Raw genomic sequence first — 144,179 nt, 5'->3', positions numbered from 1 at the left:
CCTGTTTTATTTTGTGCAAGATGACAGAGTGGAATAAGATTAGGAGTGTCTCCACTCAATTATTATGGTCTAAAAAATTTATTTATGCTTAATTAGACGAATGCTAAATTTTGTTGATGTTTTGAGCATATGCATTTCCGCTGTTTCTTTTTTGGGACATTTTCTGAGTCTGTTTACGTTACACGAACATCCTCAGACAATGTGGGGCACGTGTAACGCCGGGAATGCATATCCTCCTATTTCCATCTATTGTACTATTATTTTTTTTCCTTGTTTTGTTACCTCAAGATATGACATTTCTGTCTCTTTATATATTGTAATTGTTTTACTGTTTGTATATATATACAGGGCGTTTCAAAAAGAAAGAGCAGATTTCAAACATTTATTTCTCAAAAACTACAAATGATAGAAACACAATTCAAACGTTTCTTGTCAGAGAAAGGTTCAAAGTTTTTCAATGGTCCGCGCAGAAGTTCCATGCAAATCCGCAGTGGCGCTGGCGTTTGTTTGTAGGAAAATGGCGACGACACCACAGGAACGATCATTTTGTGTGCTGCAATTTGCAAAGTTAGAGTCCATTGTTGGTGTGCAACGTGCATTCCGCCGTCAATTCAACAAACAGCCGCCTCGTCATAAGCAAATTTATGAGTGGCATCACAGATTCGTAGAAGATGGTTGCATCTGCAAGCGAAAAAGCACGGGTCGTCCACGCACATCGGATGAAAATGTCGAGCGTGTCCGTGCAGCTTACGAAAGGAGCCCTAGAAAATCCACGGCACGGGCAAGTCACGAACTAAACATGTCTAAAACAACGGTATGGCGCGTTCTGAGTAACCGTCTGCACATGAAGCCGTACAAACTGCAGTTATTGCAAGCATTGCGTCCTGACGACCACAACAAAAGGTTCGAATTTTCAACTGCAATTCTACAGGACATGGAAGAGGACAATTTTGCCGAACGATTAATTTTTTCAGATGAATCAACGTTTCACATTTCTGGTAAAGTTAATCGGCATAACGTACGAATTTGGGCGAGTGAAACTCCGAGGGACGTTATTCAACATGAAAGAGACTCACCAAAGGTTAACGTCTTTTGTGCAATTTCGGTAAACAAAGTTTATGGACCTTTCTTTTTCATGGAGAAAACTATCACAGGAACCATTTACCTGGACATGTTAGAAAACTGGCTATTTCCTCAACTTCAGGAAGATTCAAATCACTTCATCTTCATGCAAGATGGCGCCCCACCACACTTCTCTGAACCTGTACGACGGTACCTAAATAACACCATTCCAGGACGGTGGATTGGAAGAGCAGGAGCACAAGATCAATGTCATCGTCTGTGGCCTCCCAGGTCACCAGACCTTACTCCCTGCGATTTTTATTTGTGGGGGTACATAAAGGACTGTGTTTATGTCCCACCTATGCCCGCTACTCTTCAAGAGGTACGACATCGAATTGTTGCGGCCGTGAATTCGGTAACTAAAGACCAGTTGCGTCGTGTGTGGCAAGAAATGAGATACCGGTTTGATATTTGTCGTGTAACAAATGGTGCTCATATTGAGGTACAGTTTTGATATTTGTTGTGTAACATTTGGTACTCATATTGAGTGAAGGACCGTTGGAATTGTGTTTCTATCATTTGTAGTTTTTGAGAAATAAATGTTTGAAATCTGCTCTTTCTTTTTGAAACGCCCTGTATTTATGCACTCATGTCGATGTATAATTGGTTTGTTTCGTAAATATTATTTGTATTTTTACGCTGGGTCTTGCCTAGGGAAAACTGCTATCGAACGATTACATCGATGGGTCGTGTGAAGAATCAAAGTGTGTAGGATCTTTGGTAGTGTTAACTCTGCCGCGTGGAGCGCGGGCAGAGCAGAGTGAGAGTCTGGCTGGAGTAGCGAGTGGAGCAGGTGTCGTGTGACGCTCCCGCGAGTTGCCGCGCTTTCGGGGTTTGGCAGCAAGTAATTGCGCTCGACTCGCGATGATAGTTTCTGACATGGTGTCGCGGACGGGAAGCATTAGCTGGCGCACATCAAGAGCCCGTTTCGCCTGGTGACCGTGTCGAGAAGAAGGCGCGCCAACATCCAGCTTCTGCAACAGCGACGGCCGACAATGAGTGACTGTCGCCACCTCCTCGATCGACGGCTTCAAACCTTCAATCAACCAACAAGGAAGACTAAAAGCACGTAAAGTTTCAGAACTGTATGGCAGACCTCAGCTTTTCAAATTGTTCCATTTGTCTCGCAAAATTACAGCAACTTAGCATGAACCTTTGTTGCTCATTGTCCCAATTGCATTGCCAAGCAGGGTCCCTTCCTTTTCCGAAATGAACCCGAGTGTCGTTGAAATTCAAACGCCAGCAATAAAATAATATAATTAGATTTCACTGCTTTAATTTCAAAGTTCAATTCAAGCATTAGCTGGCTACAATAGTTAGATTACACAAGCACAAATTAAGAGTGCGAGTTTTGTTACCGTATTTTAGCTTACCTGTGACTGCAGCTCAGCTTGGTACGTACTAAATTTTACTATTGTTAATTGTTCAGAATCGTTTAATTCAAGTTCAAAGTTAAATCTCTTATTTCTAAATTGCGTAGATTCAAGTAGTTTTTGAAATGATTGTTGAGGTAGTCCAAGACTAACCGTATTTTACTGAATTTCGATGTGCTTCAGAAAGAAAGCTCACTATTAACTTCAGTCACTAAATTAACTTTCGATTTTCCGGTTATTAATTCTTTTGCTAATTTAAGTCAGGGTGTAGCGAAATTTATTACTTCTGACAAACTTTCAGTTTTCACACTACACGTGTCAACCTTCAGTTGCCACGCTTCTAGTGTTAATTATATGTGTAATAACCTTTCTTTTTCAGTTACTATAGTAATTGTCCTTAGGACTGGCGACCGTGATTTCCCCCAAATCTCAAATATCTAATTACCGCTAGTTAATTGTTAACGTAACGGCCGCACATTTACTTTCTTTATTAACTTTACCCCTTTTCAAAGTTAATTTCCACCAGTTTCATTTGCATTTTTCCTTTCATTTAGATGTAACCCTTTCCTCCCTCTTTACCGACAGGTTAACTTCGGTGACGATTGCTTTTCCAAAATTACCATTAGGTACACGCGGTTTAATTTTTCACTGTCATTAAGGTCGATAAGTGAGGGGGAGGTTACAACTTCTATCATTTCCTTCCCACTATTCTCACAGATTACAGCCCGTAGATGTAAGCGTTTATTCACCTTTCAGTAGGATGTGGAGCAGGGGAATCGATACCCTGCAGAAAGCAAATCCAGGAAAGACACCAGCAATTTATGATTTGCCTCCCATTGTAAGCAAAGGACTTCTCACAACTTTCACACCAGAAAAAAATCACTTCAGGATTGTGAGCAACAGAAATATTTCCGTTTGACCTGACAAATTCCAAGAAAGTGATTTTTCTGCGTCTTTTGTGATCGATACGACTGTTGCAGAAGAAAACTTCAAATGCTCTGGCTAACTCTGAGAAATTGGCGAATGCTGTTAATACTTGTAACCTCCCCCTCACTTGTCGACCTTAATGACAGTGAAAAATTAAACCACGTGTACCTAATGGAAATTTGGGAAAAGCAATCGTCACCGAAGTTAATCTGTCGGTAAAGAGGGAGGAAAGGGTTAGGTCTAAATGAAAGGAAAAATGCAAATGAAATTGGTGAAATTTTGAAAGAGGGTAAAGTTAATGAAGAAAGTAAATGTGCGGTCGTTGCGTTAACAATTGACTGGCGTTAATTAGATATTTGAGATTTGGGGAGAATTACGGTAGCCAGTCCTATGGACAACTACTATAATAACTGAAAAAGAAAGGTTAATGCACATATAATTAGCACTAAAAGCGTGGCAACTGAAGGTTGACACGTGTTGTGTGAAAACTGAACGTTTGTCAGAAGTAATAAATTTCGCTGCACTCTGACTTAATTTAGCAAAGGAATTAATAAAACCGTAAAATTGAAAGTTAATTTAGTGATTGAAATTAATAGTGAACATTGCTTCTGAAGCACTACGAAATTAAATAAAATAAGTTTAGTCTTGGGCTACCTCAACAATCATCTCAAAATCTACGCAATTTAGTAATAAGAGATTTAACTTTGAACTTGAATTAAATGATTTTGAACAATTAACAGCCGCGCGGGGTTAGCTGAGTGGTCTAGGCGATGTTATCATGGACTGTGCGGCTGGTCCTGGCAGAGGTTCGAGTCCTCCCTTGGGCATGAGTGTATGTGTTTGTCCTTAGGATAATTTAGGTTAAGTACTGTAAGCTTAGGGACTGATGACCTTAGCAGTTAAGTCCCATAAGATTTCACACACATTTGAACATTTTTGAACAATTAACAATAGTAAAATTTAGTACGTACCAAGCTGAGCTGCAGTCACAGGTAAGCTAAAATATGGTAATAAAACTCGCACTCTTAATTTGTGCTTGTGCAATCTGAATATTGTAGCCAGCTATGAATACTTTAACTGAAATTTGAAATTAAAGCAGTGAAATGGAATGATATTACTTTAATGCTGGCGTTTGAATTTCAATGACACTCGAGTTCATTTCGGAAAAGGAAGGGACCATGCTTGGTAATGCAATTGGGACAATGAGCAACAAAGGTTCATGCTAAGTTGCTGTATTTTAGTGATGCAAATGGAACAGTTAGAAAAGCTGAGGTCTGCCATACAGTTCTAAAACATTACGTGCTTTCAGTCGTTCTTCTTGGTTGATTGATGGTTTGAAGTTGTCGATCGAGGAGGTGGCGACAATCACTTATTGCCGGCCGTCGCTGTTGCAGAAGCTGGATGTTGGCGCGCATCTTCTCGACACGGTCACCAGGCGAAACGGGCTCTTGATGTGTGCCAGCTAACGTTCCCCGTCCGCGCCAGAAACTATCATAGCAAGTCGAGCGCAATTACGTGCTACCAGACCACGAAAGCGCGGCAACTCTCGGGAGCGTCACTCAACATACCTGCTCCACCGCCCTACTCCAGCCAGACTCTGCTCTGCCCGCGTTCATGCGGCACAGCCAACACTACCAAAGATCCTAAACACTTCGGTTCTCCACACGACCTATCGATGTAATCGTTCGATGGCATAGTTTTCCCTAGGCAAGAACCAGCGTAAAATTACAAATAATATTTACAGAACAAACCAATTATACATCGACATAAATACAAATTGTAAAACAATTACAATATATAAAGACACAGAAATGTCATATCTGCAGGTAATAAAACAAGGAAAAAATTTATAACACAAGAGATGGAAATATGAGGAGATGCATATCTGGCATTACATGCTGCTCCAAGTACTTCAGTGGGAAAACGTTTTTCTCCTGAAAACATTCGCCCTTTTCCTAAAGCTGGAACAAGGAAAGAAAGCAACCATAGAAAAAAGAAGAAGAAATGTGCTATCTTAAACTACATACCTGAAGAACAGGCTCTACAGAAAGAAAGAGAGGAGAGAAATGATAGGAAGGCACCGAAGAATGGTAAGGGCAGAAGGGAAGAAGGAAGCAACAACTAGCAGCAAAAGAAAATTCCGATTCCATTCATCTTCCGAAGGAAAAGAAGAAGAAGAAGAAGAAGATTGTTCGATCTGTGGGGACGTTTATAGAAAGGGAGAGAAATGGGTACAGTGTACTAAATTCAAGTTATGGTATCATTGATTATTTGTGAATAATGATCCATTCTACGTGTGTGCTAACTGTGGACGCAATGAAGACACTTCTGACATATCAGACATTTCAAAGGCAGAGGCAGTTTTCAGAGACACTTCAGTGTGTTGTAACATACCCCATTGGTGGAGTAAATTGAAACATATATCAGCCTCTCTTCTACGTTTTATTTTAACCATTCTAACAGTTGAATTGAACATTTTATTTGTGATATCAATGTGTATGGGTATGTAATTTCTCAATATCATTTTCAGTTTCAAACGGTTTAAAGTAAAAATAATAATAAAAATGAAAAACTGTTTTTTGTTGTAACGGTCCCATCACTCTCCTATTTTTTGTTACATATTCTTAGAAGTATATCAGCTATAACGTCCAATATTAATTTCTGCTTACTATGTATTAGGAGATTACAAACAATAATGTAACATTTATTTTCAAACTCTTGTTTTCTACAGACTGTTGGTTTCAAATTAGGTGTTAATACAAATGCATCGTCAAATACAAAATGCCTATGACAATTTAAACGCAAGGAGCAAACAAAGGTAACTCACTGCATTAAGTAGGACTGTGTACTGCAGTATATGTTACTGTATTGAATTTTAAAGTTAAAGGAACTGGTTAAAAAACTAAACAACAGTCTTTGCTGCGACTGTAGGAAACCAGAAAATTAAATTCCAAAGTGTGCTATTTCTTCAAAGTACGGTAGGTGAATAATAGTGTATTCGTTACTGATGTTTTGTGGTTACGAGTGCTGCATATTTTCAATGTGTTAGGTAGAGTATGTAGCATTTGTACAACATTTTAAAGAAAACAGGAAAAAGTGTAGACTCTTGTGCAATTTATGTACAAATTACTATATTTTCATTTTGCTATTATTGATCAGTTTTTGAAATACAGTAAATGGAATGAAGTTGTGTCACTTATGATTGTTGTACAATACAGCACTTACAGCAAGTTTTAAACATCCTCAACATTTTATCTTATTCAGTATCCAAGACTGTGTTAGGTATGATTGAACGGTTCACATTGTTGCTGCTTCTTTCTTCACTTATTCAAGGTTTTTACATTTTTATGCCATTGCTGTATGTAGTGCATAACATAAGAAAATATAGTCCTATATGGACGGCATAGTAATAAGCATTCCTGACTTAGAGAAACAAGTGAAGGAGTAGAAAACAAATAAGTTACCAGGTCCAGAATGAATCCCAGTACGGTTTTTCAGAGAGTATTGTACGGAACTGGCCACTTACTTAGCATGCATTTATCACGAATCTCTCAACCAGTGCAAAGTCCCAAGCGACTGGAAAAAGCGCAGGTGACTTCTGTGTATAAGAGGGGCAAAAGAACGGATGCGCAAAATTACAGATCAGTGTCCCTAACAGCAGTTTTTTTCAGAATCCTTAAATATATTCTCAGTTCGAATATCATAAATTTTCTTGAGACCGAGTAGGTTATGTCCACGAAGCAGTATGGTTTTGGAAGGCATCGTCCGTGCGAAACTCAACTTGCCCTTTTCTCTCATGATATACTGCGATCTATGCATGAATGGCAACAGGCAGATTCCATATATCTGTACTTTCGGAAAGTGCTGCCCTGTTGCAGGCTGTTAAAGAAGGCACGAGCATAAGTAGGTTCACAGATATGTGAGTGTCTCGAAGACTTCTTTAGTCATAGAACCCAGTATATTGCCGTCGACAGCGAGTATTCATCAGAGACAAGGATATCGTCAGGAGTGCCTCAGGGAAGTGTGATGGGACCGCTGTTATTCTAGACAAAATTTTTAGTTGGTGTGATGATTGGTAGCTAGCTCTAGACGTAGAAAAATGTAAGTTAATGCAGATGAGTAGGAAAAAAACCAAATCCATAATGTTCGGACAGCGATAGAAGTGTTCTGCTCGACACAGTCATGTCGTTTGCGTATTTCGCGGTAACGTTGCAAAACGATATGGTATGAAACTAGAATATGAGTATTGCGGTAGGAAACGCGAATAGTCGGCTTCGGCTTATTGGGAGAATTCTAGGAAAGCGTGCATTATCTGTGAAGGATACCGCATATAGCACGCTAGTGCGACCTATGCTGAGTACTGCTCGATTATTTGGGACCCGTACGAGATCGGATTAAAGAAAGACGTGGATGTAATTCAGAGGTGGGCTGCAGGATTCGTGACGGGTATCTTCGAACAACACACAAATGTTGCGGAGATACTTCGGGAACTCAAACTGGAATCCCTGGAGGAAATGCGACGTTCTTTTCGAGGAACGCAATTGAGAAAATTAGGAGAACCGACGTTTGAAGCTACCTCTAACATAAGTTGCGCGTAAACACGACGAAGATAAGAAACGAGAAATTAGGGCTGATACGGGAATACAGACAGTTGTTTATTCCTTGTTCTATTTAAGAGTGGAACAGGAAAGGAAACGAGTAGTAGTGACATGATACACTCCTGGAAATTGAAATAAGAACACCGTGAATTCATTGTCCCAGGAAGGGGAAACTTTATTGACACATTCCTGGGGTCAGATACATCACATGATCACACTGACAGAACCACAGGCACATAGACACAGGCAACAGAGCATGCACAATGTCGGCACTAGTACAGTGTATATCCACCTTTCGCAGCAATGCAGGCTGCTATTCTCCCATGGAGACGATCGTAGAGATGCTGGATGTAGTCCTGTGGAACGGCTTGCCATGCCATTTCCACCTGGCGCCTCAGTTGGACCAGCGTTCGTGCTGGACGTGCAGACCGCGTGAGACGACGCTTCATCCAGTCCCAAACATGCTCAATGGGGGACAGATCCGGAGATCTTGCTGGCCAGGGTAGTTGACTTACACCTTCTAGAGCACGTTGGGTGGCACGGGATACATGCGGACGTGCATTGTCCTGTTGGAACAGCAAGTTCCCTTGCCGGTCTAGGAATGGTAGAACGATGGGTTCGATGACGGTTTGGATGTACCGTGCACTATTCAGTGTCCCCTCGACGATCACCAGTGGTGTACGGCCAGTGTAGGAGATCGCTCCCCACACCATGATGCCGGGTGTTGGCCCTGTGTGCCTCGGTCGTATGCAGTCCTGATTGTGGCGCTCACCTGCACGGCGCCAAACACGCATACGACCATCATTGGCACCAAGGCAGAAGCGTCTCTCATCGCTGAAGACGACACGTCTCCATTCGTCCCTCCATTCACGCCTGTCGCGACACCACTGGAGGCGGGATGCACGGTGTTGGGGCGTGAGCGGAAGACGGCCTAACGATGTGCGGGACCGTAGCCCAGCTTCATGGAGACGGTTGCGAATGGTCCTCGCCGATACCCCAGGAGCAACAGTGTCCCTAATTTGCTGGGAAGTGGCGGTGCGGTCCCCTACGGCACTGCGTAGGATCCTACGGTCTTGGCGTGCATCCGTGCGTCGCTGCGGTCCGGTCCCAGGTCGACGGGCACGTGCACCTTCCGCCGACCACTGGCGACAACATCGATGTACTGTGGAGACCTCACGCCCCACGTGTTGAGCAATTCGGCGGTACGTCCACCCGGCCTCACGCATGCCCACTATACGCCCTCGCTCAAAGTCCGTCAACTGCACATACGGTTCACGTCCACGCTGTCGCGGCGTGCTACCAGTGTTAAAGACTGCGATGGAGCTCCGTATGCCACGGCAAACTGGCTGACACTGACGGCGGCGGTGCACAAATGCTGCGCAGCTAGCGCCATTCGACGGCCAACACCGCGGTTCCTGGTGTGTCCGCTGTGCCGTGCGTGTGATCATTGCTTGTACAGCCCTCTCGCAGTGTCCGGAGCAAGTATGGTGGGTCTGACACACCGGTGTCAATGTGTTCTTTTTTCCATTTCCAGGAGTGTATATCCGCCGCAATGCGCCGTAAGGTGGACTGCAGAGAATCAACGATGTGGATGTAGACGTAGAAAATTTCCTGTTCAGTCGCTCTTCATAAATACTGTAGGTGAACTGTATTTCTGCTGCTATGGCAGCTTAAAATAAACAGATATGAAACTTTTATCAAAAAAGAAAACGAAGCAAAGCACGGTTTGTCCGAGAGTCGTCTATAACGACCGTAAACCGTCACTCCGTTCGACGTCGTTATACAGGGCGTTTCAAAAAGAAAGAGCAGATTTCAAACATTTATTTCTCAAAAACTACAAATGATAGAAACACAATTCCAACGGTCCTTCACTCAATATGAGTACCAAATGTTACACAACAAATATCAAAACTGTACCTCAATATGAGCACCATTTGTTACACGACAAATATCAAACCGGTATCTCATTTCTTGCCACACACGACGCAACTGGTCTTTAGTTACCGAATTCACGGCCGCAACAATTCGATGTCGTACCTCTTGAAGAGTAGCGGGCATAGGTGGGACATAAACACAGTCCTTTATGTACCCCCACAAATAAAAATCGCAGGGAGTAAGGTCTGGTGACCTGGGAGGCCACAGACGATGACATTGATCTTGTGCTCCTGCTCTTCCAATCCACCGTCCTGGAATGGTGTTATTTAGGTACCGTCGTACAGGTTCAGAGAAGTGTGGTGGGGCGCCATCTTGCATGAAGATGAAGTGATTTGAATCTTCCTGAAGTTGAGGAAATAGCCAGTTTTCTAACATGTCCAGGTAAATGGTTCCTGTGATAGTTTTCTCCATGAAAAAGAAAGGTCCATAAACTTTGTTTACCGAAATTGCACAAAAGACGTTAACCTTTGGTGAGTCTCTTTCATGTTGAATAACGTCCCTCGGAGTTTCACTCGCCCAAATTCGTACGTTATGCCGATTAACTTTACCAGAAATGTGAAACGTTGATTCATCTGAAAAAATTAATCGTTCGGCAAAATTGTCCTCTTCCATGTCCTGTAGAATTGCAGTTGAAAATTCGAACCTTTTGTTGTGGTCGTCAGGACGCAATGCTTGCAATAACTGCAGTTTGTACGGCTTCATGTGCAGACGGTTACTCAGAACGCGCCATACCGTTGTTTTAGACATGTTTAGTTCGTGACTTGCCCGTGCCGTGGATTTTCTAGGGCTCCTTTCGTAAGCTGCACGGACACGCTCGACATTTTCATCCGATGTGCGTGGACGACCCGTGCTTTTTCGCTTGCAGATGCAACCATCTTCTACGAATCTGTGATGCCACTCATAAATTTGCTTATGACGAGGCGGCTGTTTGTTGAATTGACGGCGGAATGCACGTTGCACACCAACAATGGACTCTAACTTTGCAAATTGCAGCACACAAAATGATCGTTCCTGTGGTGTCGTCGCCATTTTCCTACAAACAAACGCCAGCGCCACTGCGGATTTGCATGGAACTTCTGCGCGGACCATTGAAAAACTTTGAACCTTTCTCTGACAAGAAACGTTTGAATTGTGTTTCTATCATTTGTAGTTTTTGAGAAATAAATGTTTGAAATCTGCTCTTTCTTTTTGAAACGCCCTGTATTCGGTGTCAATTGTGTATAACATTTCAATGTGCTTGTACGAGATTTTTCTTTATCATACAGGAAGATAAGTCACTTTAATCTTAAATACTGAATTGACTACATTAAGCTCCCGTTAAGAAGCAGCGCAAGATCGATAAAACTTATATCTGATATACACACATCAAAAAAGGTTTTGCATCACCCCAGTTCCCAGAACTCCTGAAACAGACATTGGCTGTGCATATTGTATCACAGACACAGTCCCTTTGACTGTTCAGAGGTGTCACTAAACCCGCCCAAAGAAGTAAACAACCATGCATGAGCAGCGCCTATTAGACGGAGAGGGGGGTTCGACAGCCGATCAGTTCCACTCATTCCACCAGGAAGGAGGTACACGGCTCGTGTTTCTGTAGTTCAACCATGCGGTTCGATCGCGTCCGCATTGTTACTTTGTGCCTGGAAGGGCTCTGAACAAAGGAAGTGTCCAGGCATCTCAGAGTGAACCAAAGCAATTTCGATCGGACATGGAGGAGATACAGAGAGACAGGAACTGTCCATGACATGACTCACGCAGGCCCTCCAGCGCTACTACTGCAGTGGATGACTGCTACCTATGGATTATTGCTCGGAGAAACCCTGACAGCAAAGCCACCATGTTGAATAATGCTTTTAGTGCTGCTACAGAACGTCGTGTTACGACTCAAACTGTGCACAATCGGCTGCATGATGCGCAACTTCACTCCCGACGTCCATGGCGAGGTCCATCTTTGCAGCCACGACACCATGCTTCGCGATACAGATAGGCCCAACAACATGCACAATGGACCGGTCAGGATTGGCATCACGTTCTCTTCACCAGTAAGTGTCGCATATACATTCAACCAGACAATCGTCCGAGACGTGTTTGGAGGCAACCCGGTCATGCTGAACGCCCTAGATACACTTTCCATCGAGAGCAGCATGCTGGAGGTTCCCTACTGTTTTGGGGTGGCATTATGTGGCGCCGACGTACGCCGCTGGTGGTCACGGAAGGCGCCGTAACGGCTGTACGATACGTGAATGCCATCCTCCGACCGATAGTGCAACCATATGGGCAGCATATTGGCGATGCATTCGTCTTCATGAAGGACAATTTGTGCCCCTATCGCCCACATCTTGTGTCAGACTTCCTTCAGGATAACAACATCGCTCGACTAGAGTGGCCATCGTGTTCTCCAGACATTAACCCTATCGAACATGCCTACGATACATTGGGAAGGGCTGTTTGTGGACGACGTGACCCACCAACCACCCTGATGGATCTACGCCGAATCGCCATTGAGGAGTGGGACAATCTGGACCAACAGTACCTTGATGAGCTTATGAATAGTATGCCACGACGAATACAGGCATGCATTAGTGCAACAGGACGTGATACTGGGTATTAGAGGTACCGGTGTGTACAGCAATCTGGACCACCACCTCTGAAGGTCTCGCTGTATGGTGGTACATCATGCAATGTATGGTTTTCATGAGCAATAAAAAGGGCGGAAATGATTTTTATGTTGATCTCTATTCCAATTTTCTGTACAGGTTGCAGAACTCTCGGAACCGAAGTAATGCAAAACTTTTTTTAATGTGTGTATAACTCATGCAAACTGCTTCATGAACACATTCTTACGAACTTCCCAAATAAAAATAATATTATAATTTCGAATATACTAATTACATCCATAATTGATTTTCATTGCGGGCTTTTATGTTGAAACAATAATCAACTCCAAAATTTCGCACGTTTAACTGGTCGATAGGTAAGTGGTGAGCCTCACAATAGAACAACTGCATAAAATAAAACGAAAACCTATACATCATTGTGAAATGTTTAATAATCGATTATGCAGCCTACACTTTTGGTCACAGTGAGCAGGGTCGAGTTTGAGACTGGGATCATATGAAACAGAAAACAAGGAAGGTTGTTCCACGAAAACTGTTGACGTTAGAGACTCTTTACACAATAATTTTTCCTTTAAGTCGGAGAAAGATATCAGAAACTTAGAAAGAGTTTTAAATTTGGGTACAACAAGCAATTAAAAACTGAAAAAATTGATATTAAATATCATATTCATCAGGAAGCATAATGCCAAGAAGAAGAATTTTGGGCGTTAAGAAGAGTGGGTGTCATTGAAACCATAAGAGTTGTGTTAAGTTCATCAATTACTAACTTTTGTTTGGTAATTTTAGAAGTGTGGACAGTATCAGAACACAGTCTTCTTTCAAATACGTTGCTGACACTTTTAGTTTCAAGCGAGGGAATGAAGAGGAAAATTTTCATTCACGGCGTTATATCAACGAAGTAGCGAAAGAAAGAACGTTTGTTGAGCGGAAGGTAGGGTTGTAAGGGAAGGAAGGAAGGCCGAAATAAGTATAAAAAATATAGGCAAACGTCTGATTACGAATCTAAAGGTACGGAATTCAGTCCTAAGTTGTTTCCCTAGAATTTTTTTCTGTCACTCGTCGCTTCTTCCAAGTGAAACTACGATTTTCATAAACGAAAAATGCTGAATTACGTCAGAATATGAAGTACATACTAAATTTCTGACCTCCCTAGAACTGAATACGTAGATACGAAAGCCAGTTCAAAGCTTGGGGACAGGAAAGGCCGTACCATCCTCAATAGAACCAACCCTAGTAAAACACTGTAGAACAATTGAGAACAGCTTTAATTTTTAACTAATAATAAACGCTTGTAGAAGGTAGTCAAATTACTATTCTTGGCTAAATTATTCGATCGAATATCATGGGGATCTGTAGTCCTAACCTCTACAGCAACTTTTGTCAGAAGCAGAGATGTAAAACAGGGTTTCAAATGGAAACGTCACGCTTTGCGCTCAAGACCGGAGAACCACTGCAGATTGAGGGGAACCTCAAACTCTCGACGCTACAATCGTCATGGAAGTACTAACACTGTAATCACTTTGACAGCCTGTAGTAGGCTGGTTCGTTAGAAATGATTCGATGTGTAGTCCAAGCTACACACGGAACGATTACCTAATTTCTCTCAATATCGGAAAAACAGAAAATTCTCTGTTTCACGAGCTGCGACATGATCGCGAATAAAACAGTGACCCGAATATAGAATAAATTTCCTTTACTTTACGTCTATGGCCACAAATTATCTGTCATCAGACTACCGGTTTCGGTCTATAATAACCATCTTCAGATCTGTTTCGTAAAAATGTGTTCTAATATACTGCAGCAATAGTGGCCTCATCAAATGTTAAACACAAATTAGCACCAGCATCGTCATATATATATATATATATATATATATATATATATATATATATATATATATATATATATATATATATATATGTGTGTGTGTGTGTATGTATGTGTCTGCGTGTAAACTTTAAGTTGACAAACCAGAATAACTCGAAAAATAGGCTTCACACGACAAAATGTGTAGATTCGAATGTTGATTATTTTCGAGGGGGACATCTGCTGCTGCTAAAATTTGCCCGCCACCCCAGCCCCCTGGGGATGGGGCGGGAGGCAACTTTAAAATTTCAAATGGGAACCTCCGTTTTTTATTGCAGAATCAGATTCTACATAAAAACTACGTACATTTTGTATTAAACATTTGTTCTAATTCTTGGTAATTGGCGCTGTAATTCAAGAAAATCCATGTTTTCATTTTTGCGTGGAAAATGGTTACGGATAAATAAAAAATAATTATTTACTTCTTAAATGTTGATTCGTTAAAACTAAAATTCTCCCTCTCTCCCCATAGGGTGGGGTTTGAGACAGAGGAATTAGAGTTTCACAAATGTTGACCCAAATAGTAATTTTTTCCGCAGATTTGGATAAGTTTAGTTTGTTTCGAGGTCATGAGGCGACACAACATTTAATTATCACACAAATCATCTGACTGGCTGACTAACTAACCAAACAACCTACTTTCTAACGAGTAAACTCATTAACTAAAAAAGTAGCTGACTCACACCGGCCAGGGTGGCGAGTGGTTCTAGGCGCTACAGCGCTCAGACCCATTTGAAACATAACTGACTCATGAACCTAACTTTTTATTAGATTCGGAGTAATCACTCTTGTTTGTCGAAAAGTCTCACAAATGGGGTGCTTGCTTATTTTGAGTCGTTTAGTTTTGGGTGGAATAACGAGGGAAACGACATTCATTAATTTATTGACTTAAATCACATTGTTTGCACCTACATTTTATTTCGGAATATCGCGGCTGTTACGTCGTTTACATTTTTAGAATTATGTACTGTAATCGATATCCCACTCAGCTCTGATCGATAATCGTTGTTCTTATCCAACCCTTGATGATGAGTGGCGTAATGTTTCGGAGTGCCGCCGATAGGCAGCGCAGGGACGTGAAATTCGCCCTTTCTCGTAATAAGACTGGGCTTTTGAAATTATAAGTATTAATGTAATAAACGCATTGTATCTTTTACCCGTATGAGCATCCAGACGGCAATACATCGTTTATAACAATTGTCTTTTGGGCGATTTATGTTTGATTAAAAAAATGTTCAAATGTGTGTGAAATCTTATGGGACTTAACTGCTAAGGTCATCATTCCCTAACCTTACACACTACTGTACCTAAATTAACCTAAGGACAAACACACACACCCATGCCCGAGCGACGACCTGAACCTCCGCCGGGTATGTTTGATTACTTTGTGTGACCGCGTTCGCGGCTTTTGCTCGCTACCAGTCGCGTTTGCGCGGAGTTAGTATTACTAAGCGGAATTACGCCGAGGGGGCCGCTTCTCGCTGATAGAAATTGTAACCCTGCCTTTCTCGACGCCCCTTATCTTTCCTCTCTTGAGACTAATAGGTGGCATATGTCATTATGAATTATCTTTCTGTGGAAGAAAAAATTGAGATGGTGTACATTTATGGAGAAAGTGGGAAAAATTTTGACGATGCAGTCGCGCTTTATGCGCAGCGTTTTCCTCGCCAAGTACGATAACGGTCCTCCTTTGTTCGAGTAATTAAACAATTTACTGCGGAAGGTAGTGTGAACCAGAAAAAAGAAACCGTGCAGCTACTGTTTGTGGAGAAAACAATCAAGCGGCAGTCCTAGTTGCTGTGGCTCATAATCCACATGCGAGTACAAGAGAAATATCAAGGCAATCATGAATTTCACACATGAATGTTTGGAAAGTCCTGAAGGCCCACAAATTTCATCCATACCATGTATTTATGCATCATGAATTACATGGCGACGACGTCCAAAACAGTCTAACGTTTTGTCACTTGGCAGTTCAGAGGATACAAACAAATCAAAACATTTTTGCCCGAGTACTTTTCTCCGATGAGGCAACAAAATGGTTTGAGCACTATGACTCTTAACTTCTGAGGTCATCAGTCCCCTAGAACTTAGAACTACCTAAACCTAACTAACGTAAGGACATCACACACGTCCATGCCCGAGGCAGGATTCGAACCTGCGACCGTAGCGGTCGCGCGGTTCCAGACTATAGCGCCTAGAACCGCTCGGACACCCCGGCCGGCGATGAGGCAACATTCACAAACCACGGCGAAGTTAATCGCCATAACATGCATTACTGGAGTGAACAGATGCCACACTGGATTCGGGAAGTTAACCATCAGCGACCTTGATCAGTTAATGTTTGGTGTGGCATAACTGGCGATCAACTTAACGGTCCATATTTTATCGACGGTAATTTGAATGGCAACAAATATCGAACCCTACTTGAAAATGAATTGCCAGATCTACTTGAAGACCTGAGCATCGAATTTCGACAAAACATCTGGTTTCAACATGATGGTTGTCCAGCGCATTGTTCATTAGTAGCGCGCGATGTACTAGATCGACTTTACCATGGTCGCTGGATCGGCAGGACAGGTACTGCGAACAGGCCAGCCAGATCGCCTGACATCACCTCGCCAGATTTTTTTCTTATAGGGTTATCTAAAAGATATTGTTTATCAGGAAACGCCTACCACTCGCGAAAACATGATGCAAAGAATAAGAGATGCTTGCGCTGCAATTACACCAGACATGTTATCAAGATGTGTGCAGGGATTTACAGCATGAGTCAATAAATGCATCGAAGTTGGAGGTCAGCACTTTGAACATTTGATTTCATAAAACGGTGAGATGCAAGGGATTTACGGACGACAAGCAGGCCAAAGGTGAGAGGTGAGGGGACTCACTGGAAACAAGCTCCCCGAAATTCATTTACTTGCAAGTATTTGCAAATAATCAACAATAAAACAAAATCAGTCGTTCATTTTCAGGACCACCAAATCTTAAACGGGAATATGTTCATCTTTAGTTAGCGAGTGGGTTAGTCTTTTCCTCAGTTAGTCTTTTACTTTGTTTACTCTGTTAGTTAATGAGTTCACTCGTTAGTAAGTAGGATGTTTGGTTAGTTGGCTAGCTAGTCAGGTGATTTGATAGATAATTAAAAGTTGTGTCGTCTCATGACCACGAAACAAACAAAACTTAACCGAATCTGTGGAAAAAATTAATATTTGGGTCAACATTTGTAAAACTAATTCCTCCCTCTCAAACCCCACCATATGGGGAGAGAGTGAGAGTTTTAATTTTAGCGAATCAAAATTCACGAAGTAAATAAGTATTTTTTATTTATCCGTAACCATTTTCCACGCAAAAATGAAAATATGGATTTTATTGAATTATACTGCCAACTACCAAGAAGCAAAACAAATGTTTAAGACAAAATGTACGTAGTTTTTTATGTAGAATCTGATTATGCGATAAAAAATGGGGGTTCCCATTTTAAATTTTTAATTAGCCTCCCGCCCCACCGTCAGGGGGTTTGGGTGGCGGGCTAATTTTAGCACCAGCTGATGTCCCCTCGAAAATAACCAACTTTGGATTCTACACATTTTTTCGTGTGAAGCTTATTTTTCGAGTTATTCTAGTTTGTCAACTTAAAATTTACACCCTGTGTATTTGACGATGCTGGTGCATTATATCTGGCAATACTGGTGCTAATTTTGTGTTTAAAATTTGAGGATGCCACTATGGCTGCAGTACACTAGGACATGTTTTTATAAAACAGATCTGAAGATGATCATTATAGACCCAAACCGGTAGTCTGATGACAAATAATTTGTGACCATAGACGTAAAGTAAAGGAAATTTATTCTAAATTCTCTGTTCTATAATATCTGCTTTCCCACACAATATTTTTCTTCGTACGTTTGTTTTCTGAGCCACGCAGTTTTTAACAGGGAGCAATGCAGTAGTACCATCTCACTGATAAAACTGAATATCCACTTGAAGATACCTGTAGCAATATATCAGTTCGAGCTACTGATAGACGGCCTGTCTGAAATTTTTACAGTTTCTTTCATATCATATAAAAACAGAACTTTTGTAAGCCTTCATATCACGAAGTACTTCTGTTATCATCTACTGTCGAAGGAAAGGTGTGATTCCCCGAACCAGAAGATACTGAGAAAACATTACCGTGGGAAATGCCGCTCTCTTAGTCCTTTCCTATAGTTGGTAAATTTCAGGTATAATTGCCAATTTGTTATTTGCATACCAGTACCTAGATATGTGTAATCCTTAACAGCACAGATCGAATCTATTTTGTCCCGTATCTAGAGTGCAAACTAAATTCAACTGAAGGTGAATTACATAACCATTATAAATGCTCTCTTCTATCTACCCTTTTCGCATTCTTTGGGTTCTGCGGTGTTCTCTTTCAGTACTGGTACTATAATAATATTACTATGGTATAATAATAATAAGAATAATTACCATCATCAAGGACTGAAACATTCTTGGTTTACTACACCATCAAAGTTCTTGATCCACCACAATGTTTTCCAATCCACCTACTTTCCTTCTCGTAAGTTTCTTGTGGTATCTTAACGTTTTTAGGATTCTGACTCTAAATATTCTTCCCACATATTCTTTTCAGTTCTTTGCGTGTCAAATGTCCAGCATTCAGTTTCGCAAAGCACTGTTGGACTGCCATTACCTCGTAGTATTTTAGAAGTGTCTCTTGCTTGCTGTGCCATACAGAACCTGAGAATTGTTTGTACCTTTGGTTTCGTATCACAATCTTTTATATAGATAATGCCGGTTCACAGTTACAGAACTTATTGACCTACTTCACTGGTAAGATCACTTGCCTTTTTGTGCTTCCGGCCCTCACGCGAGATGCACTTTGTAGAATCGTTCTGATTTGTGTAGCAAATGTTGTTCCTCTAACCTGTCTCAATAGCGTTTCACGAAAATAGCGTTGTCTTTCCCATAAACATTCTCTTTTATGTTTATCTACCCAGTTCAGCCGCTAACGGAATATTACACTACAATTATTTTCAACCTACTAACTTGAAAGGCAAGGCGATGCCGTAGCAACAAAATTATTCTCTGCCGCGGTAGAGCAAGTATCTTGAACTGGGTAAAGAATGAATCGTTATAGGTTTATGAAACATGTACCACACACCTACGTGTTGTTGATGGCATTGTACTATTTAATGCCAATGCACATGAAACTTAGCAAATCATAAGAGAACTTCATAGAGCAACCTCGAAAGTAGGATTGAAAATAAATTGTAAGAAGACTAAAATTATGTACATTCATCACATCGGAAGAGGAAATAACACAAGTTCACAATGGAACCGGAGAACAAGTTGATAAATTTTTTATTTTCAGTTATTTATAGGGTGAATAGAAAATGAAATAAAGAGAGAGTAAAATTGGTGTAGAATCCCTTTGGTAAGTTAAGTAGGACTTAATTTACCTACGTTAAACATACTTGAGCTCCGTGGCTAGGACTTAATAACTAGGAGAAATACAGGAACCTTTGTACAGCTTTATTACATACCAAAACGCATTTCGAGGTTTCACATATTTTCAACTGACGGAATATATGCATACCTTTGTCAACGTTTCCGTCGATGGTATTTTGATCGCTTCATTTGTCTTTTGTTCCGTATATTGTAGCTCCTTTTTACGCACAATCTCTTGATCTACAAGTGGCTTCGAGAAAGCATTTATTAGCAAAAAATGTAGGTATACAAAACGAGAAAGGTTACTGCGTTTCTTCAGATAACAAGCAGCGCTCCTGAAAGAAGATCTGAATGTGTCTCAACCAAAATTTACAGTCAGTAGGTCTATGTATTACCAGTTTCGGTTTAACCAGTGACACATTACTTTTAATGTGAGAGTATTAAAAAATGGAGGGTTGCTCAGAGAGCGGACGAGTAGAATGCTGGAAACTAAAAAGTGAAACAGGTAACAAGAAACACATACAGTCATGGAAAAAAGTAATCATACACCTCTGGTCACGTAGAATAACTTCTTTTATTAGAACTAAAGATCACAACCAGAGATTTTATTTTGTAAAGTAACAGCTATAGGTTTCCTCCCTAACCTCTACACAGGAAAGGATTAACCAAAATAGCCTTCTGAAAAAAGTAAATAATAGTTCTGTACCAGCTATGATCACGCAGTGGGAGAAAAGTATTCACACACACAAATAAAAATACATTGTGCACAAATACGACGATGTTAATACTTTGTAGGCATTCCACTGCTATGTAACCCTTTCATTAACACCATCTCATGGAATGAACCGGTTTTTTGGTAGCCTCTGAGGTAATATTTTGCCGTTCTTGTTGTAGACATTGTTTCAGAGCAGTTTTTGTACCATTCATTCAAGCGGACTCCAAGATGTTCTACTGGATTAAGGTCTGCGCTCTGCGCTGGTAACTTGAAGACTTGGGGAGCATGATACACCTACAGACGAAGAAATTCCGCTGAATGCTTAGGATCATTGTGTTGTTGAAAGTAGTAATCTGTGCCTAAACCCAAGTTATCAACATACTGACATTTTCCTTTAGGATATTTAAATACTGAAATCTGTCCACATTATTTACAACAAAAGCAAGTTGTCGAACACGAGATGTAGCCATACATCCCCATACCATAATTCCTCCGCCACTGTGCTTTACTGTGGGTTGAACGTATTTATGAGCCAACTCTGTATTTGGTCGTCTCCACAGCAAAATTCTGTCATTATTTACAAATATGTTCAGTTTGCTTTCATCTGTGAACAGTGCCTTGTCCTAGTAACTTGTGTTCTTGCTTATATGCTGTCGAGCAAATCCAAGTTTCAATTTCTTTTTTATCTTGCTGATGTATGGTTTTCTTATTGGTACCCCAGCTTCATAACCTGCACTACTTAAAACCTAGCGAACAGCCCTTGGTTGATATCCTTCTCGAAGTGATCATTAACATGCGCAGACAATGTGGACGCTGTTAATGTAGTCTTTTTTAGCCATCTTTATTAACATATTTATTTATCTTTGCATTAGCTTCTGTGGCCGACCTCTTCTTTCGCTATTAATGAGGGAATTTCTTTCTCGAAATCGCGATATTATGGATTGCACAATTGCCAGCTTCTTTCAACATTATCAGCCGTTTTTGAAAATGATTTTCACTTCTCATATTGCGGGATAACTATTTACCTTTCCTGTATAGTTGTTTCCTTCCGTTTGTGGCCCATTTTACTGCTGCACGTCATTCATGGCGTATCAACACCAACATGTACGATCAGCAGCTTGCCAATGAAGTCGTTCGTTAGCCGTTTCTATGTTACATTTCTAATAGTGTACGCATAAATTTTTCCTCACTGTGTGAAGCCATCTGGTATAGAATTTTTATCAGCTTTTTTCAGACTGCTAGTTTAGTTAACCCTTTTATATGTACAGTTTACGAAGGAAACCCCATACTGTTAGTTTACCAAATAACATTTCTGGTTGTGATCTTCAGCCTTAATAAATAAAATTATTCTACATGAACGACAGTGTATGAATACTTTTTTCCATGACTACAGATCACAGACCCAAAGTGGGACAAGCAGTGTGTTAAACATGCAGCTAGGCGAACGGATTTTAATGCATGGAGAAGTTTGGAAATATTGGCTGTCACGAGGCTGAAGATGATGATGGTGAAATGCTTCCACTGCCGAACTGGAAAACTCTTTACTTTTGTACTTAATAAAAAGAAAGTGAAGTGTTCAAGCACTGGAACTTTGCCCAGAATAAAGACGCTGGGAAAACCATTCTTTGCTAACGATTGCCAGCTACGGGGAAATATGAACTAATACCTAAATACCGGTCACGCTTGCCAGTACTAGCACCATGTGTCTCATGAAATTCTTACAACAGTTTCTTGTATCACAGCTCGTGTGTTTAACAGACATACCTAGTTTATTGTCCTAATCAAATTACTGATTACGTTCTGATATTTATTTCTGTGGAGATGCCTTTTTTTGAAAACTTCTAGTAAGAAAATCGAATGGAGTTATGGTAGGCTGTTTAGAAATTTCAGAAGATTTTGCTTTCCTTTTAGACAAACGGTTACCGAAAATCTCAAAAAAATGTCGGCACAGTTTAACAATTTCTTCTATAAGAATAAAATTAATAAAAAATTATGTAATGTGCACTGAGATACAGTACTAAAAGACTTAGCGAATTGTGGATTTTTATTCCTTGAACCACCAACCTTGCTCCAACAACAGCGTTTTTGTGCGTTTTACATCGGGTTAACTTTGACTGTCAGCTGTTCTACGCCTTCTGTTTCTTTCACTTGTCCCTTTAGCGTCTGCCACATGGATGGGTTCCCTTGGGTCCTCTCACCGTGACTTAAATCTGTTCGAGCATGCGAACCATATATCTTGCCCATAGAAGTCTCTTTAGCCTTTATTTTTGTGGATAATGACAACAAAACAAGGTAAAACAGAAATTGTGGGAAAGGTTACTTCGTGCTTGCCAAATCCTACCTTAGTCAGCAAAGTCCCCAGACCTCTGCCCATTTAATGACATATGGAGCGTAATGGGCAGGGTCATGCAACCAGCTCGGAATTTTGTCTATCTAACGCCCCAGTTGGGAAGAATTTGTCACGATGTCTCTCAGCAGGACTACCAACAACACTAACAAAAATGGCTCTGAGCGCTATGGGACTTAACATCTGAGGTCATCAGTCTCCTAGGACATCACACACATCCGTGCCCGAGGCAGCATTCGAACCTACGACCGTTGCAGCAGCGCGGTTCCCGACTGAAGCGCCTAGAACCGCTCTGCCACAGCGGCCGGCAACAACACTATTTACTTGGTCAATTTGTGAAGATGGTTCTCTTGAATAATTTATCCAATTTTTCGGAAATTTTAATCATTTGTTTGGTTGTACACGTAAGTAACATATACCGACTGCAGTCCCATTCGGATAGTTCCATGGTGGTGCGTTACATAATGCTAAATGCGGAGGAATTAGTTTCGTCTCCATTGCTTGTCGCAAACTGCGAAGCATATGTTCTCAAAGCCCTGATTGGCTAGCTCTGTTATCAACGTGCTGAGTGCAAGGTGGGATATGTCAGACTCGCTTATCACGCACGCAGACAGTTTCGTGGGAACAGGTGAGGAGGCAACGTCAGTGCAATTGGTGAGTGTGTGCTATGGTTGCAGTCGTGGATTCGAAATCCTTCTGTACCTCTCTCAAAACCTCACGAGGGGATTCTGGTGCTGAACCGCAGCACCCAATAAAAGAGCATAGGCAGTTTCAGTTTGACTCATAAGAAATTATTTTGAACTCCAATCCGTGCTCTTTCTATCGCAACTGTCGATGCGGAAACATGCTCACTGTCCAAGAGTAATAACTTTTGTTATTTGAATGTCAATTTTAATCGTTTGTGTTTGATCTCACTTTGGAAACGGTCCAATAAGTCTGCATAGCAAGAGCGAGACGATTTTTACCCTTTTCTAAATTGTCTGTCAAACTGCGGAATAAAAAGATACCCTCAAAATAACAAAGTGAGTTAAATAAGTATTTCATATTTTGAGAGGTGGTAGTGTGGACCAAAAGAAGACAAGAATGTCGGTTAAACATGGGCTCTAAAATTCGTGCCTTAAGAGTTACAAACTCTTATTCATTTCAGTTATTGTGAAACACATATCTTCTTCAGCAAGATCTCTGTTATTACGAACAACCTACAGAATGCACAAAATATTCTGTTATTGGCTATGGAAATAGCATGCAGCAAACATCTGTTAGTGTTGTTACTGTAAACTGCATTCACAGTTGTTACCGTAAACAGTATTCACAGCGGGTAAGTTCGACACATACATTAGTTCCAATAAAACGAGTTTGTGTTTCATAAGCTTTTGAGATGCTTTTACACTTTATTTTTATCTTTGCACTTACCACCATAATGGAATCCACTCTCGAAATGGGAGACGTCATATTGAGCAACTTCTTGAGCGATAGCTCACAAGTGCAGGACGCATGTAATTGCTATCAGATTACATTAGCGCTGTGCTATATCACAGTATCAGAATAATGTGTTCTCACTTGTTTACCTATTTGTTTACTACATTCTGCAGGTCATTCGTAACAGCAATGAACGTGCAGTAAAAGAGATGTGTTTCACAGAAGTGAAGATGAACAAGTGATGATAAATCTTAAGGAATGCAGTTTAAAGGCTATGTTTACTGGACATTTTCTTCTTGTTTTGGTCCATATCCATACTACCACCTCTCAAAATATGGAATACGTTTTTTTAATACCTTGTACATGAGTAATCAAAAAATAAAGTTAATCTTAAGTTCTAGTTTATATAAACGGAAGTTGGATACTTTCTGACTGTGTGTCGGACCAGAACTCGAACACAGAACTTTCCTTTCTGAGGCACATTCGCTTATCGATTGGGTATTCCAGGTACGACTAACGACCTGCGTTCACAGCATCAACTCTGCCAATACCATTAACCTAAATTCCTTACTACTCTAAGTGAATTTAACAAAGCTGGTCTTGGGTCGAGTCTAAATAACTCAGTCGGTAAGAGCATTACGCGCTCGAGGGAAAGTTTCGCGTTCGATTTCCCATCCTACACGCAGTTTAAATTCGTCGGGAAGTTTCAAAACAATATACCCATTTGCCACAGAGTGAGAGATCTATTACTAAACAAAATCTTTTCTCCATCAGTCACAATACACTGAGGTTACAAAAGTCATGGGATAGAAACATGCACGTATAACCCGCCAGGTTAGCCGAGAGCGCTAATGCGCTGCTTCCTGGACTCGGGTAGGCTCGCCGGCCCCGGATCGAATCCGCCCGCCAGATTAACGACGAGGGCCGATATGCCGGACAGCCTGGATGTGGTTTTTAGGCGGTTTTCCACATCCCTCTCGGTGAATACTGGGCTGGTCCCCACGTCCCGCTTCAGTTACACGACGCACAGACATTTGAAATACATCCGCACTTTTCCATGATTTACACTGGACGCAGACAGATGGGGTACTCTGATTCCGCCCTGGGGGATACGGGGTGGTGGCAGGAAGGGCACCCGGCCACCCCTTCAAATTAACATGTCAAATCCGATTTAACCATGCCAACCCCGCGCACGATGCGGGACCAAGGCGCAAGCGATAGATAGATCGATAGAATAGAAATCTGCACGTATATAGATGGCGGTAGAATCGTGTATGCAATATACAGGGTGAGTCACCTAACATTACCGCTGGATATATTTCGTAAGCCACATCAAATACTGACGAATCGATTCCACAGACCGAACGTGAGGAGAGAGGCTAGTGTAACTGGTTAATACAAACCATTAAAAAATGCACGGAAGTATGTTTTTTAACACAAACCTATGTTTTTTAAATGGAACCCCGTTAGTTTTGTTATCACATCTGAACATATAAACAAATACGTAATCAGTGCCGTTTGTTGCATTGTAAAATGTTAATTACATCCGGAGATATTGTAACCTAAAGTTGACGCTTGAGTACCACTCCTCCGCTGTTCGATCGTGTGTATCGGAGAGCACCGAATTACGTAGGGATCCAAAGGGAACGGTGATGGACCTTAGGTACAGAAGAGACTGGAACAGCACATTACGTGCACATGCTAACACTTTTTTATTGGTCTTTTTCACTGACGCACATGTACATTACCATGAGGGGTAAGGTACACGTACACACGTGGTTTACGTTTTCAATTACGGAGTGGAATAGAGTGTGTCCCGACATGTCAGGCCAATAGATGTTCAATGTGGTGGCCATCATTTGCTGTACACAATTGCAATCTCTGGCGTAATGAATGTCGTACACGCCGCAGTACATCTGGTGTAATGTCGCCGCAGGCTACCACAATACGTTGTTTCATATCCTCTGGGGTTGTAGGCACATTACGGTACACATTCTCCTTTAACGTACCCCACAGAAAGAAGTCCAGAGGTGTAAGATCAGGAGAACGGGCTGGCCAATTTATGCGTCCTCCACGTCCTATGAAACGCCCGTCGAACGTGTACCTCACCCCTCATGGCAATGTACATGTGCGTCAGTGAAAAAGACCAATAAAAAGATGTTAGCATGTGGACGTAATGTGCTGTTCCAGTCTCTTCTGTACCTAAGGTCCATCACCGTTCCCTTTGGATCCCTACGTAAATCGGTGCTCTCCGATACACACGATCGAACAGCAGAGGAGTGGTACTCAAGCGTCAACTTTAGGTTACAATATCTCCGGATGTACTTAACATTTTACAATGCAACAAACGGCACTGATTGCGTATTTGTTTATACGTTCAGATGTGATAACAAAACTAACGGGGTTCCCTTTTAAAAAGCGTAGGTTTGTGTTAAAAAACATACTTCCGTGCATTTTTATATGGTTTGTATTAACCAGTTACACTAGCCCCTCTCCTCACGTTCGGTCTGTGGAATCGATTCGTCAGTATTTGATGTGGTTTACGAAATATATCCAGCGGTAACGTTAGGTGACTCACCCTGTATAACAGGGCAATGCATTGCCGGAGCTGTCATTGGTACTCGGCTGATTCATGTGAAAACATTTGCGACGTGATTATAGCCGCAAGACGGGAATTAACAGTTTTTGACCTCGAAACGGTAGTTGGAGCTAGATGCATGGGACATTCCATTTCGGAAATCGTCAGGGAATTGTATATTCCGAGATCCACAATGTCAAGTGTGTAGCTAGAATACTAAATTTCAGACATTACTTATCAGCAGACACAACGTGGTGCCCGACGGCGTTCAATTAACGACTGAGAGCCGCGGCGTTTGAGTAGAGTTGACAGCGCTAAACGACAAGTAACACTGTGTGAAATAACCGTAGAAATCAATCAGAGACGTACGACGAATGTATTCCTTAGGACAGTGCCGTGAAAATAGGCGTTAATGGGCGATGCCAGCAGACAACCGACGCGAGCGACTTCCCTAACACCACGACATCGTCTGCAGCGCCTCTTCTGACCTCGCGACCATGTCGGCTGGACCCTAGACAGGTGGAACACAGTGGCCTCTGGGGAGATGAGCTCCGACTTCAGTTGGTAAGAGCTGATGGTAGGGTTCGAATGTGGCGCAGACCCAACGAAGCCATTGACCCAAGTTGTCAACGAGGCACTGTTCAAGTTGGTGATGGCTCCATAATTGTGTGGACTGTGTTTCATGTAATGGAATGAGTCCTCTGGTCCAGTTGCACCGATCATTGACTGGAAATCGTTATGAAATTACAATGAAATCCAGACCATTAGCTGCTCACAGGCGTTGATAAATATCAACGGGGACAGTTGAAAATGTGTGCCCCAACCGGGACTCGAATCTGGGATGTCGTGCTTGGTGGCAGACGCTCGACCCGACTGAGCCATCGAGGACACACAGGATACTGCGACTGCAGGGACTTATCTCTGGCAGGTTCCCCGTGAGATCCACACTTACAGCTTACTGTCCACACCCTACATTTGTAGTGCCCCTGCCCACTATACTCATTACTCGCGGCAGTCAATCTACCGATTTCCGTAAGATTTCAAGCAATGTGAGTGCATTCGCACTAAAGATCATTGGCCGGTGACCCTCATCTATATGAAGGTGGTATCTGCTCTTTTGGGCATGTCCAAAAGGACAGATACCATCTTCACATAGGAAATGGTTATGATCGGCTGCTTGGAGAACGTATGCAACCATTTATGGAAATCATGTTCCCAAACTACGATGAAACTTTTATGGATGGCAGTGAACCATTTCATCGGGTCACAATTTTTTGCATTTCGTTTGAAGAACATTCTGGACAGTTCGAGGGAATGATTTGGCCTCCCACATCGCCCGACATGAATCCCATCGAGCATTTATGGGCATAATCGAGAAGTCAATTCGTGCATATATCCTGAACCAGCACCACTTTCACAATTATGGACGGCCATAGATGCTGGATGGCTCAATATTTCTGCAGGGTACTTCAGACGACTTGTTGAGTCCATTTCACATTGAGTTACTGCACTACGCCGGGCAACATGATATTAGGAGATATCCCATGGCTTTTGTCACCTCAGTGTGCATTAGCAAACGACAAAAATTGGCAACTACTTAAATGAGCCCAGCGACCGCTTTGGAGCTCCGTGATTGGTGAAGAACTGGTACCAGACGGTCAAGAGACCAACCATCAATGACGTAACTCATAGCGGCGAAGTGTGATGTATGTGCCAAGAGATTCTACGGAATCAGCGCAGTAGGATGCCTCAAGACGAAGGAAGGAGCTATCGTCTTCGGACACACCCAAGACCACGTAGTTAATGACGTGTCAAAATATGCTGGTGTATCAGCGAGGACTGTCCAGCGTTTGTACAAGGAATGGCGTATCAGCCGCAACCACGTAACACGGGGTAAACACGGTCGCTTGCAAGCATATCCTAACCGACTGACACCGGTGATGAATGTCAAAGTCCGACTTGATCTGCTGCTGCCAGCGAACGCAGTTCCATCTCAACCAATTTCCGAGCGAACATTGCAAAGAGAACACCATTCAACGGAGATTCGAAGTAGGGTGCATCTTAAACGTCGTTGCTCAGAGCGGCACACAAAACTGCACGTCTCCAATGGATCAAACAACACAGAAACTGCGCAGCAGCCTGGTGGAGGCGTTCAGTGCGGCCCGACGAGTTACGATTTCGGATGCTGCTAGCAGTGGAGTGTTCTGAGGCTCCAGTCAGGCACCTAACCTGCAGTGTGTGGTGGGTGGTTCTATGATACAAGGTGCGGCAGGGAAATTTGCTTATTTGTACTTGTCGCTCTGAAGTGTTTATTGCTCCGAGGACAGTGGAGGTAGGCAAATTCGAGCGGACTGGTCGTAAAGTTGTAGCTCCGCTTGGTTTAGTTCACAGTGTTGCCAACTCATTTCCAACCATATTGCTACATGACATATGAAAAATCCCTACATTCCCCTTGAAAATCCCTGGGGAAACCAAAATTTCTAGACTGAGAACAAAAAGAAAAAAACTAATCACTTACTGTGTAGTAATATTTCCTCTTCATTAACATACACCACTCTGTGCCTCCTACTAAAGGTGCCAACAGACGCAGCGAAATGGTCCTTCTTTTGGAAATGACGCACTATTTCCAGTTATTCTCCACTGGAACTGTCTGAAAAGAACACTTTATAGTTTTTAATTTTAATTTGTTACATTAAAAAAAATTATTAACTGTTTCATTTATCTAAGACTGTTGGCGACCGGTTACTTGGAAAGTGCATTGATGCCAGTAGGGGTGCAGCGAGGAATAGATGTTCCGCATTATACAAAACAAGAAAGTTAGCTTCCAGACAGAAATTTTTATTTATTCAAATGACGAGTTTCATGGTTTCAGAGAGCCCCAATCTTCATTTTATTATATTGTGAAACCCTGTATCGCATATCTGCAGAATTAAAAATTTGGATCTAGTTGACCTTTTTCTGTATAATGGTGGAACAAAATAGATACAGGATAAGCGCTGAAACCAGTATCACTGCCAATATTCTCAAAATGTTCCGCATTTCTAACTTAAGCAGCTAGTGATTCGTACCGAACACTTGCTCTGATTGAAATGACGCTCAGGAGCATCAATGTTTCATAAAAGAGCGTTACAGAGACGGTCATGCACATCTGCGGTAGCACACCACCGACGTACAGCTCGTCGCAAAACAGTAGCCACTTGACAGCATAAAGGTATGTCCACAGGGTGCTTCTTTCCTCGTGAGCAGTCGCTGACGCATGGGAACAAAAGGGCGTGCACAAAATTTAGTAAAACAGGATGTATACAAGGACAAGGAAAAAAAATTCCGGATTTTTCCCGGATTTCCCGGTTAAGAAATACACTTTCTCCCAGGTGAAAACACACTTTTCCATGTTAAGTGACGGTACACTCTTATTCGGCACTGTAAAACTCATCAATCCTTTGAAAGTTTATGGTTTTATATACCAGAGTAGAATTTCCCTGCACTTTAGAAAACGAAACTCAGGAGGAAAAACACGTTTTGAAAGACCTTTGATGTGCAGCAACATGTACACTGCATATTTTCGTATTACGAAGGTATAAATTCGAATTCCATCAAACACTGCATGTCACTTTCTGAAGCATTGAAATCGAAATTGCGATGCGCTTTTGTAAGCCAGTCATAGCTCATATCACGTGATCTCGCCAGCTGATGACAGCACAGGACACGTGATGTACTCAGCCAATAGCAAGATCACTGTTACGTAGCACGCTTGTTACACTTTAAGATACATCACATAAATTTGCCAGTAAATTTTTAATAACGACGTAAATGTCTGATCTTCTGGGCTCGAAATTCTTCTAAATGGTCGTCCTCAAAGAGTTGATTTTTAAATGAGAATCAAACGATTTGTGAATTAAGAAATTCATCATACATTCTCGCACATACCTCATCTTACGTAAAAGGAAATCTGCTTTCAATGTAACGCTTTTCAAACCACCATTCGGAATATTTTCCCGCGACATGTTAGAAATAGGTTCGTTTCCGCAGTTGCCAGAGAGCGCCAGATGACAGGCGTCACCGCGCTTGCGCAGCTACGATGATGTCGCAGGGAGCCCGTATGTTCGTACGTGTAAGATATTAAAAGACCTTAAATTGTGTCATAAAAGAAACAAGACATCAGAGGATACTTCAAGAGCGTTGGAATTTCGTGAACAATACTAAAACGCATAATTTGGCTTAAAATGCACATTCGTATGTAAATTGTCTTGGAGTACCAGTACTGTATTATCTCATGTTTGGTCCTTTATTATGGCATAATGCCATACGTGCACTTGAAATGTAGTGAACAGTTAAAACTAGCCAACAGCGCGAAATTAAACACTTCATTTCAAATAAAGTGACTGCCTCAACATAAAAGATTAATAAAAGCCAAATCTCTTTAGCAAACCGGCAAAAGTAACTTCATTGTTCTGTAAGGCGATTAATGTTTGACTGTCAGAAAGGTGGAAATAAAATCTAAAACTAGTAACATATTTTAGCCTTCCGTAATTACGCGAACGTATCTTAATTCATTTGATAGCTCCCGGCCACAAAAATCCGTTTTGTTATCATTTAACGTGAGAGCAGTAAACAAAGAGGAAACACAGGTCACGTGGAGACGACCCACCTCCCCACCACAACTCAGACTGCTCTGTGCATCAGCCCCAGATTTACTGATTTCCGAACCGCGGCAATATTAAGTAGTGGCGCCCAGCCACACATCCTGTAACCAGAAGCTGTAGAAGCTACTACTCAAACGCGACTCAACTGCGCATGCGCAAGAGCCCTCCCGCGCCTGCTCAAACGAATCCAATTTAAACAGTTGTCACGTCACGCTCATCGGAGACAATTTGTTGTTACAAACCATTGCATAGTCTTCGTAAAGCTATTGACACGCTTTGCTGTTTGCAGACGCTTGTATGAGCACTGTTTTGTTGTTGAATACGGCGCATTTCCTTTACGACTTAAGTTTTATTTTCGTTTTTTTTTCTGTCGTTCATGTTTTGTTGCTGCAGTATTATTCTGCAGTAACGGGATACAGTAATATCCTTTGTTAGAGTATTGGTTCTTACCAATCAAGAATCACAAAAATTTAACTGAAAACTATAACAATGAAAAATTCCCGGAATTCTACACAGTTCCCGGGTTTTTCCCGGTTTTCTCCCGGATGAAAAAATTCCCGGGTTTTTCCCGGATCTTCCGGTTGTCCCGGGTCGTATACACCCTGTAAAAGGAATGCACGTAGATATGCACGTTCTCGAGTCCATACATTGTCTCATTGTATAAGCTGTCTGATATGCATCTATTACTTTGCTGGGCAATTTGTGATACGTTTATTGCGATGAAAGGCGACAGAAAACGTAAACACAAGACGTCTTTGGTTGAAATACACTGCTGGCCATAAAAATTGCTACACCAAGAATAAATGCAGATGATAGTCGGGTATTCATTGGACAAATATATTATACTAGAACTGACAGGTGATTACATTTTCACGCAATTTGGGTGCATTGATCCTGAGAAATCAGTACCCAGAACAATCACCTCTGGCCGTAATTACGGCCTTGATACGGCGGGCATTGAGTCAAACAGAGCTTGGATGCCGTGTACAGGTACAGCTGCCCATGCAGCTTCAACACGAAACCACACTTCATCAAGAGCAGTTACTGGCGTATTGTGACGAGCCAGTTGCTCGGCCACCATTGTCCAGACGTTTTCAATTGGTGAGAGATCTGGAGAATGTGCTGGCCAGGGCTGCAGTCGAACATTTTCTATATCCAGAAAGGCCCGTACAGGACCTGCAACATGCGGCCATGCATTATACTGCCGAAATGTAGGGTTTCGCAGGGATCGAATGAAGGGTAGAGCCACGTGTCGTAACACATCATGAAGTGTAACGTTCACTGTTCAAAGTGCCGTCAATGCGAACAAGACGTGACCAAGACGCGTAACCAATGGCACCCCATACCATCACTCGGGGTAATACGAATACACGCTTCCAGTGTGAGTTCACAGCGATGTCGCCAAACGCGGATGCGACCATCATGATTCTGTAAACAGAACCTGGATTCATCCGAAAAAATGACGTTTCGCCATTCGTGCACCCAGGTTCGTCGTTGAGTACATCATCGCAGACGCTCCTGTCCGTGATGCAGCGACAAGGGTAACCGCAGCCATGGTCTCCGAGATGATAGTCCATGCTGCTGGCAACGTCGTCGAACTGTTCGTGGAGATGGTTGTTGTCTTGCAAACGTCCCCATCTGTTGACTCAGGGATCGAGACGTGGCTGCACGATCCGTTACAATCATGCGGATAAGATGCATCTCAACTCGACTGCTAGTGATACGAGGACGTTGGGATCCAGCACGGCGTTCCGTATTACCCTCCTGAACCCACCGAGTCCATATTCTGCTAACAGTCATTGGATCTCGACCGACGCGAGCAGCAATGTCGCGGTGCGATAAACCGGAATCGCGATAGGCTACAAGCCGACCTTTATCAAAGTTGGAAACGTGATGGTACGCATTTCTCCTCCTTACACTAGGCATCACAACAACGTTTCACCAGGCAACGCCGGTAAACTGCTGTTTGTGTATGAGAAATCGGTTGGAAACTTTCCTCATGTCAGCATGTTGTAGGTGTCGCCACCGGCACCAACCTTGCGTGAATGCTCTGAAAAGCTAATCATTTGCATATCACAGCATCTTCTTCCTGTCGGTTAAATTTCGCGTCTGTAGCACGCCATATTGGTAGTGTAGCAATTTTAATGGCCAGTAGTGTAATAATTGTCAGTCAATCACAGTCTCTTTTACTCAGGTTTAAAACAATATTCCTGTATAGCGCAGCTGCCGACTATGGCCTGTTCCCCGGTCTCAAATTATGAGCACTTCAGCTGGCGGTCTCTTCATCTCGGGAAAAAAGGATTCCTTCTAGTATCTTGCAGAAGGCTGTTCTATGGAATGCTGGCAGTCCTCGTACGCCTGACGTGTAGAGATGGAACATTGTGACTTACCTGTTCAGATGCTGTTTTCTGCAGTGAACAAGTTTATGATACTCTGGTTCTTTTAACTTATCTTTCCTCTCGCAAGCCAGCTAAAGAAAGCTCCCAATGCTGTAGACAAAAACAGTTGGGGGAACTGTTATTTTTTTCATGCAGCATTAAATGGCTCTGTGCACTATGGGACTTAACTTCCGAGGTCAGCAGTCCCCTAGAACTTAGAAGTACTTAAACCTAACTAACCTAAGGACATCACACACATCCATTCCCGAGGCAGGATTCGAACCTGCGACCGTAGCGCTCGCGCGGGTCCAGACTATAGCGCCTAGAACCGCTAGGCCACTTCGGCCGGCCATGCAGCATTAAAGAACCGACTAAACTGAGTACTGGGATGTGCACAATAGACTATAAAATAGCTTGAGTGACAGTTTGGGCATGAACTGCCACGTAACACTGACCGCAGCATTAATTACCTCAAACCATACGACGACGGTTCAAGGTAAGGCCAGATTTCAGTTCACTGGGAGGATAATGGGACAATGCTATCTTTCTACAAAGGAACCTCTTTACAAATCGTTTCTGTGTAAAACTTTGGTATTTTGGTTGAATATGAGGCCCATACAGAATAGGGTTTACGGAAGATATTGAAATTAAGCATAGATGAGAGGCGTGAGTGGCTACAGATTTATTTGATTCATGAGAGAGAGTCACGGAAATACTGAAGAACCTAAATTGGGAGATGCGTAAATAGTCGTGGCGTGCACATAGGGCTTTTTTAGGGTAGAAAATCCCTCCCTTAGGAGTAAACACGATTTGCCTTTTAAATCAGCGACAGCAGCCTGAGAGAATCTTGGTCCTCGCAGATCAGAGATAGAAAAGATTAGTATGATTTTAGTAAACTGCAGGAGCATCCAAGGAATTAGTATCGCTTATTGGAGGTTATAATGCACAGATAGTATTGGGAACAGAAAGCTGGTTGAAGCCAGACGTCAATGATAACGAAATCCTAAGTTCAGACTGGAATGTATACCGTAAGGATAGGTTAGTCGCCAATGGTGGCGGCGTGTTTATTGCGAGGTTGTCACGGATTCTGAATGTCAGTTCTCCTGGGTGAATCTGAGTATCACAGAACGGTCAAAAATGGTGATTAGATGCTTTTATAGACCACCTCGTTCAGGATCTGTAGTTGTAGAGTGCTTCAGACAGAGCCTGCAGAATATCATTAGTAATTTTCCTGATCATGCCGTTGTAATAGGGGGGTGACTTCAACTTGCCAGGTATAGATTGGGAGTGTTATGCCATCGAAACTTGTGCAAGAGACAAGGAATCGTGTGGCACTGTTGTGGATGTCTTTTCCGAAAATTAGCTTGAGCAGATAGAGAACCAACTCGTGAAGGTAACGTCTTAGACCTCCTGGCAACAAACAGACCTGAACTTATCGAATCAGTTAGCGCAGACGAAGGTATCATAAGGCTGTAATAGCATATATGACAACGGGTCTGACAAAGAATGTTAAGAAATGTAAGAAGATATATTTGCTCAGCAAGGATGACAGGATACAAATTACAGAATATCTCAGCAGTCAGCATCAAATATTCGGTGATGAGGACGAAGATGTGGAGAACAAATGGAAAAAATTCAAAGGCATCGTTCAATATGCCCTAGACAAGAATGTTCCGACTAAGGTTTTAAGGGATGGGACAGATCCACCATGATTTAATAGCCTTGTTAGAAAAGCGCTACGTAAACAAAGAGCACTTCATCTCAGATTCAAGAGAAGTAAAAACCTAGCTGACAAACAAAAGCTGAACGAAGCGAAATTGAGCTTAAGGAGAGCAATGAGAGAAGTGTTAAATGATTTCGAAAGTAAGACGTTGTCAATCGACCTGAGTAAAACCCTTAGTGATTTTGGTCGTATGTAACATCAGTAAGTGGGTCAAAATCATTTATTCATTCTCTCAGCGACCACACCGGCACCGAAACGGAAGATAACAGAAAGAGGGCCGAAATACTGAATTCGGTCTTCCGAAGTTGTTTCATCGCGGAACATCGTAACACTGTCCCTCCTTTCAGTCGTCGTGCGAACGTCGAAATGGCAGATATTGAAATAAGCGATCGCGGAACTGAAAAGCTTAGTAGTGGAAAGGCTTCAGGACCAGATGATATACCTATAAGATTCCATAACGATTATGAGAAAGAACTTGCTCCCCTTCTAGCAGTAATTTATCGTAGATCGCTTGAGCAAAGAAAGGTACCAATCGACTAGATAAAAATCACAGGTCATTCACGTATTTAAGAAAGGCCGTAAGACAGATCCACACAATTGTAGCCCTATATCGTTGACATCAATCTGTTGTAGAATTATGGAACATGTTTTATGCTCAAGAAATATGATGTTTTTGGAAAATGAACAGCTCCTCTATAAAAATCAACATGGTTTCCGCAAACAGAGATCCTGCGAAACTCAGCTCCCTCTGTTCCTCCATGAGATCCACAGCGCAGTGGACAACGGTGCTCAGGTTGATGTCGTGTTCCTTGACTTTAGTAAGGCATTTGACGCCGTCCCGCATTGCCGTTTAATGAAAAAAAAAAAAACGAGGTTACGGAGTATCGGAGCAGACCTGCCATTGGATTCAAGACTTTTTTGCAGGTAGAACTGAACTCGTCGCTCTAAACTAAATAGACAGAGGTAAAGGTAATATCCGGATTACCACAGGGAAGTGTGATAGGACCGTTGCTGTTCACAATATACATAAATGATCTAGTAGAAAGCGTCGGATGCTCTTTAAGGCTATTCGCAGATGATGCGATTGTTTATACCAAAGTAGCAAGGCCAGAAGGTAGTAAGAATTTGCAGAACGACCAGCAGAGAATTGATGATTGAGGCAGACTCTAAAAGTTGACCCTGAACGTAAATAAATGTAAGAATTGCGCACATGGGAAAATAAATCCACTACTGTACAGCTACACTATTGATGACAAACAGCTGGAGACAGCGTCTGCCGTAAAATATCCAGCGTAACTATCCAGAGCAACCTTAAGTGGAATGACCATATAAAACAGATAGTGGGAGAAGCAGAAACAAGACTCAGATTCATCGAAGAATGTTAAGGAAATGTAACTCATCCACGAAAGAAGTGGCTTATAAGGCCCTTGTTCGCCCGATTCTTGAGTATTGTCCATCTATCTGGGATCGCTATCGGATAGGACTGATAGAGGAGTTAGAGAAGATCCAACGAAGAGCGGCGCGTTTCGTCACTGGCTCGTTTGGCTGGCGAGAGAGCGTTACGAAGGTGCTAAACAAACTCCACTGGCAGACGTTACAAGAGGGACGTTGTGCATAACCGAGAGATTTACTATTGAAATTTCAGGACAGCACTCTTCAGGAGGAGTCAAACAACTTATTACTTCCCGCGACATACAACTCGCGCAATGACTATGAGGAGAAAATTCGAGAAATTCGAGTCAGTACAGAGGCTTACCGATAGTCATTCTTCCCACGCACTATTCGCGAGTGGAACAGGGTTGGGGGGATCAGATAGTAGTACCGAATGTACCCTCCGCCACACATCATTAGGTGGCTTACGGAGTATGATGTAGATGTAGGTGCCCCACTATAGCCTACTTATTATTACTCAATTCCTCAACAAAAATAAATTTACTAACACTAGCCTAATGTAGGAGCATCTGTCTGCTTAGTCAGTTTCCTCCAATGAATAACAAAACAGCAAGAATACTATATTAGTTGAAGGTTCAAAATTGTTTGATCATAAGTTGCTACGTTTCTATTTTAAATTTATTGATAGTAAGAGAAAATATAAATCTCCAGGAACATGTTTAACTAGTAATTTCTATTATTCTTGAAGTCCTTATTAAAAGAGGTCGCATTTGAAAGAAAAAATATATGTTTTACAATGATCTCTGATGTTTTAAGACCAATTATACACACGGGGACTCGGACGGCAGCCACAGCACACACTTCGACAACACACGGGACGCTCGTAGCTTCTATTGTCAGCTGCTATGGTGGTGGCAAATACACATCAGCGCGCCGGCTTTAGTCTACAGGGCCCAGTACTTCCCTGAAAAAGGTCTTTGAGGGGCACTTTGTTGGCCACAAGAGCATATTTTAATCGGAAAGTGTACAGTCCGTGACTTAACACAGATATGAATTTCATCATTGACGATGATCTTTCATCAATTGACGATGGGTTTTTTATCAGTTGAGGAGGGCTTAGAACTTTAACTAGCCATTCCAATTGTTACTCTGCGGCATTCTGTAACCTATAACACAGCATTTATACACTCATGTTCAGAAAAAAGCAGAACACCTTGAACGACGAGAGACAGGACGTTCATATTCACAGGACATGTACATTAGTATGTTCTGCAGAAATGATCTGAATTTCAGTCACCTCGGTTCATCGTGTGTCCTGTTGCCTCGTAGGCCCAGGGTCTACTATGGGCTCTGATAACTTGTTCCAGGCGTGATGGTATTGACGAATATAAGACGCGAATGGCGTCCTGTGGTATAGACATCCATGCTGCATTCACTTGGTTCCAGAGTTCTCTGTGGTGACTGGCATTGGGTCATAGTGCTGCACCCGTCGTTTCACCATATCCCACACATTTCCAATGGGCGACAAGTCTGGTGATCTGGCCGGCCAGGGCGAAACGCTGACATCCTGTGACAGCAAGAAGGCAGCAACGTGTGGTCGTGCATTGTCTTGCTGAAAAATGGCGTCTGGGGCGTTGCGCAGAAGGGGTATGGCTACGGGTCGCAGGATGTCGTTCATTTAGGTCACACTGATCACAGTGCCCTAGACACGCACCTTCTGTGATTTTTGATTGTACCCAATAACACGCCACGCCGTAAGGCCTTGAGTTGGCGCTGTATGTCTTGCGCGAATGTAGTCACTGTGATGACTCTCCTCCTGCCTGCGGCGAACCAAAATGAGGCCATCAATTTCAAACAGATAAAACCTGAATTCATGCGAAAACACTAGATGATGCCACTCCTGTCTCCAGTGAGGTCGTTCCGTACGCTATTGGCTTCTAGCATGTTTCTGTGCATACGTCAAAGGTAGATGGAAAATTGGACGACGCGAACGTAACCCATGCACTGTGGCGTCAGAGCCGAGGAGGACGCAGGTCCATCCAGCAATGCCATTCTGATGAGGTGTCGGGAAGTGGTCTGGGTGATCCGACCTGACCCAACTCGTCGTGTTCTACGGCCATCCGTGAACCATTTTGCGTACACTCGTTGCACTCCCGAAATGCTTCGTCCCATACCAGCAGCAATTTCCTGGATGGATGCATGACATTCTTTCATGCCAACAATGCGGCCTCTTCCAAACTCACTGATTAGAAGGTAGGCCGGCCGATGTGGCCGAGCGGTTCTAGGCGCTTCAGTTTGGGACAACGCGACCGCTACGGTCACAGGTTCTAATCCTACCTCGGGCATGGATATGTGTGTCATGTCCGTAGGTTAGTTAGCATTAAGTAGTTCTAAGTTCTAGGGGACTGATGACCTCAGAAGTTAAGTCCCACAGTGCTCAGAGCCATTTGAACCATTTGAATCACGCATACGTCTGCGAAGCATCCTGCACGTTTGCTCAAGTCACACTGATCAGTTACCATCAGTTTATAACGACAACGAGAGCCACAAGCACATTTTAGCGGTAAGTGATGTTGCACCTTATGACGTCCCCTCTCCGCCGCGTGCTGGTGTTGTCGACGCCGTGGAGCTGTTACTGCTACAACTCGGTCAGTGGAGTCGAGACGCGATGCGCGATGATGGATGTCTCCGTCGGTTAACGAGAGCCACAATCTGAAAAAGCTCTTAAGAAATCGTTCCTCGCGTAGTTATTCAAGTTTGATTGCGAGTCTGCACAGTTTCCTTATTCATGCGAACTGCGCACTCTAGCTGTCTCTTATGGTTTGAAGCTGAATTATTATGTGCCCGGTTAGTACTTTAGTGCAGTAATTGATGGATCTTCCCTCATGCGCATCGTCCACATCACTAAAAGCGAGGAAAAAGTTCAATTGCAGATCGTATTCGTCGTTGTTTGTTCGTTGCTAAGTAAACTTGTTCGCTCTATATGACGCGAGATCCACAGATACTCTTTAACAATGTCTTAACTATCTTGCGTCGTAATATTATGTATGTCTAAACCTTCCTTGTCACAACTAACAGTCCACGAATTTACTTCCAAGTTAAATAGTCACTGTTCATTAACTTTTGATGAGCAGTTACCAAATACTCATAGAATGATGGAGGCGGCACGTTGAATTTCCACTTTTGATGAACAATTTTATTGTTCCATTTCGCTAAATCCTTTATAAACATCACGCCACACGCACACACGGTTAATTAGCACCGGCAGTTCTGTTAGTTTCAAGTATCGTGACAATTAAGACAGCTTTAACCCTCGGCATAATTGTATCTTCTTCATGTATTCGTGTCAATGCCTCCTACTAGAGACTAAACGATTATTATAGTCTTTTGAAACTTTGTCCATTCCTTTCTATAAGTTCACGTATATGCATGTCGAGTCAAATATTGCCTGCTTCCGTTAATAAAGTCCAACAACTCGGTGTATACAGTCACCATACTACCTCGGTTCAAGTCTCTAAGTCTGAATATCAGTTCACAAAATCCATGCGTCTACGTTACGAAACAACGACTCTTGAAAGTAAAACAATCTCGTCGCGCTCCGTTCGCTCAACTATGACAAGAGCTGCTCTCGTATAACTTGATAGCACGTTAGCTAGCGAGCGAATTACTTTCTCCGTGAATGAGTATTGTAGACGCATTGAATTTCTTCGTTGCGTTTACAACTCTCTTCCACATGAAAGTTCTCTCTGACCGACATTTCTTTGGACTTAACTTTCATGGTATTAATTTGCAATTATTACTTAGATATTTGGCATATAACTAAAGATGACCTTCCTTTCTTCTTCCTTTCTACCAAAACACACTCTGTAATGCTCAATGTTGGTGTTTATCAAGATTTCCTGGTGTTATATCATCGGCAAAGTTATCGTACCAGTCAGGATATCTTTTCCCTACTGGCCGACGGAATCAAATGCTAATTATTTCTGGAAACGTACTTACGTACATGTAAAGTGAATACGGATGTCCTATCTCTAGTACTTCGAGGTGTTCTGTTTTTCTTTTCTGAACATGAGTGTATTTGCATCAGAAGATGCAACTCAAAAGCTGCGAAACCGATTGTGTGGGTATGTAAGCGACCTGTACAAATACAGCAACAGCGCTAGATAGGACATTTCATTCAGTTTCATTTGAATGGTTTTAACACCTGTATTTTATAAAACAGTTCATTGTATGAAGTGTCAAGCTGTCATGTATATTTTAGCTTTGATTCCACCAGTAATAAAATCATCTGTATTGTAAAGATACACCACTAGCCATTAAAATTGCTACACAACGAAGATGACGTGCTACAGACGCGAATTTTAACCGACAGGAAGAAGATGCTGTGATGTGCAAATCATTAGCTTTTCATAGCGTTCACACAAGGTTGGCACCCGTGGCGACACCTACAACGTGCTGATACGAGGAAAGTTTCCAACGGGTTTTTCATACACAAACAGCGGTTCACCGGCCCTACCTGGTGAAACGTTGTTGTGATGCCTCGTGTAAGGAGCAGAAATGCTTACCATCACGTTTCCGACTTTGATAAAGGTCGGATTGTAACCTATTGCGATTCCGGTTTATCGTACCGTGACATTGGTGCTCGCGTCGGTCGAGATCCAGTGACTGTTAGCAGAATATGGAATCGGTGGGTTCAGGAGGGTAATACGGAACGCCGTGCAGGATCCCAACGGCCTCGTATCACTAGCAGTTGAGATGACAGGCATCTTATCCGCATGGCTGCAACGGAACGTGCAGCCACGTCTCGATCTCTGAGTGAACAGATGGGGACGTTTGCAAGACAACAACCATCTGCGCGAACAGTTCTTCGACGTTTGCAGCAGCACGGACTATCATCTCGGAGACCATGGCTGCGTTAACCCTTGACGCTGCATCACAGACAGGAGCGCCTGCGATGGTGTACTCGACGACGAACCTGGGTGCACGAATGGCGAAACGTCATTTTTTCGGATGAATCGAGATTCTGTATACAGCATCATGATTGTTGCATCCGTTTTTGGCGGCATCGCGGTGAACGCACATTGGAAGCGTGTATTCGTCACCGCCATAGTGGCGTGTCACCCGGCGTGATGGTATGAGGTGTCATTGGTTACACGTCTCGGCCACGTCTTGTTCGCATTGACGGTACTTTGAGCAGTGGACGTTACATTTCAGATGTGTTACGGCCCGTTGCTCTACCCTTCATTCGATCCCTTTGAAACCCTACATTTCAAGAGGATAATGCACGACCGCATGTTGCCGGTCCTGTACGACCCTTTCTGGATACAGAAAATGTTCGACTGCTGCCCTGGCCAGCACATTCTCCAGATCTCTCACCAATTGAAAACGTCTGGTCAATGGTGGTCGAGCAACTGGCTCGTCACAATACGCCAGTCAGTACTCTTGATGAACTGTGGTATCGTGTTGATGTTGTATGCGCAGCTGTACCTGAACATGCCATCTAAGCTCTGTTTGACTCAATGCCCAGGCGTATCAAGGCCGTTATTACGGGCAGAGCTGGTTGTTCTGGTGCTGATTTCTCAGGATCTATGCGCCCAAATTACGTGAAAATGTAATCACATGTCAGTTCTAGTATAATATATTTGTCCAACGAATACCCATTTATCATCTGCATTTCTTTTTGGTGTAGCAATTTTAATGGCCAGTAGTGTAATAGGACATAAATATTACTTTTCGCAGGCTTCGAAGCAGTCGATTGTGTGAAGCTTTTTCAGAGTTTTCGCCCATATTTTACACGAAAATGCTTTGTTCCCTCAGTTTATTACCCGTGGTTCTTTTAGTGGAAAGGTTTTTACGTATTTCGAGAAAAATTCGATCAGTACTAGAACTTATGTCCCTTCTCTCATAGACGTAAGTAATGACCTTCGTTGAAAAAAAAATACGGCTATTTTTTGTTTCGTGGGTCTTCACAGTGACTGACTTAGTTTTCTCACACATCACATGTTTTCAGTAAGCGTGTAGCCTCCCCCTTCCTAATAGGCCTACTGGATTGTCATATAACTGACCATGTTCGCGTATGCCTAATGAAATTTTGCTGTGAGTAACGCTATCGTTACCGAAGGAATATAACACCGATTAGTTAGAGGAAAGTGTACAGTAGACCCTTCTGAAGGACGCATCTATTCTAAACCCAATCTAAATGCTGATGATAATTTTGAAACGGGTGGAATATACAAAATCGCTGAAGTGATATCAGGTGTTCCCCAGGGAAGCGTCCTGGGACCTCTGCTGTTCCTCATCTGTATAAATGTCCAGGGTCACAATCTGAGCAGTTCTCTTAGGTTGTTCGCAGATGATGCTCTAATTTACCGTCTAGTAAGGTCATCCGAAGACCAGGAGCAGTTGCAAAGCGATTTAGAAAAGATTGCTGTATGGTGTGGCAGGTGGCAGTTGACGCTAAATAACGAAAAGTGTGAGGTGATCCACATGAGTTCCAAAAGAAATCCGTTGGAATTCGATTACTCGATAAATAGTACAATTCTCAAGGCTGTCAATTCAGTTAAGTGCCTGGTTGTTAAAATTACGAACAACTTCAGTTGGAAAGACCACATAGATAATATTGTGGGGAAGGCGAGCCAAAGGTTGCATTTCATTGGCAGGACACTTAGAAGATGCAACAAGTCCACTAAAGAGACAGCTTACACTACACTCGTTCGTCCTCTGTTAGAATATTGCTGCGCGGTGTGGGATCCTTACCAGGTGGGATTGACGGAGGTCATCGAAAGGGTGCAAAAAATGGCAGCTCGTTTTGTATTATCACGTAATAGGGGAGAGAGTGGCAGATATGATACGCGAGTTGGGATGGAAGTCATTAAAGCAAAGACGTTTTTCTTCGCGGCGAGATCTATTTACGAAATTTCAGTCACCAACTTTTTCTTCCGAATGCGAAAATATTTTGTTGAGCCCAACCTACATAGGTAGGAATGATCATCAAAATAAAATTAGAGAAATCAGAGCTCGAACAGAAAGGTTTAGGTGTTCGTTTTTCCCGCGCGCTGTTCGGGAGTGGAATGGTAGAGAGATAGTATGATTGTGGTTCGATGAACCCTCTGCCAAGCACTTAAATGTGAATTGCAGAGTAATCATGTAGATGTAGATGTAGATTCGCAAGGCTAATACAGAACAAATGAAATTGCGCGCTCTTAATTTGTACCTATCGTTATTAGTTTTGGCAGTGAAATTATACGTTAATTGAAGTGAATGAAGTTAATACTCAAAACTGAAAATTAGTTAAGCCTCTCTTATGAAATACAAGAATGAACTGAGGCAGAAAATTTGGACTGAAATACACACAAAACTGGCTGTAAATAATTAATCAATTTTCGTATTCTTACGACACTCGGTGACTGCATGGAAGGGAAAGGGTCCCTGCCTGGCAATAATGTCTGAGGACAATGACAACACAGGTGCCCTACAGGTTTTAACTACTGCAAGTCATTATTCAGGTTAGTCACACTTAGTGAAAGAAGTGCAACTGGGTAAAGCCTCTACATTACTATATCCTTCACTTGACAGTCTTACGATTTTGTAGCTGTGCGGACGACGAACACTGTAGCTGACGACAATGCTGAGCTACCGCTGCTGCTGCTGTTTGACAACCGCGAGTCGTCTCCAGAGCTACGGATAATTATGGAGCAGCCAGTGGTTAGAACTGCAGCTTCCTCCAGTTGTCCACTCCTACTCTCAATACTGCTCTCAATACTCGCGGGTTAACGAATCGGGCGTGTCTACACTGGGGCGAGCATAGCTGCACGCCGCATGTGCGTGAGCGCTCAACTCACACTTCCGCACTCTTTCATAACCCGAGTTGTTCTGCTTTCTCTGTGCTCGCAACGCGACAGACACATTCCATGCGCAAAGATAAACAAAGGCACGGCTACAGCCATTTCGCCGTTGCTATCGATACATTTAAATAAAGTTGCCTTGGCTATTACCCAGCAGTTTACAATATGTTCATAATAATTACAATCAATTATACACAGTCAGAAACAAACACACTATTACATCGATTACGTATTAAATATAATTTCTGTAATAAAGCTTACAGATTCAGAATCAGAAGCACAGTACAGGTTATCAATGGATATTAAACGACGAAAATTTTGGATGGTGCAGAAGGTATTTTATCTACATATTCCGTGTTACAAGTGCCACACCCACTCGGCCATGCTGTCAAACGTAAGATATGGTATTCCACTTCAGCTACTCTAACCAATGTGTGTTTGGTTGTACACAATTTTAATCCGTTTTGTGTTTATTAGTTCATCTACAGGGTGTTACAAAAAGTTACGGCCAAACTTTCAGGAAACATTCCTCACACACAAAGAAACAAAATATGTTATGTGGACATGTGTTCGGAAACGCTTACTTTCCATGTTAGAGTTCATTTTATTGCTTCTCTTCAAATCACATTAATCATGGAATGGAAACACGCAGCAACAGAACGTACCAGCGTGAATTCAAACAGTTTGTTACAGGAAATGTTCAAAATATCCTCCGTTAGCGAGAATACATGCATCCCCCCTCCGTCGCATGGAATCCCTGATGCGCTGATGCAGCCCTGGAGAATGGCGTATTGTATCACAGCCGTCCACAATACGAGCGCGAAGAATCTCTACATTTGGTACCGGGGTTGCGTAGACAAGAGCTTTCAAATGCCCCCATAAATGAAAGTCAAGAGGGTTGAGGTCAGGAGAGCGTGGAGGCCATGGAATTGGTCCGCCTCTACCAATCCATCGGTCACCGAATCTGTTGTTGAGAAGAGTACGAACACTTCGACTGAAATGTGCAGGAGCTCCATCGTGCATGAATCACATGTTGTGCCGTATTTGTAAAGGAACATGTTCTTGCAGCACAGGTAGAGTATCCCGTATGAAATTATGATAACGTGCTCCATTGAGCGTGGGTGGAAGATCATGGGGCCCAATCAAGACATCACCAACAATGCCTGCCCAAACGTTCACAGAAAATCTGTGTTGATGACGTGATTGCACAATTGCGTGCGGATTCTCGTCAGCGCACACATGTTGATTGTGAAAATGTACAATTTGATCACGTTGGAATGAAGCCTCATCCGTAAAGAGGACATTTGCACGACAATGAGTATTGACACATTGTTGGATGAACCTTTAGCAGAAGTGTACCCGTGGAGGCAAATCAGCTGCTGGTAGTGCCTGCACACGCTGTACATGATACGGAAGCAACTGGTTCTCCCGTAGCACTCTCCATACAGTGACGTGGTCAACGTTACCTTGTACAGCAGCAACTTCTCTGACGCTGACATTAGGGTTATCGTCAACTGCACGAAGAATTGCCTTGTCCATTGCAAGTGTCCTCGTCGTTCTAGGTCTTCCCCAGTCACGAGTCATAGGCTGGAATGTTCCGTGCTCCCTAAGATGCCAATCAATTGCTTCGAACGTCTTCCTGTCGGGACACCTTCATTCTGGAAATCTGTCTCGATACAAACGTACCGCGCCACGACTATTGCCCCGTGCTAATTCATACATCAAATGGGCATCTGCCAACTCCGCATTTGTAAACATTGCACTGACTGCAAAATCACATTCGTGATGGACACTAACCTGTTGATGCTACGTACTGATGTGCTTGATGCTAGTACTGTAGAGCAATGAGTCGCATGTCAACACAAGCACCGAAGTCAACATTACCTTCCTTCAATTGGGCCAGCTGGCGGTGGTTCAGATGGCTCTGAGCGCTATGGGACTTAACAGCTATGGTCATCAGTCCCCTAGAACTTAGAACTACTTAAACCTAACTAACCTAAGGACAGCACACAACACCCAGCCATCACGAGGCAGACAAAATCCCTGACCCCGCCGGGAATCGAACCCGGGAACCCGGGCGTGGGAAGCGAGAACGCTACCGCACGACCACGAGATGCGGGCAGCTGGCGGTGAATCGAGGAAGTATAGTACATACTGACGAAACTAAAATGAGCTCTAACATGGAAATTAAGCGTTTCCGGACACATGTCCACATAACATCTTTTCTTTATTTGTATGTGAGGATTGTTTTCTGAAAGTTCGGCCGTACCTTTTTGTAAAACCCGGTATACAGTACTCCACTCTGTGGCACGTATAGGTTCTTAATTTCTGCTTTCTGGCACATTCATTCTCCATCTTTACTAATGACGTACACTGGACGACGTTCCTCTGTCACAGCAAGTTTCTTAGTACCTTCCTGGTAGCTACCTCCTGTGTTACCCTTCACATTGGACGCATACTGGTTTGTGATACTGGTAGTTGTACCCTCTGTTGTTCAAGTTTCAGTGGTAGGCGAGAGAGCACAACCATGTACTCACTTGGTATGCACTTTGTCTCGAAATGAAACTCCTGCTGTTGGAGTTTTGTGGGGCACTGATGGTGATATAGGGATAGATTTGTAGGAATCATCCTTATGTTTTTCACTTGTTGCAGAGCAAACCATTCAGCAGAGAAGAAACAAAGATGGAATACCGTCATGCCGGACGCAGCGACGTCTGCAAGGAAGCGGACATTACAGCCCCAATGACGAATCCCCAACAGTACAGAAGAGACAACATTAAATATGCGCACTATGGAATACAACTCCAAGCTAGAGGCTTTACGTAAGTATCAAAGCCATGAAAATCAATTGCATTGCATCAGAAGCCGCGATTCTGGACGGTATGGCGACTTCTCAATCTGTGAACTTCCGAAATTCCAATACTCCTCACACCAGTCGCTCAACATCTTGAAGAATATACAACAAGTACCAGATTACCGAAGATCAACAGCCGATAAAATTCTTTGTCTGAAATTAAAGGTCGAGCGTATCTATGTCGTGAGAAGAGTAAAGCATTACCGTGGGATTACGCCGATTTGATCAGGTAATTAATCTTTCTTACGAAGAGGCTGGAGCTCGATTGTCTGGTGGCCTTCTGGCATCCTTTGCGTCATAGCGCTTGCTAGTTATTTCCATGTTCCATGAGTCATGAGTCAACTTGTCACTTATTTGTATGAATGGTATATTTTTCTCAGACAGCAAGGGGTTTCACACAAACTGTTAACGATTACTTTGTATTTAAATTTTAGTTATTAATGTTCATCTGTATTTAACCTGATTGTCATCTCTCTCTTGTGCCACCTCTTCATCTCAGAGTAGCACTTGCAACCTGTGTCCTCAATTATTTGCTAGATGTATTCTCTGCAGTTTTTCCCCTCTACAGCTCCTTCTTGTACCATGGAAGTCATTCCCCCATATCTTAACAGATGTCCTGTTATCCTGTCCCTTCTCCTTGTCGGTGATTTCCACATATTCCTTTCCTCTCCGGTTCTTCGTAAAACCTCCTCACTCCTTACTTTATCAGTCGACTATTTCGTCTATAGCACTCCTTACCTTATCAGTCCACCTAATTTTCAACATTCTTCTGTAGCACCACATCTCAAGTGCTTCGATTCCCTTCTTTTCCGGTTTTCCCGCAGTCAATGTTTCACTACCATGCAATGCTGTACTCCAGACGTACATTCTCAGAAATTTCTTCCTCAAATGAAGACCTATATTTGATACTAGTGAACTTCTGTTGGTCTGGAATGCCCTTTTTGCCGGTGCTAGTCAGATTTTGATGTCCTCCTTGCTCCGCCCGTCATTAGTTGTTTTACTGCCTAGTTTGCAGAATGCCTTAACTTCATCTACTTCCTGACCATCAATCCTGATGTTAAGTCTCTCGCTATTCTCATTTGTGCTACTTCTAATTACTTTTGCCTTTCTTAGATTTACTCTCAATCCATATTCTGTACACATCAGACTGTACATTCCCTTCAGCAGATCGCATAATTCTTCTTCACTGTCACTCAGGACAGCAATGTCATCAGTGAATCGTATCATTGGTATCCTTTCATCTTAAATTTTAATTCCACTCGTGAACCTTTCTTTTATTCCCATCGCTGCTTCTTCAATGTACAGAGTGAACGGTATTGGCGAAAGATTACATCCCTGTCTTACACCCTTTTCAATCCAAGCACTTCGTTCTTGGTCGTCCACTCTTATTATTTCCTCTTGGCTCTTCCACGTATTGTATCTTATCCGTCTCTCTCTATAGCTTACTCCTATTTTTCTCAGAATTTCGGACATCTTGCACCGTTTTACATTGTGGAACGGTTTTTAACTTTGTTAATGATATGATTACTACTGATACATACTGGCAGGTCAAAACCGTGTGCCAGACCGTGGAACTTCGCCTTTCGTGGAAAAGTGCTCTGCCGCCTGAGCTACCTAACCATGTCTCGCGGATCGGCCTCCAGCAGTACCTCATCTCCTACCTTCCAAAATTCAAGAATTCTCCTGCTTCTGCGATTAGCACTCCTGGAGTTAAGGTTAGTGTGGAGATGTGAGATACTGTCAGAATAAAGCCGTGAGGGCAGCGCACGAGTAATGCTTGAAGAGTTCAGTCGGTAGAGCGGTGAAAAGCGAAGGTCTGATGTATGAGTGCCTGTTCAGCACACAGTTTTAATTACTCAGGAATTATCGTATCAACATAAAATCCTCTGCTGGATGAAAATTAATTCTGGAGGATTAGTCTTGTTGCGTGACTATGTAATATCCTAAGTTTGTCTCCCATTCAAGTTCCAGAATTTGTTCACGTCAATCCAGATTCTTTTTAATATAATGAACCTTGCTTAGTCAAAGACTGGCACTAACAAGACAGACTAGGATATGCTGACTTAAAGGTTATTTATGGCTGCTGTGAAAATATACTTAATTGTAGTTGGTAAAGAGCAGTTAGTAAAGAGCTGATTTGTTTAATATAAACCGTTTGATCATTTTACTACTCACATTTTTAAAAATTCAGATTAGGCATTTGTTTTTGTGAAGAAACTCTTAGAGATTTTGCATAAAAACTGCCTGTTAATTAATAGTGATATTCACATTAACTGTTACAGATCTGAATAACGGAGACATTTTCCTGAACATCGTATGTTAGAGATTTTTTGTTAATGTTGCCTGCACTTAGTCTTTCATATGTTTTCATGTGATGTATATAATTCATGTGCTTGTTAATTTACTATTACGTATTATTTAACTGTTGTTTCTTTCCTGTCTACTATGGTCCTTCTCTGTTGATTAGTTTCACACTTCATTTCACCATAAATTTCCTAGAAAAATTTATTTTTTTGAGGTCGGGAATGTGTAAGGATCCTATGTCCTTCCACGTTAATACATTGGTGATTTTTCGTGACATTTATCTTAAGTTAATCGATTAGTTTCACCGCGTAATATGTTACTGCCGTTACCACTGGTTTAGCTGTGTCACATACAAGAAGATAGGTGGGAAAATCGATTTTCAGAGAGAATTGAAGGTGGACTTTGTGAGAACTGAAGGACCTCCCAATCTTTCTCAATTCGTGGGCGATACTAGCGAAGATAATGCTGGCATGCTGCCAGTGAGATGTGCGTAGTGCAATCTGTCGAGCCACAGCACGCCACCTGCACAGTGTAAGATGTCGGTTGTGGTTTGTTGGTGGCGGTGGTTTAAAAATTTGAATCTTTAATTGGAGACCTGTTTATCTGACAAAATTTAATCACTGCCCACCAAAACAGCGAAAAATATTAAACATAGGTCTCACTTCATTAAATTAATTACATAAAATTTCAAAAGCAACTGTTAGACAATCATTGATAGTAATAACCTAAAGCCATGGCAAACCTGGACGTGTGCTCTGGGGTGTGAGTCAAATGAATGCATATCTGGATAAAATAAATGTATTCGTGTAAGTAGTACCGTCATTGCCAAAGATTAGTGCACAAGGATAGAAAGAGCAACACATGGGAAAGGGTTGCATCTATAGCTGGAGTTGAAAGCATATTGAACGTCCAACTACAAGCACATCTCCAAAGTGGAGCTTGAAATTGCTGATCATCATTAAAAGTGACTCGACTGCTTCCCACAAGGAAGACTGGGTTCCCTGCGTTTTTCAGGCATCTCTTAATTTTGACTGGATGAAAGATAAAGGTTCTGAGTGCTAGATGTCTAAAAAGACGCTGGTCTCTCTCTCTTACTTTCATTTCACGTGGTTAACCAGTTACGAAAAGTGTTGTATTTAGCACAGAAAAACTACGTTCTACTCTATCCCTCTCTGTGTCTCAGTTTGTCTGCAGCTCGTGGTCTAGCGGCTAGCGTTGCTGCCTCTGGAACACTGGGTCCTGGGTTCGATTCCCGGTCCGGTCGAAAACTTTGTCCGCCCGGGGATAAGGTGTTTGTGTTGTCCTCATCATTTCAGCATCATTAGGGAAAGCGGAAAGACTCGAATGTGAAAAAATTGGGAATTTGTACGGGCGCTGGTAACCACGCAGTTGAGCGCCCCACAAACCAACCATCATCGTCATATGGATATGTGCGTGCTGGTCAGTAAGGTGGACCCCTGTAATCATTGTTGTATTCGTTAGTCCCGCTATGCTCTCTGGGCACAACCTGGAAATAATCTACTGGCCATTAAAATGGGTACACCATGGAGAAATGCAGATGATAAACGGGTATACATTGGACAAATATATTATACTAGAACTGACATGTGATTACATTTTCACGCAATTTGGGTGCATAGATCCTGAGAAATCAGTACCCATAACAATCACCTCTGACCGTAATAACGGCTTGTTACGCCTGGGCATTGAGTCAAACAGAGCTTAGATAGCGTGTACAGGTACAGCTGCCCATGCAGCTTCAAAACGATACCACAGTTCAACAGTAGTGACTGGCGTATTGCGGCGAGCCAGTTGCTCGGCCACCATTGACCAGACGTTTTCAGTTGGTGAGAGATCTGGAGAATGTGCTGGCCAGGGCAGCAGTAGAACATTTTCTGTATCGAGAAAGGTCCGTGCAGGACCTGCAACATGCGGTCGTGCGTTATCCTGCTGAGATGTGGGGTTCTGCAGGGATCGAACGAAGGGTAGAGCCACGGGTCGTAACACATCTGGAATGTAACGTCCACTGTTCAAAGTGCCGTCAATGTGAACAAGACGTGACCGAGACGTGTAACCAATGGCAACCCATACCATCACGCCGGGTGACGAATACACGCTTCCAATGTGCGTTCACTGCGATGTCGCCAAACATGGATGCGACCATCATGATGCTGGAAACAGAACCTGGATTCATCCGAAAAAATAACGTTTTGGCATTCGTGCACCCAGGTTCGTCGTTGAGTACACCATCGCAGGCGCTCCTGTCTCTGATGCAGCGTCAAGGGTAACCGCAGCCATGGTTTCCGAGCTGATAGTCCATGCTGCTGCAAGCGTCGTCGAACTGTTGGTGCAGATGGTTGTTGCCTTGCAAATGTCCCCCTCTGTTGACACAGGAATCGAGACGTGGCTGCACGATCCGTTACAACCATGCGGGTAAGATGCCTGTCATCTCGACTGCTAGTGAAACGAAGGCCGTTGGGGATCCAGCACGGCGTTCCGTATTACCCTCCTGAGCCCACCGATTCCATATTCTGCTAACAGTCATTGGATCTCGACCAACGCGAGCAGCAATGTCGCGATACGAAAATCCGCATTCGAGATAGGCTACAGTCCCACCTTTATCAAAGTCGGAAACGTGATGGTACGCATTTCTCCTCCTTACACGAGGCATCACAACAACGTTTCACCAGGCAATGCCGGTGAACTGCTGTTCGTGTATGAGAAATCGGTTGGAAACTTTCCTCATGTCAGTACGTCGTAGGTGTCGCCAACCTTGTGTGAATACTCTGAAAAGCAATCATTTGCATATCAAAATATTTTATTCCTGTCGGTTAAATTTCGCATCTGTAGCACGTCATTTTCGTGGTGTAGCAATTTTAACGGCCAGTAGTGTACAATCTATATTGTAACGTTAGAGTGTTAGATGCCCAGGACGTCTTGCCACAAAGCAGAGCCCATCCCAACAGCCTGTTATTGTCCCTTGCAGGCGTCCAAGCGCTTTCCGGAGGCTTCTTATTTAAATGGAAATGCAGTTCAACATAGGGAATTGTAAACTATGTATTTAAGTACTGGCAATCACTCGTAGTTATTCATACTTCATTTATCAGCAGAGATCAATTTTTCGTGGTTTGATGCGTCATTTTATTTTGAATTTACATAAGTTATTGTTGTTTGTGAGAAACTATCGTGTAACACCGCCAACCACTATTTCCAGTCCTTCTGAAGGGGCATTGCTGACACCTGCACATTTCGCCGGTCATGGCTGTCTACTATATGGATGTCATTGACTGCCTGCACTGCTGTAATTATTATAGAATGAAGGACTTATACAACCAGTATTGTTTCCGTGGAGGATCAGTAATGACTGTACACTCTAACATCTACACTATGGATGTATTCAATTGAGTAGGTTAGAAGCATAACTCACATGCTCCAAAAACATAAATTTTCACAAATGACTAAAAACGTGTTTTACATGCGTCGTGCGCAGTCCCATATATTGACATCAGTATGTGCAAGAACAATGGCTATAAATCATTATGTGTATTTTAGATTATGTTTGCTTATTGAGAAATTACAATAATTTAAGGTTATATTATGGATCATGTGAGTTTTGTTAATGAGCTATGGAACATATAAGTTTTGACAATCCCCATTTTGGATCTTGTGAGTTTTGGTACCGAGCTGTTTGGACGATGTTAGTTTCGCGGGAACTATCGTTTTGCGACTCGATATGCAACACTTTTTCTTCCATGACTTGTGTCTCAAATCAGTTTTATTCCAACCACTATATTGAATTATATTCCCCAAAGTAACTGAACAGAACAGAAAACACACTCCACTGGCATCAATATTTACTACTACACAAGAAAATGGCGCCGAGTGAGCTAATCGCTGATTGGTCAAGATGAGGTACGGGACAAAACTCACAAGATCCCGCGGATCATGAGTCTTTTGAAACTAACCATGAAGTTTAACACCGGTTTTCTCAATGATCTTGTGCCAAATGTGAATAACTGTTTCGTGAATTATGTTCTATGTATAAATCTATATGAGAATATGTCGGCATCTCAATTTTCATTATTTTGGAGCATGTGAGTTATGACTAACCTACACAATTGGATTGAAGTTGTTAGTAGACAGAACTCAGTATGCCGTCCTTGCTGCAGAGACATCACCAAGGGAAAGTATGATCAGGTGTACCTCAAAGCAGAGTGATAGCACCACTGCTGTTCTCGGCATATGTAAATGGGGTGGTGGAAAATATTTGTAGTTGTTTCTCTGTTATTCAGCTTATATTTTATTTAATTGCTGGACCATCGACACCAATGCTGGACCATCGACACCAATAAGTGTTTTGCAGTAACAAACGGCATTCTTAAAGGTACTCTGCTATTGTATTCATCATTTAAAGTCGTTAAAAATAGTATCTGCAGATTTAATTTAATTGAAATCTTTCATATATAAATTTCTATGTTACATTCAAAATTCTCAACTGCCGAGTGATGACCTTCGACCATTCGATTCACGTGTATATTCATATTGTATACTGTAGACTCAGCAGTATTTGGCTTGTAATGCGACAACTACGTATCCCAACCCCTAGACAACGAAACCAGTCAAAACTTTTGATATTTCAACTATGAGTCTGAGGGTATGTAGTTGAGGGTCGCGCCACATTTTTATTTGAAAGCCCGCAATATACAGGGTGATTCAAAAAGAATACCACAACTTTAGGAATTTAAAACTCTGCAACGACAAAAGGCGGAGCTAAGCACTATCTGTCGGCGAATTAAGGGAGCTATAAAGTTTCATTTAGTTGTACATTTGTTCGCCATTTCAGCCAATAAAGTTTTTGGTCCCTTTTTCTTCGAAGGTGCTACTGTAACTGGACTACAGTATCTGGAGATGTTAGAGAATTGGCTGTTCCCTCAGCTCGAACAAGAAGCACAACAATTCATATTTCAGCAGGATGGAGCGCCACCACATTGGCACTTATCTGTCCGTAACTACCTGAACGTCAAACTACCCGAGGCGATGGATCGGCCGCCAGGCAGCCCGTGACAGAGCACTTCATCACTGGCCTCCAAGAAGCCCTGATCTTACCCCCTGCGATTTTTTCTTATGGGGGTATGTTAAGGATATGGTGTTTCGGCCACCTCTCCCAGCCACCATTGATGATTTGAAACGAGAAATAACAGCAGCTATCCAAACTGTTACGCCTGATATGCTACAGAGAGTGTGGAACGAGTTGGAGTATCGGGTTGATATTGCTCGAGTGTCTGGAGGGGGCCATATTGAACATCTCTGAACTTGTTTTCGAGTGAAAAAAAAACCTTTTTAAATACTCTTTGTAATGATGTATAACAGAAGGTTATATTATGTTTCTTTCATTAAATACACATTTTTAAAGTTGTGGTATTCTTTTTGAATCACCCTGTACATTTAGTGTGGTCGATATGCAGCTTTCGGAAATGCGAGCGTGGAGCAAAGGAAATATCTGTTCCAATGCGAGTTTTTTGTTCAACTTCAGTCTCGTTCTGTTGATTGTTTACATCCTGTAAAGCACATTGGAGTTGCAGCTTGTGTCGAATTTTGTGCAGTGCTATGACGTAACTGGAAAAAATATGTTTTCCAGAGCAATTTGTGCACCAGGATTAATGCAATGAACGCTAATAACTGCGTGCAATGGCTTCAAGTCGATCTTATGATGTAAATAATTCTCGATACCTCTCCACATTCAGGTCTTACTTGTTTCACTCTTTCTGTCTTGCCGCAGCTACGCGACCACGAAAATGTACAATCACTAAAATTGTGTACCACTTAAAGAAGACTCGCTAGGCGGTTCGAAACCGATAATCTTACACTCGTAGTATTCTTCGTCTATAACGGAGAAGAGATGTGCAAAGGTCAATGCTTACAAAACACTCGTGCGACGTATCCTTGAATGTTATTCATATATGTGTGACCAAGACCAAAGAGGGCTAATGGGGGATACTGAACAGATAGAAAGACGGGCAGGGCATATGGTTACGAGTTTGATCCATGGGAGACGGTAACGGAAATACTGAAGATCCTGCACAGCAGACTTTAGAAGGTAGACACCAACTATCCTGCAAAAGCCTACCTGAGAAGTTTCAAGATGTGTTAAGAGAGGAATCTTGTAATACACTACACCCTCCTACGTGTTACATCCGTGGAGAGCACGAAGACAAAAATGGTTCAAATGGCTCTGAGCACTATGGGACTTAACATCTATGGTCATCAGTCCCCTAGAACTTAGAACTAGTTAAACCTAACTAACCTAAGGACATCACACAACACCCAGTCATCACGAGGCAGAGAAAATCCCTGACCCCGCCGGGAATCTAACCCGGGAACCCGGGCGCGGGAAGTGAGAACGCTACCGCACGACCACGAGCTGCGGACAGCACGACGACAAGAGAAGACTAATTTCAGAGCGCACAGGGGCATTTAAGCAATCTTCCCGCGCTCCAGAGGGATATGTAGAGTAGATGTAGCTGTAGAAACTCGTTTATTCTGGTGAACCTGTCCTACCAACCGATCCCTTCTTCTAGTCAAGTTGTGCAACAAACTTCTCTTCTCCCCAATCCTATTCAATACCTCCTCATTGGTTATGTGATCTACCCACCTAATCTTCAACATTCTTCTGTAACATCACATTTCGAAAGCTTCTATTCTCTTCTTGTCCAAACTATTTATTGTCCATGTTTCACTTCCATACATGGCTACACTCCATACAAATACTTTCAGAAACGACTTCCTGACACTTAAATCTATACTCGATGTTAACAAATTTCTCTTCTTCAGAAACGCTTTCCTTGCCATTGCCAGTCTACATTTTATATCCTCTCCACTTCGACCATCATCAGTTATTTTGTTCCCCAAATAGCAAAACTCATTTACTACTTTAAGTGACTCATTTCCTAATCTAATTCCCTCAGCATCACCCGACTTAATTCGACTACATTCCATTATCCTCTTTTTACTTTTGTTGATGTTCATCTTATATCCTCCCTTCAAGACACTGTCCATTCCGCTCAACTGCTCTTCCAAGTCCTTCGGTGTCTCTGACAGAATTGCAATGTCATCGGCAAACCTCAAAGTTTTTATTTCTTCTCTCTGAACTTTAATACCTACTCCAGATTTTTCTTTTGTTTCTTTTACTGCTTGCTCAATATACAGATTGAATAACATCGGGGAGAGGCTACAACCCTGTCTCACTTCCTTCCCAACCACTGCTTCCCTTTCATGCCCCTCGACTCTTATAACTGCCATCTGGTTTCTGTACAAATTGTAAATAGCCTTTCGCTCCCAGGATTTTACCCCTGCCACCTTCAGAATTTGAAAGAGAGTATTCCAGTCAACATTGTCAAAAGGTTTCTCTAAGTCTACAAATGCTAGAAACGTAGGTTTGCCTTTCCTTAATCTTTCTTCTAAGATAAGTCGTAAGGTTAGTATTGCGTCACGTGTTCCAACATTTCTACGGAATCCAAACTGATCTTCCCCGAGGTCGGCTTCTACCAGTTTTTCCATTCGCGTTAGTATTTTGCAGCTGTGGCTTATTAAACTGATAGTTCGGTAATTTTCACATCTGTCAACACCTGCTTTCTTACTACTTATATACCAGAATACAAACTTCCCCTTCTTTTGTAGCTTGTGAATCGAGTTCAAGATTTCTGTATCAATTTGAAAGCCAACTTATATTGAGATATACATCATGTGATACTCGTTTAGTCCCAGCATTAGACCAACCGCTGGTCCGTGTGAGGTGCTGGACGCTGGGGTCAGCAGTGAGGAGTACTTCATGGACCACCAACAGCGTGGTGTAGCACTCATCTTCAGCCACAAGAACTTCGACGCTCGTCAACATCCGGATGGGGATTACCAGCCTACTGCGAGAGAGGGCACAGACGCCGACAGAGACGCACTTCGCCTCACATTTGTAATGCTCGGCTTCGAAGTACTCTGCTTCAACGATAGGAGTCATGAGGAAATAACCAGTGAACTCAGACATGGTAAGTAAAAGTCTCTCTCCCATCACAAAACAAGAAATCTACAGCACTGTCAGCTGCGTGGGGTAGCCGCTTGGTCTGAGGCGTCTTGTCACGGTCCGTGCGGCTCCCCACGTCGGAGGTTCGAGTCCTCCCTCGGGCATTGGTGTGTGTGCGCTGTCCATAGCGTAAGCTAATTTAAGTTAGATTAAGTAGCCTGTAGACTTACGGGCCGATGACCTCAGCAATTTGGTCCCATGAGATCTTACCACAAATTTTTATACAGCACTGTCTGTGCTCAGCAAGCCATCATGTGGTGTAAGGTAGTTCACAGGGTGGACCGTATATGTGGAACCACCTTTCTAAAACAAAAAGAAGTGCATGAACAGAAATTTAAAATCAAGCCCCTAGAGCAGTCGGGTTTTATGCAAGAGGCGAAAAATCTGTGAGGCTGTGTTACCGACATGCTGGCCATCTTGCAAGCCTCGATCTCGTATTACACTCTAAATCAGGGCCGGCCAGAAATTCTGCTCACGTGCGATGCTCCTGCACACGTGCAACTTCCGGGTCAAAGCGTGCACGCCGCAGCCGTCAGCGTTCATGTAGTGCATGTTTCTACGCACAGATGTCGCTTTATCCACTTGCTGGGACACACTCTACCGGCGCATTCTAGTGCTCTTTCCACAGTTTGCAAGCCAACCATGGGAAGGTGTTTCGCTTATTAAACATTTAAAATACTCTCACAGTCTACTCATTGAGACATCTACTTTTATGTTAACAGTTTAACCCAGTAAGACATGTAATACAGTTAACAACCATGGGTTTTTATTAAGGAAGCTTGGCTGACGGCAGGTAAACACGCGTAATGGTTTTGAGCTAGTATTTAAGAAAGAGAGCACTTATCGACTTCCAACGAATCTTATTCATGATTTCAAATAACATTAAACTAGTGCAAGGTTGCCTGTAACTAATTCTCGGTGCCCTCAGTTACACCCACATAATTTCTCTCTCACTGACCTCTAAACAGAATGATAACCGCAGACCTCTCGATGATCACCTGTTATTTCAATACCATTATTGCTATATCTTTCATCAGCTCCGTCTGAAATCTGCATAATAACCGACAGTTGGATGAATGTTATGTTTTATCGACTTCAGCTGAGCGTAGCCCTTCACACATTAAAAAAAAACAACCTAAATGTAAGTATACATTGAAACAATCGGTTTAATGATCAATTTTCCTCTTGCTTGTACCACATAAACAGGGAAGTGGAGCCGCCGCCGTTCATTTAGCACACATGTCTAATAACAGATTCGCTGTCACTCCCTGTCGCACACGTGCGCACATGTGCAGCACTTCCCCACGTCTGCACACTGTGCAGCGTTTGGCCGGCCCTGCTCTAAATTTTCAATATGAAATGCGGTCATATGAAATATCAAACACACAGAGAATTACAAGTGGCGAAAACAATGCGGTCTTTCGCTTGAGCAAAGCTTTAGTCATTCTCGTCGCATCTGCAAAGAAAAAAAGCAAAGGCTGATACAATACATAGAAGCTACAGGATGTGCTTCACGTTTTGTCCGGCATGCTATAAAGCGTTGGCACTTGCTTCACCCATTCCTCTCAGGTGTTAACCAACTCATGTACTGGAAAGTGAACACAGGCACCAAAAATCTGTACGGAGGTGTGCAAGGTTTCTGATTTTTACTGCATACACTTGCCTTCTCATGTACTTACAGACAGAAATCTTATAGACTTAATCCTGGCACATGTGGCTGCAACGGGCCTTTAAAACCTATCCACATCCAGGGAAACTGGATACTCAAGTGCTGGTGTACCGAGAATGAGAAACGGTCCAACAGTATGAGATTGCTACATTCCACTCCAAATCATCACTTTTGATACGCTGTCTTGAGACATGGAGGTGTGCTGTCATGACATTGACATGCGGAAGTTGATAATTAAAGGAATTAAGTAATTAAGCATAATAATCAAGAAAACAATTAGCTGGCATACATGTTAATTGATGCAGTAGTTTATTACACTAAGGATGCTGAAGCAGCTTAGCGATCAGAGAACATTTAGTGGGGGGACTTCGGTTTTAATTCAGAGACCCTGTCACAATCTACTTGGTAGAGGCGGAGTGGACGGAAGTCAGACAGTACGTTCGGTGGTAGGCCACAACTGCCAGCCCCCACTACCTTCCGACAGCATAGCGGGCTAAGCCAGCGAGGTCTGGAAGACGGAGGAGCTGCTGGCGCAGGTATACTAAACAGAAACCGAAGTAAAAGTTAAGATGTGGTTTCCAGGGTCGGACACCCCTTCACTTTAGTTCCTGTGGACGGGTCCATCAATGAACTCAGTCCAAACGGAAAATAGCCCACATTGAACTCTATTGTGGCGGCCGTTAGAGATTTAGCAGTACTTCTTAAAATAGCATTTAGAGTTTTTCCATGTCAGTAAATCGCAGGGAATAATACATGGTGTTACAAAAAGGTACGGCCAAACTTTCAGGAAACATTTCTCACACACAAAGAAAGAAAATATGTTATTGGGACATGTGTCCGGAAACGCTTACTTTCCATGTTAGAGCTCATTTTATTACTTCTCTTCAAATCACATTAATCATGGAATGTAAACACAGCAACAGGACGCACCAGCGTGACTTCAAACACTTTGTTACAGGAAATGTTCAAAATGTCCTCCGTTAGCGAGGATACATGCATCCATCCTCCGTCGCATGGAATCCCTGATGCGCTGATGCAGCCCTGGAGAATGGCGAATTGTATCACAGCCGTCCACAATACGAGCACGAAGAGTCTCTACATTTGGTACCGGGGTTGCGCAGACAAGAGCTTTTAAATGCCCCCATAAATGAAAGTCAAGAGGGGTGAGGTTAGGTTAGGTTAGGAGGAGAGCGTGGAGGCCATGGAATTGCCAATCCATCGGTCACCGAATCTGTTGTTGAGAAGCGTACGAACACTTCGATTGAAATGTGCAGGAGCTCCATCGTGCATGAACCACATGTTATGCCGTACTTGTAAAGGCACATGTTCTAACAGCACAGGTAGAGTATCCCGTATGAAATCATGACAACGTGCTCCATTGAGTATAGCTGGAAGAACATGGGGCCCAATCAAGACATCACCAACAATGCCTGCCCAAACGTTCACAGAAAATCTGTGTTGATGACGTGATTGCACAATTGTGTGCGGATTCTCGTCAGCCCACACATGTTGATTGTGAAAATTTACAATTTGATCACATTGGAATGAAGCCCCATCTGTAGAGAGAACATTTGCACTGAAATGAGGATTGACACATTGTTGGATGAATCATTCGCAAAAGTGCACCTGTGGAGGTCAATCAGCTGCTGATAGTGCCTGCACACGCTGTACATGGTACGGAAACAACTGGTTCTCCCGTAGCACTCTCCATACAGTGACGTGGTCAACGTTACCTTGTACAGCAGCAACTTCTCTGACGCTGACATTAGGGTTATCGTCAACTGCACGAAGAATTACCTCGTCCATTGCAGGTGTCCTCGTCGTTCTAGGTCTTCCCCAGTCGCGAGTCATAGGTTGGAATGTTCCGTGCTCCCTAAGACGCCGATCAATTGCTCCGAACGTCTTCCTGTCGGGTCACCTTCGTTCTGGAAATCTGTCTCGATACAAACGTACCGCGCCATGGCTATTGCCCCGTGCTAATCCATACATCAAATGGGCATCTGCAAACTCCGCATTTGTAAACATTGCACTGATTGTAAAACCACGTTCGTGATGAACACTAACCTGTTGATGCTACGTACTGATGTGCTTGATGCCAGTACTGTAGAGCAATGAGTCGAATGTAAACACAAGCACCGAAGTCAATATTACCTTCCTTCAATTGGGCCAACTGGCGGTGAATCGAGGAAGTACAGTAGATACTGACGAAACGAAAATGAGCTCTAACATGGAAATTAAGCGTTTCCGGACATATGTCCACATAACATCTTTTCTTTATTTGTGTGTGAGGAATGTTTCGTGAAAGTTTGGCTGTACCTTTTTGTAACACCCTGTATACATTCAAGCACATAATATTTGGGAAACTGCAGAGTCTCACGTTGTCACAACCACTAAAAATCAGGTCTAGTGGGGTGACATCATGTTTTTAGAAGATACATGACGCGGAAATTGAACCGGACAGAAGTGTGCCGAGAGTCACTCTGCCTGTATTGCACAACAAGCTTTGCTAATGCTCATATTGTGTCGGTGAAGTTGTCTCTGTAAATTCATACAGGCTGTGGAATTTATGAACGTGTTTGAAGTATATTTGTGCTGATGACAAACTGCTGAGGCTTAGATCCAAGTAGTCTGCAGCTCGTGGTCGTGCGGTAGTGTTCTCGCTTCCCGCGCCTGGGTTCCCGGGTTCGATTCCCGGCGGGGTCAGGGATTTTCTCTGCCTCGTGATGACTGGGTGTTGTGTGATGTCCTTAGGTTAGTTAGGTTTCTGTAGTTCTAAGTTCTAGGGGACTGATGACCATAGATGTTAAGTCCCATAGTGCTCAGAGCCATTTGAACCATTTTTTAGTTCCAAGTACACTGAAGAACCAAAAGAAACGGGTACACCTGTCTGATGTCGTCTAGTGCCCCCACGAGCACACAGAAGTGCCGCACCCCGACGTGGCATGGAATCGACTAATGTCTGAAGTAGTGCTGGAGGTAAGTGACACCACGAATCCTGCATGGTTGTCCATAAATCCGTAAGAGTACGAGGGAGTGGAGAGCTATTCTTAATAGCACGTTGCAAAGCATCCAACATTCGTATCTAGATTCGTATCTAGACGTATCAGGAGTCTAATATCTCTCCAACTGCACACGCCCCAAACCATTACAGAGCCTCCACCAGCTTGAACAGTCCCCTGATGACATGCAGGGTCCATGGATTCATGACGTTGTCTCCATATCCGTACACGTCCATCCGCTCGATACAATTTCAAACGAGACTCGTCCGGCCGGGCAACATGTTTCCAGTCATCAACAGTCCATTGTGGCTGTTGACAAGACCAGGCGAGGTATAAAGCTTTGTGTCGTGCAGTCATCAAGGGTACACGAGTGGACCTTCGGTTGCGTTTCGTTGAATGGTTCGAACGCTGATAATTGTTGATGGCCCAGCATTGAAATCTGCAGCAATTTGCAGAAGGGTTGGACTTCTCTGTCACGTTGTACGATTCTCTTCAGTCGTCGTAGGTCCCGTTGTTGCAGGATCTTTTTCCGGCCCCAGTGATGTTGGAGATTTGTTGTTTTATCGGATTCCTGATATTCACGGTACACTCGTGAAATGGTCGTACGGGAAAATCCCACTTCATCGCTTCCTCGGAGATGCTGTGTCCCAGCGCTCGTGCGCCAACTATTACACCACTTTCAAATTCACTTAAATATTGATAACCTGCCAATTGATACCAACTGCGCCAGGCACTTGTTGTCTCATATAGACATTGCCGACCGAAGCCCTATATTCCGTCCGTTTACATGTCTCTGTATTCAAATATGGATGCTTATACCAGTTTCTTTTGCGCTCCAGTATAGTTACTGCGCTAAGAACGAAGGCAGGTTGGCAGTGGCGTGCACTCAAGCTATTAAATACTCAAGTGTTGTGATATTGTCGTCGTTGTCTATCTTTTGGTCGTGACTAGTAATTCAATAGAATTTTGTCAGGTATTCTGGCATGTTATTAATTGTTTCTGGCTTTCCAAACTATTCTAAGAGTTGTGGTAACGCGCCATGTGGCAAAGAGCATTAATTGCATCTTCCGAACATAGCTTAACTGTGATGGCGTTCATAAAACATAAATCCTCGGTGAGTAAAGTTTTAGTGTGTGGCTTTTGGGTCAGTTGTAACAGCACACTTGCATTGGACAAGCTTTGTGAATTCTGACCAACGTCTTCTTTTATTTTCTTTTAATTTATTACGAATGTACAACTAATTATTTTTAGGACACTAAGCCACTACAGTACAGATAACTTTTACCAGAATTAACTTCCTTTTGTTTGTAGGTGTATTAAAATTCCTCAGAGGTTGTATTGAAAACTTAACTCGGCAGAGTTCACATGTTGGAGCGCAGTGTACTAGTAACTGCACTGGAAATAAGGTTAGTTGAATTTGAGAACTTGAGGAAGTCCGAATGGCCTTTAAGGACTCAGTACTCGCGGATAGATCAGTATCAGTAGAGTCCATGCATCCCTGTACATTATCGCTCACTGTAACAGTGCTTTATGCTCACCAGTCTGCTATTTATTAGTGTCTGGTATTGTAATTTGGCTCAGAGTCGATTATGTAATTTTGTTGTGTTTGACAGCAGCACAGTTGTTGGATTCGAGTAGGAATTAACATGATCACTTTATTAGAAATGTCTGAATCGGTCTTCGATGGATCCATTCAGTAAAGATTGACATGTGATCAGTATCTGTGATTCTACTTATTTACCTGTTTGTTTACCTACAAACTAATCATCATAGTGAAACGACGGTTTCTGTCTAGCTTGCATGTCACACTTTCTGCAAGTTGAACAGGACGATCTCTATTGTCCTCAGTGAGAAGTTCTAACATTTGCGTTTGGTGAGGTTGCCATCTACGTTTGATCGAAGTTCCCATTATCGGAGTACAGCTGACGGCAGTTCCCTACGAGAAGGAGCAAGTACTGTGCTCTTGACTCAAGTGGAATGATTTCAGAACAGTGGTTGAGTTTCTTCATTTGTAGGCATTTTAGAAAGCTCAGTTTCCAGTTTGTCTGTGACACAGCCAGCATCATAGAATTTCGCGAGAAGTTTCACCACCGTACTTTGTGTAATGGGATGGTCTGGCTGCGTGGCTTTTGCAAAATCCTCTGGGTAACATGAGTACTCCTTTCTCCTGATATAAGGATGATCTCATTGTGTTTGGCTTTCTCGTTACCTGTAAGGAAGAAACATTAGTTGCACCTCGAGATAAATAAAGCAATGCTTAAATCAAAGACACTATTGTTTTTCTCACGTAATTCTCCATTTGTTTAATATGTCACGTAACTCCCTTTTCATTTGAGAATGTATACAGGGGTCATGAAAATTGTCACATGGATGAAACTGTCTATAAACACAATAAATGATAAAAAGGAGAAGCACCAAAAGGGGGAAGACGAAACGAAATGAAGATGTGAAGGGGTTGTGATACGCTTGGTGAAAAATACAGCGATCCTCCCTTGTGGTGGTCAGATGTGGTCGACTGCAACCTTGGCGACAAATATTCCTACCCTCAGGTATCCATATATTTCAACATCGCTCACTGCCACATCCAAATGCCCCTCAGATCTGGATGTTGCACGATTGGACCAGCCGGCCAAATGAAGGCCCCACAAGCAGGCACCTTTCAAATGCTGTCAGGTGCTGATAATGCTACCTCATACGACTAAAGTGCCTGTCATTTACAATGGCGGCCGAGTTTAGGTTCGTTCTGCGCATCTGACGTCACCAAAAACACAGTCAGACAATGAACAGAGAACGACATTGCCAGAGCTCGGCTACAGAGCAGAGCACGGACGAGTGGCTTCAGTTTTAGAAACGTTCAGTCATAAATAAAGTAATTGAACAAAAGCAATGTCTTGATAGCAGACTTTCTTTTATAGAAAGTTTGGAAAAAGCATTCTTTATATCAATTGCTTCATATTCTATTAATTAATTAAACCAAACAAGTAACAAGCCTCCTAATTCAGGCGATAGCAAGGACAGGTGTTTGTATCATTCTCACGAACCGCTTTTTCGCAATAAAGAACAGCAGTAATTGTTTATTTCCTATTGTACTTCGACGAAACGTGAATAATTCATAGTCATACCAACAGTGTTTGTCGAAATTGTGCGTGATGTTTTAGAGTCCTCCCGGAGTTTATTTGAATGACGAGTTGTGTTAGTGTAATGGTTAATGTGTTTGACTCCTAAGCGAAGGGATCTGAGTTCAAACCTTGTTCTGTGCTTACTATTCTGTTTATTTAAAAACAATATCGAAGTGTCTTACTTCATGAATTTTATTCGTTTGAATGCAATTTTTTGAAATTTCTAGTTCTTTGTCTCTTCATTATAATCATAATAAGTTTTCGGTTTTTCTAATTTTGTCCTCCAACATTTCTTTTCACAGCAATTAAAAACAATGAAAAGGCACACATACAATATTCATGTTATCTGTTTTGTTTGTATATCTTCTCTTCCGCAGTCGCTGTTTTACTATTCATATTGAAATATATTCTTTGTGACAGTATTAAAAGTATTGTTTAGAGCCGAATTTCAGCTCATACGTTACCGAGCTACTTGACTGTCTGACGCAGTTCTTTGCTTCGCTGCTTTGGCAACATCATCATATCCAATGTTTTCGTCAACTGATCTATGTTTTGGCAAGTATTTGCTACCTGTTGTGACAAACACAAATTTTTTGCGCACTGCGCCTCACTGACAATATATTTTACTTTCTATGTTTTATTACATCCACAATTCAGTTTTGTGTACTTCTCCAATTTTGTTTTAATCAGAACTTTTTAGACAAAAGCGAAATGTCTCTGGTATAAATAAAACTTTTATTATGGTCGCGAAAGACGGAATATTTCTCAGTATTACATACGACACCTATCTGGTACTTAAATGAGATATACAGTAAATTTTATATGAAATTTAGGTATATTGTCCACATTTAATTCTCAACATTGTGGCAACTAAAATCGACCATACGGAAAGTATACACTATGGACTTTTACCTCTGCAAACTCTTCAAAATTTCGTGCAATGGTTTACTACAATTAATGCTGCACAATAACTGTGTTGAACATCGAAACAAAATTAATTCATTTACGGGGGGAAGGTATTAGTCAAGAAGATGTGTAAAAATAAAATTTTTGGGCCAAATAGTTTTTGTGAAATCGAATGATAAGTGTGTCAAAGCAGTCGGAACACCATGTGTCAGCACAGGCGAGCAGTGCAGTGATGACAAAATCGCGTACAGCGTGGAATGCGGGGAGCACGTCTCTGTAGCAGCGAAAGGCTTAATGCGGCCGTGGTGGCTTTACTTCATAAACTGCGCGCTCCCCCCTAAACGTAAGTTTGCGAGCTACACTATACTATGACGCTGCTTCTCTTGGCGCGTGCGTCGTGTGCATCTGGCAACGCAGCAATCTCCCGCGTCTGGGCGGGCATGCGCGAGCCGCCAGGATAAAAGAATTCAACTATACATGGCATCTTCATGTGCTTCGCAATGATCTTGCAACTATAGTCTTAACACACATAAAGAAAAAGCTTTGCATCACCTCGGTTCCGAGAGTTCCAGAACCTGTACAGAAAACTGGAATAGAGATCAATATAAACATCATTTCCGCCCTTTTTATTGCTCATCAAAACATCGCATTGCATGTTGTACGACCATACAGCGAGACCTTCAGAGATGGAGGTCCACATTGCTGTACACACCAGTACCTCTAATACCCAGTAGCACGTCCTCTTGCGCTAATGCATGCCTGTATTCGTCATGGCGTACAAGTTCATTAAGGCACTGTTGGTCCGGATTGTCCCACTTCTCAATGGCGATTCGGCGTAGATCCCTCAGAGCCGTTGGTGGGTCACATCGTCCATAAACACTCCTTTTCAATCCATCCCAGGCATGTTCGATAGGGTTCATGTTTAGAGAACATGCTGGCCACTCTAGTCGAGCGTTATTCCGAAGGAAGTCATTCACAAGATGTGACGATGGGGGGCGCGAATTGTAATCCATGAAGACGAATGCCTCGCCAATATGCTGCCGATATGGTTGCACTATCGGTCGGCGGATGGCATTCACGCATCATACAGCCGGTCCTGCGCCTTCCATGACCACCAGCGGCGTACGTCGGCCCCACGTAATGCCACCCAAAAACAGCAGGGAATTTCCACCTTGCTGCTGGATACTGTGTCTAAGGGGTTCAGCCTGGCTAAGTTGCCTCCAAACACGTCTCCAATGATTGTCTGGTTGAAGGCATATGCGACACTCATCAGTGAAGAGAACGTGATGTTAATCCTGAACGGTCCGTTCGGCATGTTGTTGGGCCCATTTGTATCGTGCTGCATGGTGTCGTGGTTGCAAAGATGGACCTCGCCATGGACGTCGGGAGTGAAGCTGCGTATCATGCAGCCTATTGCGCACAGTTTGAGTCGTAACACGACGTCCTGTGGCTGCACGAAAAGCATTATTCAACGCTGTGGCGTTGCTGTCTGGGTTCCTCCTATTCATAATCACGGTCATCCGCTGCAGTAGTAGCCCTTGGGCATGTCATCGACAGTTCCTGTTTCCCTGTATCTCCTCCATGTCTGACCAACATCGCTTTGGTTCGCACCGAGGCGCCTGGACGCTTCCCTTGTTGTAAGAAAGCGGACGTGACTGAACCGCTTATTGACTGCCTAGGCATGGTTGACCTACAGACAACACGAGCCGTGTACCTCCTTCCTGGTGGAATGACTGGAACTGATCGGCTGTCGGACCCCTTCCGTCTAATAGGCGCTGCTCATGCATGGTTATTTACATCTTTGGGCGGGTTTAGTGACATCTCTGAACAGTCAAAGGGACTGTGTCTGTGATACAATATCCGTTGTCAGCGTCTATCTTCAGGAGTTCTGGGAACCGGGGTCATGAAAAATTTCTTTGATGTGTGTGCATACCCGTCGATTGTGTGTGCGTATTAGACTGACATATGTCGATGTCTCCTGAGTGCATCAGTGTTTTTATCAGGCAACCTTAATGATCTTTACACCAATGTTTGGTGGTTTTGTGATTGCGTGCTTCAAATACATTAAGGTTTTGCAGCACTCTGTGCCGAAAATATATTGAATGTTATGGGTTGAATCGAAGATGGCGGTTTCAAAAGTGGCCGCCAAATGGTGTTGGTAAAGTACCCTCACGAGATTTCCTCCTCTCACTCTCTCATACAAAGTAACTTTAATTTCTATTTATCAATCTGTTTCTATTTTTTTCTATTTCGTAGAAGAGTTATTCTACACGTATGCACCACCCTGTACATTTGAGCTGCACTCGGCAAGCCATCACGTGGTGTATGTAGTGAAACAGGATCATTTTTTCTTTTCAGTTTTTCTTCGTTTCTATTTCATTTTTGGATGGCGTGCAAGAGGAACAACTGTTGATATGCCCCCGTAAAAGAAGAAAGAAATGTAATTTTTCCGTGATTGTCATTGTGTAAGATGCGTTTGGGCGGAAGTAATATGTCTATTGATTTGTCTTGGCAAATCCGTTCTCTCACTAGAGGTAAACACAAACCATGTGCAAAACTTTTGTCCCTTACACTGTCTCAGAGGAGAATAACGCATCGTAATTTCTCAATAAAAGGCTAGTAGTTTTGAGTCGTAGCCTGACTCAAACCTAAGCAAGTCACTGCTGCGAACCAGTGCATGGAAACCAATATTAACCCTAAGTCGATGGCCGAAAACGGAGTAGGGAGTGACGTTGCAACTGAAAGTGAAGCGATCTTACACTAGTAGTGATGGACGTGGTCAGAACAGTCTCCAATAACAACACAGTTCCAAATTAATACACTGGTCTAGAAAGGCGAGGTAAACAGTAACTGTTTTCGAGAATCAGCGTAAAGTAGGCAGCAACAACGTGATGAGAACAGCCAATCCGCCGGACAGGCTCGGTGGTTACTTGATATAGAATATATGGTGAGAAACTACCCTAAAGGCGAAACAATCAGCAGTGATCAGCGACATGGGGGAGCCATTTGGAAACCACCGCATTAAGTATACACGTAGTGTATCCACAGGACATGTGTTCTGTAATTGAACATGTGTCATGATGATCTCCCCATTGGTGAATGATTCCGGATCAGTCCCACAAATGGATCCCTAGGAGTGGACTGCCAAGGGGCAGGAAAAGGTATGAAAAACAACAAAAGGATAATATTCTACGAGTCGGAGTGTGGAATGTCAGAAGTTTGAACTTCGCAGGGAAGCTAGAAAACCTGAAAACGGAAATCCAAATGCTCAGTCATATAGTGAGGGTCAGTGGAGTGACATGGAAAGGAGATAAGAATTTCTGGTCAGACGAATACAACGTAATATCAACCATCAGCAGAAAGATATAACGGTGGTTGGAGTAGAGTTCGTTATGAATAGGAGAGATGGGCGGGGGGTGAGTCATTGCTAACAGTTAAGAGATATGGTTGTTCTCATCAAAATCGATAGCAAACCAACGCCAGTGGTTCAGGTGTATACCCCGACTTCACAAGCAGAAGACGAAATGTTAGTAAAAGTATATGAGGATACGGAATGGGTAACTTAGTGTGTGGTTCAAATGGCCCTGAGCACTATGGGACTTAATTTCTGAGCTCATCAGTCGCCTAGAACTTAGAACTAATTAAACCTAACTAACCTAAGGACATCACATACATCCATGCCCGAGGCAGGATTCGAACCTGCGACCGTAGCGGTCGCTCGGTTCCAGACTGTAGCGCCTAGAACCGCACGGCCACTCCGGCCGGCTAACTTAGTGTGTAAAAGGCGGTAATAAGCTAATAATTATTGGGATTGTAACGCGGTAGTAGTGGAAGGAACAGCAGATTGAATTACGGGAGAATGTGGGTTTGCTAGTAGAAATGATGCAGGGCAAAGACTGAGTTCTGCAGTAAAGCCGGCCGCTGTGACCGAGTGGTTCTAGGCGCTTCAGTCCGGAACCGCGCTGCTGCTACGGTCGCAGGTTCGAATCCTGCCTCGGGCAGGGATGTGTGTGATGTCCTTAGGTTAGTTAGGTTTAAGTAGTTCTAAGTCTAGGGGACTGATGACCTCAGATATTAAGTCCCATAGTGCTTAGAGCCATTTGACCATTTTTTTCTGCAGTAAATCTCAGTTATAAACAGTGAATAAAAAGTTCAAAAACCAGAAGAGGAGAAGATTTATTTAGAAAAGGCCTGGAAATTCGGGAAATTTCTAGTTGGATTACATCATGGTCAGACAGATTCCGACATCAGATATTTGACTGTAAGGCGGACCCAGAAGCAGAAATCCATTCGGATTACAATTCAGTATTGATGAAGAGTAGGCTGAAGTTCAAAAGCATCAGGAGGAATCACTGTGGAAAGAAGTGGGATACAGAAGTGCTAAGGAATAATGGGATGTGCTTGAAGTCGTCTGAAGAATACTGGAATACTGGAATATTGAACACCTCAGAAGGGAAAAGGCTATCACAGAAGAAAGGAAAACACAGGTACAGGGAAGGTAACTCCGAAGAATCCTTAGGTAACAGAAGTAGTATTTCAGTTAATCGACGAAGAGGGGAGTACAGTTGTGTTCAGGGAAATGCAGGTATAAAGAAATATGTCACTTAGGTATGAATTATTTAGGAAGTGCACGGAATCTAAGGAAAAATATGAAGAGATCGAAAAGAAATATTCGTCGAAAGGACTGATTCAGCGTACAGAAAAGTCAAAACAGTCCTCAGTGAAATTAAAAACAAGAATGGTAACATGAAGAGTGCAGCCGGAGGAGAGAGGATGGGCGGAAAGAGTACACTGCAGGCCTCTGCAAGGGGAAAGACTTTTTGATGACGTGATTCAGGAAGGAACAGGAGCCGGTATCGAAGACATAGGAGATCCGGTATTAGAATCTGAATGTAATATAGCTTTGGAATATACAGGGTGATTCAAAAAGAGTACCACAACTTTAAAAATGTGTATTTAATGAAAGAAACATAATATAACCTTCTGTTATACATCATTACAAAGATTATTTAAAAAGGTTTTTTTTCACTCAAAAAAAAGTTCAGAGATGTTCAATATGGCCCCCTCCAGACACTCGAGCAATATCAACCCGATACTCCAACTCGTTCCACACTCTCTGTAGCATATCAGGCGTAACAGTTTGGATAGCTGCTGTTATTTCTCGTTTCAAATCATCAATGGTGGCTGGGAGAGGTGGCCGAAACACCATATCCTTAACATATCCCCATAAGAAAAAATCGCAGGGGGTAAAATCAGGGCTTCTTGGAGGCCAGTGATGAAGTGCTCTGTCACGGGCTGCCTGGCGGCCGATCCATCGCCTCGGGTAGTTGACGTTCAGGTAGTTACGGACAGGTAAGTGCCAATGTGGTGGCGCTCCATCCTGCTGAAATATGTATTGTTGTGCTTCTTGTTCGAGCTGAGGGAACAACCAATTCTCTAACATCTCCAGATACTGTAGTCCAGTTACAGTAGCACCTTCGAAGAAAAAGGGACCAAAAACTTTATTGGCTGAAATGGCACAGAAAACGTTCACCTTAGGCGAGTCATGTTCATACCGAGTTGTTTCCCGTGGATTCTCAGTGCCCCATATACAGACATTGTGACAGTTGACTTTCCCGTTAGTGTGGAAAGTTGCTTCATCACTAAACATATCCTTTGAAACGAAAGATTCATCTGTTTCCATTTGAGCAAGGATAAAATCACAGAAATCGATTCTTTTAATCTTATCGGCTGCAGACAGTGCTTGAACCAATTTCAGACGATAAGCTTTCATAACTAACCTTTTTCGTAGGACTCTCCATACAGTTGATTGTGGAATTTGCAGCTCTCTGCTAGCTCTGCGAGTCGATTTTCCTGGGCTGCGAACAATTGCTTGCTGGATGCGTGCTACATTTTCATCACTCGTTCTCGGCCGTCCAGAACTTTTCCCTTTGCACAAACACCCATTCTCTGTAAATTGTTTATACCAACGTTTAATACACCACCTATCAGGAGGTTTAACACCATACTTCGTTCGAAATGCACGCTGAACAACTGTCGTCGATTCACTTCTGCCGTACTCAATAACACAAAAAGCTTTCTGTTGAGCGGTCGCCATCTTAGCATCAACTGACGCTGACGCCTAGTCAACAGCGCCTCAAGCGAACAAATGTACAACTAAATGAAACTTTATAGCTCCCTTAATTCGCCGACAGATAGTGCTTAGCTCTGCCTTTTGTCGTTGCAGAGTTTTAAATTCCTAAAGTTGTGGTATTCTTTTTGAATCACCCTGTATATGATTAAGTAAGGCAGGTGGGATGGATAACAATTCTTCGGGATTTCCATAGCCATTGGGTGCGGGGGATTGGTAAGCAAGCGACTGTTCAAGTTAGTGCGCAGGACCTATGAGCCTGATGCTTTCAGAAGAAACATCATCCACACAATTCCGAAAACAGCAAGGGCCGTCAAATGCGAGAATTATCGCACAATCGCCTTAACGCCTCATGCATCTAAGCGGCTGACAACAGTAATATACAAAAGACTGGGAAAGAACGCTGAAGATTTGTGAAACGCCGATCAGTTTGGCCTTAGGAAAGGTAAAGGTATCAGAGTGGCAGTTATGACTTGCACCTGATAATGGAAGCAAGACAGAGGAAAAATCAAGACACGTTCATAGGATTTGTCCACCTAGAAAAAGTGTTCCTAAAATGGTTCAAGATGTTGAAAATTATGAGAAAAATAGGAGTAAGCTATAGAGGTAAGGTACTGTTTGTACAAGAACGAAGAGGGAACAGTAAGAATAGAGGACCAAGAAAGAAACGTTCGGATTAAAATGGGCGTGAGTCAGAAATAACCTCTTTCCCCCCTGCTATTCAATCTGCACATAGAAGAAGTAATGAGGGAAGTAAAAAAAAAAAACTTCAAGAGTCGGATTTAAATTCAAGGTGAAAGGATGTCAGTGATAAAATTCGATGACGACATTGCTGGACTGTGTGAAACTGAAGCAGAATTACAGAATGTGTTGAGTGGTAAGAAGAATCTAATGAATACACAATATGGGCTGACAGTAAGTGAAAGAAAGACAAAAGTAATGAGGTGTAACAGAAATGATCTTATTAATAAACGTAACACCAAAAGTGAGATCCACGAGATAGGTGAAGTGAAGGAATGGTGTTACCTTCGAAGCAAATTAACACGTCACAGTTCAAGGGAAGTATGATGGTATAAAGCAAAGTCCTTAATCCGAGGAAGAAATTTCTGAGAATTTTCGTTTGGAGCACAGTTTTGTATGGTAGTGAATTATTGACTGTGGAACATCCAGATAGGAATGAGAATCGAAGCGTTTGAGTTGTAGCGCTATGGAAGATAAAGATAAAATAAGGAATGAAGTGGTTCTCTGCATAATCGGCGAAGAAATGAACAAGTGGTAAACAGTTGAAAGTAGAAGGTATAGGATGGTCAGACATGTGTTAAGATGACACGGAATAACTTCCATGGTTTCAAATGGAGTTTTAGAGGGTAAAAACTGTAGAGGAAGACAGACATTGGAACGAATCCAACAAATAATTGAGGATGTAGGTTGCAAGTGCAACTCTGAGATGAAGAGGCTGGCACATGAGAGCAATTCATGGCGGGCCGCATCAAACCACTCAGAAGACGGATGTCCTAAAAAAAAAAGAAAGAAAAAATATTTTGCCGGGCTAGTGGCCATCCACATGTGACGTGTTTATTACGACCCCGGACGTCGCTGTTGCCGAACAAATAATACCATGCCACTCTCTGCAATTGTCTCCATATCGCTGGAGAGGTGGGATATTACGAGTGGGGTCTTAATGGCGAGAATAGCTGCTAATACAAGCGAAAGATGTAATGAAGTTGTTACTGTGATCGTTAGTCCGAAGACTGATTTGATGCAGCTCTCCTTGTTACTCTATGCTATGCAAGCCTCTTCATCTGTAAATAACTACTGCAACCTATATCCTTCTGAACCTTTTTGCTGTATTCATTTCTTGTCTCCGACTTTTGCCCTCCTCGCCCCTCCCCCCCCCCCCCCCCCCCCCCCCACACACACACACACTCTCCCTTCCAACACGAAACTGAGTCCATCTTTTAGTCAAGTTGCACCATAAAATTCTTGTCTCCCCAGGTCTATTCAGTAACTCCTCATTAGTTATGCGATCTTCCCATCTAATCTTCAGCATTCTTCTGTAGCACCACATTTCGAAGGCTTCTATTCTCTTCTTGTCTAAACCATTTATCGTCCACGTTTCACTTCCGTACATGGCTGCACTCCATACAAATACTTTCAGAAACGACTTCCTGACACTTAAATCAATACTCGATGTTCACAAATTTTCCTTCTTCAGAAACGCTTTCCTTGCTATTACATGTCTACGTTTTATATCCTTTCTACTTCTGTCATCATTAATTATTTTGCAGCCCAAGTAAAAACAAGTCAGCTACTACTTTAAATGTCTCATTACACATTCTAATTCCGTCGTCATCACCTGATTTAATTTTACTATATTCCATTACCAAGTTTCCCTTTTGTCGATGTTCATCTAATAGACTCCTTTCAAGACGCTGTGCATGCCGTTCAGCTGCTCTTCCAAGCCTGTTGCTGTCTGTGTTGAATTATAACGTCATCGGCAAACCTCAAAGTTTTTATTTCTTATTCATAAACTTTAATTCCTACTCCAAATTTTTCTTTGATTTCCTTTGCAGCTTGCTTGATGTACAGATTCTATGACAGTGGGTATAGGTTACAACCCTATCTCACATCCTTGTCAACTACATGTTTGAAAGAATAGCTTCAAATGGCTCTAAGCACTATGGGACTTAACTTCTGAGGTCATCAGTCCCCTAGACTTAGAACTACGTAAACGTAACTAACCTAAGGACATCACACACATCCATGCCCGAGGCAGGATCGAGCCTGCGACCGTAGCAGCCGTAGCACCGAGAACCGCTCGGCCACAGCGGCCGGCCCATGTTTGAAAGAACAGACACCACATACATGTAATTCATGTGAGGATGACCATTCAATCGCTTCATTGTGGATGTACACCACACTCGAACTCTTCTAGGAATCGGCGAAATGCCGCAAATAATGATGACAATAGGCAAGGCCAACAACATCAGAAATGTGTTGATAAGTCGAGAATTTGGGTCTGACGGGGGGCGCACTAGAGTATTCCAAGCAGTTGCGCTGACTGCTGTTTCTGGATGGCGCAGTGGTCAGCGCGTCTAACTTGTACGCGGGAGAATTGGGTTCGAATCTCACTCTGACACAAATTTTCAACTTTCCCACTAGCACCTAATGTCATTAATGCCTTTGTGTTTTGATTAATAATGGCTGTGGGATCAAAATATGTCTCTTCTTTCAGAAATGTCCGAAAGAACAGACACCACATATACCAAATTCATTCGTGACATGACACCCTGGTTTCGGATCTTGAGTTCACTAGTGGCTTTGTAATCAAGTCTTTGGCTCAGAAATAACTACTTACGAGCCGATCTCAAGCCGATTCAAAACACTTCCTTTTTTAAAATTAAATTTCATAATGTTTGTTTTTTAGTGCCTTATAACTAGAGCATAAAATGAATTTTATTTGGTGGAGTCAATGTGACTGTTTAAACTAGCTGAACTTTTGCAGCTGACACTGTTGAGAGAGCAACATAAGCTCGTAGCCAATGGACACAATACCTCTCTAAGTTCCGCGAAATGAAGAGTAAAGATTTTTCCCACACCTACTACTCATTTTGTTACGATATCTGACGAAAACAATAGAGTTCACAACATGAAAACATCTAAGCCCCATTGTGACCTCTATCGAAAAATTTTTGAGTCTCAACTAAGCAGCTGTCTACCGTCCAGAACTAAGATGAGCAACTTTCCTGTACTGTGTCTCTACATGAAGCCCTCACTGCAACGTCTCCCAGCAATGGACTGCCTACTCCACTATCTTCCACGACCAAGGCGAAGATGACGTGTAGGAAACTCCCTGAGACGTTGCCGCAGAACGACGCCTTGACGCGGCTGCTAACCCGAGAAGACGTCATTCCATTCGCACTATTCGTTCAGGGATCCAGAAAGTAGCGGATGCACTGGTCCAGGTTGATGCCGTGTATTTTTATTTACAAAAGACTGCGTTACAGATCCACACAGTCGCTTAAAAGAACAAAATAAGAGAGCGTGGAATATCAGGCCCGGTTTTTGATGGACCGAAGAGTTCTATCAAACATAACACAATATGATGTTCTTAAGAGAGAGATGTCTTAGGCGTAATATTAGCTTTGGGCTTACCAAAAGGGAAAGTTATAGGACCGTTACTCTTCACAATATACAGGGTGGTCCACTGATCGTGAACATGCCAAATATCTCACGAAATAAGCGCCAAATGATAAAACTACACAGAACGAAACTTGATTAGCTTGAAGGGGGAAACCAGATGGCCCTATGGTTGGTCCGCTAGATGGCGCTGCCATAGGTCAAACGGATATCAACTGCGTTTTTTAAAATAGGAACCCCCATTTTTTATTACATATTCACGTAGTACGTAAAGAAATATGGATGTTTTAGTTGGACCACTTTTTTCGCTTTGTGATAGATGGCGCTGTAATAGTCACAAAGGTATGGCTCACAATTTTAGACGAACAGTTGGTAACAGGTAGGTTTTTTACGTAGGTACTTTCGAACATTTTATTTCGGTTGTTCCAATGTGATACGTGTACCTTTGTGAACTTATCGAAGCACCATACCATGGCCCGCACGCTCACCGGATCTGATGTCCCCGGATTCCTTTCTGTGGGAAAAGTTGAAAGGATTTTCAAATAACTTCCGGGAATTCAGCCAGGTAACACTTTCAGCGACCGCTGATATTTGGGCTGGAGAACACCCCGCCATTTTAAAGGCAAACTGCAACGGACAGGCGGCGTACATGCAAATTTAATACCTCGGTTCTCGGACAGAAGCAGGAAAGATAACACACACACACACACACACACACACACACACACACACACACACACACACTGAACACCAGTGCCACCAAAGATGACCAAAGTCAGAGCTATCCATAGTGAGACTATGAATTCGCAGGTGAGGCAGCATTGACTCTGTTCCTCTGTTTTTTGACAAGGGAGAGAGCCGGATTCCAAACAGAGTTTAAACAGAAACCTCCATCCCTGCTAACGAGGTTCCTCGCTAATTTAATCTCAACTGCCTCCCTAATGACACCGTCCCAATAGCTGGACGTGCATGCCAATATCTCGGTGTTATTATATAACATGGGGTGACCAGTATCCAAGCAATGTTCGGCAATAGCAGATCTATTTGGCTGCTGTAATCGTGTGTGCCGTTTATGCTTAGTACATCTGTCCTCCACGGTCCTGATAGTTTGACCAATATATGCCATGCCGCAGCTACAAGGAATACGATATACACCCGCCTTACGCAGTCCAAGATCATCCTTAACGGAACTCAAAAGTGCTCTAATTTTAGATGGAGGTCGGAAAACACATTTCACATCGTATTTCCATAAAATACGACCGATCTTATTGGACGTGTTTCCTACGTAAGGCAAAAAGGCAGTAGACTTAGGTGTTGACTCAGAATTATCATCAATCACCCGATGTACAGTTGGTCGATAGCGCAACGCACGTTCAATCTGTCTATCACTACAACCTTTTTGACGAAATGTAACTTCAAGATGGGGCAGCTCAGCTGGCAAAGTCTCAGCGTCAGAAACGACATGTGCCCTGTGTACCAAGGTACGAAGTACCGCTTCACGCTGAGCCGAATGGTGACAACTGTTAGCTTGTAAGTACAAGTCGGTGTGAGTACGTTTCCTGTAGACTGCATGTCCCAATGATCCATCATCCTTCCTCCTAACCAACACGTCGAGAAAGGGAAGGCAACCATCCTCTTCCACCTCCATCGTAAAACGAATGTTCGGGTGGATCGAGTTCAGATGTTCTAGAAAGACATTCAAATTCTCCCTACCGTGAGGCCAAACAACGAAGGTATCGTCAACGTATCTAAATAAACAGGCGGGTTTTAAAGGCGCCGACTCCAATGCACGTTCCTCGAAGTCTTCCATAAACAAATTTGCGATCACAGGAGACAACGGACTACCCATCGCAACTCCATCTGTCTGCTCGTAATACTGGTCATTAAATAAAAAGTAAGTGGATGTCAACACATGCCTAAAGAGATTAGTTAAATCAGCACCAAACCTGGCTTCAATTAACCGCAACGTATCAGACAGAGGAACACGAGTGAAGAGAGAGACCACATCGAAACTCACTAAAATATCAGAGTCATTCAGCCTCAGTCCCTCCAAACGACGTAAAAAATCAGCTGAGTTCCTGATATGATGTTCACACCGTCCTACTTGTGGACTCAACAGAGAAGCAAGATGCTTGGATACACGATATGTCGGAGCGCCGATTGCATGTACGCCGCCTGTCCGTTGCAGTTTGCCTTGAAAATGGCGGGATGTTCTCCCGCCGAAATATCGGCGGTCGCTGAAAGTGTTACCTGGCTGAATTCCCGGAAGTTATTTGAAAGTTGTATACGCCAGGAGAAACTCAGGTCTCAAGTTGAAAGGATATTTGCTATTGTGATCCACCGACAACGCCTTACAACATGCGTCAGCGCATTATCAATGCATGTGCGAACATTGCGGAAGGCGAACTACTCGCTGTTGAGAGGAATGTCGTTACACATATTGCCAAATGCATTGAGGCTGACGGACATCATTTTGAGCACTAATTGCATTAATGTGGTATTTACGGGTAATTACGCTCTAACAGCGTGCGTTCTCAGAAATGATAAGTTCACAAAGGTACATGTATCACATTGGAACAACCGAAATAGAATGTTCAAAAGTACCTACGTTCTGTATTTTAATTTTAAAAAGCTACCTGTTACCAACTGTTCGTCTAAAATTGTGAGCCATATCTTTGTGACTATTACAGCGCCATCTATCACAACGCGAAAAAAGTGGTCCAACTAAAACATTCATAAAACCTCCTGGCACACCAAAACTGTGTGCCCGACCGAGACCCGAACTCGGGACCTTTGCCTTTCGCGGGCAAGTGCTCTACCATCTGAGCTCTCGAAGCACGACTCACGCCCGGTACTCACAGCTTTACTTCTGCCAGTATCTCCTCTCCTACCTTCCAAACTTTACAGAAGCTCTCCTGCGAACCTTGCTGAACTAGTACTCCTGAAAGAAAGGATATTGCGGAGACATGGCTTAGCCACAGCCTGGGGGATGTTTCCAGAATGAGATTTTCACTCTGCAGCGGAGTGTGCGCTGATATGAAACCTCCTGGCAGACCGAAACTGTGTGCCCGACCGAGACTAGAACTCGGGACCTATGCCTTTCGCGGGCAAGTGCTCTACCATCTGAGCTACCGAAGCACGACTCACGCCCCGTCCTCACAGCTTCAGTTCTGCCAGTAGATCTGCAAGGTTCGCAGGAGAGCTTCTGTAAAGTTTGGAAGGTAGGAGGCTAGGTACTGGCAGAAGTAAAGCTGTGAGTACCGGGCGTGAGTCGTGCTTCGGTAGCTCAGATGGTAGAGCACTTGCCCGCGAAAGGCAAAGGTCTCGAGTTCGAGTCTCGGTCGGGCACTCAGTTCTTTGGTGTGCAGGAGGTTTCATATCAGCGCACACTCCGCTGCAGAGTGAAAATCTCATTCTGTTCAAAAAAATGGTTCAAATGGCTCTGAGCACTATGGGACTCAACATCTTAGGTCATAAGTCCCCTAGAACTTAGAACTACTTAAACCTAACTAACCTAAGGACATCACACACACCCATGCCCGTGGCAGGATTCGAACCTGCGACCGTAGCAGTCCCGCGGTTCCGGACTGCAGCGCCAGAACCGCTAGACCACCGCGGCCGGCTCTCATTCTGTAAAACATTCATATTTCTTAACGTACTACGTGAATATGTAATAAAAATGGGGGTTCCTATTTTTAAAAAACGCAGTTGATATCCGTTTGACGTATCTAGCGGGCCAACCATTTTTCCCCTGCAAGGTAGACAAATTTCTTTCTTTGTAGTTTTTTCGTTTGATGCTTATTTTGTGAGATGTTTGGCCCGGTTACTATCAATGGACCACCCTGTGTACGAAACGTTCAGAAATTCTTTTGTTTCGTTTGCGAAGTAAATTTAAATTTACTTTTGTCACATGGTTCCTTTTCTTAAATATTTCTGTGTGTTGCAAAATCTCTGAGCCAACCAAAAAGATTAACAAGTAAAGATATACGCACAGTGATTTGTTGCGAGCAATCCAAGCGAAAATGTTTTGTGGTTGCAGTGGCGGAGCAGGACCACGACAGTCGCGACTGCGTTGCAGTGGCGGTTCTCTCCCACTGCGGGAGGGACGGGCAGCTGAGCGCCAGAGACCGCGAGTACCACGTCAGCGAGCTGTGGCAGCCGTTCGCTCCCAGGCGCTGCCCGAGCCTCGACGGGAAACCCAAGCTCTTCTTCATACAGGTACGTCGCCCGAACAAGTCTAGGGCATTCTGTCTATTTCTGTTCTGGGAGACCTTTTGCTTTAGGACTTTGAAATTACTCAGCCCCATTACAGCCTGTTTCACGCTTTAAGATGTGTTGTGTTTAGTTTCTCACTGGACGGTTGGTTAGCACTGCAGGAGGGAGTACGCGAAAGAACTTGCCCCCCTTCTAACAGCCGTGTACCGCAAGTCTCTAGAGCAACGGAAGGTTCCAAATGATTGGAAAAGAGCGCACGTAGTTCCAGTTTTCAACAAGGGTCGTCGAGCAGATGCGCAAAACTATAGGTCTATATCTCCGACATCGATCTGTTGTAGAATTTTACAACATGTTTTTGCTCGCGTATCATGTCATTTCTGGAAACCCAGAATCTACTCTGTAGGAATCAGCATGGATTCCGGAAACAGCGGTCGTGTGAGACCCAACTCGCTTCATTTGTTCATGAGACCCAGAAAATATTAGATACAGACTCCCAGGTAGATGCTATTTTTCTTGACTTGCGGAAGGCGTTCGATACAGTTCCGCACTGTCGCCTGGTAAAGTAAGAGCCTACGGAATATCATACCAGCTGTGTGCCTGGATTGAAGAGTTTTCTGATAAACAGAACACAGCATGCTGTTCTCAATGGAGAGACGTCTACAGACGTTAAAGTAACCTCTGTCGTGCCACCTCTTCACAATATATATCAATGACCTAGTAGATAGTGTCGAAAGTTCCATGCGGCTTTTCGCGGACGATGCTATAGTATACAGAGAAGTTGCAGCATTAGAAAATTGCAGCGAAATGCAGAAAGATCTGCAGCGGATAGGCATTTGGTGCAGGGAGTGGCAACTGACCCTTAACATAGACAAATGTAATGTATTGCGAATACATAGAAAGAAGGATCCTTTATTGTATGATTATATGATAGCAGAACAAACACTGGTAGCAGTTACTTCTGTAAAATATCTGGGAGTATGCGTATGGAACGATTTGAAGCGGAATGATCATATCAAATTAATTGTTGGTAAGGCGGGTGCTAGGTTGAGATTCATTGGGAGAGTCCTTAGAAAATGTAGTCCATCAACAAAGGAGGTGGCTTACAAAACAGTCGTTTGACCTATACTTGAGTATTGCTCATCAGTGTGGGATCCGTACCAGGTCGGGTTGACAGAGGAGATAGAGAAGATCCAAAGAAGAGCGACGTGTTTCGTCACAGGGTAGTTTGGTAAGCGTGATAGCGTTACGGAGATGTTTAACAAACTCAAGTGGCAGACTCTGCAAGAGAGGCGCTCTGCATCGCGGTATAGCTTGCTGTCCAGGTTTCGAGAGGGTGTATTTCTGGATGAGGCATCGAATATATTGCTTCCACCTACTTACACCTCCCGAGGAGATCACGAATATAAAATTAGAGAGATTCGAACGCGCACGGAGGCTTTCCGGCAGTCGTTGTTCCCGCGTACCATACGCGACTGGAACAGGAAAGGGAGGTAATTACAGTGGCATGTGAAGTGCCCTCCGCCACACACCGTTGGGTGGCTTGCGGAGTATAAATGTAGATGTAGATTCCGACTGATATCCGTGGATATTACTGGTGTAGGTTTTCTTGTTGTACACTGTTGGTCATTAAAAATGGAAAACAATGAAGGCGGCATGTACCAAATGTCAAACTGGCATGAAGGGCACCACACGCCTGAATAGGTTAATAATTAATTTGCTACACAGTCGCACAAAGTAGGTACGTATAACGGCGACCACATTTTTTGTATCCAAAGTGATTCAGCTGATATATTCATCTCAAGAGTTTTCCTGGACCGTTTGAGAGATCACAATGCTGCTTCCACCTAAGAAATGTAAAAAAAGTTCTGAGTAAATGACGTACAGTCTCTTTCCATAGCTATATTAATTACAGAGCTATCGCCATCAATTCGCTTTTTCAAATTTTCTGCTAATATTATCATAGTTATAGAAGTGACGAATTCACCAGCGTTTCATTCTACAAAATGCGATTAGTAGTTTCGAGGATATTACAATATCTAGAAATGTGCTCTCATCAATGAAGTAAGGATCAATCACGTAGACTTAATTAATTCCACACCAAACTCCAGTGCCTTTGATGTTCAACTTGCTTCACCCAGTGCGTATGTCTAGCAGACCAATAGTGCATATTTGTTACATTCAGCTTTCCATGATTTATAAAGGTAGTTTCAACGGTGAAGAGGATTTAATGAAGAAATAACCTAATGTCCTGATGTGGGGTCAGGACTGAGCAACAGAATTCCACATGTCTTCCGCAATACCGCTGTTTTACCTGTCGGTGAATTTGAAAAACGTCAAGCCATTGCGGCTGGCCACTTTTCATTCGTTTCCATAGTAAATTCCATCCAACGCAATACTTAAGTTAGCCCGCCCGCTTAGCGGTGCGCTCTAACGCACTGCTTTCTGGACGGGAAGGCGTGCCGGTCCCCGGCACGAATCCGCCCAGCGGATTAGTGTCAAGGTCCGGTGTACCGGCCAGTCTGTGGATGGTTTTTAAGGTCGTTTTCCATCTGCCTCGGCGAATGAGGGCTGGTTCCCCTTATTCCGCCTCAGTTACACTATGTCGGCGATTCCTGCGCAAACACTGTCTCCACGTAAGCGTACACCATAATTACTCTACCACGCAAACATTTGGTGTTACATTCGTCTGGTGTGAGAGGTTCCCGGAGGCGTCCACTGGGGGCCGAACCGCACAATAACCCTGGGTTCGGTGTGGGGCGGCGGTGGGGTGAGTGGACTGCTGTAGCCTGTTGTGGGGTTACGTACCACTGAGGGCTACGGCGGGACGAAGCTTCTCCGTCGTTTCTAGGTCCCCAGTTAAACACAATGCTCTAAGTCCGGGGTATTTACAAAAGATACGAGTTTCCTTTTATATGTCTTTAATCTTTAATGAAGTCTCTTTGTTATGCCCTATGCCCTGGGAACTTACGGGATGCTTGGATACAACTTGAAGCACTTACTGCTTTTGTTTATCAGTTTTGGTAAATAATTTCTTATACTCCTCAATGAGCTTTACGCATCTGGCTGCCAAGTCATTTACGATTTCATTATTATTCATTATGTGTAGAGCATTGGTGGAACTTCATTTTCATGCCACTGCGAAAGACCTGTCATAAGAAACTCGTCGCTCAAGACGAATCTGGTAACGATTAATCTTGTTTTATAAGAAAAATAATGTTCAAGTCCATAATTAATGATTTCTAGGATTTGGTCGATTCCTACTTGAACCTTTTTAATATTTTCGTCTGATGTTTCCATCTCATGATTCAGTTCATTGACAATTTTTATTTTCTAATCAGGATACAAAATTAGGATCGGCAAATGTAAAGACAACAGTTCCAGGAGACTGGTGCCATTCGTGAAAACTACACTCCTGGAAATGGAAAAAAGAACACATTGACACCGGTGTGTCAGACCCACCATACTTGCTCCGGACACTGCGAGAGGGCTGTACAAGCAATGATCACACGCACGGCACAGCGAACACACCAGGAACCGCGGTGTTGGCCGTCGAATGGCGCTAGCTGCGCAGCATTTGTGCACCGCCGCCGTCAGTGTCAGCCAGTTTGCCGTGGCATACGGAGCTCCATCGCAGTCTTTAACACTGGTAGCATGCCGCGACAGCGTGGACGTGAACCGTATGTGCAGTTGACGGACTTTGAGCGAGGGCGTATAGTGGGCATGCGGGAGGCCGGGTGGACGTACCGCCGAATTGCCCAACACGTGGGGCGTGAGGTCTCCACAGTACATCGATGTTGTCGCCAGTGGTCGGCGGAAGGTGCACGTGCCCGTCGACCTGGGACCGGACCGCAGCGACGCACGGATGCACGCCAAGACCGTAGGATCCTACGCAGTGCCGTAGGGGACCGCACCGCCACTTTCCAGCAAATTAGGAACACTGTTGCTCCTGGGGTATCGGCGAGGACCATTCGCAACCGTCTCCATGAAGCTGGGCTACGGTCCCGCACACCGTTAGGCCGTCTTCCGCTCACGCCCCAACATCGTGCAGCCCGCCTCCAGTGGTGTCGCGACAGGCGTGAATGGAGGGACGAATGGAGACGTGTCGTCTTCAGCGATGAGAGTCGCTTCTGCCTTGGTGCCAATGATGGTCGTATGCGTGTTTGGCGCCGTGCAGGTGAGCGCCACAATCAGGACTGCATACGACCGAGGCACACAGGGCCAACACCCGGCATCATGGTGTGGGGAGCGATCTCCTACACTGGCCGTACACCACTGGTGATCGTCGAGGGGACACTGAATAGTGCACGGTACATCCAAACCGTCATCGAACCCATCGTTCTACCATTCCTAGACCGGCAAGGGAACTTGCTGTTCCAACAGGACAATGCACGTCCGCATGTATCCCGTGCCACCCAACGTGCTCTAGAAGGTGTAAGTCAACTACCCTGGCCAGCAAGATCTCCGGATCTGTCCCCCATTGAGCATGTTTGGGACTGGATGAAGCGTCGTCTCACGCGGTCTGCACGTCCAGCACGAACGCTGGTCCAACTGAGGCGCCAGGTGGAAATGGCATGGCAAGCCGTTCCACAGGACTACATCCAGCATCTCTACGATCATCTCCATGGGAGAATAGCAGCCTGCATTGCTGCGAAAGGTGTATATACACTGTACTAGTGCCGACATTGTGCATGCTCTGTTGCCTGTGTCTATGTGCCTGTGGTTCTGTCAGTGTGATCATGTGATGTATCTGACCCCAGGAATGTGCCAATAAAGTTTCCCCTTCCTGGGACAATGAATTCACGGTGTTCTTATTTCAATTTCCAGGAGTGTATATACCGTACGCCGCATTAGTGGTGCATCATACAGAGAAATACGTTTCAACATACGCTAACATGGAGAATCCAAATTTCACAAGTTCCATTTTCTACTAGTTGGTGCTAGTTCTAGTTATTTACGATACACAAACCTTTAAACATCACAAATCTCATTCTGTTCTAGTTTGTGTTACGGAACACAAGCGCTTTCAAAAATCACTGTGGAGGACCGAGGTGGGTCGGTAGGGAGAGCGGCATGGCTCGCACTGCCCCTCTCTACGTATCCTGGGCTTATTGTGCTGTCTCGTTATTCAAACAGTACGATCTGTGACATCAGACGAATTTGATTTAGGAACTTCGAGTCAACGAACTACCTACACTGGGAATTGAATGAATTTGACTTGTAGATGTAATATTTTGCCAAGTTGATGGATTTAATTTTACAGATTAGTGGGTCCTATTATGCCCAAATTTCTCCTAGATCATTTTGACATGAAATGAACGAAACCAGAGGCGGCGGGGGTGGTAATCTCGGAAATAGTTTTGAAGGTGTTGTAAGTAGGCTGTTTAGGTTTTTATATTGGTAACGCCACGTAGCGCTCTGTATGAAAATCACTGGCTGTGCTGTGTGCAGTCTGTGGCTGGTTTGCATTGTTGCTGGCTATTGTAGTGTTGGGCAGTTGGGTGTTGACAGCGCGTAGCGTTGCGCAGTTGGAGGTGAGCCACCAGCAGTGGTGGATGTGGGGAACTGAGATGGCGGATTTTTGAGAGCGGATGATGGACGTGTGTCCATCAGAAACAGTACATTTGTAAGAATGGATGTCATGAACTGCTATATATATTATGATTTTTGAACAGTATTAAGGTAAATACATTGTTTGTTCTCTATCAAAATCTTTCATTTGCTAAGTATGCCTATCAGTAGTTAGTGCCTTCAGTAGTTAGAATCCTTTATTTAGCTAGCAGTATTGGCGCGTGCTGTATTGCAGTAGTTCGAGTAACGAAGATTTTTGTGAGGTAAGTGATTCATGAAAGGTATAGGTTATAGTTAGTTAGGGCCATTCTCTTGTAGGGATTATTGAAAGTCAGATTGCGTTGCGCTAAAAACTTTGTGTGTCAGTTTAAGCATAGTCGTGTACAATTTTTCTAAGGGGACGTTTCATAGTGTCTTTCAGCGTTCATATACTTAATAATTTTTATCTTTATAAGAAGACAGGCTGCTTTGTATTTGTATTTTTAATTTAGCAGACCCGTATGGAGCATATGATCGTCGTCAGACATTCTGTGAATGTATAATTGAAGGTATAATTTACAACGCAGGTTGTAGGTTATACGCTATGGGAAATTGTCTTTTTTTTTTTTTTCTTTTTTTTTTTTAGTCACCAGTCTTTTGATTCGTTGATGCGTGATGCGGCCCTGCCACGAATTCCTCTCCTGTGCAAACCTCTTAGTCTCGGAGTAGCACTTGCGAACTACGCCCTCAGTTATTTACTGGATATATCCCAATCTCTGTCTTCCTCTACAGTTTTTACCATCTACACCTCCCTCTAGTACCATGAAAGACACTCCCTCGCGTCTTAACGGATGTCATATCATTCCATCCCTTCTTCTCGTCAGTGTCTTACACACATTCCTTTCCTCGCTGGTGCTCTAGAGAACGCACTAATACCTTACCTTGTTAATCAACCTAATTTTCAACATTCTTCGGTAGCACCAAACCCAAATGCTTCGATTCTCTTCTTTTCTCGTTTTTCACTACCATACAATGCTGTGCTTCAGACTACATATTCAGAAATTTCTTTCTCGAAATATGGTCAATATTTGATACTAGCGAACTTCTCTCGGCCAGGAATGCCCTTTTTGCGAGTTACAGTCTGCTTTTTTGCCATCCGTCATGGGTTATTTTGTTGCCTAGGAAGCAGAAATTCTTAACTTCATCTACTTCGTAATCACCAACTATGATGTTAAGTTTCTCGCTGTTTTCATTTCTGCTGCTTCTCATTTTCGCCCTTCTTCGATTTACTCTGAATCCACATTCTCTTCTCGTAAGACTGTTCATTCCATTCAAGAGGTCCTGTAATTCTCCTTCACTTTCACAGAGCAGCAGTGTCATCCGCAAATATTAACATTTATTCACTTCCACATTGAATTTTAATCCCACCTTTAAACCTTTCGTTTATTTCCGTCATTGCATCTTCGATGTCTAGCTTGAATACTAGGGGCGAATGACTGCATCCTTGTTTCACACTCTAATTAATCTGAACACTTCGTTTTTGGTCATCCACTCTTGTTGTTCTCTCTTGGTTCTTGTACATAATGTATATTACGTGTCTTTCTCTATCGGTTACCCCTATTTTTTTCAGGATATCGAACATCTTGCACCGTGTTACATTCTCGAGCGCTTTCCTCCAGGTCAACAAATCGTATGACGCGTCTTGATTTTTCTTCAGTCTTGTTTACATTATCAACCGCAACGTCAGAACTGCCTCCATGGTGCATTTATCTTTCCTACAGCCAAAATGATCGTAATCTATCAGATTCTCAATTTTCCGTTCTCATGTATATTTTTCTTGTCAGCACCTTGGATGCATGTGCTGTTAAGCTGATTGTACGATAATTCCTGGGTCTTGCAATCTCGGAATTGTGTGGACGATGTTTTCCCGAAAGGCTGATGGTATATCGTCTCATACATTCTGCACATCAAGATGAATTATTTGCTTTGTTGCCACTTCCCCAATGTTTTAAAAATTCCTATGGAATGTTATCTACCTCTTTTCCCTTTCTATTTAAGGTCTTCCAATGTTCATCTAAGTTCTGATTCTAATACTGGATCCCCTATCTCTTCTCTATCGACTCCTGTTTCATCTTGTATGACGTCATCAGATAAGTCATCCCTCGCCTACAGGCCCTCACTGTACTCTTTTCACCTAATCGCTCTCTGCTCTGCATTGCACTCTTGATGTTACCATCCTTGCTTTTAGTTTCAGCATAGGTTGTTTTGACTTTTCTATATGCTGCATCAGTCTTTCCAACAATCATTTCCTTTTTCGATTTATCACATTTTTCATGCAACCATTTCGACCTAGCTTCCCTGCACTTCCTATTTAATTCATTGCTAAGTTACTTGTATTTCTGTGTTCCTAAATTTCCCTGAACATTTTGTACTTACTTCTTTCGTTGATCAACTGAAGTATTTCTTCTATTACCCATTGTTTCTTCATAATTACCCTCCTCTTACCTAAGTTTTTCTCTCCACCTTCTGTGATTACCCTTTCTAGAGATGTCCATTCCTCTTCAACTAAACTGCCTACTGAATAATTTCTAATCGCAGTATCCACAGCCTCAAAGAACGTCAAGCGTATTGGTTCATTCCATAATACATCCATATCCCACTTCTTTGCGCACTGATTGTTCCCGACAAGTCCATTAAATTTCATCCTACTCTTCATCATAACTAATTTGTGATCTGAGTCTGTATCTGCTCCTGGGTAAGCCTTACAATCCAATATCTGATTTCGAAATCTCTGCCTGACCATGACGTATTCTGACTGAAAGCTTCCTGTACCTCCCGGTCTTTTCCCAAGTATACCTCCTTCTCTTGTGATTTTTGAACGGATTATTCGCCATTAGAATCTAAAATTTATTACAGAAATAAATTTTTCTTTCTCCTTCTCATTCACACTTCCAGACCGGTATTCTCCCCGGGTGCTCCGTCTCCTACAACCGCATTTCAGTCACCCATAACTATTAGAGTTTCATCTCCCTTTATGTACTGAATTACCCGTTCAGTACGCTCAAAGATTTTTTCCATTCCTTCATCTTCAGTTTGCTACGTCGGCATGCATATCTGACTATCGTTTTCGGTAATGGTTTGCTGTCGATTCGGATAAGAATAATTCTATCATGAACTGTGCACAGTAACTCACTCTCTAACCTACCTTCCTATTCATGACACAATCCTGCCCCCGTTACACAGTATTGATATTGCTGTATACTCATCGGACCAGAAATCCTTGTCTTTTTTCCATTTCACTTCACTGACTACCACTATAACTGAAAAGAGCGTTAGCATTTCCCTTTTCAGATATTCTAGCTTCCCTACCACGTTCAAACTTCGGACATTCCACGCGCCGGCTAGTGGAACATTATCCTTTCCTTAATTATTCAGTCTTTTTTTTATGGTCAACTCCCCCTTGGCAGTCCCCTCCTAGAGATCCGAATGTGGGACTAATCCGGAATCTTTTGACAATGGAGAGAACACCATGACACATTTCTTTTCAGTTACAGGCGACATGTCATGTGGATACACGTTATGTGTCTTTAACGCAGCTGTTTTCATCGCCTTATGCATCCTCATGCCCTTGATCGTTGCTGATTCTTCCGCCTCTTAGAGGCAGTTTCCCACGCCAAGCAAAGAGAGAGGCCTGCACCTCTATCCGCTCCTCCGCCCTCTGTCACACGGCTGTTGGAAGAAAGAGGGTGACTTCTCATACCAGAAGTCTGTGGCCACCGTTGCTGATGATTGCTGGTATGTGTTCATAATTTCGTGTATTTTGATTTAGACTCATTAACATTTACTTGAAATTTATTTTTAAGCCTATAATACACCACTGGCCATTAAAATTGCTACACCAAGAAGAAATGCAGATGATAAACGGATATTCACTAGACAAATATATCATACTAGAACTGACATGTGATTACATTTTCACGCAATTTGGGTTCGTAGATCCTGAGAAATCAGTATCCAGAACAACCACCTCTGGCTGTAATAATGGCCTTGATACGCCTGGGCATTGAGTCAAACAGGGCTTAGATGGTGTGTACAGGTACAGCTGACCATGCAGCTTCAACACGATACCACACTTCATCAACAGTAGTGACTGGCGTGTTGTGACGAGCCAGTTGCTCGGTCACCATTGAACAGACGTTTTCAGTTGGTGAGAGATCTGGAGAATGTGGTGGTCAGGGCAGCAGTCGAACATTTTCTGTATCCAGAAAGGCCCGTACAGGACCTGCAACATGCGGTCGTACATTATCCTACTGAAATGTAGGGTTTCGCAGGGATCGAATGAAGGGTAGAGCCACGGGTCGTAACACATCTGAAATGTAACGTCCACTGATCAAAGTGCCGTCGATGCGAACAAGAAGTGACGTAGACGTGTAACCAAGGGCACCACATACCATCACGCCGGGTGATGCGCCAATATGGCGATGACGAATACACGCTTCCAATGTGCGTTCACCGCGATGTCGCCAAACACGGATGCGACCATCATGATGCTGTAAAGAGAACCTGGATTCATCAGAAAAAATGACGTTTTGCCATTCGTGTACCCAGGTTCGTCGTTGAGTACACCATCACACGCGCTCCTGTCCGTGATGCAGCGTCAAGGGTTCAAAATGGCTCTGAGCACTGTGGGACTTAACTTCTGAGGTCATCAGTCCCCTAGAACTTAGAACTACTTAAACCTAACTAACCGAAGGACATCACACACATCCATGCCCGAGGCAGGATTCGAACCTGCGACCGTAGCGGTCGCGCGGTTCCGGACTGTAGCAGCGTCAAGGGTAACCGCAGCCATGGTCTCCGAGCTGATAGTCCATGTTGCTGCAAACGTCGTCGCACTGTTCGTGCAAATGGTTGTTGTCTTGCAAACGTCCCTATCTATTGACTCAGGGATCGAGACGTGGCTGCGCGATCCGTTACAGCCATGCGGATAAGATGCCTGTCATCTCGACTGCTAGTGATACGAGGCCTTTGGGATCCGCCATGGCGTTCCGTATTTCCCTTCTGAACCCATAGATTCCATATTCTGCTAACAGTCGTTGGATCTCGACCGACGCGAGCAGCACTGGTGCGATAGGATGAACCGCAATCGCGATAGGCTACAATCCGACCTTTATCGAAGTCGGAAACGTGATGGTACGCATTTCTCCTCCTTACACGAGGCATCACAACAACGTTTCACCAGTCAACGCTGGTTAACTGCTGTTTGTGTATGAGAAATCGGTTAGAAACTTTCCTGATGTCAGCACGTTGTAGGTGTCGTCACCGGCGCCAGCCTTGTGTGAATGCTCTGAAAAGCTAATCATTTGCATATCACAGCATCTTCTTCCTGTCGGTTAAATTTCGCGTATGTAGCACGTCATCATCTTGGTGCAGCAATTTTAATAGCCAGTAGTGTAAGTGTGATTTCTAGCACATTCTTATTTTAGTGTAATTCAAGCTAATCGTGATTCAGAATACTAGTGATACATTTTCTTTGTCAAAGATCTGGAGTTTACAAATTGAAATGTAAAGACATGGCTCGAATAGGGTGAAATCTTAAACCGAAAATCTGAGACTACATGAAAAACAAAAAGTAAACACTTAAGAGAGTAAAATGACGAAAAAATAGCAAATTGCATGTAAATTCTATCCATAACTGATAAATGCAAATATCTCAACACTCTTGGTGAACCATAAATTCTTAATCACATAAAATATTTGAGTGGTATTCTAATGGAACAACTCGACCTGTTGAAAAAATATTTGGTCGAAACTTTTATGACTATTCTCGTCGAAAGATGAAGCTACTTTTTAAACCAAACATAACGGATTTTGTACTGTTTATACTTTTTACTTTTATATTAACTATATTTTGTTTATTTATTAGCAATAGGAGAAATAAAAAAGGTATCGCACATATTAACTAAACAAAAGAAAGCAGTCATCAAAACAATGCACAAGAACCGGAACCTTTCACACCTTTGAAAACCAAATATGTCACTGATTTAACAAAGCACAATTAGCCTCATTTATACTGATTTGAGAATGTGATAAAATCACATAAAATCAACAGAAGGTCTTAACATAACTTCTCCGATGGTCTGAAAATCATATACATCTAAGTAGTAAACACTCTAATAGAAATTCATAAAATTAAACACAAATACTAACTCCTAGAGATTATTGCCTATAACACGTATTACGTATTATATTCTGTGTATCTTCTATAGAGCCACTCATTATGTATGCGTGGTCGATAGAATTTCGATAAATCAAAAATATGAAAGAGCTAGTAGCCTTGTCTTCATATGGAAATATACATATCATTTCTTCTCTTAGCGGTTATTTTAGACACGTGCCACCCACATGATAATGCCATGGAATGATGTTGGGGCTGAGAAATGGTTATGTAAAATGATATGGATCTACTTGTAGAGACATTTGTAAGGACTACAACTCATGATATGTAAACAGAAGCAGACTGTGATGAGAATGCAAGCCTTATACCACGTGGTCATACACCCAGTTAGCAGAGGGTCGTTCCTCTGCAAGTACATCTGCAGGCAACTGAAATCATTATTTCTTTGATTTAATGAAGTCTTACAGTGTGGGACTGATTAGTATAAATAATTTTTTTAAACTGTAGCAAGATAACTCAAACACTTTCCCGGCTACTTTTAAGTGGTCCGCAGCTATGGTGGTGTAAAAGAAGGTGTGTGTGCAAGTGTGCAATATGCTTTCTGCATATGATTCTTGGTACCCTGGTGAGCGACACAGCAGACCACTGTTTGTGCTTCCGAGTCTCTATAAAAAAAACTTGGTTGCTGTCGTCTGTTGACATAACACATGTGGCATTTACTTTATGTCACTCATACACAATGGCCTACACTAACGTGAAAATGAATGATAAATATTATACACACACCCCAATGGGCATGCTGCAGTCGGACACTGCTGAATGACGCTGTTGGCTGGTGGACTGCATGGTACACTGCCCCTTATTGGTGTGCCCTGCTTCACTATCCAGTTTCTCACCTGCACATCGTTCTAATTTACCTAAGCTCTTCAAAATTGGTGGGTCGCAGAGATTAGCCTTTCCTTGATTGAATAGGGAAAGTAACAAAACGAGCAACAGTACACATTTCTTTCTAATAATTTCCGGGTATGCAGCCGGATCCCGTCGGCATTCTGCCACGATATTTCGGCCCACAGACGTCCGGCCATCATCAGATGAGTACACAACTATTAAAGAGCCCAGATGCAGTCGCGGTATTTATGCCGAATCTCACGCATGCGAAATGTACTGGCATCCTAAAGCGCATGCGTCAGGTGTTGACACGCGCGGCATAGCCGAGTTGTACGTGCTGCCCTCGGTGGTGAAAGTAAAAGATCATTTAGTCATTGAGTGTCGAATGACGCCGTCGATTCCGCTGTGGTTGTATGATTTTAATAACAGGATTCCAATTTTTATCCAGCTGAAAGCTGTTGTCACGATTTATAGGATTATCAGCAAGACGTATTTCCACTGATTCTTTGATTACAGAATCCCATAATCCGGAAACCGGGGCTAAAAGTTTTGTTCCATTGTATTTCGCTGAATGTCCCAAAGAAATACAGTGCTCTGCTACTGCCGATTTTGACGATTGCCGCAGACGGGTGTCTCAGTTCTTGTCGTCTGGCCAATATATGCAGAGCCATATTCACAGAGCCACAACTGCGTTCCTTCCATACACCGGGAATGTGTTGTCGAAAATAGGCAGATTACTGAAGAAAAACAAAATCAAGGTTATCTTCCGTCTACCCTGGTTGGATCCGTTAAAGACGATTTATAACTGAAGAAAGCAGGCGTCTACAAAATTCCCTGTGATAAATGTGAATAAGCCAGCACACAAACCTTCACATTAAAGGCAGTCCCCCCCCCCCCAAAAAAAAAAATAAATAAAAAAATCCTTAGCTCGGTGAGGGGGTGACATGTGGTAAAGGGGTCCAAATCACAATAGACGGAATAGATATTGGTGGTCTACAGGGGCCTAGCAGATCAGCCCCAAAACTTCCATTACAAGCCGCCACCTCCCCCGAGTTACTCAAAACCAGAAGATGTAGCAAGGGCGGTGCCTGCACAGACTCCGAACCACAGAGACTCTCGACACCGACCCTAAATCACCCAGTCGAGGTGTGAATGAATACGGCCCGACCAAGAAGCAATTACCACCTTCCCGCGGACAGGCAAACGAAAACTGTGGTGGGACGACCCCAACAAACCACTGGTGAAGAAACTCATACACACACACACATATATATATATATATATATATATATATATATATATATATATATATATATATATATATATATATATATATATATATAACAGTACTCAACTTCTCACACTCCACCCCAGTGCCGGGAAGAACACGTCGCACTTCCAAATGCTCGTCAGAATCAACCGCCGCCAGTGGTTTCAACGGCCGATAAGAAGACATACGGTCCCACGCGCTGATCTCCTGCACCACGGCTTCTTACCTTCGTAAGCCACGTACACGCGGGTAAATCGGACTTAGCCCCTGACAGCCAAGAGGTCGGCCAAAGCACGTGGCGAGCAGTTGACGACCCCCAACAGCAGGGCACCGCTCGCGCGACCACCTCTCTCGGTCACCGCCCAGTACGTACCCCTCGATCGTCACGCTACCGTACACTTCTTGCTCCACCTGCCACCAGAGGGCGGTAGCGATCCAAACAGCGCGCCAAACCGAAAGTGCCACCTCAAACACTAGACGCGAAGCAAAAGCACTCCGCCTGGTGCACTTTTCGAAGAGCCGGACACAACTATGGCTCATTAATGTCAGAAAAATGTCTCCTCTACGCTTGTGCCATGAATTTCGGCGGGTTTAACATCCGCGCACTAGGACGTGCGTCTCCAGCGTTTGCTTGCCGCCTGGTCACCCAGGGAGTTCGTCAAGTGTGGCGGTCTCTCGACAGCGCCTCTCCGCTGGTGCTGCACGCACAATTCCTGGCATTCTGGTTCTCAGAAAGACTGGACTGGCTGTATACAATTGAATTCTCTGCATGTCGTGGGTTCCTGTACTGACACACTGGGAGGGACAGAGTGAGGGAGAGAGAGAGAGAGAGAGAGAGAGAGAGAGAGAAGAGAGAGAGAGAGAGAGAGAGAGAGAAGAGAGAGAGACAGAGAGAAGAGAGAGAGACAGAGAGAGACAGAGAGAGACAGAGACAGAGACAGAGACAGACAAAGAGAGAGAGACAAAGAGAGAGAGAGAGAGAGAGAGAGAGAGAGGGGGGGGGGTTAGGGAGGGAGGGAGAGAGAGAATTAGACACATCCAGGTGTCTTAAAGTGGGAACATCCGTTGTGCACTTGGGCTGTGGTTCTTTAATGTTGTCTGATCAAGTGTATAATTCGGTGTTTTCTGTTTAGGATGTCTATTTCTGCACCTAGTGAACTCTTTTTGTCGCCCCCATATCCTAGCAATGTGTGGGACTTGTCTGCATTACATGAAACTACTGTTGCAATGGTAAATTTGGACAAACAAATTAATTTGAGATTTTGGGGGACTTCTGTGTATGGGTACTTGGTTTATTTTAGAAAACAGATTCCTGACATTCATTAATTAAAACTTCCGGGCTGAATTGGCGTGGTCCATATATAAAACTTCTTCTCCTTCCTGACGTTTCGTTGCCTACTGCGGGCAACATCTTCTGAGGTGAGTCGGCGACTGGCTGCTAGGCGCTGGTGATCCCGCTTATATTGAGTGCTTAGATGGCGCCACCACTCGAAACCACGTGACGAGTGGTGGCGCCATCTAAGCGCTCTGTATAAGCGGGACCACCAGCGCCTAGCAGCCAGTCGCCGACTCACCTCGGAAGATGTTGCCTGCAGTAGGCAACGAAACGTCAGGAAGGAGAAGAAGTTTTATATATGGACCACGGCATTTCAGCTCGGAAGTTTTAATTAATGAAGACGCCGGCCGCCTGAGTTTTACCATAACAGCTCTTTTTCTTTATCATTGTTGTTTACATTTAATTAGTTATACGTTTGTTAATTTATTCTGTGTGCTCGTTTTATCGTGAGGAAACATCTGTTGTGTTTATCAGATTCTAACTAAGAGGGTGTTCTGTGTAAGATACCCTGTCTGTTTTTGTAGAGTAATATTTTATTTATGATTTTGTCAAGTGGTGTACGAAAAACTGGAGTGCAAGTAATTTTCTGTGTTATTGATTCTGGTTTCTATAATTTATTTTGTCATTAATAAATTACAATAAGGTTTATAAATATTTACAACCCCAGAACCCCCAACCACCTACCAGCCCCAACATTTGCTGCGCCACAAACTCATTCGTAAGTCACATGAATAAAAGCGACTCCTCCTATGATTTGAGTATTAGTACTTATATATGCATACAGACATAAACCACAGTTGATAAGAAAAAACACAGACAAAATTCATACATGTATTGTGCTTCAGAGGAAGAAGAAATATTCAGTTATCTTGCAACATTACCGCATGATGTTATTGTGTGTGGATAAATTGGAAGTATTGTAGGGGCTGCCGCTTGTTTTTCAGGTCTTATTCTTCTTCACCCTCACTGCACTCCCACCGTAAAGGAAGCCACCAGTAACTGAGGAAATGTTTCCTAGGGTGGGCTTAAACGGTTGGAACTGTCCTCCATGTACCATAGTGGGATGAATACTAAGTTGTAATCCCCAAACTTGTTTTTTTTTCTTGTGGAATGCATGGGATTTTGACTATCGAGTACTTTGGCAGCTAAGCCTTCATTTTTAACGCCCCTTCGTACCACTCTATGGCTTTCGTATTTGGTCTTTTAACCTGGAACCATATGTCCCTCAGTCTCTACACAAAATTACACACTGCTGATATATCTTCCGCAAGGGATGGTTTACATAATTCAAAAGGAGAGGGCACCTTCTGACCATAAATGACATCATACGGCGATTATCCAGTACTCTGGTGCACCTTCGAGTTATAGTACCTACACTACAAGAGCGTCTCAGTCATTATTATGATAGCAATTTAGACATAGGCTCTCATGTTAATGCCGGGTCTTTGACTTTTGGAAGGCATTTGGTATAGTCCCACACTGTCATTTAGTGAAACAAATACGGACTTACCAAGTATCAAAAATGGTTCAAATGGCTCTGAGCACTATGGGACTTAACTTCTGAGGTCATCAGTCCCCTAGAACTTAGAACTACTTAAACCTAACTAACCTAAGGACATCACACACATCCATGCCCGAGGCGGGATTCGAACCCGCGACCGTAGCGGTCGCGCGGTTCCAGACTGTAGCGCCTAGAACCGCTCGGCCACACTGTACCAAGTATCGAACCAGATCCATGACTGCAGACATCCTTGCAGATACGACTCAGTAAGTCGCTCTTAATGCAACTATTTCAGGAGATGTAAAGGTACTTTCAGGAGTACCGCAAGAAATTATGACAGGACCATTAATGTTTACAAAATTTGTAAATGATCTAGTGCATAGCTTTGGAAGCTCCATGAGGCTATTAGCAGATGATGTGGTTGTCTCTAAGAAGGAAGCAACTCCGGAAGACTGCAGTAGACTACACAAAGACCTGCAGCGTATTTACGAATGGTGAAAGAACTGGCAGTTGCCCCTGAATGTAAATATATGTAACATATCACGCATACTTAGGAAAAGAAATCCACTACTGTATAATTACACTATTAGTGACAAATATCTAGGAATGGTAGATACTGTAAAATACCTGGAAGTAGCTGTCTGCAGCGATCTTAAGTGGAACTATCACAGAAAAACAAAAACAAATAGTTGGGTAGCGGATGCCAAATTGAGATTCATACGAAAAATCTTAAAGATATGTGCACTCTAAGCACAGAGAAAAAGAAAAAGAAACAGTACAACACGAGGGAATTATCCAAATGGAACGGAAATCGGTAGATGCAATGTACATGTACAGACAAACAAATGACTACGATTTCAAAAGAAATGGATCATTTAATAGAAGGGCTTCACATATTGAACTAGTCAATAATGAGTCGGCCCATCTCTGGCCCTCACGTAAGCGATTATTTGGCTTGGCATTGACAGATAGAGTTCGATGTCATGAGAGAGATATATTTATTTACACGTCAAGTTCAGTAGAACCAAATTGAGGAGCAAATCTCCAAGGTCATGGAACGTGCCAGTATATGAAATTACAACTTAAAAGTAATAAAAAGTAAAAATAAAAAGTTTATGAACCCGAAAAAAGTCAAGCCATAGGTTTAAGTACACGCAATCGACTGTATGACACAAGAATCAGCTTAATTCTTCTAGGAACTCCTCAACAGAATAGAAGGAGTGACCTATGAGGAAACTCTTCAGTTTAGATTTGAAAGCGCGTGGATTACAGCTAAGATTTTTGAATAAAATTAGAGTTAGAAGGAAGGTCAGCATTGGTCGTAATTTTGATGGATTATTAACAGCAAAATCGATTTTCGATCACATAATGATCATCTTCAGTGCTGGAAGTTAAGCATTTCACATAACGATCAGTGAATGAGAAAAGACCACGAATACACCTGAGTATAAACAAACTGTTGGTAAGAACATACCTTTAGTGTACAAATTAAAGCTCTTAGGCACTGGTGTCTAGTTATTAACAGTAACAGAAGCTATGAAACGATAAAAAATACTGAAGCCGCAGTTTACATTCACCTATACAGCAGACCTCGGTGTGATAGGGGCCTTTGAATTCTTGTGGTAGCTTACTGAAAATGGATGCAGCAGTATACTGCACACCTTTCTGCACAAGAGTTAAGAAAGTCCGATCCAAATGCAGGCTGAATTTCTGCCGAGTATTAACTGAGTGAAATCTGCTTATTCTTGGGAATAAGCTGATAATGTTAACAAGAAGCGACAGTAATTTGTGGTAAGATCTTGTGGGACCAGACTGCTGAGGTCATCGGTCCCTAAGCTTACACACTACTTAATCTAACTAAAACTAACTTACGGTAGGGGCAACACACACACACACCCATGACCGAGGGAGGACTCGAACCTACGACGGGGTAAGCCGCGCGGACCGTGACAAGGCTCCCTAAACCGCTCGGCTACTCTGCGCGGCAAAACGACAGTAAAATATATATATACTGAGAGGTCAAAGTCAAAATACTTGTACTCAGAGTAGTGAACAGGGCTCGACAAGAGGTTCGCGAACTTACACCACTTACTGCCCGAACCGCCCGTTTCTGAGCCAAAAATATCCTTTTAACATGGGAAGAGTTACCCCAAACTATAATACCGTACGACATAAGCGAATGTAAATAAGCAAAGTAGACTAATTTTCGTGTCGCACGATCACTTACTTCAGATACCGTTCGGATAATAAAAATGGCAGCATTAAGCCGTTGATCAAGATCCTGAACGTGGGTTTTCCACGATAGTTTACTATCTATCTGAACACCTATAAATTTGAACTGTTCAGTTTCACTACTCATATGCCCATTCCGTGAAATTAAAACGTCGGGTTTTGTTGAATTGTGAGTTAGAAACTGTAAAAAGTGAGTCTTACTGTGATTTGACATTATTTTATTTTCTACAGTCTATGAACTTGTATCATGACCTGCACTATTTGAACTGCCAAGCTAGTGTCATCAGCAAACAGAAATATTTTAGAGTTACCTGTAATACTAGAGGGCATAGCAGTTATATAAATAAGGAACAGGAGTGGCCCCAACACTGATCCCTGGGGCACCCCACATTTGACCATAGCTCACTCAGACCCTACATCACAGTCATTCTCAACTCTGTGAATAATGACCTTTTGTTGTCTGTTTTTAAAGCATGAGGTGAACCAATTGTGAGCTACTCCCTGTTCTCTGTAGTGATCCAACTTCTGGAGCAATATTTTGTGATAAAGGGAATAAAACGCTTTAGTTAACTCAAAAAATATGCCTAGCGTCCGAAACCTTTTGTTTAACCTATCCAGTATCTCACAGACAAAAGAGAATATAGCATTTTCAGTTGTTAAACGATTTCTAAAACCGAACTGTGCATTTGTGATATAAAATGATCAATTAGCCTTACATACACAGCCTTCTCAATCGTACCAAATTCAGTCCAGTCGGCGCGTTAGATCAGCAAAATACCGAGATGGCCCTGCCCATAATGTTCCAAACGTTCTCAGTGGAGGAGAGATATGGCGACCTTGGTGGCCATGGTATGTTTGGCAAGCATGGAGGCAAGCAATAGAAACTCTTGCCACATGTGGACGAGCATTATGTTGCTGAAATGTGAGCGCAGTATTGCTTGCCATGAAGAACAACAAAACAGGGTGCAGAATATCGTCGACGTACCGCTGTGCGCTAAAGGTACTACAGATGACAAACAAAGAGGTCCTGGTATGAAAAGAAATGAAACCCCACTCCTGGTTGTCAGATGGTTCAAATGGCTCTGAGAACTATGGGACTTAACATCTGAGGTCATCAGTCCCGTAGAACTTAGAACTACTTAAATCGAACTAACCCAAGGACATCACACACATCCATGCCCGAGGCAGGATTCGAACCTGCGACCGTATCGGTCGCGCGGTTCCAGACTGAAGCGCCTAGAACCGCTGGGCCAACCCGGCCGGCCCTGGTTGTCAGGCCGTTTGGCAGGTGACAACCAGGTTGACATCCCATTGCTGTCCAGAGCGTTTTCAGGCACGTCTTCTGGCTGGAATCTCATTAGTTGGGGTAGAACTGTCTTCTGTGACGACTCCCGCTTTGTACTGTGCCCTGATGGCCAGCAAAGACGTGTTTATAGACGCCCCAGACAGTGATGGGGTACCAACCTGTCACCTGCCACATGGCCCGACAATAGGAGTGATACTCTGGGATGCCACTTCCTAGCAGGACTCCTCTGGTTGTCATATAGCGCACCTTCACATTGTAGCAGTACATCTCTTACCATGGAAGTTATTTTCTATTAACAGATGTCCTATCATTCTATCCCTTCTTCCTATCAATGTTTTCATATATTCCTTCCCTCACCGACTCTGTGGAGGACCTCCTCATTCTGTACTTTATCAATCCAACTGATTTCCACAATCGCCTGTAGCACCACATCTCAAACGCTTCGATTCTCTTCTGTTTCAGTTTTCCCATATGCTGTGCTTCAAACATGCATTCTAAGAAATTTCTTCCTCAAATTAAGGTCTATGTTTGATACTAATAGACTTCTCTTGGCCAGCAATGCCTTTTTTGTCTGTGTTAAACTGATTCTTATGTCCTCCTTGCTCCATTCATCATGCGTTGTTTTGCTGCCTATGTAGCATAATTTCTTAACTTCATCTACTTCGTAATCACCAATCCTGAAATTAAGTTTCTGCTACTTCTCATTACTTTCGTCTTTCTTCGGTTTACTCTCTATCCATATTCTCTACTCATTAGACTGTTCATTCCATTCGACAGATTTTTATCAGTCTCCTTCTCTTTCATTTAAGACAGCAATGTCATCAGGGAATTCTTTCACCTTGAATTTTAATCCTACTCTTGAGCCTTTCTTTTACTTCCGTCGTTGCTTCTTCGTTGTATAGGCTGAATAGTGGGGGAAAAAGACTACATGCCTACCTTATTTTCTTTTTAAGCTGAGCATTTCATTCTTAGTTTTAGTCTTATTCTACCTTCTTGATTCTTGTACATATTGTATTTACCTGTCTTACCCTATAGGTTACCCCTATTTTTCTCATTAAGTTCGAACATCTTGTATCTTTGACATTGTCAAACTTTTTTGTGGGTCAACAAATACTATGAACATGTCTTGATTTTTCCTTCAGTCTTGCTCGCATTGTCAGCCACAAAGTAAGAACTGCCTCTCTAGTGCCTTTACCTTTTCTAAAGCCAAACTGATAGTCATCTAACAGATCCTCAGCTTTTTTCATTCTACTGTATATTATGCTTATCAGCAACTTCGATGCATTAGTTCTTAAGTTGTCTGCTCTTGGAATCTTGGGAATCATGTTGATGATGTTTTTGTGGAAGTCTGTTGATATATTGCCAGTCACATGTATTCTACACACCAACGTAAATAGTCGGTTTGTTGGCGCTTTCTCTAATGATTTTAGAACTTCCGATGAAATGCTGGCTATCCCTTCCGCCTTATTTGATCTTAAGTCATCCAAAGCTCTTTCAAATTGTGATTCTAATACTAGATCGTCCATCTTCTTGCGCCACGTCCTAGGACAGGTACTCCCCTTCGTAGAGGTCTTCAGTGTAACCTTTCCACCTATTCGCTGCCTCCTCCGCATTTAACAGCGGAATTGCATTGCACCCTTAATGTCACCGCCCCTGCTTTTAATTTCACCAAAGGTTACTTTCAGTTTTCTGTATCGAGAGCCAGTCCTTCCGACTATGATTCCTTTTTCAGTTTCTTGATGACTTGTATTTCTGTATTCCTGAATTTCCCAGAACATTTTTCTACTTCCTTCTCTTGCCGATCAACTGAACTTTTTCTTCTGTTACCCATGGTTTCTTCGCAGTTACCTTCCTTGTACCTGTTTTATGAATATAGACTGAAGCAGCGAGTGAAAAGTTGTACAAGTTTGGGAATCGAACCCAGTGTCCTGCTTACTAGGCAGGTGCGCTAGGCACTAAGCCACCTTGGCACAGCAGTTCATGGATTACACTGGCAAGTCTCCCTCCTCCATCCAAATTTTCACTGCTGCTCCAGTTTACTTTATATTCACCCTTAGACATGAACATAATTGCCGAGACTCTCCATGTTCTGGAATAACACCGCAGCATCGAGGGCAAATGGGCGATCCAGCCTGAAACCCAGGTGCACGTACGTAAACAAATGAAATTACTCAATTTCAGAGACTACACTAGTCTCATACAGATATGATTTTATGTATACAGACTGAAGCGACAAGTGAAGATTTGTACCAAGGTCGGGAATCGAACCCAAGTCTCCTGCTTAGTAGGAAGGTGCGTTGGCCATTAAGCTAACTTAGTGTCCAAGGCACCTGCCTAGCAAGCAGGAGACCCAGGTTCGATTTCCGGCCAAGGTACAAATTTTCACTCGCCACTTCAGTCTATATACATAAAATCATATTTGTATGAGACTGGTAAAGTCTCTTAACTCTTTCATTTTATTTCTTTGTACATACGTTTTTATTTCCAAGTTTTGTGTTTTCTCTTTTTAAAGATCTCCATTCCTCTTCAACTCATCTACTTGATGAGCTAATCATTATCACAATATCAGAATCCTCAAAGAATGCCAAGCGTACCTCTTCATTACTAGTACTTCCGTATCCCACCTTTTCGTGCATTGATACTTTCTGACAAGTCCATTAAACTTCAGCCTACTCTTCGTCATTTCTAAATGGCGATCTCAATCTGTATCTGCTTCTCGGTATCCCTTACAATCCAATATCGGATTTCGGAATCTGTGCCTGACTACGATGTATCTTCCTGTACCTCCTGGCCTTTTCCAAGTATACGCCTTCTTCTTGTCATTATTGAACAGAGTATTCGCTATTACCAGCTGCAATTTATTGCAAAACTCGGTTAGTCTTTCTCCTTATTCACTCCTAGTACAAAGACCATACTCTCCCGTAGCCGTTTCTTCACCTCCTTCACATACAACCGCATTTGAGTCCCTCATGACTATTAGATTTTCATCTCCCATTACGTAATAAATTAACCGTTCAGTATCCTCATAGACCTTCTTGTCTCTTCATCTTCAGCTCGCGTCGTCGGTATATACACCTGAACTATTGTTGACGATGTTGGTTTGCTGTCGATTGTCATGGGAACAACCCTGTCACTGAACTGTTCCCAGTGACTTACTCTGTGCCCTATCTTCCTATTCATAATAAATACAACTCCGGTTATACTATTTTCTGCTGCTGTAGAAATTCTCATACATTCGTCTGACTTGAGATCCTTGACTTCTTTCTATTTCATTTGACTGAATCCCTTCCTATCTAGACTAAGCTTCAGCATTTCCCTTTTAAGATTATCTAACTTCCACAACACGTTCAAATTTCTGATTAATTCGTAGAACGTTACCCTTTCGTTGCTCATTAAATCTTACTCTCATGATTAACTCCCCTTTGGCAGTCTCATCCCAGAGATCCGATTGAAGGACTAGTCTGAAATCTTTTGCCAACGGAGAGATCATCATGACACTTTTTCAATTACAAAATCCTATGTTGTGTCTTTTACACGGTCCATGAGTGATGCATAACTTTTCGTAGTCCAACAATAGTTCTTCAATTACCTTCCCATCCTTTGCTTGCTAATATGATACTTTCCCAAACATTGTGCTTTAACTAGCAGCCTGACCCTACGTAGAACGCTTTAAACTATAATTTCTGTCTCATTCATCTTACTTTAATACCATGAGACTGGCTATCATTTCATCTTGTATGGCTGTACTTCCATAGGCCAAAAATATGTTGGCGCTAGGTAGGTCCCCTCACTCTCGTGTACATACAACGAATTATAGCGTACAAAGCACTGTGCTTCTTCCAGTTCTTCGTTTTCTGACAAAGCGTCAACTACACATAACGTTGTTGTTGTTGTTGTCTTCAGTCCTGAGACTGGTTTGATGCAGCTCTCCATGCTACTCTATCCTGTGCAAGCTTCTTCATCTCCGAGTACTTACTGCAACCTACATCCTTCTGAATCTGCTTGTGTATTCATCTCTTGGTCTCCCTCTACGATTTTTACCCTCCACGCTGCCCTCCAATGCAAAATTTGTGATCCCTTGATGCCTCAGAACATGTCCTACCAACCGGTCCCTTCTTCTTGTCAAGTTGTGCCACAAACTCCTCTTCTCCCCAATTCTATTCAATACCTCCTCATTAGTTATGTGATCTACCCATCTAATCTTCAACATTCTTCTGTAGCACCACATTTCGAAAGCTTCTATTCTGTTCTTGTCCAAACTATTTATCGTCCATGTTTCACTTCCATACATGGCTACACTCCATACAAATAATTTCAGAAACGACTTCCTGACACTTAAATCTATACTCGATGTTAACAAATTTCTCTTCTACAGAAACGCTTTCCTTGCCATTGCCAGTCTACTTTTTATGTCCTCTCTACTTCGACCATCATCAGTTATTTTTCTCCCCAAATAGCAAAACTCCTTTACTACTTTAAGTGTCTCATTTCGTAATCTAATTCCTCAGCATCCCCCGACTTAATTCGACTACATTCCATTATCCTCGTTTTGCTTTTGTTGATGTTCATCTTGTATCCTCCTTTCAAGACACTGTCCATTCCGTTCAACCGCTCTTCCAAGTCCTTTGCTGTCTCTGACAGAATTACAATGTCATCGGCGTATCTCAACGTTTTTATTTCTTCCCCATGGACTTTAATACCTACTCCGAATTTTTCTTTTGTTTCCTTTACTGCTTGCTCAATATACATATTGAATAACATCGGGGACAGGCTACAACCCTGTCTCACTCCCTTCCCAACCACTGCTTCCCTTTCTTGCCCATCGACTCTTATAACTGCCATCTGGTTTCTGTACAAACTGTAAGTAGCCTTTCACTCCCTGTATTTTACCCCTGCCACCTTCAGAATTTGAAAGAGAGTATTCCAGTCAGCATTGTCGAAAGCTTTCTCTAAGTCTACACATAACGTATTTACTGTTAAATACGCTCCACATCCACCCACACTAACTTCCGTGTACCTTTCGGTGTTACATACTTCGCGTCGAGTGTACGGGACTTTGCGTCTAGTTAACATGGCTTTTACCAACATTTGGGACATACCAGGTGTCATTACCGTTTTTCTGGTAGTAAAATCTACACAAAATGATGTTCCACCTAGCTATAATGTAAGCTGTTCCAAAACGACTTCGGCCTAATGCTTTCCTGTGAAATCCAGTCCAAGTATGCCAATACGAGGAAGTAGTTCCATTCAATCCCGGAAGTCATCCGCGCCGAAGTAAGCTAATGAATACTACCCGTACCTCTTCCACTCAATCCCCAATGAGGCGGATCACGTTTCTCATATTAGGTACACCTTGCCTTGCTATTTGATCCCGTATCCAGTAAAAATTTACGTGGCCTTGTTCCTGCAAACCTGATTAAGAAATAGTCTGCCATTGATCCAGCACTCAGATACCCTGTATTCCCAATTACTGAGAACACTGCACAGTGGCCGCACCGTTCCCGTTTCAGCTTAATGCGAGGACATGGGCTCTGTCCAGAGACCATCTTCCTTGAGCTTGTGGAAACCTAAGCAAACATTCTCGGTCATGCTGACTGACCAGCTTTCTAACATTTACCGCACTGAGGTTTTCTGCGATTTCGCCAACTGTGAACAACTTCACCACAATGAAAGCAGACCTTTTCCGCTATAAAGACCACGTTCCTTTAATTTTCCTGGTCACTGTATTAGTCTCCGCTGACACTCTGCAGTTGTTACTCCTTCATTCAAGATCTGTAGGAGCTCCACTCGTGCCTTATGTGAAATTTCGGCTTAAAAATTCCACAAAAAACTGTCTAACCTCCTCTGTTCTGCTTCCTTTTGAATGAGCCTGTTGGTGATGTTGCGTGTTGACTTTCAGTTTCCTGATTTCATCGAAAAAAAGTCTACAGGTCTACAGACTCTCCGTCTTTCTGCACTGTACCAGTAAAGAGTTCGCTATAAAACTTCTGCACCGTTCCACCAACTGCTCCTAGAAGTTGTATAGCAACTTTTTAGCGGTCCATTACATGCGACCTCGCAACCCCTGACAGCTTTAATCGAGTCATACTTAGCTGCTGTTCTTCATTCCAAACCACCTGCCCCCTATACCAATTCTTCAGCTGTCGATAAGTTGTCTATGAAAGTAAAAATATCTTCCTCTGAGCTAAGCGAAAAAGGCGTTCCTTAATAAGCGGCACTGGTCTCCAGAACAGCGCAGGAGGGGGGGGGGGGGGGGGGGGGGGGGGAGGGGGCATGTCATATGCAGACTGTTCCCTTCTGTTCTCCTCAAGACTTCCAAGTTCTTTATGTAACTCTTAATTATCAGCTTGCATTTGAGCAACCTGATACAGATCTATATCTACATCTACATGGATACTCTGCAAATCACATTTAAGTGCCTGGCAGAGGCTTCATCGAACCACCTTCACAATTCTCTATATTCCAATCTCGTATAGCGCGCGGAAAGAAAGAACACCTGTATCTTTCCGTACGAGCACTGATTTCCTTATTTTGTCGTGGTGATCGATCCGCCCTATGTAGGTCGGTGTCAGCAAAATATTTTCGCATTCTGAGGAGAAATCTGGTGACTGGAATTTCGGGAGAAGGTTTTGTCGCAACGAAAAACGCCTATCTTTTAATGATTTCCAGCCCAAACCCTGTATCATTTCTGTTGTATTGGCAGAAGAGCCAGTACGTGTTACTAGTGGAGGCCGAAATGCACGTGTTATAGCTCGCGCAGGCTGGGGTGAGGAGGGAAGGACTATACTGACGTGAGGTCTGGAACATGACAAGGAATTAGAATTCAGAAAGTGGACGTAATTAGTTTGATACTTAACTTTAATCCATTAATGATGAGCGTCGCTCTTGACGGTACATGATTCACAATATTATCTGTTCAGAATACATTCTTGAAGAATATGGCGCCTTGCTAGGTCGTAGCAAATGACGTAGCTGAAGGCTATGCTAAACTGTCGTCTCTGCAAATGATAAAGTATATAGACGGTGAACCATCGGTAGAAAAGTCGGCTGTACAACTGGGGCGAGTGCTAGTGAGTCTCTCTAGACCTGCCGTGTGGCGGCGCTCGGTCTACAGTCACTGACAGTGGCGACTCGCGGGTCCGACGTATACCAACGGACCGCGGCCGACTTAAAGGCTACCACCTAGCAAGTGTGGTGTCTGGCGGTGACACCACATTTTCTGTGACACTTTCTCTCATATTTCGTGATAATACAAAACGTGCTGCCATTCTTTGAACTTTTACGATGTACTCCGTCACTCCTACCTGGTAAGGATCCCACACCGCGCAGCAGCATTCTAAAAGAGGACGGACAAGCGTAGTGTAGGCAGTCTCCTTAGTAGGTCTGTTACATTTTCTAAGTGTCCTGCCAACAAAACGCAGCCTTTGGTTAAATGGTTCAAATGGCTCTGAGCACTATGGGACTTAACTTCTGAGGTCGTCAGTCCCCTAGAACTTAGAACTACTTAAACCTAACTAACCTAATGACATCACACACACCCATGCCCGAGGCAGGATTCGAACCTGCGACCGTAGCAGTCGCGCGGTTCCAGATTGTAGCGCCTAGAACCGCTCGACCACCCGGGCCGGCGCAGTCTTTGGTTAGCCTTCCCCACAACATTTTCTATGTGTTCCTTCCAGTTTAAGTTGTTCGTAATTGTAATATCTAGGTATTTAGTTGAATTTAAGGCTTTTAGATTAGACTGATTTATCGTGTAACCGAAGTTTAACGAGTTACTTTTAGTACTCCTGTGGGTGACCTCATAGTTTTCGTTATTTAGGGTCAACTGCCACTTTTCGCACCATTCAGATATTTTTTCTAACTCGTTTTGCAGTTTGTTTTGATCTTCTGATGACTGTATTAGGCAATAAACGACAGCGTCATCTGTAACCAACCGGATACGGCTACTCAGATTGTCTCCCAAATCGTTTATATAGATAAGGAACAGCAAAGGGCCTACAACGATACCTTGGGGAACGCCAGAAATCACTTCTGTTTTACTCGATGACTTTTCGTCAATTACTACGAACTGTGACCTCTCTGACAGGAAATCGCAAATCCAGTCACATAACTGAGACGATATTCCATAAGCACGTTTACTACGATCCGCTTGTGTGGTACAGTGTCAAAACCCTTCCCGTAATCCAGGAATACGGAATCGATCTGAAATCCCTTGTCAATAGCACTCAGCACTTCATGAGAATAAAGAGCTAGTTGTGTTTCACAAGAACGATGTTTTCTAAACCAATGTTGACTGTGTGTCAATAGACCGTTTCCTTCGAGGTAATTAATAATGTTCGAACACAATATATGTTCTAAAATCCTGCTGCATATCGACGTTAACGATACGGGCCTGTAATTTAGTGGATTACTCCTACTACCTTCCTTGAATATTGGTGTGACCTGTGCAGCTTTCCAGTCTTTGGGTACGGATCTTGATCGTTGAAACCTTTCACTCTGGCGCCATTTTGATTACTGTCTGTTACTACCAAAAGCACAAATGAACAATACCCAAAGGAGGGGAAGGGTAACCACCATGCAAGCACAAACAGAAAACTAGAGTTAGTAACTTACTTGTTACCTTCCATTGCTCTTGCCATCGTTGCTCCTCGATGCTGCAAATGTCGAATCACTATTTCCGTCTCCATCAATATTTCTGACATCACTGAGGGTGGAGAGTGGCGGATCAGAATGAGTGAGAAGCTGCACATATGTATTCATTGGACAAACATATTGTACTAGAAATGACATGTGATTACATCTTCACGCAGTTTGGGTGCATAGATCCTGAGAAATCAGTACCCAGAACAACCACCTCTGGCCGTAATAACGGCCTTGATACGCCTGGGCATTGAGTCAAACAGAGCTTGGATGGCGTGTACAGGCACAGCTGCCCATGCAGCTTCAACACGATAGCACAGTTCATCAAGAGTAGTGACTGGCGTATTGTGACGAGCCAGTTGCTCGGCCACCCCTGACCAGACATCTTCAATTGGTGTGAGATCTGGAGAATGTGCTGGCCAGGACAGCAGTCGAACATTTTCTGTATCCAGAAAGGCCCGTACAGGACCTGCAACATGCGAGCGTGCATTATCATGCTGAAATGTACAGTTTCACAGGGATCGAATGAAAGGTAGAGCCACGAGTCGTAACACATCGGAAATTTAACGTCCACTGTTCAAAGTACCGTCAATGCGAACAAGAGGTGACCGAGACGTGTAACCAATGGCACCCCATACCATCACACCGGGTGATAGTCCATGCTACTGCAAACGTCGTCGAACTGTTCGTGTAGATAGTTGTTGTCTTGCAAACGTCCCCATGTGTTGACTCAAGGATCGAGTCGAGACGTGGCTGCACGATCACTTACAGCAATGAGGATAAGATGCCTGTCATCTCGACTGCTAGCGAAACGAGGCCGTTGGGATCCAGTACGGCATTCCGTATTACCCCCATTAACCCACCGGTTCCATATTCTGCTAACAGTCATTGGATCTCGACCAACGCGAGCAGCAATGTCGCGATACGATAAACCGCAATCGCGATAGGCTACAATCCGATCTTTATCAAAGTCGGAAACGTGATGGTGTGCATTTCTCCTCCTTACGAGGCATCACAACAACGTTTCACCAGGCAACGCCGGTCAAGTGCTGTTTGTGTATGAGAAATCGGTTGGAAACTTTCCTCATGTCAGCACGTTGTATGTGTCGCCACCGGCGCCACCCTTGTGTGAATGCTCTGAAAAGCTAATCATAAACAAATCCCAGCATTTTCTTCTTGTCGGTCAAATTTCGCGTCTGTAGTACGCCATCTTCGTGGTGTAGCAATTTTAATGGCTAGTAGTGTATTACAAGCCCAAGCTCTCACGTGACGGTGCTTAGAAGGTGGACATTACCTAAAGATCGGCAGCGTGAAGCATTGTCGTATGATGCTATCTACTGTTAGGCTCAGTTCTGAGACGACCTTGTGTAGTCAGTGGTCCCAGTTGTGGGTGAGCAACTTCAGAGCTGATGCAGCCGCCCGCACAGCCGTGGCAACTGACGAGTGCAGACATCCAGGGAACAAACCCCAGACCGGCAGCTGGCAGACCGTGGCTGGCAGTCGCCCATTGGTTTGGTGGCTGGGTGGTCCTCATTCCGGTTGTTCCATCAGGCTGCGGTTGCACCCCTAGCAGGTGGTCAAGTCAGGATGACGCCCTGGCGGCAGTGACCGATGACGAACCTGGCCTAATGACCAATATTTATACTCGGCATAGTGGACTTTTTGTTGTGCCTGCATGTTGAAATGCTCCTGGTTATGGTAAGCATCAGGAGAAAGTAGTGGCAGGTGGACGGCCAGGCGCAACACTGGGCTAGGGGCTCGCTTCACGGCAGACAGCCCATCCACCTAGGCTTCTGTCTTTACAAAGGGTGCAAATGGTTCAAATGGCTCTGAGCGCTGTGGGACTTAACATCTATGGTCATCAGTTCCCTAGAACTTAGAACTACTTAAACCTAAATAACCTAAGGACATCACACAACACCCAGTCACCACGAGGCAGAGAACTTTACATAGGGGATGTCAGCACTAGCCCTTATTTAGATCAAGAATAAAGATTCAAGAAAACTTATTAGCCTTTGATCATACGAAGTAATAAATGAAGGTCGACTTGGTATTGGCGCATTCATCTGTAACGACAGATTTCTCGGAGTGAGATGTTGGAAAAAATTTTTCTGTGTTATTGGTGTTGTTGTTGTGATCTTGATGCAGCTGTCACGCTAGTCCGTCCTGAGAAAATCGCTTCAACTCTGTACTGTTACTGCAATCTACAGCCGGCCGGTGTGGCCGTGCGATTCTAGGCGCTTCAGTCTGGAACCGTGTGACCGCTGCGGTCACAGGTTCGAATCCTGCCTTGGGCATGGATGTGTGTGATGTCCTTAGGTTAGTTAGGTTTAAGTAGTTCTAAGATCTAGGGGACTGGTGACCACAGATGTCAAGTCCCATAGTGGTCAGAGCCGTTTATTTGAACCATTTTGTAATCTACATCCATTTCAAAGTGTTTCCTGTAGTCAAACCACGGTTTCTCTGTAACAGTTTTTCCCCACAGAGTTCCCTCCATTACCAAATGAACTACTCCTTGATAACAAAGAAAGTGTTCTGTCGAATTAATCCTTGCTTTAGACCAGTTGTGTCATACATCTATTTTTCCCCTATGTAATTCATTAGTTATTCGATCTACACACAGAGCCTTCAGCATGTAATTCTCTCATCATCACCTCATTTAATTCAACAACATTCCATTACCGACTGTAACGCTGGAAATGCATATCCTCCTATTTCCATCTGTTGTACTATAAATTTTTTTCCTTGTTTTGTTACCTGAAGATATGACATTTCTGTGTCTTTGTGTATTGTAATTGTTATATATATGATTGGTTTGTTTTGTAAATATTATTTATTTTTACGCTGGGTCTGGCCTAGGGGAAACTATGCTATCGAACGATTACATCGATAGGTCATGTGGAGAACCAAAGTGTTTAGGATCTTTGGTAGTGTTAACTCTGCCACATGGAGCGCGGGCAGAGAGAGTCTGGCTGGAGTAGGGCGGTGGAGCAGGTGTATTGTGTGACGCTCCGCCACACACCGTCAGGTGGCTTGCGGAGTATGGATGTAGATGTAGATTTGCCGCGCTCTCGGGGTTTGACAGCATGTAATTGCGCTCGACTTGCTATGATAGTTTCTGACACGGTGTCGCGGACGGGAAGCATTAGCTGGCGCACATCAAGAGCCCGTTTCGCCTGGTGACAGTGTCGAGAAGGAGGCGCGCCAACATCCAGCTTCTGCAACAGCGGCGGCCGACAGTGAGTGACTGTCGTCACCTCCTCGATCGACTACTGCAAACCTTCAATCAACCAACAAGCAAGACTAAAAGCACGTCAAGTTTTAGAACTGTATGGCAGACCTCAGCTTTTCAAACGGTTGCACAATTTCAAAGTTCAGTTAAAGTATTCATAGCTGGCTACAATATTTATATTACACAAGTAGAAATTAAGAGTGCGAGTTTTGTTACCATATTTTAGCTTACCTGTGACTGCAGCTCAGCTTGGTACGTACTAAATTTTACTATTGTTAATTGTTCAGAATCATTTAATTCAAATTCAAAGTTAAATCTCTTATTTCTAAATAACGTAGATTCAAGTAGCTTTTGAAATGATTGTTGAGGTAACGCAAGACTAACCATATTTTACTGAATTTCGTAGTGCTTCAGAAACAAAGTTCACTATTAATTTCAGTCACTAAATTAACTTCTAATTTTCTGGTTTTATTAGTTCTTTTGCTAAATTAAGTCAGAGTGTAGCGAAATTTATTACTTCTGACAAACATTCAGTTTTCACACAACATGTGTCAACCTTCAGTTACCACGCTTTTAGTGCTAATTATATGTGCATTAATCTTTCATTTTCAGTTATTATAGTAGTCGTCCATAGGACTGGCGACCGTAATTTTCCCCAAATGTCAAATATCTAATTAACGCCAGTTAATCGTTAACGTAACGACCGCACATTTACTTACTTTATTAACTTTACCCCTTCTCAAAATTAATTTCCACCAATTTCATTTGAATTTGTCCTTTCATTTAGATGTAACCCTTTCCTCCCTCTTTACCGACAGGTTAACTTCGGTGACGATTGCTTTTCCCAAATTTCCATTAGGTACACGGGGTTTAATTTTTACTGTCATTAAGGCCGATAAGTGAGGGGGAGGTTACACTACGATTTGCTTTTGTTGATGTTCATCTTATAACTTCTTTTTCAAGATACTATCCATTCCATTCAAATGATTTTGCTACGCCTCTGCCATCTCTAAAAGAACTGCAGTACCATCGGCCAACCTTAAATTTTTTGTTTCTTCTCTCTATACTCTAATTCATTTCCCGAATTTCTCTCTGGTTTGCTATATTGCTTGTTCAATGTAAAGAATGAATAACATGTTGTAAAAACGACTGAGCGTCAATATCCTCTCTGTTACATACTGCAGAATCATCAGATCACCTGCTTACGCTATAAATTTTGGCTGAGCTGTTTTTGGTTGCAGGCAAGTAGAGGACGGGGCCTTGATCTCGGCGTGAACATAAGCAACATCATTACCGACGCCCCGGACGCGGGCCATGGTTCTTACGCCGACGTACTAGTCTCGTACTCTGCATTTGAAGGTATGTCACGAACTGGACCATTTTCGTTTGAAACAATGGAAGATCTACATTTATAAATCGCTGTCTCGGAACCCGATACTAGGCGCAGGCTGTCTATTCAGTCGTTCCCAGGAGCAACAGAGTTTAGATTTTTAATATTTCGAGCAATTTTTGCGTGAATTTAAAAATTTAAAATGCTGTCATAATCCATTCGCTAAAAGGTATAATGTTACACTACTGGCCATTAAAATTGCTACACCAGGAAGATATGCAGATGATAAACGGATATTCATTGGCCGAATATATTATACTAGAACTGACATGTGATTACATTTTCACGCAATTTGGGTGCATAGAATCTGAGAGATCAGTACCCAGAACAACCAACTCTGGCCGTAATAACGGCATTGATACGTCTAGGCGTTGAGTCAAGCAGAGCTTGGATGGCGTGTACAGGTACAGCTGCCCATGCAGCTTCAACACGATACCACAGTTCATCAAGAATAGTGCCTGGTGTATTGTGACGAGCCAGTTGCTCGGCCACCATTGACCAGACATTTTCAAATGGTATGAGATCTGGAGAATGTGCTGACCAGGGCAGCAGTCTAACAGTTTCTGTGTCCAGAAAGGCCCGTACAGTATCCGGAACAAGCGGTCGTGCATTATCCTGCTGAAGTGTGGGGTTTCGCAGGGATCGAATGAAGGGTAGAGCCACGGGTGGTAACATATCTGAAATGGAACGTCCACTGTTCGAAGTGCCGTTAATGCGACCAACAGGTGACCGAGACTTGTAACCCATGGCACCCCATACCATCACGCCGGGTGATACGCCAGTACGACGATGAGGAATACACGCTTCCAATGCGTGTTCACCGCGATGTCGCCAAACACCGATGCGACCATCATGATGTAGGAAACAGAACCTGGTTTCATCTGAAAAAATGACGTTTTGTCATTCGTGCACCCAGGTTCGTCGTTGAGTACACCATCGCAGGCGCTCCTATCTGTGATGCAGCGTCAAGGTAACCGCAACCTTGGTCTCCGAGCTGATAGTCGATGTTGCTGCAAACGTCGTCGAACTGTTCGTGCAGATGGTTGTTGTCTTGCAAACGTCCTCAGGTATCGATATGTGGCTGCACAATCCGTTACAGCCATGCGGATAAGATGCCTGTCATCTCGACTGCTAGTGATACGAGGTCGTTCGGATCCAGCACGGCGTTCCGTATTACACCCCCCCCCCCCCCCCCCCTGAACCCACCGATTCCATATTCTGCTAACAGTCTTGGATGTCGACCGACGCGAGCGGCAATGTCGCGATACGATAAACCACAATCGCGATAGGCTACAATCCCACCCCATCAACGTCGTAAACATGACAATACGCATTTCTCCTCCTTACACGAGGCATTGCAACAAAGTTTCACCAGATAACGCCGGTCAAGTGCTGTTTGTGTATGAGAAATGTGTTGAAAATTTCCTCATGTCAGCCGGCGCCAACCTTGTGTGAATGCTCTGAAAAGCTAATCATTTGCATATCACAGCATCTTCTTCCTGTCAGTTAAATTTCGCGTCTGTAGCACGTCATTCTAGTGGTGTAGCAATTTTAATGGCCAGTAGTGTATGTTAAAAATTTAACACAATAAGACAAGTATTACGATTATAAACCGTGTGTTTGTCTTGCGGGAGCCTAATTGCCGCTGCGCAAATAACACGATTACATCTTGAGTTATTTGAGAATGAGACGCTACGGTCGCAGGTTCGAACCTGCCTCGGGCATGGATGTGTGTGATGTCCTTAGGTTAGTTAGGTTTAAGTAGTTCTAAGCTCTATGGGTCTGATGATCTCAGAAGTTAAGTCCCATAGTGCTCAAAGCCATTTGAACCATTTAAGAATGAGAGCTCATCGCGACTTCCAACAAATTTTCACATAATTTCAAACATTTACGAAACATTTTCCCTCTGACATTCCCTCCCCCCTCTCGCCCTCCCCCCCACCCACACACAAAAAGATGGAAGGGAAAAAGTTTATCGCTTACTATGTTTTCGCTGTTTGTGCAGTCAGACTTGAGCATCAGCCATGACATTTTAAATTGCTAATTCTTTACCACCCACTGTATCTGCAACACAGTTTGCAGCGTACCTGCAAAATTATATTGTTCTGTGACTCTTAGTTCAGAAGATACCACGTCAGAAACTTTTAGATGCTTGAAAAACTAACTTTTCCATAAAACGGCACGCAGTAAAATTTCAGTCTCAGGCATAACGTTTTCATTTATTACTTCTTTGCTACTAATTCTATTCGCAACATATTTTGCAGGCAATATCCATATTTATATAGTTGAATGTACCTGCAAAATTATACCTTTCTACGCCACATTGAAACGGACGAAAATCTAGGTTTTGCTTAAAAAGGAGCGCAAACTATCCACACTGTATTCATCCAATGTCTCATAATGAGAGAACTACATCTACATTGATACTCCGCAAGCCACCCAACGGTGTGTGGCGGAGGGCACTTTACGTGCCACTGTCATTACCTCCCTTTCCTGTTCCAGTCGCGTATGGTTCGCGGGAAGAACGACTGTCTGAAAGCCTCCGTGCGCGCTCTAATCTCTCTAATTTTACATTCGTGATCTCCTCGGGAGGTATAAGTAGGGGGAAGCAATATATTCGATACCTCATCCAGAAACGCACCCTCTCGAAACCTGGCGAGCAAGCTACACCGCGATGCAGAGCGCCTCTCTTGCAGAGTCTGCCACTTGAGTTTATTAAACATCTCCGTAACGCTATCACGGTTACCAAATAACCCTGTGACGAAACGCGCCGCTCTTCTTTGGATCTTCTTTATCTCCTCCGTCAGATCGATCTGGTACGGATCCCACACTGATGAGCAATACTCAAGTATAGGTCGAATGAGTGTTTTGTAAGCCACCTCCTTTGTTGATGGACTACATTTTCTAAGCACTCTCCCAATGAATCTCAACCTGGTACCCGCCTTACCAACAATTAATTTTATATGATCATTCCACTTCAAATCGTTCCGCACGCATACTCCCAGATATTTTACAGAAGTAACTGCTACCAGTGTTTGTTCCGCTATCATATAATCATACAATAAAGGATCCTTCTTTCTATGTATTCGCAATACATTACATTTGTCTATGTTAAGGGTCAGTTGCCACTCCCTGCACCAAGTGCCTATCCGCTGCAGATCTTCCTGCATTTCGCTACAATTTTCTAATGCTGCAACTTCTCTGTATACTACAGCATCATCCGCGAAAAGCCGCATGGAACTTCCGACACTATCTACTAGGTCATTTATATATATTGTGAAAAGCAATGGTCCCATAACACTCCCCTGTGGCACGCCAGAGGTTACTTTAACGTCTGTAGACGTCTCTCCATTGATAACAACATGCTGTGTTCTGTTTGCTAAAAACTCTTCAATCCAGCCACACAGCTGGTCTGATATCCCGTAGGCTCTTATTTTGTTTAACAGGCGACAGTGCGGAACTGTATCGAACGCCTTCCGGAAGTCAAGAAAAATAGCGTCTACCTGGGAGCCTGTATCTAATATTTTCTGGGTCTCATGAACAAATAACCTATCGACTTCCAACAAACTTCACACATAATTTCAAGCCTTTCCTAAATTTTTCTCGCTTACATGATTGAAGTCAAATATTTAACACGCTGAATGATTTGTAAAGCAATCAGACGTTTGAAGCTATTTTATACATTGGAGTTCGATTTTTTAAAGAATTGGGAGTTTACCGGTTCTTCACTAACACAGCATACACTGATTCTTAGCCATATGACAGATTAAATTTGTGTACCTCACTGGGAATGAAACACACACAGATCAAATTGGCTCAAATGGCTCTGAGCACTATGCGACTTAACTTCTGAGGTCATCAGTCGCCTAGACATCACACACATCTATGCCCGAGGCAGGATTCGAACCTGCGATTGTAGCGGTCGCTCGGTTCCAGACTGTAGCGCCTAGAACCGCACGGCCAGTCCGGCTGGCACACACACATCGATTGTAATGTTCTCTGATACTTTGGAAGTGACTTTAATTGGAAAATATCTGTGAAATCATTACAAAAACTAAGGTAAATGCACTGAAATACCCTTTATACAGCGCATATTAGATTCATGACAATATTCAAGTGACGGTAATTACGGAATTGTGCATTATGCTTTAAATAACTGAGTATAACAAAAACAATCCCTAAAATTTAATAGTTCAGTTATTACGAGTTGCGGAGGCTTTGCTATATTACCTGGTGGTAGTTTTTGTGTTTAGCTCAGCAGCATTGCTCTTAAGAAATCAATGGTACACACTACATATGACTACGAGCATTCACTATCGAGTGAAGGCGTCAGGTGACTCTGAACGTCGTGACACTAAATTAAAGATGATACGGATTTGTCCCTGGATTTGTTCCCGGCATGCGGTTTTATTAGAGCCCATGAAACTTAAATGGTGATTGCTGAAATATCGTGACAAACGAGTTGTAGAACAATCATATCGCAAACCTGTTTTCTGACTGCCATTATAAGCCAATATGAAGCTCAGGGAGCTAGTGGTACCCATCTTTCTTCATAGGAATGTTGTATATTCCTTGCCAAATGTGACTGAGTATTGCCGTTCTAAAGTACAACAAGTGGAATAGATAGGAAGCTCAGTACCACTGGCTCTGAAACTCCTCATAAAAGTGGTTGCTGTCTGTACTGCCGTTAATCTGTGTGAGTCAACATCATAAACACATCAAAAAAAGTTTTGCATCACCTCAGCTCCAAGAGTTTCGAAACCTGTGCAAAAAATTGGCATAGAGATCAATATAAACATCATTTCCGCCCTTTTTATTGCTCACCAAAACCACACACTGCATGCTGTACCACCATACAGCGACACCTTCAGAGGTGGTGGTCCAGATTTCTGTACACACCAGTACCACTAATACCCAGTAGCACGTTCTCTTGCATTGATGAGTGCGTGTATTCGTCGTGGCATACTATCCAAAAGTTCATCAAGGCACTGTTGGTTCAGATTGTCCCACTCGTCAACGGCGATTCGGCGTAGATCCCTCAGTGGTTGGTGGGTCACGTCGTCCATTAAAAGCCCCGTTTCAATCAATCCCAGGCATCAATCTATCCCAGGCATTTTCGATAGGGTTCATGTCTGGAGAACATGCTGGCCATTCTAGTCGAGCGATGTCGTTATCCTGAAGGAAGTCATTTACAAGATGTGCACAATGGGGGCGCAAATCGTCGTCCGTGAAGACGAATGTCTCGTCAATATGCTGCCTATATGCTTGCACTGACGGTCGGAGGATGGCATTCACGTATCGTACAGCCGTTACGGCGCCTTCCATGACCACCAGCGGCGTACGTCAGCCTCACATAATGGCACCTCAAAACAGCAGAGAACCTCCACCTCGCTGCACTCGCTGGACAGTGCGTCTACCGCATTCAGCCTGACCGGGTTGCCTCCAGACACGTTTCCAACGATTGTCTGGTTGACGGCATAAGCGGCACTCATCGGTGAAGCGAACGTGATGCCAATCCTGAGCGGTCCATTCGGCATGTTTTTGGGCCCATCCCTACCGTGCTGCATGGGATCGTGGTTGCAAAGATGGACTTCGCCATGGACGTCAGGAGTGAAGTTGCGCATCATGCAGCCAAATGCGCACAGTTTGAGTCGTAAGGCGACATACAGAGGATGCACGAAAAGCATTATTCAACATGGTGCCGTTGCTGTCAGGGTTCCTTCGAGCCATAATCCGTAGGCAGCGGTCATCCACTGCAGTAGTGGCCCTTGGGCGGCCTGAGCGACGCATGTCATCGACTGTTCCTGTCTCTCTGTATTTCCTCCATGTCCGAACAACATCACTTTGTTTCACTCCGAGACGCCTGGACACTTCCCTTGTTGAGAGCCCTTCATGGCACCAAGTAACAACGTGGACGCGATCGATTCGCGCTATTGACCGTCTAGGCATGGTTGAACTACAGACAACACGAGCCTTATACCTCCTTCCTGGTGGAATGACTGGAACTGATCGGCTGTCGGACCCCCTCCGTCTAATAAGTGTTGCTCATGCATGGTTGTTTACATCTTTGGGTGGGCTTAGTGACATCTCTGAACAGTCAAAGGGACTGTTTCTGTGGTAAAATATCCACAGTCAACCGGGGTGATGCAAAACTTTTTTTGATGTGTGTATTTTGTATGCTATGTGACTCTCCAAATAATCACACATCTGGTGTCTAATACGCCCCTCAGCACTGCATATGGCCAAAGTCCGTCAACATGGTAGCTGCCAGCTATCACCGTAAAACAGGTTCTAACGTGCCTTATCGCTGTATCTTGCCACTCAGTATATCAACAGTGGTGTTCACGGGGTTTGATATCCAGCGGGGTCAGGGATATTCACCTGCCTCGAGATGACTGGGTGTTTGTGTTGTCCTCATCATTTCATCATCATTCATGAAAGTGGCGAGATTGAGCTGAGCGAAGGTTGGGAATTTGTATGGGCGCTGATAACCGCGCAGTTCAGCGCCCCACAAAACCAAGCAACATCATCAGTGGTGTTCACATGCCATTTGCAGTGAGAAACATTTTTGGCTTCGAGAACGCTTATAGCCATCCCAGTCCGCAGTTGATGGAATCTAACCATCCATGCAGAATGGTCGACGTTCGCTTTACTGCTCTGGATTTTGGTCAACACTGCGAACAAATATGTGCGGCTAGTAAACTTTATATAGGTTTAGGTAAACCTGTACTTGGTCACACCGAGTGGTCCAGTATCAAATCAGTGCATATAAAGCTACTGATTTCACACATGCTTCGCTACCGGTAAGACTTACCCGGTACACCTGAAATGTCACAGGATGACGAATTGATTTCCCACAGATTGTTCATTATGCTCCTTTTTGGCCCACTGATACTGCCATTGTCACTCTTGACATCGATCAGGTGTGTTTTTAGAGTTTTCACTTGGTTTGAAAGTTCTTCCTTTTATGAAGTAGGCAACACTGGCCGCTATGGTCAAACAAGACGGGTACTACTGGGCCTGTGAATATTCGCGGGTATTTGCAATAATTACTTTACGATGATACGCACGCATATTTACGAATATGCCTAATAATAATTAGTTAAAGTTAAGCAACTAAGATAAGATGTCGTGTGACTAGGGCCTCCCGTCGGGTAGACCGTTCGCCGGATGCAAGTCTTTCGGTTTGACGCCACTTCGGCGACATGCGCGTCGGTAGGGATGACATGATGATGATTAGGACAACACAACACCCAGTCCCTGGGCGGAGAAAATCTCCGACCCAGCCGGGAATCGAACCCGGACCCTTAGGACTGACATTATGTCGCGCTGAACACTCAGCTACCAGGGGCGGACAGTTAAGCAAGTGGGTCGGTATTACGATTCTCGTCTGTTTCCTTTGCTTTTCATCGACAGTAAGTTTAAAATATAGTTTTAAGTCACTATTATTACCCATTCGGGACAGATTCCCACTAAATTGGTTTCGATTCACATTGCCCTGTAAAGGTAAGATGTGTCGTTGACATTTACAAGAGCTAAAGGTGACGACATGCATTCCTCCCTCGTTTTTACACGTGAATCTCGTTGCGTGTCAATATCTGCATTATGTCAGGTACATTCCTGTTTCGTTAGCAGTAACATATGATTCTCATGGAACAACCGAAAGCAGCCACAAAAGAACATGAAAGCTGTTCCACAAATTTACATCCATTGGAATCTTTGTTTCATGGTATGATCGCTTTTCATGGTATGATCACTGTTCCTGTATCTCATATGACATAATCTTTGGTGATAAATCATCCAATCTGTCAACGTTCCATTAAAATGTATAAAACGTATTTGTGCAGTGCTCGTCACATTGAGAAATGTAGGACGTCGACATTATTTAACACTGTGTTGAAATTACGAATACTTCATAAATGAAGTATACAGGTAGCTTTTAATACAGGGCAACTGTACTGCTCGAAAGAATTGGGGGAACATGACTTTGGGTGTCTGCCACACTGTAGTGAACAGTAATTGAGGACTGGGTATGTTACCAAGTTATATCTTTATTCTTCGCAAATTAAATACACAGCAAAACATCATTATATCCTCTCTCATTTACATAATAAGAACTGAAATGTCTGAAAGATGTCTAAAACTCCTTTTTATTGGACAGTGGGAGTTTTAATGACTCGTATGCCCTCCGTGAGCGGTTTATCACCGACTATAACTTACATTGTATGCCCCAAATGCCCATATAAAGCTATGGAGGTAGCTCTGTAGTACACGTTCCCATTCTTCAATCAGAGCCTTTGAGAGTTCTTGGAGAGTCTCTGGTGGAACAGTACGATCACGACTGTCAAGCATGTCCCACACGTGCTGAATGGAGTTTAGGTTGGGACTCCCCGCAGGCCATGGCATGACTTCAATGCCTAGTCTCTGCAGGAAATCCCAGGTGACGACCGCCACCTGGACGCTTGCATTATAATGCACGAGAAAGAGTTTAAGAGCACTACGGTATGCAGCAACCACCAGTGGTCTAAAAGGTTCTTTTCGATGTACTGCCTGGCGGTAAGGCGATCATGGACAACGACAAGATCCATTCCGCTGTTGTCTCATCATATGATTACAGAGCCTTGATCGAATCTGTCGATGTCCTGGGCAGCACTGGGCAGGTACCACTCACTGTGGCGTCTCCACACACGAAAACGGCCTCCACCTTGCGTCAGAGGAAATCTGGACTCGTCTGTGAACAACACGTTTCACCAGTGACAAAGCAGCCAGTCGACATGAGAACGACATGACTGAAGCCGTGCTGTGAGATGGTGTCGTGCCAAGCTGGGTACTCGAAAGGACGTCTGAGTCGTAGGGTCTCGTAACCTGCTCGTTACAGACTGCCATAAACAAACGGGTTGGAGTTCACGAGTACCATGGAATGAGGGTGTCCAAAGATTTAGAAGTCAGAAGGGCAAGAAGATTCTAGGAGAAGGGCCGCACTGCGGAAGAAATAACTCAGAGACTGGGGAAATACAGAGACCTTAAGCAACTACTTAAAGACTGCATGAAATGTGAGCTGGAACCGATTAATGGCAGAGAACTTAGGTTTGGTCCATGGGGTAATCGGTATAAAATTTGCTGCCAAAAGATAAAATCTCCAGCAATGTTATCAATTCTAAAACTAGCATGACGGAAAACTGGCGGCAATCCGCACAATTACTGATGGACAAAGTTACAGACGATACTGCAGAGAACGAATCTGATGTACACAGTGCGCCGCGGAACAGAAGTAGGGAAACATTCTGTGGAGATTGGAGAGTTTGAGCATTTTCGAAAGAGAAGGTGTGAAAAGAAATATTGAAACTGAAAAGAAATCACCTGGCCCTGACCACATCCCTGTTGAAGTTCTACTAGCCCTTCATTTGCAAAATTACTTTATATTTATGCCCACTACACAACAATTGTTTACTGCGGGGAAGAATATAAATATATGGAAGAAAGTAAAAGTGATATCGTCGAAAATGGGTGGAGTCAAGGATCTCCGAAGTCTACAGATCAATTTGCTTTCTCGATAGCTTAGGGAAAGTTCTTATGATGCTGCAACAATATCATTCCAGAAGCGGAAAGTCAACAGAAGACGCTGTAAATGAGGCGATAAGACTTGTAAGAAACGCTCCACATAAAAATGTCGTAGCCATAACGCTGAAGATCTCCTGGGCGTTCGATCACTTTTTCACCGTTGGAGGATCTTGGACTGCCAACGATCGCTATACATCTGCTTTAAGAACTACTGCGGAAACCAAGAACCAACACCGTCGTCCCCAGAAGAAACTTTAACAAAGGAAATTTCAAAAGGCTGTCCACAGGGATCCACAAGCGGTCCTGTTTCCTGGGATTTAGCAGTCGACCTGGTGTTGGGAAAGCTACAGGATAATGAAGAGGTCGTAGGAGTAGCAGCATACGCTGACGACCTGATGATCCCTATGAAGGGAAGCTACGGAAGCAACCTGGAAGTTGAATGTAACAAAGTTGTTCAGTAATAACATCAGTGACAAGGAGCCAAACTGTCTGTAGCGCCTGGAAAGACCAAATACCTGCTGTTAGGAGGAAATCTTCAAAGAGAACCGGTCATGAAATGAAGCGACAGGTCTATAAAGAGAAAGTCCGTGACCAGATAATAAGGCGTCTTCTTAGACGAACGACAAAATTGTGATGCCACACATTATAAAAATGAGCAATGGAACCACGAAGAACAGGATCTCTCTCTCTCTCTCTCTCTCTCTCTCTCTCTCTCTCTCTCTCTCTCTCTCTCTCTCTCTCTCTCTCCACCTCCATCCAAACAGGCCTTGGAAGGCCCAACGGCGCCTAGCGGCCGCTATGGGGTGGCATGTGGTCAGCACACCGCTCTCCCTGCCGTATGTCAGTTTACGTGACCGGAGTCGCTACTTCTCAGTCAAGTAGCTCCTCAGTTTGCCTCACAAGGGCTGAGTGCAGCCCGCTTGCCAACAGCGCTCGGCAAACCGTATGGTCACCCATCCAAGTGCTAGCCAAGCCCAAGAGCCCTCAACTTCGGTGATCTGAGGGGAACTGGTGTTACCACTGCGGCAAGGCCGATGGCACGAACAGGATAAATCAAAGTATTAGGCGTGCCAGTTACGATTATAAGCTGTCTTAAATGAAATCGTGGGATACTGCCCGGTGATTGTGCCCACGAACTTGTGCTCATAACACCAGCACGGGCAGTTTTCAGGGTGCAATGTAAAATATTTCTTCGGCTGACAGCAGCTTTTGGTACTGTGTCAATTGTGGCGTTGCAAGTAATACTTAGAGTCTGTCCACTCGATCTCCAGACACGAAAAAAAGCGCGATTTATTGATTGAAGAAAGAAGAATATCACGAAGAGCTGAATTTAATAGAGATACGGGCCACAGGCTAGGAGAAAATTCAAAATCCGATCTTCCACCTATGGCAGAAACGATGGGATGATGCCCAAAGAGCGAGGAACATCTATAGTTTTTTACCAACTATAAAACAGAGACTGAGAGTATGTTGTTGTTGTTGTTTTCAGTCCTGAGACTGCTTTGATGCAGCTCTCCATGCTACTCTATCCTGTGCAAGCTTCTTCATCTCCCAGTACTTACTGCAACCTACATCCTTCTGAATCTGCTTAGTGTATTCATCACTTGGTCTCCCTCTACGATTTTTACCCTCCACGCTGCCCTCCAATGCTAAATTTGTGATCCCTTGATGCCTCAGAACATGTACTACCAACCGGTCCCTTCTTCTTGTCAAGTTGTGCCACAAACTCCTCTTCTCCCCAATTCTATTCAATACCTCCTCATTAGTATTGTGATCTACCCATCTGATCTTCAGCATTCTTCTGTAGCACCACATTTCCAAAACTTCTATTCTCTTCTTGTCCAAACTATTTATCGTCCATGTTTCACTTCCATACATGGTTACACTCCATACAAATACTTTCAGAAACGACTTCCTGACACTTCAATCTGTACTCGATGTTAACAAATTTTTCTTCTTAAGAAACGCTTTCCTTGCCATTGCCAGTCTACATTTTATATCCCCTCTACTTCGACCATCATCAGTTATTTTGCTCCCCAAATAGCAAAACTCCTTTACTACTTTAAGTGTCTCATTTCCTAATCTAATTCCCTCAGCATCACCCTTACTGAGAGTAAAGCACCTGAATCTCTCAAGGGGCCTTACGCACTTAGACTGTTCATGGGCCCTTTGCTGTATACTGGCATCGAATTAGTACAAGAAAAACATCGGATTGTGCCTGTGGTGAAGAATATTCACCGAAATGTACTGTCTGGGGATGTCCGATGTAGCTGATATTGATCGGCGGCAACAATCCCAACGGGAGAAACCGGAACAGAAGACTCGATGTCAAGGAGGTACTGTGTTGCGAAGCAGAATGGTATATATTGGCCAACATCCCTGACGCTATTGCAAGAAAGGCTTGGGTAGCGCGTTACCTCATCAACCAGCCCCCGTCTAGTGCACCACTAGAGGTTGCAACTGAAGTTCGAGAAGCAACGCAGCGAAGGCATCTGGGGTCAACAGCTGCGTCAGAAGGACTGCCAACGTCGTATGCGACACCATCGTAACAACACCAGAGAGAAACACATCCGTGGGCCGTATCTCGTCACCTAAGAAACCAGAACCGGGGTGACGTTGGCCGGTGTGCTTCTACGCTCGTAACCGGCAATAACGAAATAGCGATGCCCTCTTGGACCAGTGGAATCATTCTCTGCAACCAGGGAGTGAAGAAATGACGCAGAGGCAGATACGACCGGAGCCCCCTCCAAGCACCAAGGAAGCGGTTGGGCATGCCTACGGACTGGGGAGCGATGGAATGCTTTGTGGAATGTGACAGACAAAAACCGTAGTTAACGTAACAGTAGTAGACAGATTTGGCAGTACGTATAGTTTTAGTTCATAGTTAAAATAGGTCTTGTTAAATTAATTTATTATTATTTCCATAGCAGAAATAATTGTGGTGATGGGAGGTAGTATTATACAGGGTAAGTATTAATGTACGCTGCATAACTTCTGTAAGAATCAATATAGCCTGTGTTTAAATTAAAGGTGGTGTTGTTGTCTTCAGTCCAGAGACTGGTTTCATGCAGCTCTCCATGCTAGTCTATCCTGTGCAAGCTTCTTCATCTGCCAGTACTAACTGCAGCCTACATCCTTCGGTATCTGTTTAGTGTATTCATCCCTTTGTGTCCCTCTACGATTTTTACCCTCCACGCTGCCCTCCAGTACTAAATTGGTGATCCCTTGATGCCTCAGAACATGTCCTACCAACCGATCCCTTCTTCTAGTCAAGTTGAGCCACAAATTTCTCTTCTCCCCAATCCTATTCAATACCTTCTCATTAGTTATATGATCTACCCATCTCATCTTCAGCATTCTTCTGTAGCACCACATTTTAAAAGCATCTATTCTCTTCTTGTCCAAACTATTTATCGTCCATGTTTCACTTCCATACATGGCTACACTCCATACAAATACTTTCTGAAACGACTTCCTGACACTTCAATCTATACTCGATGTTAACAAATTTCTCTTCTTCAGAAACGATTTCCTTGCCATAGCCAGTCTACATTTTATATCCCCTCTACTTCGACCATCATCAGTTATTTTGCTCCCCAAATAGCAAAACTCCTTTACTACTCTAAATGTCTGATTTCCTAATCTAATTCCCTCAGCATCACCCGACTTCATTCGACTACATTCCATTATCCTCGTTTTGCTTTTGTTGATGTTCATCTTGTATCCTCCTTTCAAGACACTTTTCATTCCGTTCAACTGCTCTTCCAAGTCCTTTGCTGTCTCTGACAGAATTACAATGTCATCGGCGAATCTCAACGTTTTTATCTCTTCTCCATGGACTTTAATACCTACTCCGAATTTTTCTTTTGTTTCCTTTACTGCTTGCTCAATATACATATTCAATAACATCGGGGACAGGCTACAACCCTGTCTCACTCCCTTCCCAACCACTGCTTCCCTTTCATGCCCATCGACTCTTATAACTTTCATCTGGTTTCTGTACAAATTGTAAATAGCCTTTCGCTCCCTGTATTTTACCCATGCCACCTTCAGAATTTGAAAGAGAGTATTCCAGTCAACGTTGTCAAAAGCTTTCTATAAGTCTACAAATGCTAGAAACGTAGGTTTGCCTTTCCTCAGTCTAGCTTCTAAGGTAAGTCGTAGGGTCAGTATTGCCTCACGTGTTCCAGTATTTCTACTGAATCCAAGCTGGTCTTCCCCGAGGTCTGCTTCTACCAGTTTTTTCCATTCGTCTGTAAAGAATTCGCAGTTAGTATTTTGCAGCTGTGACTTATTAAACTGATAGTTTGGTAATTTTCACATCTGTCAGCACCTGCTTTCTTTGGGATTGGAATTATTATATTCTTCTTGAAGTCTGAGGGTATTTCGCCTGTTTCATACATCTTGTTCACCAGATGGTAGAGTTTTGTCAGGACTGGCTCTCCCAAGGCCGTCAGTAGTTCTAAGGGAATGTTGTCTACTCCCAGGGCCTTGTTTCAACTCAGGTCTTTCAGTGCTCTGTCAAACTCTTCACACAGTATCATATCTCCCATTTCATCTTCATCTACATCCTCTTCCATTTCCATAATATTGTCCTCAAGTACATCGCCCTTGTATAGACCCTCTATATACTCCTTCCACCTTTATGCTTTCCCTTCTTTGCTTACAACTGGGTTTCCATCTGAGCTCTTGATGTTCATACAAGTGCTTCTCTTTTCTCCAAAGGTGTTTTTAATTTTCCTTACCCCTAGTGAGATAAGCCTCTACATCCTTTCATTTGTCCTCTAGTCATCCCTGCTTAGCCATTTTAAAGTAACAGGCAAAAATGGAATGGAATAATTAAATAAATGTGTCGGGCACAGCGGCTCCAGTGGCCCTCCTGAGATCGTACTGCAGTGCTCTTGGGGTTACCGTATAACGCCGCAACGTACAGATGGCCAAATGTTGATCCTAACGTGGGACAGTAATGCATCGGCGACCTTGTCCAACTAGCCTTGTTTACTGACCTGTCTACCTGTAGCGTGTCCACAACCTATGGAGAACAGATTGCGAGACATTGGCATGTGCGGCAACACGACGGAAAGGCCCTATTCTTTCTTGGATTAAATAAATTGCCCTTGTAACTTGTACTGCATTAAGATGTTGCTTTGCATGTGCTTGGTTGAATACAATGACCGCAAATGACAACTCTTATCTGTGTATCGCACTACAGAACAATGCGACACAGTCACTCACTTTCTTCTGAGGAGTCACCTGATATTGTAATGCATAAAACTACCGATAGATAGCGAATGACTTAAGTTGTCGCATACATTGAGAGCCAAGGTTTTCAGCTATGCAATAAGCCCGGGCGTTGATACACGTGTTACCCTAATTCTCATGAGCGGTCCATAAAAGAGTCATTAGTTTTCAGATTTCTATATTTTCCAAAGCATTATATGTACAGCATGACTGATCCATGAACAGAACTTAAATTCACTGGGTTTGTATTGTGGTGCCCACTCTAGCGTCTTGACAAAATAGCTACGAAGGAAAACCAAAACTGTAGTTTGTTGGAATATGCGAGATGTTTATCTGCTACAAAAGTGAATCGTACATTCAGGAGGAATTGTGGGAAAGAACCACCATGTAAACAGAGAATTGTGTCTTGGTATTGACAATTTAGGGGCACAGGTTCTTTCTGTAAACAGAAAAGTAGCGGTCTACCAAGTGTGCTAGATGGAACTGTGAAGTAGGCGAGGGAAAGTTTTGTACGCAGTCCAAAAAAAAATCAACGTCCCGCGCAAGCCACCAACTTGGAATCCAACAGCACACTGTGTGAAAGAGTTTAAGACAGTGGTTATATTTCAAACCGTACGGGCCGACAATTGCCGGTGCCTTCAATTTTGCAGCACTGTGCAAGACTCCGTTTTGGATGAACATTTTGCTTCCGAGCTGACATTCAGTGACAAAGCAGCCTTCCATTTATCTGGAAGTTTAATCGCCACAATGTGGGAATATGGGGCACTGAAAATCAGCATGACATTGTGGCCCATGAGAGAGATTCGCCGAATATCAATGTTTTCTGTGAAACGACGCAGACGAACCTGTGTGGGATATTTTTCTTCTGTGAGAAGACTGTGATGGGTATCCCTTATAACACCCCTCTGCTTCCCGCGATTTGCGAAAATACAAGTTGACAATGACCATGAATTATGAATTTTGACCCGCGTCGGGATAAGGCATCCGAATCCGAAGTAAATAATGATTATTCCGGGGGAAACAGGAGACGTTATAACTTGATCGATATTGAATGAGTAATTTCATTCAATAACGATCGGTATCAGATAGATTATATAGTGGTAAGACAGAGATTTAGGAACCAGGTTTTAAATTGTAAGACATTTCCAGGGGCAGATGTGGACTCTGACCACAATCTATTGGTTATTAAATGTAGATTAAAACTGAAGAAACTGCAAAAAGGTGGGAATTTAAGAGATGGGACCTGGATAAACTGAAAGAACCAGAGGTTGTACAGAGTTTCAGGGAGAGCATAAGGGAACAATTGACAGGAATGGGGGAAAGAAATACAGTAGAAGAAGAATGAGTAGCTTTGAGGGATGAAGTAGTGAGGGCGGCAGAGGATCAAGTGGGTAAAAAGATGAGGGCTAGTAGAAATCCTTGGGTAACAGAAGAAATATTGAATATAATTGATGAAAGGAGAAAATATAAATATGCAATAAATGAAGAAGGCAAAAAGGAATACAAACGTCTCAAAAATGAGATCGACAGGAAGTGCAAAATGGCTAAGCAGGGATGGATAGAGGACAAATGTAAGGATGTAGAGGCTTATCTCACTAGGGGTCAGATAGATACTGCCTACAGGAAAATTAAAGAGACCGTTGGAGACAAGAGAACCACTTGTATGAACATCAAGAGCTCAGATGGAAACCCAGTTCTAAGCAAAGAAGGGAAAGCAGAAAGGTGGAAGGAGTATATAGAGGGTCTATACAAGGGGGATGTACTTGAGGACAATATTATGGAAATGGAAGAGGATGTAGATGAAGATGAAATGGGAGATACGATACTGCGTGAAGAGTTTGACAGAGCACTGAAAGACCTGAGTCGAAACAAGGCCCTGGGAGTAGACAACATTCCATTGGAACTACTGACGGCCTTGGGAGAGGCAGCCCTGACAAAACTCTACCATCTGGTGAGCAAGATGTATGAAACAGGCGAAATACCCTCAGACTTCAAGAAGAATATAATAATTCCAATCCCAAAGAAAGCAGGTGTTGACAGATGTGAAAATTACAGAACTATCAGTTTAATAAGCCACAGCTGCAAAATAGTAACACGAATTCTTTACAGACGAATGGAAAAACTAGTAGAAGCCGACCTCGGGGAAGATCAGTTTGGATTTCGTAGAAATACTGGAACACGTGAGGCAATACTGACCTTACGACTTATCTTAGAAGAAAGATTAAGGAAAGGCAAACCTACGTTTCTAGCATTTGTAGACTTAGAGAAAGCTTTTGACAATGTTGACTGGAATACTCTCTTTCAAATTCTGAAGGTGGCAGGGGTAAAATACAGGGAGCGAAAGGCAATTTACAATTTGTACAGAAACCAGATGGCAGTTATAAGAGTCGAGGGGCATGAAAGGGAAGCAGTGGTTGGGAAGGGAGTAAGACAGGGTTGTAGCCTCTCCCCGAAGTTATTCAATCTGTATATTGAGCAAGCAGTAAAGGAAACAAAAGAAAAATTCGGAGTAGGTATTAAAATCCCTGGAGAAGAAATAAAAACTTTGAGGTTCGCCGATGACATTGTAATTCTGTCAGAGACAGCAAAGGACTTGGAAGTGCAGTTGAATGGAATGGACAGTGTCTTGAGAGGAGTATATAAGATGAACATCAACAAAAGCAAAACGAGGATAATGGAATGTAGTCGAATGAAGTCGGGTGATGCTGAGGGAATTAGATTAGGAAATGAGACACTTAAAGTAGTAAAGGAGTTTTGCTATTTGGGGAGAAAAATAACTGATGATGGTCGAAGTAGAGAGGATATAAAATGTAGACTGGCTATGGCAAGGAAAGCGTTTCTGAAGAAGAGATATTTGTTAACATCGAGTATAGATTTAAGTGTCAGGAAGTCTTTTCTGAAAGTATTTGTATGGAGTGTAGCCATGTATGGAAGTGAAACATGGACGATAAATAGTTTGGACAAGAAGAGAATAGAAGCTTTCGAAATGTGGTGCTACAGAAGAATGCTGAAAATTAGATGGGTAGATCACATGACTAATGAGGAAGTATTAAATAGGATTGGGTAGAACAGAAGTTTGTGGCACAACTTGACCAGAAGAAGGGATCGGTTGGTAGGACATGTTCTGAGGCATCAAGGGATCACCAATTTAGTATTGGAGGGCAGCGTGGAGGGTAAAAATCGTAGAGGGAGGCCAAGAGATGAATACACTAAGCAGATTCAGAAGGGTGTAGGTTGCAGTAGGTACTGGGAGATGAAGAACCTTGCACAGGATAGAGTAGCATGGAGAGCTGCATCAAACCAGTCTCAGGACTGAAGACCACAACAACAACAACAACAACAACAACAACAACAACGATCGGCAAATGAAATAATGGAAATAATTTGGAAATAAGTTTTTGCCAGTGGAAATTTTGCCGAAAGAAGTGATTAAGTTGTAAAAGTAATTAAGAAATCGGTCGCCAGCTCAACTGATGAGCGACAGTATTGTTAAGTACGTGAATAATTGTGTCAAAAATAAAGTTTACCTGTTTGTAGCGCAGCAGGTGGAACGGGAACTTTTACGGAAGTGCTGTGCCAGGCTCAGCAGTCATATAAAACAATGTCATAACAATCTAACTACACTTATTTTGTTCATAATTTGTCAGCTAAGTGCAATGCTGACAACACAGATAATTATCCATCGAGATTTTGAATAATGGACTGTCATTCTGTCTTTAAAATTAGGTACTTTGCTCAGTTTAATCTACTGATAATGAAATATATTGCCAATAATTGATTAACTATGTTTTGACTGATAATAATTCATTAATTGGGGGATTGTCATGTGGAATAAGCTTTATAGTTTTATGAAATATCCTTGAAGTAACTTCAGATGAATATGCATTGAAATAAATCTTAATAATCAAATTTATTACTTCAGTCTATTATTATGTTACTACGGTTGGCGTAAGCTTATTAAGTGCAACAATTAACTACGATAACCATTCTGAAATTTACTCTTCACCGTCTATGCAAATAATTTGATAATTAACATATTTTCTCTTGATAATGGCGTGACACATTCCGTTCAATAAGGTAAGGATTGGAAGGAACCGACTTGGTGTTATAGTCAGGTGGAATGTAACTGCAACACTTCGATTATAAAGTGCTTGTTATTAACTGTTCAACTTCAGAGAAAAGCAGTCACTGGAAAGCCCTCTACAATTTATCCTACGAAAATTACGTAGATCTTACTTCCCTCGTTGTCGGTGGATCGACGGAAGTCCACGGCAGCGACACAATGCGGCATCGGGCTTTTACTGTTACGACTTGGGCCCACAGTGCGCTTAACATTTAAGTCCTCGTTTCTTCAGCACTATGCCCGTTAATCCATAATAACTTGCCCGGCCATGCTTCCAGATATGCCGACCTTTACTTTCCCGTCGTACTTAGATCGACACACTAGCCGTTAGATGTAACACAGCTAGGACTAGCAGCACTCGACTGTACGTCTTACTCCGAGCACGGCGTCACTGCTACTACTGCCCGCTGGCGCGGTCCCGCGTCAAGCGGCGCGACAAAACAATCTGACTTCAACGTTAACTAAATATGCCCTGACTTGCCACTGTTAAATATTACATAAGTTAAACATAGTATTTACAATACATATTTACACTAGACAATACATCGTATACAAACAGTTTCATGTGTTAAGTAAACGAAAAAATTCATAGCAAGGACTGCGTTGTAGCGTCACACCCTTACCTCGATATGATGCGACTGTTGTTGTTTCCACAACTAACTGCTGATTCCGAGAATTTCTTCTTCAAACAAGGTGGGTCACCTCATTCGAGTACCCATGTACGTCACTACACAAACAACGAACTTCCGCATGACTGCATTGGGCGTAATGGTGAAGATGATGGGTCTCCATTCCCTTGGCCCCCTTGGTCTTCTGACCTAATGCCTTGTGACTTTTTATTTTGGGGTTCCATTAAGGACCGTGTTTACTTATTCCCACTGCCAAGAACGCTGAAGCATCTCAGAGAAAGCACCAGTACTGTTGCGTTGACCATTGACAGGCTGTTCCTACACAAGGTATGCAATGAACTTGATATTGCTTGGATGACGTCTCGTGTGAACAGAGGGCCACTCATAGAATATTAATGGATTTAAAACTGCAAACTTGGCGAGTTTGCGGTTGCATGAATGCATCCGTCATATTTGTACACGTAATACTTCGGGAAAAGAGCTTTGAAAACGAATGGGTCATTTATAGTAGCACTGTAGAATACGAGGTGTCAAAACTTGCAACACCACTTCTTTTGATTCTCCAATGATTTGGAAATTTTTCGTAGGAAATTTCAGTAGTTTCAGTAATTACGACGACAGTTTGTAACTTGCGAAGTGTGTCAAGTACATGATACGCTACTTTGTGTTGAAATGTGATCACGATCGGTCACTACATGATTGGTCTACGAAATGCAAACTGCGCACTACATCTCCAGGAGAAAAAAATTCAGGCGAGGGGCAGTCATAGCGCCAGAGTTCCAGACTTCAGAATGGGTTAAAGTGGCCTGAAAACTTCTGATTACCCCAGACGTGGATGTGGGTAAAGTGTCTTACGGATGCTGGCCTGAGGAATCGGACCTCGTTTCTCTTATCCATGCCGACCTCTATGTCTACACCATCTTAATGTCTTATACATACCTAAATTCACTTGGGCCAGCTGGTACTATGACTCAGCTCAAGACATTCGTTCATGGAAATTTAACAGTAATTATTTCCACAAGCACCAGTACTGTTGCGTTGACCATTGACAGGCTGTTCCTACAGCGTTCCTACAACGTCTTATTGTAGCATCAGAGCACAGAAATTTTGTGATTCTTTTAATTACTCGTATGTTTCAGGTGTCACAGCCGCCGGTGAAACACAAAATGCCTCGCGGTTTGTGCAGACTCTGCACGACGAACTCGTAGCCCATAGGAGAGGCAAAGACCTGGTGTCGTTGCTCACAGACGTGAACCGCACCGTGGCTCAGCAAGTACGCTTACGCACCGACTGGGAGCATCTGTTGCATGGCAGGCTGCTTCAGCCCTGCTTCACCTCAACCTTGACGCGCCGTGTCTACTTCCGCTAGATGAATCCACTGCACTCACCAGGCCACCGGCAGTGACGCTTTCCTTGTCACTGCCGCGCGCCGACGACAACGCATCCACTGCAGCCCCGGAAGCTTTGACTGCCCAGTCTTGTCCAGCGGTTGCAGTCTTCCTCTACTCAATGTTCCTGCAGTGGAACAGATTGCCCCGTTGCTCATCACAGTTTAATTAACATACCTTGAATCATTTAGAAGACATAATAATATACCATTAACTTGCCTGTAGTTACAATTTAAAAACGGTTGCATTCCCACTTTATACAAATACATACACTGAGATATTAAAGGTAAACATTACCAGGGGCGTTCAGTAAGTAATGCTAAACTTTTTTCTCTGAAAGCAGGTTGGTTTCGTTCATGATTCAGATACACCATATTATTCCCCACTCTTTTGGCTGCAAAACTTACTTTTCTATATAATCGCAGTTCAATGTGACGACTTTACGTGACCCTACTTGGAGGGCTTGCATGCCCACATGGTACTACTCAACTGGACGTCAGAGCCAGCATCAATAACCTCCCCATCGCCTAAGTACTGCCTCCCATGGAGTGAATCCTCCACTGGGCCACATAGATGGAATTTGGAAGGTGCGGGTCCACGCTGTAACTGAGTAGTCCAACTGGTAGGCGAGTGTGTCAGCACCACCAAAAAGAGACGTCCAGTTAAGCAGCATTTTCGATTGTAATCTGTCGAACACCTCGAATGAGAGTGTCCACACGTTCCAACATTGCAGTAGCCACAGCTGTGTATGGTAGGCCAGCACGTGTGACATCGGACATGTTTTTGTGACCATGTTGCGGTGACGCAGACGCCTAGCTCAACGAATCAGGTGCTTTTGTTCACTGCTGGGTCTCCATAGACATTCTGCAGGCGCCTATGAATATCTGCGATGCTCTAGTTTCCCGCCAACAGAAACACAACGACAGCTTTCTGCCTTGGAATGGACCTCCGATACTGACGCCATTTTGAAGGCTACATATAGCGCTACCACCTATCAGAACTTCATGAAGTTATATAGAGGCTGAAGCGGTATTGTTCCACGATGTTCCACAAGAAATTCCACATTTTTCACCCGAAATTGGGCGAGTCAAAGATATTTTCGATTGCTTGCTGAGCGCCCATAATATTAATAATAAAATGGAACATTAGGAGACCATCAGATTCCTCATGGATAGTGCTCTTATTACAGAAATAAGAAATCACCAAATTGTCGTCGAATTGAAGGCTGGGGAAGACCACCACTTTATTATGAGATTTGGTTATACAGTCTAGGTATCTTGGTTTTGTTTGAAACATATTTTTCCTTTCTCAAGTCTTCATGGATAATAATATGTACAATATTTGTTTCATTTAACAAATGTAGCATGGATCTACTGTATGTAATAAAATATTTGCTGATATTCTTGGCTTATTATATACTATTGCTGGGAAATGTGCTAGAATTAGTATGAGAGAATATATCAGTTAACAACACCTACATTTATTCCAGAGCAGTATTCTGATATTCTGTGAATGTCCAGCAAAAACAGACTAACAAATCTCTACATGCTTAATGTAAGTTATAACATAGATATTATCATGTCTCTCTCTATCTCTTGGTGGTGTTTCATGTATGAAAATCAGTACATCATTCTATGATTTGATGTTTCCCACTGGTAATCCCCCCCACTACCTGTAACATGATTTTGTTACTATCTGAAATACACCAAATCTTGGCTTGTCAGCAGTGAAGGGATTATGTTTTAGTCTTTAATTTTACAATATTTTAGAGCATTAGCAATCAAGTCAGTAAACTTTAAATTGAAATGTCTTCTGATTAGATATGAAACTTTGAAAAGCAGATTCTTTAAATGACAGGGACACAAGTAGAAGGTAACTGAGTTTCATACTTAAATCATATCTTTCTCATATTAATTACAAATATGTCATTTGTTGTAATAAAATAAAATAATGCAGAGGTTATGGCATTAGATTAACATTCGAAAGGCACAGGGTTCAGCGCCCTACACAGAATTAAGTTTTCTGAGAGGTCTCTAAGCAGCTTAAGTGAAATTCTAGAAACTTCTTTTGAGTGTCACTGCTGGTTTTTTCTCGTCTTTGTCCAGCTTAACCTTGTTCTCCATAAAGAATCACGGTTTTATACAGTTATTCTAATATAAAAATCTTCCTGTTTTATTGACAGACAGCTGAATCACTGTAAAAATTATTTCCTTATTGTTAAACAGAAATGTAATGTTATACCCTTATATATTTTAAATATTTGTTTATATTTTATCAAGAGAATCTTTAATGGTGATGAGTATATATTTTCATTGTATTTCTTAAAGCTTTGTCTTTCAATTTGTTATCAGTACATCTATTGCTATAACAATTTACCATCACGTTCAGGGGATTTCTGGTATTCTGTGAAATGTAAATTAGTCTTACATTTATGTGTAGATAGTATTATTACTATTTTCACTTTTAAAAATTGGAAATAAAGCATGTGTAATCTTATATCCCCATAATTATAGGTAACATCTTTTTAACAAAAATTATTAATCTTTGTATTTGTTAATATATTATTTTTCATTCCATTTCTATTGAAGGACAATTTATTTTCCTAATAAACATCACAGTACAACTAATATTTGAAATTTTTTGCGAAACATCTCAAATTTTTGTAATTTCTTATATCTTCACAAAGAATTTTGGCTCAGACTTCTTTTATTACATATGTATGGAAATATTATGAATGTGTTTTTTCCATGAAACTATATGTCATCATTCAAATAAAAGCACTTTTTGTCCATTGTCCTAAATTTTTTGTTTAGAATATCCACCACTGAATCCACTTGTTTATACCCAACTTACTGGTAGTATTGAAATAATTTCTATTCTCTTTTTATTACTACTGCACATATTAAGGGAACTAACGTTGCTCGAAATAATTCACACGCGTATTTTCTGTCTTCAGAAAGAATTTAAAACAAAACAAATACTAATAAACAGAAATAGTGAGTGGGGTTTTGCAATGTACTTAAAAGTATCAATTCATGAAGCATAGATAATAAGTGGCTTACTCTTTATAGACAGAATCATTGTCCTGAAAACAAAGTATGTGATAATGATGTTGGCAGAACCACTTCCTCTGAAATAATTTAGAGAAATAGTGGAAATCCACAATCAAGATAAGGACATACCATTATCAATCATCTTGAATGTTCTTATTTTTTTTCATATCAAGTTATCATACAACATACTGGTAATGTACAACTTCATGCAGCAATATAACCATTCGTTTTGTGACTGTAAGAATGAAAGTTCAAAAGGCACATGACTTTGCTTAACAAACCTAAAGTAACAATTTAAACATCTGTTTTTAAATAAAAAAGATTAAATTCCAATTGCTGCACTGTATGGGCATTATTTTGGTATGTAATTCAGATTTAGGTGTATTGCATCTTTCAATGCATCGTCATGGATGAATGTGTGTAGATGATTAAAGTTTTTCTGATAAATTATGTATATGTCATTGAATCTAATGTTTCCTGCTCATTGAGACAGGCTATATTTACAGTAGAGCTGTTATTATTGTTATCAGATCAAGGAGATTGTCATTATATTTGCTACTACTACTAGTACTACAACTACTACTACTACTACTACTACTAATAATAATAATAATAATAATAATAACAGTAAAACCAATGTATCAGTTTTTGTAATTAAGACAGGCCAAGAAAATGGCTGAATGGGCACCAAGAAAGAATAAAAAAGATAGGAGAAACGTCAAGCTTTAAAATAAAGCTTCCATTCTATGTGTATTATCACAATTTCATGAGAGAAGAAACTATTTAAAGAATTTATTTCTATTAAACTTGAAAGAGCTTGTTACATTCAGAGAACATCACAGTTCTCAGTCTTGAATAAGCCAGTCCTCTGCTCTCTGGTCTACTTTCTTTACAGTAAATATTTTCTGTCATAGGCAAAAAGAATATATTTCATTTCACAAGTTGCATTTGAGGTTGAAATGATATGAGTATCCTCTTACTTTCTCACTTCTGTTCTCATTCATCACCTTTCTCTTCCTCAGTTTCTAGATTTTGTGTGATGATTTCTTCTCTTTCAGATCAAAACAGCACTTGGTAGTAACTACAAATGAATGTCGGAAATGCTATCAGTTAGCACTCGCTTGTAGATGTATGAAATGCAGTCACAGGGACCCAATGTATCCAATGTAATACATCAAAGAAAACATTATTTTGAGGAACTTGTGTTAACTTTTCTTTCAATTTGTTTGGTAGAACTGTGAACAAAGAATTGTTAACAACATTTTTGCGCTGCTTTAGAAGATACATTTAAATCAATAATTTTAACACTTACCACGCTAGGCTGCTCAAATACAGATTGTTTCTAATTGCTGCTGATAGCTCTTAGTGATGTGTACTTTCTTTGGGGCGTATCAAATAAGATACATACGATATTCAAACCATATACAGGGTACTTTTCAGGTTTATTAAAATGTAATAAAAGAGATCGCTGGAGGCAGACTATTTAGCTGTCAATTTGTCTTAAACTGAATTTGTACTGTGGGAACAGAATCGCATATATTATTTATCTGGCACATAGTGGAACACTTGCTATTGTGGTCATATGTGAAACAATGGCACTAATGAAAAATCAAAAAATAGGTGAGTGCAGTGTCTCGTGCATAAGGTAGAATATATTAATAGAGAAATATTACTAAATTCAGTTTGTCAATCGAGTCAACAACATTAGAGGTCACTGTCAGGAAGTCCTTTGCATTGCCTGAATATGATGTTAAATTACACACCTGCACGATGTGTTGGGGAGTCTGGGATGTCTCGCTGCAGCTACAAGATGGTTTGGGAATTTTTTTCTGTTTAAAGAGAAAGATGTCACACAGCACATGGTTAGTGCAGATCATATTAGCTGTCTTCCATGTATGTAGGATGCACAGACAAGTAGATATCTTCGTTATAAGTATACATAGCAAATAAGGTCGTATGCAACTAGGCATACTTCTTAAATACTGGGACAACTTCGCTGTCTGTACATTTGCCCCCACAAATGCCAGATCAAATAGGGAAACGGGAGATTGTGACGCCTTTTACCCAACGAATGTATATATGTGTAGCGTTTGAAAAGTCCGTGCAAAAATAAAAATAAAAAACACTTGCGTGTTTGGAGCAAGCATTTTTTATTATTCGACATAGTCTCCTTTTAGGCATATACACTTCGTCCAACGCTGTTCTAATTTGTTGACCCCGTCCGAATAATAGGAATTGCCCAAGTCTGCAAAATAGCTATTAGTTGCAGCAGCCACCTCCTTGTTTGAACAAAATCTTTGTCCCACCAGCTATTTCTTCAAATTGGGAAACAAATAGTAGTCCGAGGGAGCCAAGTTTGGAGAATAGGAGGGATGTGAAACGAGTTAGAATCCTATTTCCATTAATTTTGCGACCAGAACTGCTGTGGTGTGTGCTGGTACATTATCGTGATGGAAAAGGATTACTTTGCGTTTTTCTTGCAGCTCGGTTTGCAAACGATCCAAGTGAACGACGAATAATATTCACCTGTAATAGTTTTACCCTCTTCCAGATAGTAGATGAGGATTATCCCTTGCGAATCCTAAAAGACAGTCGCCATAACCTCTCCGGCCGAAGGAATGGTCTTCGCCGTTTTTGGTGCAGATTCTCCCGTGGTAACCCATTGTTTAGATTGTTGTTCGGTCTCAGGAGAATAGTAATGTATCCATGTTTCATGCACAGTGACGAAACGACGCATAAAGTCCTGCGGATTCTTTCTGAACAGCTGCAAACCACCCTTGCAACACTTCGCACGATTCCGTTTTTGGTAAAGCATGAGCAATCGCGGAACGCAGACTGCGGATAGCTTTCTCATGTCCAAATGTTTATGCAAAATATTATGTACCCGTTCATTCGAGATGCCCACAGCACTAGCAATCTCACACACGTTAATTCTTCTGTCATCCATCACCATATCATGGATTTTATCAATGATTTCTGGAGTCGTAACCTCCACAGGGCGTCCAGAACGCTCAGCATCACTTTTGTCCATATGGCCACTCCGAAAATTTGAAACTACGTATAAAGTGTTCTAATCGAAGATGCAGAGTCACCATAATGTTTATCATGCTTCTCTTTAGTTTCCTGAGGTGTTTTTCTTTCATATAGTAATCTTTAATTACCACACGAAATTCTTTTTCGTTAATTTTTTGACAATCACTCGACTTCCTTGATTCACGCGAATACCAAACACACAGAAATAGACCAATATGGCTGATATATGAAGATGGTACCTGTTCTTTCGGATATGTCCAAAAGAACAGATACCATCGGTGGCCGTGCAGCTTGTTAGAATGAAATTACAATTAAATCAATACTATGAAATGAATACCCTTAGCTGCATACAGGCATTGATATACGTCAACGGGGACAGTTGAAAATATGTGACCTGACTGGGCCTCGAACCTGTGACCTCCTGCTTACATGGTAGACGCTCTCTCCATCTGAGCCACCGAGGACACAGAGGATAGTGCGACTGCGGGGACTTATCTCTGGCACGCCCCCTTTGAGGCCCCCATTCGCAACTTATTGTCCCACAGTATATTTGTAGTGTCCTGCCCATTACACTCATTACTCGCGGCTTTACCGGTTCCCGTATGAGTTTGGGCAATGTGTGTGCATCCGCACAGAAGATGGTCAAATGGCCAGTGAGCCTTAACTATAGCTATATGAAGATGATATCTGTTCTTTTGGACATATATATATATATATATATATATATATACTTTCTTTATATATATATTTAAGGCTCACTGGTCATTAGACCGTCTTCTGTGCCGATGCACACACATTGCTCGAACTCATATAGGAATTGGTAAAGCCGCGAATAATGAGTGTAATGGGCAGGGGCACTACGAATATAGTGCGGGACAATAAGTTGGGGATGTGGGGCTCAATAGGGGCGTGCCAGAGATAAGTCGCTGCAGTCGCACTATTCTCTGTGTCCTCGGTGGCTCAGATGGATAGAGCGTCTGCCATGTAAGCAGGAGATTCCTGGTTCGAGTCCTGGTTGGGGCACACATTTTCAACTATCCCCGTTGACGTGTATCAACGCCTGTATGCAACTAAGGGTATTCATTTCATAGTATTGATTTAATTGTAATTTCAATAAGGCTGAACCTTGGTGTGCGTTCTTTCCAAAGATGCTACTAACTAAACATGACCTCGATACGCGCCGGTGGTACCATCTGTCGGACTTTGAATGGACTTTTCAAACGCCCCTCGTGTATCAGTTTGAAAATTTCTCAGTTAACTTTCAAAAAATGAAGTAGTGTGAAGTCTATGAGTCGCTAAAATGATAAGAATTTCTACAATATCAAAAGATTCTTTTCAGTTACTCACTTGAGTAAGGCCCCTACCTCCTTCAAGTAGCACCAGCCATGTAGATTGTTCGTTCGTTATATAATGACCTTCTAAGTAGAAATAAGGCACTTATTTGCTCTGTGTGCTTTCGAAGTTTATTTTTTAATACATTGTGTGTGTGCAGTATGGATTTACACCGCCTTTAGAATGCTTATGCTTCGATCCAAGCTAAGTCCGAGTGTCTTCACTCTCCGCTGCAGGTGGTGCCGGCTTGGGCACACAGCTTGAGACTGTTTCGAATGGGTACCGGTGTGGGTTATCAGATGTAGGGGATCCAAGGAATGTTCAGCACATCGCAAGTGTCCCCCATTCACTCCAGTGCTGTAGTCTGTCCAGTTACTCCTCACTTGACGTTGACACGTCAGATGAAGCCGTTTGCTCTGTTCAAAAAGAGGTGTCTCAGCTCGCATGGTACAGAAATTGACAGAGGTTTTTCATTGTTGGTAGCTCTAGTGTTCAGTGCACTGCTGTGGCCAGACATCAGCAACAAAGATGGCCGTGATGTCTGTGTGCAGGAATGCTGCTACCCACTAACCCGCTCAGTGGCGCGAGCACCAGTTACATACGGTGTGACTGCTTGCGAAAGCTTCCAGCAGCACAGGAGTCTTCTGGGATTCTGGCAGTCGATGGCAGCCTCTGGGAGTGGAACTGGCTCCTGCAAGCCAAGGAACAGGGTGCCAGGAAACCCACACCAATGTAGTAGCTGCCAGACAGATTCATTGGAAGAATCCTAAGCAAATGCAGTCCGAAAACAAAGAAAGTAGGTTACAGTACACCTGTTCGCCCGCTGCTTAAATACTGCTCACCGGTGTGGGATCCGCACCAGATAGGGTTGATACAAGAGATAGAGAAGATACGACGGAGAGCAGCGTGCTTCGTTACAGGATATTTGGTAACCGCGAAAGCGTTACGGAGGTGATA

General features: G+C 42.8%; 1 protein-coding gene across 1 annotated transcript; it reads left to right on the top strand.

Moving 5' to 3' along the window:
• Positions 1 to 23,537: 23,537 nt before the first annotated feature.
• On the top strand, positions 23,538 to 139,304 carry LOC124596990 (caspase-1-like). Its single transcript, XM_047135909.1, has 6 exons — positions 23,538 to 23,609; positions 47,585 to 47,754; positions 57,849 to 58,129; positions 81,167 to 81,345; positions 114,714 to 114,831; positions 135,556 to 139,304. The coding sequence occupies exons 1-6, from the start codon at positions 23,538 to 23,540 to the stop codon at positions 135,783 to 135,785; spliced, it is 1,050 nt and encodes a 349-aa protein (XP_046991865.1). The 3' UTR covers positions 135,786 to 139,304.
• Positions 139,305 to 144,179: the final 4,875 nt, after the last annotated feature.

This window comes from Schistocerca americana, chromosome 1 (genome assembly GCF_021461395.2).
Source record: "Schistocerca americana isolate TAMUIC-IGC-003095 chromosome 1, iqSchAmer2.1, whole genome shotgun sequence".
Lineage (NCBI taxonomy): Eukaryota > Metazoa > Arthropoda > Insecta > Orthoptera > Acrididae > Schistocerca > Schistocerca americana.
This window is presented reverse-complemented; position numbering and strand designations above follow the sequence as displayed.

Bases quoted from the DNA above. Each gene is read 5' to 3' on its own strand.
- LOC124596990 (XM_047135909.1), top strand. From the start codon at position 23,538: ATGTCAGACTCGCTTATCACGCACGCAGACAGTTTCGTGGGAACAGGT. The intron at 58,130-81,166 runs GTAAGTAAAAGT...TTGTGGTTGCAG, and splicing joins AACCAGTGAACTCAGACATG to TGGCGGAGCAGGACCACGAC. The intron at 114,832-135,555 runs GTATGTCACGAA...CGTATGTTTCAG, and splicing joins CTCGTACTCTGCATTTGAAG to GTGTCACAGCCGCCGGTGAA.